Here is a 115637-nt window from a genome sequence, read left to right on the forward strand (position 1 = left end):
AGGGAAGGGAAGAGAAGAGAAGAGAAGAGAAGAGAAGAGAAGAGAAGAGAAGAGAAGAGAAGAGAAGAGAAGAGAAGAGAAGAGAAGAGAAGAGAAGAGAAGAGAAGGAGACGAGAAGGCCAGCCATGAGCACTTGGAGAGACAGGGAAGAGAAGGGGAAGGAGTAAAGGGACAGAAGGATCAAGAGAGCAAGAGATCAAAAGAGAGAGGAGGAGGCAAGTAGCCTCTTTTATAGTGGACCAGGCCTACCTGGCTGTTGCCAGGTAACTGTGGGGAAGAGCATACCTAGCTGTAGCCAGGTAACTGTTGGGGTGGAGTTTAGACAGAATGCTAACAGTATGCATCTAACAACTATCAATAAAGACCATGACTTTGAAAAAGAGCAAGGAAGGTTACATGGGAGAGTTCAGTGAAAAAAAGGAAAGGGAAAATAATTTAATTATATTATAAATCCCTTTTTTTTCGGTTTTTTTTTTTTGAGACAGGGCTTTTCTGTGTAGCCATGGCTGTCCTGGAACTCACTCTGTAGACCAGGCTGGCCTCAAACTCAGAGATCCTCCTGCCTCTGCCTCCCAAGTGCTAGGATTAAAGGTGTGCGCCACCACTGCCTGGCTAAATCACAAAAATTTTAAAAAGTCAAAAAATGAGAAATTTAAACAGGAAAACCATAGGAATAGAAAATGGTTACAGACAACCCCTAAATAAAACTTCACTAAACCTCCTAGAAGGTTGAAACAGAAGGATCATGAATTTGAGGCTAGCCTGGGTTATATAATAATATCCTGTCTTAAAAGAAAAAGAGAACTAATTGAACTTGCGACAGAGGCCCTTTGTTTTGTCCTAGTGTAGATGCCATCACATCCACTGCACTGAGAAAATGCCTACTTTCTGCATCCTGAACCAATGACGGCTGACTAGGAGCTTCCCATCCTTATAGTCGTGTCGAAACTTATCACTCTGATTTCTGGACTGTGGATGAGTACAACAGAACCTATGCAACTGTAAGAATGAGATGTAGAAACTATTGTGAACCACAAAGTTCCAAAGTCCATGAAGGTAAAATGCTGATCAGGCTTCTGGGATAGAAGGGCAGGGCAGGGGCAGACAACAGCAGAATGGAGACTGCAAATTCTGCAAAACATCTTTGTGAATTAACTCAGCACTAACAGCAGGCCTATGGACCAATCTTCTCGCCCCTGATCCAAGGTAGGGAACTAGGCCTAGAGGATTTACATGGCACCTCAAAGCCAGCACATAGTAAGGGTAGCATCGCAATGGGATGTGCATCAGGGAATATACTCTGGAGTCTGTGGGTTGTGGATTGTCGGGTTAACTAAAAGGAACTACCTTGCAGCAATCCACTGCTAATGCCTGGCAGGACACCGGTAAGAGAAAAGCTGAGGGAGGGATTTCTAGGTACAGATGAAATTCAGAGGGCTTCACAATAGTCATCAATATAAAAAGGGATGTTCTAGTCCCCATCTGCTTTAACCTGGTTTCTCCATAACACAACAAATTCTGGCAATCCTATCCAGATGTTTCTGCAACCTCTGAGAAATGTGTGAGCATCTGCACATATTAGATTCAGCCTTCAGCTGATCATTAGGAAGGGACACAGCCTCAAATGGCGAAAGGCAACTCAAAATAGTCTTCATTGTACCCTTTTCTTATTGGTTATTATTGGCATTAAACAGGCTGTATATATGATATATTTAAAATCATTTATTATTATTAAGGGTACCTTTAGGTAGAACATTTCGTATGACTTTCAATCTTAACCCTGCCTCTCAAAAACTCATCTATGGAAGCCAGATAAACTGCTTTGTTCCCAAGTTACTTTTGATCATGGTGCTTCATCATAGCAAGAGTAACCCTAACTAAGACACAACTGCACACATTTGTTTATATTCAAGTGTCTTTTAAACATATAGAGTAAGAATTCTAAAAGTATCTTCTATCTTAAGATGATAAAATAGAGAATATGCAAAATCGCCAATGCCCACAACACAGGGATAATCCCCAGTGTATTGATAATAATGCCGCATGTATGTCTGTGGGTCCCGATAATCCACAATCCCAGGAACAGAAGCTGGGAAAAGGAAGCTGGTTCTCTCCATTAAAACCACTCTCACACACATCAGACCCCAGTAACCAGCCCACACCAGTCGCTTAAAGTGCCTCAGTTCACAGTATCATCACCACCAGCACACGATCATTTTGTACATAATTTATTAAAAATAACTCGGAGAAATATTTTTGACTGAACAATAATGACCCCACTGCATACACAGCTAGTGTTCAAATTTTTTCTCAATATTTGTTCTAGAAACAATTGTAATAAGCCAACTTGGTGAATTCAAGACAGACACACAGTGAAGAATCACACACATAGAACTGCACCTAGAATATCTATCCTAGAATATCCATCCACCTAGTGCTGAGCTCACTGACTGAATGGAGTGTGACCTGTGATCTAGAACTTGGCTGGCTATGAAGTTTACTTGTGTGCAAATTCTTAAACAAATTTAAATTGTTTGGCCCATTTCTGTATTTCATAAGATAATTATAATTACAAACTGTTTCAAAAATAATTTTACAACAATATAATTTTGACTACTTATATCATCTAAAAGTTAGTGAAGTCATTATCCTAGATATTATTTGAGTATATTATGCTGAGAAGCTTAGTTTAAACTCTATCACTACTTCCCACTTCCAGTGTTCTTGAATTAAGGATGGAAATTGTAACTATGCTATTCCACATTAGAGTGCCACAACCTACTTCTAACCACACTATTATTCTGTTATACAGAACGTTGCTTCTAAAAGATCATGAAAGAGTCCTATAGTTTAATTGGAAAATTATAAGTTCTTCACTAAGGACAGAAATGAGGCAATTACCAAAAAATCCAAAACAATAATGTTGGTATTCGATGAGCTTAAGAAAACCAACAACGCATATGCACATACACCAACTATTTTATGAGAAGAGACAACTTTTAGAAATATCTTGGATTCTTCAACCCAAGTAGACCTTTCAAAGTCAAAGAGGAGAGAAAACAAAACAAAACAAAATTAAAAATGAAGAGAGGATGGGATTTGGTATTCACAGCCAAAAACTTTTAGGAGGAAAAATAGAATGCATTATAAAGAAACTTTGAAATCTAAATTTAACGGACAAAATCAGTACAAAAGAGACTGAGATTCAGTGCAGATTACATAGAATAGAAGCTAAAAGCCACTGGATTAGAACTTCAAACACACTCAATGGCTGTGTGGCAATCTACCTTTGTACTATGAAGCCAGGCCATGTTACAAGAACATAACAAAAGTAAGGCACAGTATATACAGTTTAAAATGTTTAGGAAAACAACTGTTTCCAAGCACCATATGAACAATCAGTTAATCCATTAACTGGAGATAATGGTGTCTACAGTCTCCTATTGGGTTATAGTCAATGTCCATAAATAGACTCAAATCCATTCAACTTTATTGTACTATAAGTTGGCTGCTGTCATTATCCCCAATGTAAACAGTAATGCAAATTTCCTTAAGTTTCCATCTGAGATGACATCTGGATAAAGAGAAGTAATTGAAACCTGTGCACAGTGGTTTTCAAGTACTAATATACAAAGTTTCTCTGTAAATGTGCATTTGCATGGAGATTCTGCAGACCGAGATGGGGGAGGGAACTCCAAATATAACATCTTCTGTTTTTGAAAAGTCCTGGTTTACAGTTAAAGCAGGCAGGGTAAGGCGGTGAATCCATTAGTTTTCATTACCCTATTAGAAGTGGTTCACCTCTTTGCACACACTTCTGCTAATGTCCTAAATTTGGGCTCGAGGTGATCCAAAAACTCAAGCCCATCTTCTTCCTGTAGGTCACTACAGCAACCCACAGAGCCAGCGGCTGAGCCTTTTCCCTCATAGTTGTATGTGAGGACGTAGTCTTGAGCAAGCTTCTGGTTGTCATCCTCATGGCAAAACTGCACCTTCTGGTGGGGAGAAGGCACAACATATTTTATTTTTATTATTTTAAGCACCAAAACGTACTAACAGAAAAAGAATTGCTTTGATTTACCTTTCATTGTTTAATTTTTAATCAGAGTGTGTCCTCTAATGGTTTCCTATGTGTAGAAAATGCACATGATTGGTCTGTATCATAAAATCACACTGTAAAGTCAGTATTAGCATGCTTCTAAAAGTCCTGTGTGTCAGTGAGTACCCAAGTGTTCGCTTTATGAGGCCATTGCTTCTGTCTTTCAAATAATAGTAAAAGGAAAACACACCCAGATAAACCGAACCCAAATTAATGTGAGCTCCATTCTTTCCAAACAGGCAAAGTGATCAAACTTGTTGATACTGCCTTGTGCTAGAAATTGGGTTGCTAAAACCAATATTTTTCAGATGCAAAATCATAGCACAAAATTATTTTCTTAAAAAGTAATAAAAGCCCAATTAAAAAAATGCAAGACCACATAAATCAGAACATAATTAAACCCAAATTAATTGAAAATAGTAAGTTTTCAATAAATAGATTCATCATTAACTAAAAGAGGAGTCTGTATAAACTCTAAGTTGCAACCGTTTGTAAAATTTAAATTACATCAACATAGTTTGGGCAACCACTCAGACACTTACCTCACCAAGTCGGGGCTGAGTGAAATTGTGCCACTCAGAGTAAGTGTATCTGTAGTTGTCCACCTCCACATGTCCTCCCCTGCAAGGATCCATAGTATGGTGATGATAGCCAGCCCCCCTGCGGGAGTCCAACGTCTGCTGTCCTCCTTTTACCATCTCAATGGTCTCTTGCCCTCCACTTTTGACTCCAGTGCCCACAGTTTGAGTTGTGAACCCATTTGTGGAATACTGAAAAGATAATGACATGCATCAATCAAATATGCAGCAGAAGAAAAGACAGTGAGAAAGAGCAGCCTGTGCACACACTGCTTGGATTTGATGTAAGTATCACAAGGTAATTTTTCCCAAGACATAGACTGGATCTGCTCTTTCCATCTGTCTTTGCAATGCTGAGTGCCTAGCATGTGCCTCATACTAGATGTAGTGTCTAACACAAGAACCAAATTGCCAGTGCCAATCAAACAGCTTCGTGTAGATTCCACCTTTAAACACGCCTTAGCACACTGCACATGCTCTGTCCAGCTTTTGAGCAAACTGAAAGCAGCATTGCGGTGCCACAGGTGTTTACTTTCTCAGTTAAACTCATTCTCTTTTATCAGGCAAGAAAAGAAACAGAAATGATAGCAAGAAGCTTTCTCAGTCAACATTGAACACCATCCCTTCCAACTCAAATACACAGAAAAAAATTACTATAAATCTATATTCCTTATAGTCTGCATAAATCAAACAGTAAGCCAGGAAGGAAAATACCAGAAACACCAGCACATTGCCCACCCCTCTTCTTGGCTGTGTGTTTAGACCCTGACTTATAATTAAGGAACTTTCCCCCTTGGTCTTTTTCTCTGGCATGGTTAGGTCATTTGGTTTGGTTTTGTCATTTGCTTGTGTTTCTCGATCTTTCCTGCTATAGCCATCAGCCATGCTTTTTAGAAGATGTCTATTTGTTCTTCCTTCACAGACTGGGTTAAAAAAAATCTCAGAGCCACTGAGCACCTGCCTCTCACTGGTGTAGCACTTTAGACTGTCTGCCTTAGGCTCAGTTCTAACCCACATTATAGTCAGGAAGAGTCCAATAAACTTTTTCCCACCATGATCAAAGTCTGTAGAGATTTATTGCTGGAGCCAGGTTTAAAAAAAAAAAAAAACAATTACGCTGGTGATCTGTGAGTAATTAAGTGAAACACCTGAAAACATAAACAGCTGCTTAGACAGATGCTTTTAAAAATAGAGCCCTAACACTGAAGCCGAGAGATGGTTGAAACAGAAAAAGAAAATATGCACTTGAGGATTATTTTAATATCAAGTAGCACAGCATGTTCAAACTGAGATACCCACACCCATGGGAACTAGATGCATTTTCTCTATTCCCTGGGATGAACGACATTTGCTGCTAAGTTATCAGACACCAGAAGAAGTTTGTTGAGGAAACAAACTGGCTAGAAGAAATACTATAGACTGAATTGCCATTTGTATTTGGCTTAAAAACACAGGTGACTTACGACTTTGTCATCTCCAGGAGCCTCGGTGTTTGATACAATTAGGTTCTGCTGCGCTAAGTCATCGGGAAGAATTTTCTGTTGTGTTGATGTCTGGGAAGCACTACAGACTAATGTAAACAGGATACCTGGAGACAGAAAGAAAGGGGCTCTGTGAATGTCTCATCAAATAATGTAAAACTGAGTTGACAGTGTCTGATTTGGATAAATTGTGCACTAAAGATACATTCTAAACATATGTTTGCACATATCAAAGTGTATATAGCAGAAGAGTGTGCCCTGGGCAGGTATGCTACAAACACATACCACATGGTATATTTCTACAGTGAAATGTATATCCTGCTGACAAGACAGGAGAGTTACACATAAGTACGCATTAAATACATGAGCTGGTGAGATGGCTCAGTAGGTAAAGGTGCTTGCCACCAAATGGATGACCTATGTCCCCCCCACACCACAGTCCTACATAATGGAAGAAGAGACTCCTAAAAATTGTTCTCTGATCTTCACACAGGGGACACCACCATCAAAATAAAATAGATATACATAGAAAGTTTTAAGTGTGTATGTTAAATATGTTGTGTTACATAGAAATGTATCTGTGTTCAAACCACCACCTGTAAGTATTAACATTCATTCTAAGAATATGTCTTTAAATTGTTTTAAAGGCTTTGAGTTAGACTCAAGAAAGAACTTACAAAATAGCAAGGCTATGCCCAACAGTATAGCAAGGATAGCCCATGGTCCAAGTCTCACTTCAGCATAACCAGTCCTCTCTCCAGAGCGGTGTGTGCAGTCACTTTCAGTAATGCAGTCACATACAATGACATTCAGCGACGTGACTGAGGACAAACCGAGCCTGTCTGTAACTCGGATGGGAACTACATAGGATCCAAATGGAGGGTCAGTCTGATAGGAAAGACGAGCTGCTGTATCTGAATAAATAAATAAAAGCAGGTGTTAGAAGAGCTCCTTGTGCGAACCTGGCTGTTATCAGACAGATACACACTTCCCTACAAATGGACACTCATGGAGTCTCATAAATGCTAGGATCCTCCCTGAAGCTGCAGCTGAACTGAAAGCCTCGGAGCCGCACCCAGCCCGGTTTTAAAGTCACCCAGGGGACACTCTTCTAGACATGTGTCTCAGGGCATTCCCAGAGAGACTTAAATGGGGAGGGAAGACTCACACTGAAAACAGTGTCCCGAGGACAGGAGCTGAACATCAGCGTTAATGGCTCCTAATTCCTGACTGGGGAGGGAATGTGACCAGCTCCCTCGAGCTCCAGCAGCAATGACTTCCCGACCATGACGGACTGCACCCTCAAGCCATGAGCCAGAATAAGCCCGTCCTTCCTCAAGCTTCCTTTGCCTGTTAATTTGTCACCACAGTGAGGGAGCTAACTAATGTCCTGCCTCTTTAATAAAGACCTTTGGTTCTTACAATAAAGTATTTTATCTGTCCATAAACAAATCCTTCCTACAATGACTGATAGACGTGGTAAGAGGTTAGTCTTTGTCCTATCTTTAATCGGTTCACTTAAACCCATCACACTAGATTTCCCTTCATGTGTGACTCATCACAGGGAGTCAACCATGTGAAATTCGGTTATCTCTCATTTGTTTTCATAAAATGTGCCAAATGGACACAAATACCTGTGGTTTATCAACAAGAACTGGTTCTGACAGCTTGGAACACATTTACTTAACAGGCAGGACATAAGCACACCAAAGGAACTTGATCTTATGGTCCTTTAGGACACTTGGACCACTAAATTTTCTTGTTGCTGTTTTGATGTAATTTTTTTTTAGATGAAAAATAGGAAATATACAGATCAAATGCTGGTAGGATCTAGGACTGAGAGGAAAAGATGTAATATCATGCTCATTTTAGATTGCCACAAAGCCAGAGAATAACCACTTTGTTACTTATTCCCCCAATGTGAAACTGTGCCCAAAGTGCTCATTTTCTGTGTAGTATTTGAAGTTCCCAATGTGAAACTGGCTTCCTAGGACAAGAAATCACAGAACTGACATTTCAATAGAAACCACAGTTACTAATTCAGTCAATTGTCTAAGACATAATCATGAGTCCAAAAGCAAAACTAAGAGTGAGTCATATTCTATGTCTTTCATTATCTTGTTGATTTCTAGAAATAATCCAGTTTTACAGATGTGTAAACTGATGTACCAAGGGAATAAAAACCATTGTCAGATTTATGTAATAACTGGTATATCCAGCTCTCGACATGAAACTCATGTCACTTCGACACTTCTGTTAGTTCATTCTTTTTACCCTGGCATTTCCCAAGCCTCCACATGTTCACGGACTGGTATTTTTAAAATAACAAAACTCAGAGCTGGGTTACATCTCAGTGAAAGAACACACAGCAGTTAAAGAACACAAGACTTTGGGTTCAATTCTTATACCACAGAGACAAAATGACTTACAAGCCTTCTGACCAGAACATTATGGCCAAATGTTATTTGGCTAAAGAGAATTGTTTTAAAATCTCCCATTTTCTATTAATTGCATTTAAATTGAAATACTATTACCTTAAACAAGTAGGGAGGACAAAAACACAAAAATAAAGTTATCTTTTCTTAAGAAAAAAACAAATAAAATTTTCTTTCCTCTTCCCCAAGACATACAGGAGAATGTTGTTTTAAAATCTGTATATCTTGTTAGCATAGATAGATCATCCTGGTTCAAGAAAGGGTGCCTCAGCTTGCACTTTTAAAAACTTGTCCTTTAATTTGTCATGGCAGAAAACTGAGGCACTGAAAGCATGGGGTTGAAAACATTTGGTAATGTTTCAAGTCATCCAAAGGTGACTTTAGGAAAGCTACGAGGCCATGACCTCCCAGTCCATGACAGTGTGTATAGGAGACTAGAATTAAGTGCTGGTGTCAGTGTGGCAATGGAGAAAAGCTACTTTAAGTTTACCCATTCTTGTCACAATAGGTCCCTTCTGGGCTACAGTCAACTGGGAACCAAAGAGAGTAAGATTCCCAAAGGGAACACAGTAGACACAAAACAGAAAGACACCAGCATGGTGTCAGAGAGAAGCTGTGGGACGTTGGGATCTCTGAAAGACACAGACGCCCCTACAAGGGGGTGCTTACTGTCCCAGCTGCTTGTCAGACTAGCAGTTACAAAACATCCATGCAGGTGAGTGCTTGGATATGAATGCAAATCTAAGGAATACCTAAGGGGACCCTGATATCATCAAGAGCAAACACTGGAGTGGCTCACTGTCCATTACGCCAAATTTTGTATCTTCTGGAATGGTTCTCTTACAATGAAATTTTCTCTTATTTTCTAAGATATACATATATACATGCAGAGAGAGAAAGACAGGTGGGGGGAGGAAGAGAATGAGAGAGAGAGAATACTGATGTTGAAAAAGAAAGGCAGTTTTTTGAAAGCACACACCATTGATTCTTGTCAGCCTCCACATCCTCCGTACTTCCGAATCAGAACTCTCCAAACTAAAATCAAATGGTGGGCCATTCACTGGGTCATCGGGATCAACCGCAACAATTTCAGCAGAGGACATGGTAGCCTTGCATATCACCACTGTGTGCTTGGGTATGAATGGGCCATTGTCATTCACATCTTCAAGTATGATTCCCAGAGTTCCAGTGCAGCTTCTCCCGTCTAGACATAGAGCAGTAAGAACACAATTTTTTTTATCTTTTATTTTTTGCTAGGAAATCCTACATTGAAAATTAATATCTATATTTAATAATCACTTACAATGCATAGGTTACTGCAACAAATACAGCCATGAGCAACAGCACTGGGAACACTAAAAGAAAAGTCTTATTGCTTCCAAGTGAATTATACATACAATACCTGCTACTTAGATGTTTTTATTTATTCACTAGATCATGTTCACTAGGCCTAAGAAAGGTTGACAGAGAAGTTTTAGTTGATTTTTGAAGAGATAATAACAAAGTATAGAAAGAGTACACATACTTAGCATAAAAGTGTGGGCAGCATGTCACACATACCAGTGATGTGGAGAAAATGGAGAGGGCAGAAGGTGAGGGCTGACACAGGCAAGAGCTAAGAACCCTTCAATGCTAGACTAGAGAACTTGGAGTTTAACATACATAAAGAGAATGCTTAGGTTTTGAAACAAAGAGGTTGAATAATATATGTATTTAGAAATTTTAACCAAAAATGGTTCAAGGAGATGCTCAATGGGTATAGAGACAAAATGTAGAAATTATTGCTATGGGTGTAGCCTCATAAATAGCCTGTCATCTATATATTAAGTAAACGGAACTTAGGACTGTGGGTGTAACTTCTGTAATTAACCTGTCATTCATATATATACATCTTTCTGATAACTCTATACAAGGTACTGCATCAGGAAGTCTGGGATATACAAAGATGGAGCAATCACAGAGGAAGGAGGTTACGAAGTTTAAAGCCGAGCATGAAACTAGGAGTCCTGTCTCTAAACCATTTGTTCTTTCTACATAGTAAGGAGGATTTGGACACTACAGATGGAGGAAAAGGAAAAACAAAAACTGTACCACCCAGAGCTTGAGGCCATGTCTTATATGCAGCTGCCAACCTAAGCAAATGAAAACTAAGCTTGACTGACAACCAAAACTTTAGCCAAGGTCCCTCTGGCACAGGGGCTAGATCGTGCTAATTCTAGAAGTATCACAAGTTAGGCACACCAGACAACCAGGTTAAGAACTGGCCTGAACCACAGACCAGAAATGTATGTGCAAGTCACTACAAAACTACCTTCCAGCTGAGACAGAGTAAGGTAGGAGGGCAGAATCTAAAGGCAGAGCAGATCAAATGGCCCCTGTTAATGCTACGATAGATTCCAATGGGTAGTGTTAACAGAAACAACAAAATCACCAGTTGGAAGATGGATTCATTTTACATGAGAGCTTTGAAACAAACACATATAAGATCTTCAAGGACATGAAGAAAGTGATTTGTTAAACAGAAATGAAATCACAGTTCAACTACCTGTAAAAATCAAACAGCAAAAATTCATCTAGTACATATTCTAGAAAGAGGAAGGCTCCGCAAAGAAACAACATTTAAGAGGACTCACACCTGAGAATATTTGAGTTAACTCAGAGTTCTAATATCTAAATCATCTTCCGAAATCACTTATATAGTTTAATTTTTCAGGTTAGACCATAATGAGTTATGTTTCTTATAACTTCATATTTATTTTACAAATGCACTAAATTCAATTATAGCTTTGTTTTTTCAAGTTCTTTTTGAAAGTGTCTCAGGTAACCCAGGTTAGCCTCAAACTTACTGTGTAATTGAGGCTGGCCTTGAATTGATCCTATTGCTTCCAATCTCCAAGTACTGTAATTGCCAGTATGCACCACACCCAAACAAATATACCTTACAATAGAATTACACTTCACACAGGAGTCTTATACACACAATCTCTGTTCTTATATTTTTCAGAATTTTCAAGATGTACAAAACATAATTTTACCTTTTAGGTTCTTATATGGTATGGGGTCAGTTTAATTGTCAGTTTGTCTTAGTGTGGAATCACACTGACCTGTGGGCGTGTCTGTGCAGAGGGGATTGTCCTGATTACCTTAACTGAGGTGAGTACACCCAGCCACAGAGTAATTCAGCAGCCCTGGATGTTGAGCCGTGGCTGCAGAGGAGTAGAGAGAGCTTGCTGAGCACTGGCTGTGCACGCCTTCATGCTCTCTGCTCTCCACTGTGGATGTGACTGCCTGCTTCAGGTTTCCGCCTTTGACTTGCCTGGGGTGAGGGACTACAACCTGGACTCGTGAGTTAAAAAGTCCCTTTCTCTTCCATGTTGCTTTCCATAAGGTCATTTCATCATAGCAACAGAAATGAAAGTGGCCTATGTGAACTCACAGATGGACTCTCTCATTTTACAACACACTATTAACTGTGACTGATTCCTTTTATACAATGTGCTTAATTAATTCTAGACCCCACGTCTACTCTTAGTTTCCTGTAAAATGTTATGTCTTCTAGAAGTGTACTATGTGACTAAATACCTCCCCCTTCTTCTGGACTCTCCTGAATGTTGCCAGATAAATACATCTTTTCTACCTTTTAAGGACTATCATTAATATAACTTCGTTTCTTACACCAAATTGTCTTTTTGTTTAATTTTTACAAAATCTGTTTAATTATTATGAGCGATAATGCAGGTCAAAAGACAACTGGCAGTAGTTCATTCTCTCCCTACATCTGAGAATCAAGCTCAGGTCTGCAGGTTTGGTAGCAAGGATTTAATAGCTGGGCCATATCATTGGCCCCATTTTAGATGACATTATCTTATAGTTGCATCTAATACTAAAGAGTCTGTTAGCTGATGGATTAGTAGATGACAGCAAACTTCTAATTATATGTTATGCTGAAGGAAAATAAATCCAGAGTATACAAAGCCGGTTTTAAAACTATATGTTTGGTAGGCTGGGAATGATGGCAAAGGCCTTTATTCTCAGCACTTGAAGACAGATAGACCTCTATGAGTTTAAAGCCAATATGGTTTACATAGAGAGATCCCAAGCGGCCAAGGCTGTACAGTGAACTCTTGTCTCAAAAGATGGAACAGGTGTTTTGTTGGCCTGGGGGCAGTGTTAGCAGGGTGTTTTGTATGGCATCTGAAAGGCCTGGGTTTGATCCCATATGAAAACAAAGACTATGTAATTTACTTTAAAACTGAGGAAGCATACAATCGAAAATAAAGGTATTAGAAAGAGATTTCTTACCTGCATCTAATGCAAGGACTGTAATATTATAGATGCCATTTCTGACTGTCTCAGCCTCTCGGTCCAGAGTTCGGAAAATGGTGATTGAGCCTGAATCTTCATTAACAGTGACCCACCCTTGTGGGTCACTTAACTTCCTGTACCTATTAATCACAGTGATGGAACACAAGAAGTACCATGAGTCAAATCATAATGCCAATAACAAGAATTATGGACTTTTCTAGCACTGTAAATGCTAAAGGAACAAGAACAGTACAAATACCTTATGCCATTGCTGTTTCTGGTCTCTGGGTCATACGCCTTGTATCCATCATATCTAGTACTAACTGGTACATTTTCTCGAATCCTCACAGTTTGCATTGGAGGGATACACTCGGGGCCCTCATCCTGATTTGTCACCGTGACAGTCACTGTTGCTGTGCTCATGGGTGACTTTGAGCTAGCCTCTCTAGTGTATGGAGTTTCATTAACTACGCCAATTTGCAGGGTCACCTGTTGCCGTTCTTCATGGTCCAGAGGCTACAGGAAATATACAGATGATCAGGTCAAAGCATGGAAGAGCTGGTGAAGTTCACTACATGAAGGACTTCTTGATTTGAAAATACTAAGGACCAGATTGGGAACAGTCATGAGAACATTAAACAAAGGCCTGAATTGTGGGGGAGATTTCAACAAATCAGGTATTAGGTGGAGCTCGCAACAAACAAACAACTTTTCCTCAAAGAAAATTGAAAATGAAAGGTATCACAGATAGGCTCTAGATAAGATTTAACCACTTAGTTGCTTAATATATGTTCCAATTTTGGGTATGGACTGTAACAGTTATTTTATAGTAGTTACTTTAAAACAGCTTATCTTAGAGTCTAAGAAAGATTTAGAAGTCAAAAACTAGGTCAAATTTTTAAGGTTCTCTCTCTCTCTCTCTCTCGTTCAAGATTGGCCAAGGATGACATTAACATCTTAACCTCTTGCCTCCACCTTCCAAAGGCTGGATTTTACAGCTGTGTACCACCATGCCCACTTTAGGTTGGTTTAGAATTTGAATCAAGGACCTTATGTGTGCTAGACCAGCGTGCTACTGTAGCTACAGCCCTACAAAACATTTAGGAGTGGTATGGTGATGTGACAGCCAGCCCTACTGGGGAGCATGAAGAAAGAAATCATTGCCTTCGAAGAAAGAAATTGCTCTATCCCAATCATTAAACACTTCTACGGGAGTGCTCAGACCTGCCTAATAATTTACACATACCGCCCCTGTTCAGGCTAAAGAACCAGCACCCCTTAAGGGCCATTGACCTTTGCCCTGGAATGCCTGTGAGATCCTGGTGCCCTGCAAGTGAGATAAGAATAGGATAGGGTGTTCCTGCTGTGGGGCACTTAACTGCTTGATTTTTGCTTCTGTAAACTTCCTTGGTCTTTGCATCTTGCTTTTTGCCCCCCTGCTTTTCTCTTCCATAAACTCTTCATGCTGTGGGACTGGAACGAAGTGGTCCTTTTATTATTTTATAATGGGCAAGAGAAACAACTGAGAGGAAGAAGAACGTTCTCTTGCCCAGCTGTGGAGTCTATAGATATCTGTAATGTCTACCTTTGGTGGCCACCTTTATAAGCCCTACCTTTAGCTCCCTTTGGCAGGATATGATGCTGTTTAAGGATGCTCACCTAAAGAATAAATTCAGTTAGTCTAAACTTGAACTGAGTCTAAGTCTTTGAACTTTCCCAGGGATTTGAACAAAACAGTGAAGGAACAAGAATATAGAAAGCTTAGGGACACAATTTGTTCCTTTTTAAAATGTCTTCATCCAAAGTTGGTGGAAAGTATGCTTTATTACGCCTGGTTAGAGAAGTGCTGAGGGCAGTTGACAAAAAATGATCCAGGGATAAAGGCTGGCGTGAGGGTGGGACAGCTGTGGAGTCAAGTAAGAGAGAGGATTTAAAGGGCTTCTCTTTGTTGTTTGGAAACAAAAATTAGCCCAGAAACCGCAGCTAAAATGCATCACTGTGAGGAAAGTGAAGTTATCTTTGTTCCACTATCCTTGAGAATGTATAAAAGGAAAACTCTCTAGACCAACTGTCCTCGCCCTTCCTAATGCTGTTAACCTTGAATACAGTTCTTTGTGTTACGGTGACCCCCAACCATTGCTGCAGTAATTTTGTTACTGATATGAATTGTAATGTAAATATCTGGTATGCAGGATATCTGGTAATGCTGCCCTTGTGAAAGGGTCCTTCAATCTCTAAAGAGGTCAAAACCCACAGATTGAGAACCACTGCTCTAAACCCAGGATGAAATTATAGTCTATTTAATGATGTCACAGAAATGAACCTATGATGCCATATAAGCATCTAGGGTTGAAGCAGCTTGAGCTCCTTCCTGTACCAAGCCTGGCTCTTAAATTATGTGAATCAGAGGTCATGGGATTGAGGACATCTCTAACTGCTGAGTTGCATGCTGTGAATCTGGATGCTAACTGAGACTGGACTATATACGAGATACGGACAAACCTACTGACAGTCTCCCTGAGTCTGACCAGGTCTAACTCATTTGAGAAACTCAGTAAATCAATGAAAACTACTTGATCCAGAAACAGAAAGAATATTCCGTAAAGGATTGGATCTCTCCGTTGGGGTTAATGTCACACTAATTTCTAAACTGTTAAAATACATGTTATAAAATGTATACTCAGCCACATGAATAAAACACAAATGAAGACATTATAAAACCATGTCATCTGAGAAGAGAGATTCTCAAGGAATGCTTCTGTAAGACTAGACTGTGGGGAAGCCTGTGATCACTTTTTTCATTAATGATTAATGTGGGAGGGCCCAGCACATTGTGGGTGGTGCCACCCCTGAGAAGCTGTTAAGGTATCTAAGAAACAAGACTAAGCAAGCAAAGAGAGCAAATCAATAAAGAGTGTCCTTCCATGACCTCTGTTTCAGTTCCTGCCTTGAGTTCCTACCCTGACTTCCTTTGAACTATGAAATGGAAGTGCAAGCAAATATGAATAAAAAAGTTTTCTCTTCAAGTTGCTTTTGTTCGTGGTGCTTTATCACAGCTATAGAAAGCAAACTAATAGTTACTCAAAATGAATATGTTTATTCCATTTAATGTATATAAATGAAATAGTATTTATAATTACCTAAATTATCTATTTTATGCTTCCATTTACCAGAATGTCTTTCTTCCCATTGAATCTTTGCCTGCTATTATATGTTATAAATTACAAATATCCAATTTAACAATGAATTCTTACCTTAATCACACACAGAATGCCTTCATTGGTTTGGGGATCTGCTACAATTTTAAAATTTCCATTTTCGTTGCCCTTTAAAATGGTATAATTAGCTCTCCAATTAGGAGAGTTAACTAAATCTTTATCCTGAACAGTAAGACGTAGTATTTCCACATTAACTGTATTTTCTTCCACTGATGTCACATACTAAAAAAAAGTAAGAAGAATAAAGCTTCATTAATTGAGCCTCACAAAACAGATTACCATGTGAAGTAAGCCCTGTTCTTGCAATTTTCCAAGTACCATGTTCTCATATTTAAACCTTCATGTCATTGTGAGCATTTTGTGTTAATCCATGAGGCACAGAAAGGGATTCATACTTTAAAGCTGACACCGACTCAAGCATTTCTCTCTAGTAAACAGCACACACTTACCGTAGTACGAGTGAACGTTGGCAGGTTGTCATTCACATCTCCAATAGTAATGACACAGGTTGCTGTTGTCTGCAAACCGAAGTACTGGCCATCCATATCCTGGACTTTTATTATCAACTGGTACTTATCAATTAACTGAAAGCAATGAAAATGTAACTATTAGGTAAAAGAGCATCGTTATAAATGGAATCTTGATTTCTACTCTGTAACTTGACTTGCACTAATAATTTAGAAGAACATTGTTCTGTTTCACAGCATTTACACCTACAAAAACTGTCTCACTCTAGTAATATGTGATTGATATACGAAAACTGAGTCATTTCTCAAAGGGAAAGTGCTATCAACTAAATATACAATTACCTTTAGGAACTTTCAAAAGGAAGAGAAACACTGTAGTCATGGGTATGTTAGTATTCCACAGCAATGCAGATAATGTTTTATGTCCAGTCCAAAGTACATGTTTATATTCTAAACTATTATTACTAAAATGACTGCTTGTCTCCTTTTCAGCCGTCTTTGTACCATAATTTCGGTCCCTGCTAATCCTTCCTGCCTTCACCCATTAAATAACTAAAATAAAACTGAAGTGTCAATGTTTGTTACTCACAGGCACCTTTGGCAACCCATTTTCCCTCACAACCTCTTCCATATGCAGGCTTAAATGACAACTAACTTTTTTACCTGCCTGCCCTTATGACCCTCACGCTGCTGCCTCTCAGGAGGGGTGCACGTTTCCTTTGCAGCAAAGTGCACTGAGATTATTGAAAATAGTCAGTTGACTGAGAAAGCAAAGAAATTCTTTTTTACTGTCCTAAAATACAGATTTGTGTTATCTGTAGACAAAAGAGAAGCTCCAATATTTAAAAAGGGCGAAACTACATGTGCAAACTGGAATCCCGAGTTTAAAAACTTACTGCCAAGAACTATTTAGTAAACTCTTTCATGTGTCCACTGTTTGTTACCAACTTTGTCATCAATATTCATTTACTTGTTGAGATTCATTATCATTATTGATCATCATGTGTATATGTGGGTGTTTGTGTGAGGGCAGATGGTCAGAGAGTCCAAGAGTGTCAATCCCCTGTGGTAGGTGCTATGAACAGTTGATACAGATTAGGTTCCCAGCACAACATGTTTACATATCCACTCTTAACCAATGAGCCATCTCTCCAGCCCTGTAAGTGTTCATTAAAAGGTTTGGTTTGGATGCTTAACAAACCCTTCTGATCTTATTTCTTTTGTTTGTTTTTATTCCAAAGGTACTATTTATACATGAAAAGAACCTGTAGTTGTCCAGAGAACATTTATAAGACATTTTGTTAAATCACTTATTGAAGTGATTTATTAAGCAACTATTAAGCAACTTTTATTAAACAACTATTTGTTGCCAACAACAATTTGGGCTAACTTGTATCAACAAGGTATAAAGGTATTTAAAGTATATAAAGAAGTGAAAACATGATAGCTTGTTATTGTTTAATCATTTACCAGTATTTGAAATTCTGGATTCTCCTAAGTGCGTGCATGTGTAGCACAGTGTCACAGAGGTCATGTGGTTAGAAGAAAGTGTCACATGCCCTGGAGATATAATCAGTTGTGCACTACTCAGTATGGTTATGGGAACTAAACACAGGTTCCCTGAAAGTACAGCCTGGCCCAACTGATGAGTGTGTCTCCAGCCACTGTTGGAATTCTGAGATTCATAAAAGTACTCAATAATCATGTACTACTCCAAGACTAAAGATCACAGGTGACATTACATAAGAGCAGCAAAATTTTATTGGGATTTTAGTGCATAGCACTGGCTGGGGAATGTAAGGAAGTAAATAAATAGCTAATAGCGTAGTCACAGTAAAAGTATACAATATACATGTAAAGCATCCTCAGAGGGATATCGGCCTACTTTGGAAAGTTTTTGGATCTAGATGAGAAGAGGCATACACAGTCTTAACAGCACGACTGCAAATGGATATTAGAAAAGTCATCAACTGAGGAACTTACTAAAGTCATTTGGGAAAAAAAAAGAAAACAAGACGGGAAAGAGAGTTGCTGGCAAGTTAAATTTTATATACACTGCACCTATGGTGCGTTTCAGATGTCCAGGCAGATAAGGATTTGAGCAGTTAGCTAAAACTGGAACCACAGGCTATTCATGTAAAGACATTTTATCTACATAAGGAGAAGAACATAAACAAGGCTTAAAAGTATTCTTTCATTTTAAAAGTTAAAAGGTGGATAATATATTTCCACCCATCTTGAGAAGGTTCACTTTTATTAGATGCTTCCTTGTTTCAATATCTCTATGAAAATTTTGATTTCATAAAAGATAAAATTCAAGAAAGAATATTCTAGATGTTCTAAATTAACATGCCATGAGGTTACTTAATGACCTTCCTTTGCAGAGACAGCAGGCGTGAGCACCCGTCATCCAAAGTGCCTGGACACCAGAATGTTTCAGATGTTAACAGATTTTAGAACACTTGAATCTACATCACAGGGTACCTTGGTGTCAGGCCCATATTAAGACACAAATTGCTGTGTGTTCCACTAACACTGAATGCTCACAGCTCAAAGGCGGTTTTATACTGTATTTTTAGAATGACTGTGTTTTGGTTCCATGAGGTTAGGTGCAGAATTTTCGGTCTGTGACAAATTATTGTTCAAAAAAAGCTCATATCTTGGTGCATTTCTACCTTGAGATTTTTCAGATTAGAGATAATGTATCCATGCTCTTAAATAGCCAGCTTCATCCCCTACCACATGAGACCCCTCTATCCAGCTGAGACAGTGTGCTCTTAAAAATTAGGCTCTAATCCAGCGTTCCCTGCTGACATTAGTTACCTCTCGGTCCAGCTGAGCTGACGTGGTGGTGATCACACCAGTATTGGGATGCATAGTAAATAACGTGGGTGGAGAAGGAAACTGCTTCAGGATGGAGTACCTCAGCCGAGTGTGCATGGTGCCCGGCTCATCCTTGTCTGTTGCACAGACCTCCCCCACCGGAGAACCTGTGGGGGAAAAGCTCCTGTTCAGTTTCAAACCCAAATGTGTTCTATCTCTTAACTCCCTCTGTTTGGCTGCTTTGGAATTCATCTGGAGCACTTTCTGACAGAGCAGTATCACAGCTTTTATAAGTTATTAGATGCTTACAGAAAATAACACCTCTTTTTAAATACACTCATAGTGTAATATTTTGGGAATATGGTGACCACCACTATTTTCACTGTATTTTCCTGTGGGCCTCTATAAAATGATGATGCTATCCCTTTGTTAATTCTGCACTTCTAAACTGAGATTTTTTTTCTGATTATTCTTAAGCTCTTTTTTCATTTGCAAGCCTGTGCTTACATTAACCATTTGAGGCAGTTTTTTCTAAACATTAATTGGTTCAGTCAGGTCTTCCTACGGTAAGTCCCCAAAGGATTCTCATGACTCTTGATCATGCCCAGAATGTTCCTACCCATTTACTCATCACTGGAATGCAGGAGATGGTCTCACATGCTGAATGACTTTGTTTAAAGGTTCTTCACTTAAAACCATTTCATTCACCTCTCATAGATATGTAAAGTAACTTATTTGGAGGGTACCAGAATCATGCAGTCTTTTTGATATTCTTGTCTACAGATAATGCATTGACTGGATAAGAAACTAAGAATCCGAAGGTTGTCAAACGAAGAAACCAGTGAAACTCAGACGAAAATGTCCTGTTCTTGACACCACATGAGGATGCTTTCCTGGGGCCACAGAGAGGCTCAGTTTATGAACCAAAGCCCATTCAAGCCTCCCTATATCAATGGTGTAGCTACTTACCAATGGGACTATTTTCCAGAACTGTGAAGCTGTAAACTGTCTGTGTAAAGATCGGGTAGTTATCATTTTCATCCTCTATTATGATGTGGAGTGGCAGTGGGTACTCTGGTGTATACCCATCTGGAGTTGTTGCAAATGCAGTCAGCTGTGAATAGAGCAAAATCAAAATATATATATATATATATATATATATATATATATATATATATATATATGAGCATGTTTTGTTTTTGTGGTGCTAGGAATGGAATTCAGTTTCTCACATGGGTCAAGCATGCTCTTGTCACTGAGCTAAACCCTCTCTGACAAACAAATGCGTAGCCAACTGTTTCTCCTTTAGAAAATTAAAACAGAAAAAAAATCATAAAACCAGAAATAACCTAATGAATTTTATTTATTCTTTTTACTTTGTTGGGGCAAGGGAGTAAATGTTATAGTGGCTGCAGTTAGTAACTGCTGTGCTGCCTAATTTTTCTATCAACTTGACAGGGGCTAGGGTCTTCTGAAAGCAGAGAACCCCTGTTGAAAAACTTTTTGCGGGAGACTGGACTATAAGCAAGCTTGTAGGGCATTTTCTTAATAATGACTGATGGGGGAGGTCGTCCTAGCCCACTGTAAATGGAACAATCCTTGGACTGGTGATCCTGAGTTTTATGAAAACACAGGTAGAACAAGCTGTGATGAGCAAACCAGAAAGCAGCATCTATGGCTTTTGCACCACCTCGTCCCTACAAGTTCCTAGCCTGTTTCGAGTTCCTGAGCTAATTTCTTTCAATGATGAACAGTGATGTGGCGCATAACCCAAATAAACCCTTTCCTCCCCAGCTTTCTTCTAATACAACACATGATCTTTAGACCTTACCTCGAAGGACTGATACTGCTCACGATCTACACGACCAGTGCAATACAGGTTTCCAGTATCTCTTTCCACGTAAAATAAGTTTAGAGGTTCTTTATCAACTCCTGGACCTCTGATGGAATAGTATATGGTGTAGTTTTGAGCTGTGTCAGACTGGATCTAGAGAGCAGATAGTATAAGCATGGAACAGATTTTTACTTCAGCAGAACTTGTATATGTATTTTTATTCAATCACACTGCCAGTTACTAAAATAAACAATTATCCCCTGTTGTGTTCAGTTTTCAGAAAAAAACTCAGCAATATAATAAGGAATTACAATGAGAAATCTTCAAAAACAACATACTTGCAAAATACCACAGCAGCAAATCCAAAAATATTTTATAGACTAAACATTATATTTATAAACCAAACATTTGGGACTTCTCTTTATTAAAAACTATAGCAAGATGATATTGAATTATTATCTATTGCCACTCAATTTAGTCCTGAGATTTTATTGTATTTGGCCAAGTATTTTTAAAGGCTAGTTTTCATTAGATATGGTGGCATCTGCCTGTAGTCCCAGCACCGAGAAAGAGAGATGGAGAATTAGGAGGCAAGGCCAGCCTGAGGCTAAGGGGCAAGACCCTGTCTACATGGATAAGCCAAGCTCTGGAAAAAAAACACCATATTTTCTCCCATTTATGGATCTAAACTGTATATATATGTGTAGGTAATGTATTATACATATAGTATCTATAATGTATAAAACCATTTTCTATATGACATGAAAGCAGAAGAGGGAGTGGAGGAAAGAAGGAGGGTAGTGGGAGGAGGGAGAGAAAAATCAGTAGGTGAGAGTGAATTTGGTCAAAATACACAATACACTTGAAAGCAGCTATCTTCGTAACAATATATAAAATGAGCAACACCAATATGGCTTTAGAACACTACATGAGTTTTACAGTTGTCATAGATTACGTTTGCACAACTAAAGCTGCAAAACATGTGCATAACTATTAAGAAATATTTGCACACATGTTGAAGCACCTAAGCCTTCCATTCACATATTTTTGTGTAACTATTTTACATAGTTTCATGTTTTTAATCAGTAAGGATTCATTCAACGTCTTAAGCACAATAGGCAGGCATTCTATCACTGAGACACATTTCCAACCCTCACACAATTACTTTTAAATAGCTATTGATTCTTTTTGAAAATGGAAATGACAGACTTCTGCAGCCTTAGTAAACTCTACCTGTTGAAGGAAAAGTGGGAAAGGACCCAGTGAATTCTCTAGCATGGAACAAGGGATAGGAGCCCATCTTCTCTTGGCACGGCTGAGAACTTTCTCTGTGTGCTGTCTTTTATTTAGTACCTTGATTTAGGAGACAAAAAAGATAGGCCTTAATTGTTAAAGTCGATGGCTACTTCATCCCCAGACATTCAAACTGATACATTTGTCTCCTCTCATAAGGACTGGCTAGGGACATGTAAACCCACAGTAGAACTTCAAAACCAAACTAAACTTCAATACTGCAGAAATAATAACACTACTGACAAAAAATAAGACTGTAGTTATTGTGATGCCAGCCATTCTCTTGAGAAAATAACTTGATGAAATATGGAGAGAGAGAGACCAGAAGAGTAGATGCCACACTGAGAAGCAAATGCTTGCTGCCACGTTGCCATGCAAGAGCACAGGAGAAGGAGATGCAGTTAGAATGACTTGGATGGCTTGGCTTCCAGATTTATCAAAAGCACATTCCACTCACCAGCCACTAGCCAGAGCCTGGGGACCAAGAAAGATCTGTCAGAACGAAGAGAGAAATATGGTGATAGAGCTCAGACCACTTCAGTAAAGGACAGCCAGGGACTAGGAGAGGGTTTTTTTGACCTTCAGTGTCAAAATGAACAGGCACACATATGGTCGAAACCTTGACAATGTTATCTGTCTTCTAAGACTACGAGCCATGCTAATGACATGGGGTAGGCAAGGAGTTAAATGTGAGGTAAAGAAGGAAGTTGCAGCTGTGTCCAGGTAGCAGTTTCCAGACACTCAGATCCCCTCTAGGGTAAGTGTGTTAAAGCCACAGTTAGACTGTTCCCAACACATTGGAAACTAAGGCACCAGGGCATTCTCCCTCGTATGTCCCCTAACAAAGGATCTGCATCCCCCAAGGCCTGATGTCATCATTTTATCACTTGCACTGTGGCTTTCTGTCCCCCCACGCTACCCCCACCAAACTCCTACTCTGTTTGTGAGCTTTTCTAGAGGACCATGGGGAAAAAAAACCCTATAAAAGTGAAATGTGGTCCATCATAAATTGACGGCATAAAAGGATCACCTTTTCCCCAGAATATGCTATCCACTTCATGAATAGTTATAAAACTTTTTTTATAAGATCCACAACACAGAATTCACTGGCTGATCCCTGCCATGGAACAGCACAATTGAATCTCTCTTTATACTATTTGTTGGCTTGGCTAAATAAATGCCTGCTTAAACTATCTACATCTTTGGCCCGAAATCCTTTTGTGGGCTTTTCAAGAGGTAGAGTTTCCAAACTTGTTTTTAGAAATACATCCCCCAAATCAAAGTGTTTCTTTGTGTCCTGTCTCCTGTTCTCATGTGAAGCTTATCCTAAATGAAAGGGATGACAACTTGTAATGACATGTTTCACAACCAAGCCTCCACCACTACAACACAGTTGACCCTGGCTCTCATTCCCTTTCTAACCAAAGTGTCCCCCCAAGTCTTCTCTGGTTCCATATCTTCCTTGTCGGTGTCAGTTACCCCGAAAGAAACACCAATTACACTTCACTTATATCATCTCTCTTACCTCTACTGGGCCCTCTAAATGGACAGATAGCTCCCTTTCTTCTTGGCTATCTGTGTTGAAAAGCCATATGGTAAAGCTTCTTTGCCCCGAGGACAAAACAACAGAATTGGTTGTGTACACAGAACCATCTTCTAAGACTTGGAAATCAGGATCACTCAGATGAATTATATTTGCCGATTTAAGGCAGTCCATCAGGTTCACTGCAGAAAATACACACAGCACTCAATTTAGCAACACTGAGTTCAAAAGTATTAGTACCTTGATTTAGGAGACAAAAAATATTGGCCTTAATTGTTAAAGTTGATGGCTACTTCATCCCCAGACATTCAAACTTTTGTCTCAGGGATCAAAACACTTAAATCACATAGTGGAATATATAGCATTTTTCAATCATATGTGAAACTATATGGTTGAGGTCCTCTCAAAATACACATATTGCTTCTAACACTTTGTTTTACATGTGTTTAAAGAGATACTTGTCCTGAAAAAATGGCATGTGAATTCCGTGAATTCCAGTATTTGAACATTTGACACAATGAATTTTCTTTCTTATCTAAAATTAGCTATTAGAGACTACACAGTACTTGAATTAAAGTCAACAGTTACTAAATCGAAATACTACTGAAGTCTACACTAAATGTAAAATAATTAACACATTTTCACATTTAGTTGATTTTTTTTTCCTTCTACAACTAAATTACATAAAGAATCGACTGGGCCAGTGAGATGTCAGGGAATAAAATTCTTACCCTGCATGGGGGGAGGGCAGGGGAAGCACACGTGTATATATACACACACTTATTTTAATAGTTAAACTAAATAAAGAATTGATTTATTAAAAGAAGTATACAAGGCTAAAGACATATCTCAGGATAAACTGATTGCTCAACAAATACAGTGCGCTGAGTTTGATGCCCAGAACCTAGAAGGAGGAGGAGAAGGAGGAGGGGGAGGAGGAGGAGGAGAAGAAATAAAATTCAGTAAGACATCAAAATGTTTAATGATGAAAATCCAAGAACACTGCCAAACTCAAGAAATAACTTCAATATTATTTCTCAAATGCTTAGAAGCATATTTAGCATATACAATATCATACATGGAACATAAATATCAAAAATTATGTTATTATTTGAACTTTATCTTTTTATCTTCTTTGGATAATCATATGTTCCAATCAATAATAATTATTTCATTGGTATGATATAAAGTATCAAAATGACTACACTGTTCACTGTTAGCTATTAATCACAAGACCTTCATGGTCCTACACATCACAGGGACGTTTAAGAGAGCATACCACATCAGGGTTTATGACACACTGTAGCCACCCTTTACCTCTGCCAACAAATTTCTCAGCAGGTAGTTCGGAGGGGACCCGGAGGATGACTTCTTTACAGGCATCACAAGCGAGTGCAAGGATCTAAAACAAACAAGTAAGTGTCATACACTCACTCACAAGATCTTTATAATGAATGTAGAGTCTCAATTATATAGTAATATTCATTTAATTGCATAAAAGAAACATTAATAATGTAAGTATACACACACAATGTATTTAATTTAATTTAACAAAATAAAATAAGAAATGTGTACTAGAGTAAGAAACCTGAAATCTAGGAAGGAGATGAGTAAAAGGCTAAGCACTCCCTTCTTCCCAATGCATTTCATGCTCAGGGGTCCACATTTTTCCTTAAGACTGGTTTTTATGCTGTTCTGTAAAGTGAATTTACTAGTAACTTCACTGACTGGGAGGGTCAAGGGAAGATCCAGCAGCAACATGTGTGTGAGACAGTACCAAACACACACAGCAAAGAGAAATAAATAAATTCACCAAATCATCAAACCGTTTCCATCAGTGTTCAACATCCCAGAAGCTACAGAACCAAAGCAATAGCCTGCTAAACCAAACCACGGTGCCTTTGCTGAGGGGCACTGTGGCTGCCATGGGAAGGGCGGGCAGAATCGAGATCTGAGTCCACACGACATCGGACCTTATTCTGAGCACTTTACTTCAGATGTTTTTAATATTTAGCGATCCACAATGAGCCAATTCCAACTGACTTTGCATTTGGAGGCTCAAATTTAATTCTGTTGTGAACTTTTTCTATGGATGTTTCTGAAAGATATACACTCCATTTTCTTCAGATTACCAGTCCTTGACCAAAGGCAAGGAATCCAACCAGCAGCTATGCTGCTAAGCAAGAAGTCCATTACCATAAACTAAAACTGGCTAGATTTGAATGAAAATCTTATTTCCAATCTATCTTAAAGCCCCTGTAATTATACAATTTAACCTATATAGAAAGGATCCAAAAAGGTAGAGGTTATATTTTATTTGCAAAATTGGAAATAGATCACAACCCTCCCACCCAAAGACTTTAAAATTGAAAGATAAAAAAAAAGGAACTTTCTCAGGCTTCATAGCAAAGATTGCAGGAGCACAACCAGGTGTTTTGAGGACTGTGGCTCAGGGTGACTGACAAAGTACATCTATTCATTCACTCAACCAACACTTACTCCCTCAACTAACACTCAGGGATAAGGAGGTGCTAAGCTCAGTCATCAGCTCCAGCAGTGTGCAAAGCAAGGACCTTGCCCTGAGGGGATCACATTGCATGACACCAATGAAGACAGACAAGTGCTCAAATGTCACGTCCCACCAAGGATTGGCCAAGACAGATAACAGTTACTGGAGAAAAAGACCAGAGAAAGATGGTAGAGAAGGCTGGAGCCTCTGTGAACTGAGGGAGCAAATCAGCTCCACTAGGAGCCGTCTGGAACATTGTTTTGTCCAGAGTGCAAAGGAAAGCAGAAATGAGAGGCAGAAAGCTGCAGAATGGTTTTATCTGGCATTCATCAGCAGTCAGTCAGCCGGTTGCATGGCAACAAGATTACAGACACATACAAATGGAAGTGAGGATAACAACTCAATGGCATAGCACTATTCCAAGGTAGGGACATGGTACTTACACAGAAGTCTTACTGGTGGAGGTGAATAGCCCGGTTAAGACAATTGCTTTGGGAAACAGTGTTCCTGACACCCATTTATTCATATATTAAATGAATTTAATTAAATGTCTACTCTTTAGTAGACACCCAGTAGCAAACATGATCTGCATGAAAATTCAACCCCAGGATAAGACAGTAAACACAGTAGGGTATGGAAATGCCATGGCAGGGAAGTTGAGGCTGGTATAGGAGAGCAGGGAGAGCCAGCCTCACCTAGGAACCAGATGAGGTCAACTGAGGAGTGGCCATGAGTCAGTCATGATAGGAGAAGGCAGGGTTGAAACTGCAAATGTACAGAATGACAGACAACAGAGAACTAAATAGAAAGCTATAGTGTAGTGGGTCTCAACCTGTGGGTCATGACTCATTTGGGGAGCACACAACCCATTCACAGGGATAGCCTAAGGCCACCAATGGTTGGGGCTCACCACAACATAGCAACTGTATGAAAGGGTCTCAACACAACACTAGGAAGATTGGCGACCACTGCTCTAGTGGCTGATGTGTACAATCTCAGGAGAAAAAAAGATTTAAGTGATCCTGAAAAGTGTGGAGCAACTTCTGAATAGTGTCAACAACCCATGTGGAGTCTTCCTCTTACACATTATAAGGAGCTGCTATGGCTTACAAATAAGGTGGGACCCCAAAGGTATGCCTTCTGGGTGCTACACCCAATCACTGAGAGGTAACTGTGTTATGTGAGCTTAACCTAATGAATGGCAATTAATGAATGCTTCCTTTGCAGGCATTGTTAGAGGCGGTGGAAAGTTTGTGTTGGCTCCTGAATCACCCAAGGAGGTCACTGGAGATGAGTCTGTGAACGATGGGCCCTGTCCTGCCTCTTCTCTGTTACTCCCTTTTGCTTCAGGTCTGCCATGAGATAAATAGCTTTCCTCTACCATGACCTTCATTCATAATGTTTCTGCTTCTCTTGCATGAACCTAAAAGCAATGGAGTCAGTTAACCACGAACTAAAACTTTTAAAATTGTGAGCAAGCCAGAACATATCTTCTCTCCTTTAACATTTTTTTCTTGGGTCTATCTAAGAACAATGAAGAAAACGGACCAATGCAGAAAGCAAATTGTCTCAAGTAAATAAGTTACCTAAGCAGGCTTATACTGAAGAGTGGTGAGCCTGAACATTTTACAGAAATAGAACGAGGGATGAAAACTTTCATTTTAATGAAGACATGTAAGAAAACTTGAAGAATGTTGTGAGAAAAGTAAATAGCTATGAAGAATAACATGATTTCCAAGCATCCTACAGCATTGAAGAACTAACAAAACGAGCAGAGAATTGAAGGGCAAGGTCTGCAGATAAAACTGAAACATAGAAAGTAGGGAAGAGAAACCCAGAAATACCTCTGACCTGCCAAGATTGGCTCTGGTTTCTTGGCCTCAACAGAGATGGAGTGAAGTGAAAACATGGGACACACCTGCGGTGTACAGGAAGCTGCTGTCCATTACACCTTCAATTTGAGGGAGAGCCACAGCAGATCTGGCCTTTCCATGGGTTTAGAATCCATATTCAAATCCATGGTTTGGGTCAGAAGTCTCTTGTTTATTATAAGGACAATGCCACAGGGAAAGCATCAGAAACAACCCCATAGTCATGTTTACTCTTCCATAGATTAATGGAAACACACCTCTATGTGTCTACGAGGATATTTCTGAAAGGTTTAAATGAAGAGAGAAGACCCACCCTGAATGTGGGTGACATCATCCCACAGGCAGGGATGCAGGACTGAGTGAGAAGGAGAAACTGGGTGCCAGCATCCATGTTCTCTGCCTCCTGCCTGTGGAAACAATGGGACCAGACACCTCACTGACTGTGAGGTACCACCAAGAGTGACCTCAGCATCAAACTGTAGCCAAAATAAACCCTCACTTCTCGGCTCAAGAAAAGTAGATGATCTCCTCACTAAACCTGGAAGTATAATAGGTTTTCCAAGGTCACCATAGCTGCTTCATGTCACATTGAGGAAATCTTGGACAGGAGTGAGGGCTTGCAAAGAGGGAAAAATTTCTCTATTTGCATTTGCTTTGTCTTTACCTACAAAACTCAAGCTTACCATGCGGGAAGGAACTGCTAAATACAGTTATCACTACTCTGTGTCCATAAATAAAACCAGTACCACACTATAAAAGAAGTAATTTTCTAAAGCATAGACATGTGTGGAAATGCCAGGAAGTAAATGTAGTAGACTAGAAGGCCACATGCCAGCACCAAGTCATCTGCTTCCTGACTGTCGGCACCAAACACCTTGCTGTCTTCCCACGAGGTCCCCACTGAAGACTTGCCTACTTCAGAAAAACCTAAATGCAAAACATAGGTGGATGTACACAGAGAGAAAGGCAGATCCAGTCTGCAGTAGGAAAAATGGGCGACATACATATATTAATCCTAAATTAAATTACACCTTTATGATCCCTATAAAAATCTCAACAGAGTATTTTCTGGAGTTAAACGAGCCGACTCAAGGGTTATAGAAAACTTATGAAGAAGAAGAACAACAAAGGGATATCTAGACGTTAAAAGAGCATATGAAGTTCTACTAAATAAAAACAAAGCATAAGTCAGTATGTGGGTAGAAAGTATTAGCTACATGATTTACAAAGACAAACACCATGTCTGCCTCCACCTCATCTATTTACAGCCCACAGAAGATTTACACAAGTTTTGTCATTAGCAATTTGTAAGAGTTTTTTGTCACAGTCTTAACTACACAGCATTTTGTTAAAAACCGTTAAATGTGAAATATTGCTTTTAATCACTTCTGACGCGTTCGAGTAGCCTCAACGTCAATCTCAGTAATTCTTATACTGATACAATCCTTAAAGACATGAAATAGTAGTTCTCAACCTCCCTAATGCTGCGACCCTTTAATCCAGTTACTCACGCCGTGGTGATCCCAAACCACAAAATTATTTTAGTCGCTACTTCATAACTGTAATTTTGCTGCTGCTTTATCATAATATAAAATAATCATAATAAAAATAGCTGTATTTTCTGATGGTCTTAGGCAGCACTTGCGAAAAGGGTCACTTAACCCCCGAAAGGGTCGCGACCCACAGATTGAGAACCACTGCTGTAACATGACATCAAACATAAAACAGCTCCCTGTCTAGCCATATGCAATCTATTTGGAGAGAACAACAGCTCCGAAATCACAGCCATCAGCTTTGTATTCATCATCTCCAATTCAGGTTCTGCCATCCATAAATATGCCTGCTCATATGCATGTGAATGGTATACAGCCAAGTTTATCCACTATGACATTAGTGAGAGCAAAAGCCTGTAACAAAAGAGATAGATACCAGTAAACAAACCCTTGCAAAATGTCTGAAGATGAACTTATTGAAACAATAAAGGATTAAGGGGAGTAATAGGGAGAAAAAAGCTTCTAGACTTTTCTGTGAAGATCAAGGTATATAGAAGTTCTATATATTGAAATCTCTGATACCAACAGGAAAACAATATTTGGAAACATAGTAAATGGTATGCCATAGTATACTACGTAGAGATACAGGCCTGTTGTTTAAAGGTGGTGTCCGAAAGAGCAATATTAATTTAGGATGATGTGATATTTTAAAGCATAAGGTAGAGGAAATGACGGGAACAGGGGGTTGGGGGGGATATACATTCTGAGAAACAAGACTTACAGCAAGACTCCACAGAAAATTAGCATTTACAAGTAAGGAAAACAGTGGCCAAGCAGACAGAGTGCTAACAGAAGGGTGGCCAGGGCGTGGGGCATGGGACGAGGAGGGTCCGCTGCCTAACAAGAATAGTTTCCATTGTGTAAGATAGCTGTTTCAAGGTACCTGCTTATAGTTAATTTGCTATTACTGTACACTTAAAGCTCCGTCCAATGGGAAGATTTCATGTTACATCTTTAAGTCATACTCAGAAAATGGGTGGGGGGGAGTAGGGAATGAAGAAACCAGGTAAGAAGTCAGATTCTGGGGGCCAAAAGTTTTTTCTAAGGTGTTCATTTCCAGAATAAAGAATGAATAACAGGGTAGAATTATGTGTAGAGTAGAATGCATCTCTTGAACTTGTCAAAGGAGCTCTTAGGAGGCTGTAGAGAACAAAGACCTTTTGGCTTTCAGGAAGAAAGCTCAGGTGCTTAAGACACTGTGGGGTGGGGCAGTACAGGAAGTGGAGAGAAGCTGACTGGTGGAATGGCAAGGGATTACCTGAGTGTATGAGAAAGAGGAGACACAGGGAGCCGCACCCCTGGAAAAACTTCTTCTGTAGACACTGTGCTTACTTACTCTATGCTTTTCTCACACCCATCTGAGACTGGAGTTCACATGGTCCCTGGAGTTTAAAACAAACTGAGGAGACACACACTACACTTTCCTGCTTGAAAGCAAAATAAAGGAAGTAGCCAGAAGACCCCCTATCCATCCCCATTCCTAGACTCAAGAAAGGAGGGCTCTACTTATTCACCTACAGAATATGTTTCTCCTAAAGGATCTCAGAGTATGGGCTTGCAGAAGGCAGCACTCTATCAGGAAGACTAAGCATGCCTTTTCTTCCAAAGAATAAGGCCCTGTGATATAAAAGGAAGTGGCAATGTCCCTCACTAGGTATCACCCTAAATTCACTCTTTGTCATCAGCAGAATATTTTGTGACGATTATTTGCCCTAGGCTAAGTTCCTTCGTCATAAAATCCTGACTGCAAGGCTCTGGTCCCAATCTGTGTTTATGAATAGCCTCTGGGAATTCTGATCGAAAGTTTAGACCATTCATTCCTTGGGACTTCCAGTAACCAATCACATTTTCAGCAATTAAAAATGCAGGAATTTCTTGTGAAAGGAGACTTGAGGAGAAATGGAAGATGTCAAGACCCTTGGAACCCTTCACTTCCACACACTTTGGTTCCCTGGGTTTCTCCAGTCTTCAAAGCCGTCTTGAGTGACTGCCTGCCTCAGGCCAAGGGCATTAGGGCAGTATCAAATTGGTAGCTATTTTGCACCTAGCATAGTGAACTTTTTCCTTGTACAAGGGACCCTGATAAAACTATAATCTGGAGCATTCTTTTCCCACAATCCCCAACGGCCTAGTCACTCTTGAGTCTTCTCGTTCCCTAGAGAGATCCAGTCCTGTCCTCAATAAAACCATAAATTTTGACTCACACTTCTGAGAGGGCTGAAGGTCCTGGCTGTTGTACTTCTTAAAGCAAGAAAGAGTCTGAGCAGGAGTTGAGAAGAAAAATCCAAACTCCTTCTAGGACAAGATCTCAGGGCTAGCTAGGATGTTCATTTCCCAGAGATTGAGGGGATCAGTGATCACCTTGTATCCACCCATCTAACTTTGGAAGAAAGTCCAGACTCCCTCCTTCATTCCAACGCACTTCTAAAATTCCATCCCCAAGCAAGGAACCCTCAAAAGCAACAAGTTTGTTTTTTTGGTTTTGGGGGGGTTTTTTTGTTTGTTTGTTTGTTTGTTTGTTTTGGTTGGTTGGGTTTTCTTTTTTCCCCAAGGACACCACACCGGCCTTTGGTGACCTCTGCTAGGCAGCTGACTTCACTCGGGGCGGCCTGCACCCAGAGCTCCGGTGACGGTGCTCCAGGCCCGGGCACAGCCTTGGCGCACCCCGCTCTGCCCAGAGAACCCCGAGGCCAGGGTTTTGGCTGGGCGTCTGCGGTCCGCCCCCGTCTCTATCCGCTCGCGCCTATTACAGCTCGCAGCCACACTCCCTCCCCTGCGGGACCTTGATGTCCGGGTCGCTCGGCTTCCTGCCGCCCTCCCTCACCGCCAACAACTGCTGCAGTTTAAGGTGTCCTGAGGTCCGGTGATCCCACCTGGGCCAGCCGCCCCGACCACATGTCCCTCTCCCAGTCCTTGAGATGGTCCCCGGAGCTCACCGCGAGGGTCAACAGGTGTCCCAGGCCGAGGGCAGTGCTCCCGGAGCGCGTAGATCCCGCAGCCGCCATGGCCAGCTCAAGGGACAGGTCACCGCCCCGCACACGCTGCGCAGAGGTGGAGCGCGCACAAGCGCTTTTCTCGTGCTGGTCTGATGCTCCCGCCTCGGTCCCCGGGGGCTTTTCCTCTTGGCGGAGGGTGGAGCTCAGGGCAAGTCCAAAAGACTCCAATCGGCCACTCCTTGTTATTTTTCTTAAGTCTTCATGACTTTAAGAACTCAGCCGGTGGGAACTCCCTCTCACCTTTCACCTGTCCTAGGTATTTCTCACCAGCAGACGCCACATATATGTCCCTTGTCACCCTCCACCCCCTACCCCCACCACGCCCCGATGGCGGTCTAGCAGGATTAACAGCTGGCCCTGCCCAGCAGAAGCCCTGACTGTACTAAGATTCACAGGGGAGCTCTGGCCTTGGCCCCGCCCAGAGCACTGCCCACTGCCGGTGGAGTTACCTGGGGGTGGGTGAGGGGTGGGGGGTGGAGGTAGGGGGGTAACTCCCAAACCCACAACTGTCCTGAATCAACTGGCTGAGTTACAGCTGCCTTAAGCTAGCCTGATAAAATGTGGACTCAAGGGACAGTCTATTGGGTAAATCAAAGTCCCACAGACATGTAAATAAGGTTCTAACAGGAGTTCCATCCTAAAAGGTCTAAAGGTTCAGAAAATAGATTGACAGTAACACTGGTTCTATAATTTAGGGAGAAAAGGAAAGAAAGGAAGGTGGAGAGGAAGACAGGGAGGAAGGGAGGGAGGAAGGAAGGAAGGAAGGAAGGAGCGAGCCAAAGTTATTACAGAAAACTCATCAACTGTAGCCTTGGATTGGTTGAATGTGGGATCTCTGATTTCCTCTGTGTTATCTTTTGTGATTTCTCTCTCAGATGGAGTCCTGGACATCCTGGTAGCAATTATTTTTCTCTGTGATGCTATCAGGATTAGAATTCATGGTGAAAAGTAAAAAAGAACAGGAGAATCAGATTCTGACTTGACAGCATTAAAGCCCATGACAGCATTAAAGCACACTTAACCAGGAAGACTACGCCTGAGAGCTTCTCCATCTTCAGAAAGCACACACTGAACTTTCTGACTCACCTCCTGACCTCTTTTCAAAGACACCACAGAAGTTTCACCAGAAAGACAAATGTGTCCCTTCCCTGGTGCCTGGTTTAAAGATAGTTGCAGAAAACAAATTTGAAGAGCTGACTGCAGCACTCAGTACCATTTCAATTATCAAAAATGTTTTCCTTTCTGTGAACAGACTCAAAATGGTGGTAATAGCAACCACATGTTAAATTCAAAATTAGTGGTAAGTGCCTGCCCTGATGGTTTCTATTAATGTAGGTGTTCTATTGTCTCCACAGCCATAAAATTAGCATCCTTTGCTAGTAAAATAAGCCTGGGTCATGAGTCTGACTGTCATGTTTTTGTTTTCTTACTTCTTAATCCTCATTCATGTTTGCCCAGTGATGATTTCGTAAATGTCTATCAACTCATTAGCAATGATATCACACTGTCCAGCTCCTATCACGCTTTCCAAAAACACAGAAGCCAGCTGGTTTCAGCATCACACCTCTTGACAACAGGACATTGCCAAACTCCTGCCTACCTTCAACCTCCAATACCTCTGGAATGGCTCATGCTCTTCTTCACTAAGGAAAGGGACGAAACTCATCTCAGAGAAATGAAGCTTTCAAATGGCAACGTTAATTAGAGAAAATTTACTCAAGGGATTAGGTAAAAGTTACATATTCTCAGTAAGTGTTCTGCCTCAAAGGATTAGACTAGCTGGCGACTGTAAATTTCTCCTTGAACCAGTTTAGAAACATCTCATGAAAGGATGAGAAGTGTAGATTGATCAATGTGCCTCCTTTGGAGACTGTCATTTGGCTGGGAACAGAGCCCTGAGACAGAAGCCAGCTCTCCCTTACTCTAACAGCATCAAAAGTAAAAATCAGCTTCCCGTTTGTCCAGCCCTGCTTTGAGAACTCCTCAGGCACCTGTACTCACAATTGATACGTAATCCAGAACACTGGCTGCTGCCTGTGGTACCTCCTTCATCTAAGTCTTAACTGCTAAACTGATCCAGAGAGAGTTACTAAGAAACAGCTGAGACAAACGTCCGTTACATAGATCTCATACAGAGTCAAAACCAAAAGCTCCTTAAAGACAGGAACAATGTAGACCTTGAACTCTAGGGCCCAAATCTACCCAATAGCTTCACAGCCTTTTAGTTTCAGAAGCCAGAAACTAACTACGCTGAGATAAACAAGCAAATGAACAAAAACTCCACTTACTTAGATAAGGACAGAGTCACCTGTAGACCTCCACCTCTAACCCCAGCGATTGCCAGAGTCCAGGAAAAAAACTGGTGGATGAATGTGGCTTTCAGCAGGACTCGACCTATCAAGGTGTGTCCCTGATCCAGAATGACAGTGGAGCTAGTGTGACACAAATCTAAGGAGGAAGAAGGAACAAGACTGTAGTGTGCTGCTTAGGTCTCAGAGTCAGACGTAGGCAGCAAACCTGATGATAATTACAGCACAACTATCCAGAGTTCTCACAGGGATCACATGGTACAGTGTGTGATGCCCTCGGAGTAAATGCTCTATATGCTCCTTGCTTCCTTCTGTGTCTGTTATGATGGGTATCCCTCTTCTCCACACCATCCTGCCCCATCTCTGGCCACCTACATCAAGGTCCATCCCACTCTTGTGGCTCTTCCTGCCTTTCTAGTATGCATCTGAAGGATGCGCTTTACCTGGTCTAGGACTAGTCATAACACTAACTCACCTGCCACTTCAAATCTTTCAGCTCCATCTCCACAGCAAGGGAAAACATCCTCTGGCATCAATAAAACTAAAGTTAAGCTATAATAAGGTTTGTGTAGTTTTAGAAAATGTTCCCTAGTCTTTTTAAAAAATGAATTCTTTTGTAATGCAAGAAATACAGTTTTGCATTTCTGTTAAAGTATTTACTTTCTACTGTTTCATATACTTTTTTAAAGCTTCCTTTTCAAAATTAGTGTCAATGAAGTGGAATATATACAAGGGAGCCGGTGATAGAGGATGTGTTTGAGTTCAAATCCCAGGCCAGACAAGCAAAGACTGTCCATCCTGGTTTCCTTCTTTCATGTTGGCTGTGCCTATATATTGTCTTCTGATTGTGTATAGACTGTTCCTTGTATCTTACCTGACTTACAAATATTGCTGCACTCTTAAGGGTTGGTGCACATGTGTGCATGCAAACACACATGCACATATAAAACCTGTGTTTTTCAGACCTTTGTACTCAGAGGCTTGTTTTGCTGAAGCCCTATGATGTATTCTTTCTTCTGCTTGAAGATTTCTCCTATGCTCCTTTCTACAAATGTCAACATTCATTTACAGGGTAAAACCCTCTTCATTGAACTAGGTGAAAATACTTGTCACGATTACTATGATAAATTTGTTAGGGTGAGTTTTTAATTAATATTTCTTTCTCACAAAAGATCATATTTAATAACTATGTTTTTTAGTTCACCCTTATGTCTCCCATATTAGCACAATCCCAAAATAATGAACACTTAAGTGTTTGTGAAATGAATGAGCAAATGAATGACTGACAAATATATAACACATTTGGGTATACTTTGACAAATAATTCTTTTCTTTTTCTATTTTCCATGTATATTGATATATTAGACTAATTTCTTGGGTCACATTTACGAGGGCATGAATTCCTAATATATACCAAACATACTGAGCATATTTAATTGATAAAGATGAGCCCACAAGGAATGACCACTGTTTGTGTAAAGAGTAGACAAATACTCTGGTTGATTTTAACATAATTTAAGACAGATGAGTGATCAATAAGACCTTTAATATCTTTTAAAAACAAATAAATAAAAGTGGTTAATCCTGAAGTCACTTGAAAGAAATTCCATAATTCCATAAAGGAGAAGATCCACCCCCAGGTGACAAGCACCTTGAGTGGGAGGGGGTTATAGGGGGAGTGCAGGTGCCTTTGCTTCTCCCAGGTGAGGGCATCTGTCCCTTGTTACTGCAGCTGCACTCCTCCTCTAATGTCAGATTAGGCAAACTGAAGCATCTAGCCTCATAGACTGGCCAGTGATAGCGTCCGTGGCCTCCCTGGGCAGGCAGACAACCACTGTCCACCCTTTATCATGTAACCCAATCTAGTTATGTTTTCTTCTTTTGTAACATGGATGCATTCTGTTAATTCAGCCCCTCTGGAGGATCTTGCCTGATACAGGCATGATGAAGCAAAGAAGAAATCCTTGAGAGATGGGATTGAGAGAACAGATTCATGGTTAGATAAAAATATAACCAGACTCTTACTCAACTGCACATGCAAAGTAGCTTCTAGAGTGTCCAATCTGTGCTGTGGCCACAGATCCATAACGGAAGATGGTGCAAAATGAACAACTTTATCCCAGTAAGTAGAATAGAATTTTTAAAATAAATCCAAACCGTTTCTTCCACCCCATTGAAGCAACAGCTTTTCATGGCTAATGTCAGCTCTGTCTTGTGCCCTCCTGATTCTGTCTCCACCTGCTCAAGGGCATTGTTAAAAAAAAAAAATCCTGCCCCTCCTCCCCTACTTTATTCAATGAACCCATCTCAGTCCTCCTAATAACATGTAATGGGACTCAAAGGAAACCTCAACCCCTCTCTACTCCCTTTCTCCTGCTGGTTACCGCATTCCATTTATTTGCCCTCCTATATAGAAAAAAAGAAATCTTGAAGAGTTTTGGTTTGATTTAAGTTCAAAATTTCTACTTAACAAAGGACACTATAATAGTTGTTAGATGAGAGAATTTTTTAGTGATACAAAAAACAAAACACACTTAGCATACACTAGGAACTGCCACACATGTGCAAGAGTGTAACAGAGCCTCAAGAGACAAGTGAACAAGAGGCTACAAATGTATATTTCAATAAATCAGAGAATGGTATGCTAAAATATTAAATTATCCTTTTGCCAAATAACAGCAATAGCTGATGAGTTCTGGATAATTTGAGAACCCTGATAAAATTACAAATTTGAAAGAATGTTAAGCTAAGTAATCTAACAATGCCCTTGTGTTCCATTGCTTAAGAAATCATTTCCTTATGGTGCAATTCCAAGAGAGTCTCATTGTTTGTTAAAAGGAAGTTAGGAACAATCTGCATTACCATCTTCAGGGAGCAAGTAGATAAACTGTGGTCTCCCATCGATCCCTGTTCCATCTTGGAGACACCAAGCTGCATATAGCAGCCTTTCTCATTCTTAAGAATAGAATCTAGTCAACTAGCTGAAATAGAATATTTCTTAATTAAATGTAAGTGAACAAAAATTTTACAGCGGTGGCATATTTTTATACAAAAAATACATTCTAAAGCTTCTCATGGAGATAAACATGAGTTGAAAAATATAGGTGTGTAGTGTAGGAGCGGGAGAGGAGGAGCTAAGCAAAAGAAAACAATGACAATATTGCTCATCGTAAGAAGAGCAATAGGAAAATTAAACACTATATTGTCCTTTATTATATGTTTCCTCATTAGTAGTACAGACTTGCTTCTATCCTCTAACAAGGAATAATAATGAAGAGAACCATTGATAATCCAAGTGAGTAGAGAAGAAATCAATATTGATCTAAAGGGAGGAACTAGAAAAATTGGTTGTACACATATACTGGACATCATATCTGGTAGTACATTTCTATGTATGATAGTTTGTCATACATAATCATAAAATACAGCATTTTCAACAGTATATTCCAAAATAATAAAGAAACAAAATATCTGCAAGGTAGGCCAGATTCAATTTTTCATAATTGTTTTGGTTTGCCTTGTGTGTTTTATACTCAGAAGCTGAGTACTGTGCCTCACAGCAGACTGTAACTTGATATTGGGTCTCTGTATTAACTAATGTACCATGAAGAATGCTCCCCATTAATTCCTGATTTGTCAATAAGTGGCTGGGGCTTATGACTGGGCAGAAAGGATAGGAGGTGGGACTGGGGGTCTCTAAAAAGAGAGAGGAGGAAGTCACCATCAAGCAGAATAGATCAAGAACACATAGCCAAGAGAAATGCACCCTAAGTACAGGTTGATGGAGCAGAAGCAGCCTGGGAGACACCAGATTGGCAAATGACTGACATTTGTGTGAGTTTTAACAGGTGGAAGAATTAGAATAGCTCAAAACCTGCCCAGCATAGTGCCTATAGCTTATTAATAAGTTGTAATGTTTCTGTGTCCTTCCCTTGGGATATATACAACCAATAGTCATATAGAAACCCCTAATAGTTATTTAGAAATAAAAAAGGGTATAGCAACTCCCAAGAAAAATAATTTCTTGCTTTAAAAATATCTATTAACAGAAGGTAAAAGTACTAGGTGGCCTGACTGTATTTACAGCAGAAACAAATGAGGATATAAGCTTCGAATTAGGTCAGGCAAATCAGAAGACTGTTGGTGTTGGTGTGCAAAGGACAACATTTCAAATCACAAGTAGTAAATATTCATATGAAAAATGTTGGGCTTGAACATTTTACTTACTGGGCAACTGTACTTTAGTAAGAGAAAAAACCTTGATGACACATGCCTGAAATGTTAACCAACCACAGAGAAAGCCACTAAATTATGTGCCCAACAGGAAATTGTTCAGTAGATAAATTCTATAACCACTTCCTATCTGAGACTCTATTATTCTTTAGGGCTTCTTAGAAATATTACAACACCATAATGACTCAAAAAAACTTACTAAAATTCTAAGCAGATGAATGGATTAGTAATCATAAAACAATAAAAGCCGTACAGAATGAAGAAATTTATTAATAGAATTGAGAGTCTAGAAGAAGCCAGGAATGTATTCTGAAATTATTTTATTTATATAACTCTAATATTTAAAATATTACCACATTTAAAGAACCATCAACTCACCTCTAGCTTCTTTTTAAAATAACTTTAACTGATAATCTTTATGACCAGCTTTCACAAGTTAATGTTGAAGTCTTGTTAGTAAACTGTAAAGATTTGATATTGAAATATGTGTGGCTAACAAGGCCCTCGACGATTTTCAGAGTGTTTGATGGGGCAGCTGACAGAAGAAAGAGTCAAGACAGCAGCTGCCACTGTGCCTAGAGGACATTCAGTGTCATAATGACTAAAGATGGGAGAGACAACAGTACAGTTGATAGGCACTGTCACCAGGCCTTCTTCTGTCTGTGTGGACTCAGCATTACACAGTATGAAGCCGGGAAAAGAATCTCCCTAGGGCTTTTCTTTTGAAATATTTGCATGCTGCTCTTCCGTTCTAACTTCAGAACATCTGCCTACTCCATTACTGACCTGCTTTCTGTTTCACAGAGCACTTGGACATTATAGAGAACTTCTAGAAGTTTCTGTCCTCCTAATCACCTGGGCCCCTGTGCCAGGTATATGATCTTTTCTTCCATTCCTCATGGCCATTCTTCTGCCGGAAGCACCACCCGATTCAGGACTAAAGGTGGGCTCTCCTCTACATTTACCTACACTCAAGGTCCCTGCAGTGAAAACACTCCCACACCATCCACTAAACCACCTCTATCTTCCCTGTTACACATGAAGGAAAACAAGGAAAGCCCTAACCTTACTCTGCCCCCATTTCTTCTGCTAGTTACTACACCCCAAGAATAAAGGGATGTTCTTACCGTTGAATGGAAAAGACATTTTCTTTTTCAGCTTTGCCTTAATATTTGAATTGCAAGAATCATTGAAATGTATCCTTCTTTTGACTTCTGCTTTTCCTTTCCCATGCCATAATCAATCAGTGCCTTCTCCCTGTGTAACATGGCAGTATTACAGTGTCACAGGACGTAGTGCTGGTCTTACACTGTGGTTCCGTGTTCTCACTCTCATATTGATCCCATCCAGCCTCCAACTTCTAATCTTGGCAAGGTGCTGAGACCAGCATGTCCAAATCTCTGTTACAGATTTCTCTCTGAATTCTAAATTCCAACTGCCTAATACAATTCTTAAACTTGGTACCCCCAGGGTCTTACAAAATCAGTCTTTCTATCTTCAGTCAAGACCAACACCACATTGCCAGCAGTTAAGGCAAAGTTTGGCTATTCTCTTTTTTCTTATGGGTCAATCAGTAAATCCTACCAAAGGTACCTGCGGAACATCCATGGGTGTTTGTTCCCACCATCTCTATCAATACAGTTCTGCTTCAAGCCATCATCATCTGCCCTTGGGGTTATGCTAAAACCTCTTACTCGGCTTTGCCATTGCCAGTGCTCATAACATCAATCTGCTTTCAACAAGCAACTTTGTTGTCTTTGAACAATTTAGAGCTGGATCTAACAGCCCACACCTGCCATCCAGCGCTCAAGAGACTGAGACAGAAAAATCAGGAGCTCAAGAATAGCCTTGGCTGCAGAGAGAGTCTTTCTCGATATATCACTAAGACGTTAATAGATGCCAATAGTTTGGATTATTGTGTTATTGTCCTAAGATCCTCTGACATTCTCTCAAATTTTTAAAAAACAAAACAAAACTCCCACAGAGATTTCTCATCCCAATGAAATAAAATGCTAAATAAACATCTCCATGAGTCTCCAGGATTTAAAAGATCAAATATTGCATGGCTATTTCAGTGTTCAGAAGCCTTTGGAGTCCTCCCTTGAGGCTCACCTCAAGAGGCTTTCCACAGCCTGCTGCTGCTTCCTGGAAGCTGAGATGTTCTTCTCCCACCAGTCTGTACTCAACCACGTCTGCTTCATAGAAAATAAGCCACCTGTTAGTCATGGGGCTGTTTTGGGTTTTCTCACTTTGTTTTTCTTTCTGTAATAGTTTGAGATAGAACTTAAGTTGTTCTCTCTCTCTTGTTAATTATATTTCATGAGAAAGTAAGCCTCAGGACTTGGGCTGTAGATCAATTGGTAGGTTGCTTGCTTGGCATGCACAAAGCCCTAAGTTTAATATACAATACTTCAAATGGAGCATAGAGGTGCGTGCCTGTAACTCCAGCACTCGGAGAGGTGGAGGCAGAAAGATCAGAAGTTTAAAGGTATCATCAGCTATATGTAAAGTCCAAGACTTGTCTGGGATACAAAACACTCTGTTGATGATGATGATGATGATGATGATTAACATATTAGTGTGAGTTTTCCAATAGAGTCCTAGCACCTGAGTCAGGATAGTAGAGCTTATGTGAGTGGGTAGACATGAGACAAAACGCTGGGCATGCATAAGTTGAACATGCAATTGAGTATCCACACAATTAATAACCACACAGAATCATTCAGAGCACAAGTCATTTTTATAGCTTTATAATAATTGACCTCTGCCCTGAATGCACTTCCAAAACTTAGGAATAGATTGCACAGGTACTAAATAGTAGCAAAAGTCAAATTTAGTATGTCCTTCATGACTAAATTAGAGACAGGAAGACTTGCCTGAAGCTCTCATAAATAGCTCGTGTTCAAACTATTTAATTTAAATAGCAGTCATTGATCCAAAATAGAATGAGCTCTGCTGTTGTCTTCAGTGAAGTTCCTGACTGCGTCAGCCTCCCCTTCCACTTGATCAAGAAACTAGAGTCATGGGATTCAGTCCTGCTTCTTCCCTGGACCTCTTGCCGAGCTCCGGGATCCAAAGTATGCTGGACTCTTCAAGCACCTCACTGGTCTCAGCTCACCACCCTCTCCCACCCATTCATATAACATCAGGTTCCTAGCTGCACTTTGGTTGTTTGCTTCTACTGCTGTTTTTGGTTGTTTTTACCTTTTCTTTGCTCTCGTGTTTACTTTTGTAACAACAAAATGCTATCTCCTGCCTCTCTTGAGACATGAAGCATTTTTCTGGAGAGGAAAAAGCCCTTGACTCTTTTGTGTGTATGTGATGATTTTTGTCCAGTTCTGTCACTACAACCAACTAAAGAACTACAATGATCAGATTTGTAAATCTGTTTCCTATCTTTAATCTTCCAGTCTTTTGTTTGTTTGTATGGTTGGTTGGTTGGTTGGTTGGTTGGTTGGTTGGTTGGCTGGCTGGTTGGTTGGTTAGTTGGATGGCTGTTTTTTCTCTGCGTAGCTCTGGTTGGTCTGAAACTTGCTCAGTAGATCAGACTGGCCTTGAACTCAGAGATTCGACTTTCTCTACCTCCCAAGTGCTGAAAGGTATCAAAGGGATCAAAGGTATGTGCCACCACTGTCAGGCATCTTCCAGTCTTTAGTTGGTCAGATGACTGTAGAGTTTTAGATTAGTTGTCTGTCTCAATAATCACTAAAGAGACAGATGTGGTAGTTAACATTGGATTGTTCATCTTGTATTTACAAAGTGACTTATATGAAAGAGAATAAGTAAGAAATTATTTCAGAACATTGATTAAGTTGTCTCCATATGACCCCAATATTTGCCTTGCTTTGCACTAGAGAAAAACACTTGATCTTTATTTAAGTCACTGCTGAGTACATATTATTACAGACTAATGCAGATTCCAGCCATTCCATTGCAATAAATAAGATGTTTTATATAGTCTGTAACAACAGAATTCCAATGCAGTTCATTAAAAGCTGTTATAAGCATTGGTCATATAGCAAAACCATAAAATTGACTTGTCACAGACTGAAACTTCTACCATCTCTGTCAAGCTCATCTTTACTGGTCTAAGGCTGAAATCTATTCAAAGAAGCACAGAAAATTATTTGAGACTGTAATGTATATAAGGAAACAGAATTTTAATGAACTAAAAAGTGAACTCATGCCTCAGGCTATAAAATTACAAGTCAGTACTGAGTCTGTTTGTCTGAGAGGAGGCAACTAGAGCAATATCATACCATTCAAGGGGAATTTTCATGGAGCAGAGAACAAAGCACACCAAATAAAATACACTGCATTTTAACCAGTGTACACAGACAAAAATTGTTTCCATTCAGCATTTTGACTTAATGCAACAATTAAAGACTCAATACCATCCCACCTTTTTGTTCAACAAAAAGTAAGAACAAAAGCAAAACTATTGAGCCTGGTTGTAAATGGCTAACGTACAGCAAGGACAAAGATCCCTTGAATGCAAGAACTGAAAATGTGGTTAATAAAATCATCACAAAATTTATCTTAAAATTTGAAAGGTCTAATTAGTGAGGTTCAGTGACCTGAAAGGGACCACACAGCATCGCATCGGAAAACCTCAGGTCCCCTAAGTCCTCTAAAGTTAGGTTTCTGGGTTTAATGGGGCAGCAAGAGAGTACCTTCTAGCTGTCTATTATTATCCTGGTTTTATTACAGTAAGTGATTAATTCTCCCCCACATTTTGCTTTCAGGTTGGTCAGAAAAACCCTACAATATTATCGAGCCTCATTGGTTTGAACTCTGAATAAAAATAAAAGAAGTTATTGGCACATATGGCACTCACTCCTCTGCTCTTACTAACAGGGAGATTAAGGAAGGAGAACCCAAGGTCAAGGTCTTCTGGGATTACACATAAAATTCCAGGATAGCCTGGGCTATATGAGAGCCAGACACAAAGACAGGAAGGAGAGGGGGAAGCGGGAAAAGAAAAGAGGAAGAGGGGTATAAAGGAGGATGGGGCTAGAAAATTTAGTTTGTTGATTTCTAATTTATGCAGAAAATATTTATAACCATCTTTGTTATTTGTAGCAGCTTAGAATCACCTACATAATAACAGAAAACTAAAATTTTATGTCTGTGATATGCAGAAGTTCATTAACTTACTTAATAGTTACTTTTGAGGTTCCATAAATCTACCAGTGGGAGCTTTTATCTTTATCTATCTATCTATCTATCTATCATCTCTATATCTACCTGTATATCTTACTACCTGTTGTGTTTTATAAAAAGATACAGGGAGAGAAGGGAATATGTTTGGTGGAGGTGTGGTAAGGTATGGAGCAAGGGGATGCCTTTGCGGGCCCAGGCTGAGGCATCCCTTCCCCCTAAGAAGCCAGTCATATGACCAGTATAGTATAGAATAGAGTTTATTCAGGGCATGGGCAGGGGAGTTGAGAGAGTAGTAGAGACAAAGAAATGCAGAGAGAGAGAGACTAGAGGAATAGAGGCCAGCCATGAGTACATGGAAAGAGAGGGGGAGGAGAATGGGGAGAGAGAGAGGGAGCAGGGACAAAGGAACAGAGCAAGAGCAAGAAGGCAAGAGAGAGAAAAGAAGGGGCCAGCAGCCCCTTTTATAGTGAGTCAGGCACACCTGGCTGTTGCAGGTAACTGTGGAGCAGAGCCTAGACAAAATGCCAACACTACCAACCTACCTATTATCTATATATTAATCCATCTGTCCAACTGTTTCTATTTATTTATTCATTCATTCATTTAGAAAAAGATTTCCTTTTGCAGCCCAGGCTCATCTCTAACCAAAGACCTCCCTGCTTCCTGACTGCTGGAATTCAAAGCATGTACATTAATCTTTGCTTTAGTCTTTCTCAGTCCTTAGTTCTGCCATTGTTGGTGCATAGCCTCTCATCTGATATTCACAAAAAGGCTTTTTGGGTATCAGTCATTATTTCACATATTAAATATAGTAAAGGAGGTAGAAAATGCTTTTTTTGATTTGTATCAGTTCTCTTTAGACTCTTATCCAGAAGTCTTAAGCATAGTATTTCCATTTTCCATTGGTCAGAATTTAAGACAATATCACATTTAGTTTAGGTGGTTGGTAATAATTGTGTCTTAGCTAGGCACATATCAGCTCCATAAAACTAGACTCAGAAATAGCTATTAGGAGACAACTGGTCAGTACCCTGGAGTCTCTGTCAAAAACACCATGAAATAGCAGCAGATATATGCTGATTTTTGGCATGTATCTTCTCAATGTTCAACTCTATACTTACATCAAACCACAAAACTTAAATTTAACATTTAATATTAATAATTGCATTGTATTTTAATGATTCTTTTATATAGTATGTTTGTTAGACACACAACATTTTAAGCAGTATTACTTTTATTAACATTACATAGAACTAATAATTTTTCATATGTTTTGTGCATGTACATGTGTGTAAGCACATCATGGAGCATTGTGGAGGTCAGAGGATAATTTGAAGGAGTGATTCTTTTCTTCAGCCATGTGGCCCCAGGGACTGAATCTCAGTTATCAGGCTTAACGACAAACTTCTTTATAGAGCAGGTTCTCAATGTTTCCAAAATTTTTAAATTAGCATGTGAAAACTTGTCTGTATGGGTGTGTGTGAATGCAAGTGTGTGTCTGTGACTGTGTGCTGTGTGAGTATGCATGTGTGCAGGTATGTGGGTGAATGTGTGTGGTATGTTGAATGTATAAGAATATCTAACAAAGGGGAGAGAGAATTTGTATAGTCCATAGCCAGAGGTTGGGCATGGCTTCCGATTGAGGGATGGGACCACCTACCCATCTCAAAAATATTAACCCAGAATTGTTCCTTTCTAAAGGAAATGCAGAGACAGAGTGGAGCAGAGACTGAAGGAAAGGCCATCCAGAGACTGACCCACCTGGGGATACATTCCATCTGCCCAAACCCAGACACTATTGCTGATGCCAAGAAGTGTTTGCTGACAGGATCCTGGTATGGCTGTCCCCTGAGAGGCTTTGCCAGAGTCAATACAGATGTGGATGCTCACAGGCAACCATCGGATTGACCATGGGGACCTCAGTGGAAGTGTTAGGGGAAGGACTGAAGAAGCTGAAGGAGTTTGCAACCCCATAAGAAGAACAATATCAACCAATCAGACTCACCCCCCACCCAGAGCTCCCAGGGACTAAACTACCAACCAAAGAGTATGCATGGCTCCCGATGCTTATGTAGCAGAGTATGGTCTTATCTGGCCTCCAGGGGAGAGGAGGCCCTTGGTCCTGCAAAGCCTCAATGCCCCCAGTGTATGGGGATCCTAGGGTGGCGAGGTGGGAGTAGATGAGTGGGTGGGGAACACCCTCATAGAAGCAGGGGATAGGTGAGAGAGGATAGGGATTTTCAGAGGGGAAACCAGGAAGGGGGATAATATTTAAAATGTAAACAGATAAAATAACCAATTAGGAAAATAAAAATGTGTGTGTGTGTGTATGTATGAGGTTTTGTGTGTGTATGTATGTGTGTGTGAGTGTGTGTGTGAAAGTTATGAGTGTATTATGTAAGTGTGTGTGAGTGTCTGGTGTGTGACTGTAAGAGTATGTATGAGAGTGTGTGAGTATTGTGTGAGTGTGTGAGTGTATGAGTATTGTGTTAGTGTGTGAGTGTGTGAGTATTGAGTGAGTGTGTGAGTGCGTGTATATATGTGGTGTGAGTGTGTAAGAGTGTGAGTGACTGTGTGTGAAAGTGTGTGTGTGTGAGTGTGTGTGTGAATATATGTTTGTGAGTGTATATATGAGTGCATGTACGTGTGGTGTGTGAGTGTATAGGAATGTATTAATGAAGGTATTGTGTTTGAGAATATGTGTATATGTGTGTGAGCATGATTGTGTGTAAGTACACGTGTGAGTTTGCATGAGTGCATGTCTTGAGTGTGTGAGTACATGTGTTTGACTGTGTATGAATAAGTACATATGACCAACCGTGAGTGTGTGTGTGTGTGCGTGTGTGTGAATATGTATATACACACTAGTACGTACATATGAAGGTCAGAGGACAACCTCATGTTTTGTCCCTCCCTTGCTACCTTGTATGAGACAGGTCTCGTGGGTTTTGTGGAAATTCTCCCTTTCCATCTTTCATCTATGCTACAGGAGTATAGGCTTCCAGTTTTAGATGGGGACTGGGGATTTGAACTCAGGATTCCAAGTTTGCGCAGCAAGTGCTTTACCAACTAAGTCAACCTCGTAGGCTTTGTCTCATTGTTTTTCTGCATGGTTTCCCTGCCTGGAAAAAAAGAGTGACCTTGACAGAATGTGATTAACTTGACACAAAAGACAGGCTTTGTCAATATCTTAGACACACCTATGAATTCTGTATCAGCCATGCCCCCAAAAAGTAAAACTTCAAAAGCAAGCACAATGACAAGCTAGCTGTGCAAAAGAGAGAGCCAGCCCAGGAAGATGGCCCAGCAAGCCACACCTGTTCATCAACACCATTACAGCAACACCTTCAAGCATTGGTTAGCAGAGGAAATCATGTATAAATTGTTTTCATACGCCTGATCAAAATGTACATCAAATCATATACACTCAGACATATACATTCATATATACTCACACACTCATATTCACACATACACACATTCTTACACAAACATTCACACTCTCCCAGACATTCTCACACTACACATCAAAATGTAATTTTGCTAAATGTGATTTTTCTTCACTTTGAGTGGGAAAATCAAATGTATTAAGTGTTAATGAAATATCCCTTCTTAAATTTTGTGTATATTTTCTGTCCCTATCTCCCTTACAGAATACGGTCTTATGAAGTTACAAAGTGTTCATAAAGTCAGTTGTCCACAACAGACAGGAGAGGCTGATACTTTGCAAGTGATGGGAGATGGTTTTGAACGTGGGTCGCCAACTCCATGAGGATAACTTGCCTTGGGCCTCCTGCTCTATGCAACCGGCCCTGTTCACTCTACTCAGCTAATGGCTTTGTTTACTTGCAGCAGGTTCTGTCTTTCCTCTCACTCAATCATTTACATGGACTTTATCAAAGTCTTGTGTGCATGTACATCTGGCACTCTTCCTAAATGCAGATTCTAGCTCAATAGGGCAGACATGGGGTCTGAGACATCTCTATCCTGATAGGCTGTCAGGTGATGTCCTCATTTCTGAGACCACAGGACACTGAGGATGAAAGCACAAGCAGAGAGTTGAAATGAAGGGTAGCCAAAGGACCGACGCACCAGAGTCCTGAGGTTGACTATGTGAGAAACCTGAGGGCCACATCCCAGCTCGGAGCCTCCTGTGTAGTAGTAAATTATTTAAAATGCTGACCTAGGGCTTCTACCCCACTTTGATCACTGAGTTCATGGATGAAACACACACATACCCTTTATATTTACAATAAGCCTTAAGCAGCACAATAGCTAGGCAGCTGCCTACTGTCCACGCTGTTAGAATTTACTTTTCTACCAATAACTCCAGTTATTACTTACTATTTTCTGTGTTCTGTTTGGGTTGCTGTTAACTCCTATTGGGCAGCCCTCAGGGCCACGATTTTATGGATTTTTTAATCCATGGTGTTTCTCCTTTCTTCTCTCTTGCACCACCACCACCTTCTTCTTCTTCTTCTTCTTCTTCTTCTTCTTCTTCTTCTTCTTCTTTTTCTTCTTCTTCTTCTTCTTCTTCTTCTTCTCCTTCTCTTCTTCTTCTTCCTCCTCCTCCTCCTCTTCCTCTTCCTCTTCCTCCTCCTCCTTTTCCTGTCCTTCTTTTTCATGGTTCCAAGTCCTGGAAACCTAAACCCCACCTGTCCAGCAATTGGCTGCCAGCATCTTTATTCACTAATCAGAATTAACTTGGTGGCAGAGTCACAGGGGCTATGTGCAGACTTCAGGTCTTGAGGGCCTGCATTTAGTGTTACAATAGACAATAAAAGACAAAACCTCAACACTCCTGTGTAATACATTCAGTTCTCAAAAAATTTGCACTTTAAATAATTTCCTAGGTTATGCTGTTGATCCTGCTCTCCTGGACAAGCAATGAGAGAAATGATCACATACAAGCCATTTCCATCCCTGGTATAGAAGAGCTACCATGTATGGAATGTCTTCAAAGACTTACCTTTTAGTGGAAACTCAGAGCTATGTAGCCATTTTCTGGTCTCCAAGCATTCTCTGGGAGGCAATGTCAAAGAAAGAAAACCTTCTGTTTCTACTCTGGGTTGTCTTTTGCATTGGAGTCCTGGGGATGAAACCTATCTGTTGACACATGTGAGATGATTTGTCCCTGAGTTGCACCTCTTCATTCTTTCCTATTTTGGGTTGCAGCTTCTCTAACGTTGCCTAAAATTAAACAGGCAGAAAGTAATTCTACCTGAATTTCAGGTAAAATCCTTCATACCTCAACTGTAGCCTTGAAATTTATTTTTGGAATTAATAGTGTCATGGTATGTGGATTAAAGTTTCTAAATATCAGAAATAAAATTCCCTCATTCTAGATAGTCATGGTTGGATATTGACAACTAAACATAAATTTCAAATTCTATGTGTACATATTCTCATGCCCAATGTTGATCAAAAGTACATGCATGTTTTTGCTTCCTCTATTGCTAAGTCAGTAGATAGATGACTCGTAACTCTGTAGATTGTTTATCAAAAGGTACCTTATTCCTAGTCATTAGTAACAAGGAATGCAGATTTTCAACAATTTATCTTCATATAACATACATTATGAATACATCAGAAATCTGAGAGCCAGTTTAGGGGGTTTTCATACTGATGCATGCACACACACACACACACACACACACACACACACATCTTCAAATAGCTATTGCTGTTCATTAAAAGGAACTGAGGTAATACAGCATGGTTTTTATCTTTATGCAGATAGCATCTATTCCAGAAAGTCTTTATTGCATTTTCACTTATTTTATTGGGATCTTCACACTATTTATTTGACTCTATCTGTTCTTAGAAAGCTTTCTCTTTCTGTATTTTTTCCATTCCTCTCACAAAGACAGTGTCTGGTCATGTACCGTGTTACTGTAGATTTATAAGAGAAGCAGATAATAAGATGGGTCAATGCCATAATACAGCCTATTCCATGGCTATCATTCCGTTTCAGATTTCAAACAGCACAGCACTTTTACGACAAACGTACTACAAAAAGGGAATTAGAATTCCTCAACTCTAAAACACCTGTTTTGATTTTTTTCCCAAATGACATCTCTACAAAGTAAATGTACAAACAGGTTTCAAGTTTTTGCAATATTTTTAAACATTGAGAATTAACATTTGGTATGATAGAGAGTATTTGAGGAACTATGCTCTTAGGGATCCATCATTTCATCTCTCCTGATCTTCCCATGGGGAGTTTTTTCTCCCTCTTATGAAATATTTGAAGCCAATATCAAAAAGATAAAAGCTAGTTGTATGGTCCCCCATATATGTTAAGATATATAAAACATTTCATAACTATTTATTTATTAAATCAACAATTAATTAAGTCAAAGTTTGTATGAAATATAGTATTTTATTAGCAAACTAAATTGTGCAGTCTGGTAGGGTTTCATACATTTAGTTTATCATACAGTTAATATTTATTTTTTGATGCAAAATGAGAATTACTAGGAGTTGCCTAAATAAATCCAACAATAAATATAATTAATTCCTCTGAGAAAAGTTTTAATAATGTTTTGAAAATATTGTAAATAGCTAAAACTGCTTAATACAAATCCATTTCCCGTACTTTCTAATAACTCTAATACTTTAGAGAGCCTTCTCTTGATGCATAAGAAATCCATCTGTGGATATAAATTGTACTGTTTAATTTAGATACAAATTTTCTCATCTATATTTCAGTAAATATAAGAGCAAGATGACACAAACAACATATAAGTGATTGTTAGGCTAATAATTTGCAACTGCTCATAGAATATTCTATAACTACATTGAATAATATAACTTATTATGAGATTTAATGCATTTTCAAATTGGTACTATTAGATCCTAAAATGTCAAAATTCACATTGTCAGAGTGACATTTACCTCAAAAAGTAAAAATTACATCACCCCCAAATCATCTTACAGTGACTGTAAAAATCACACATTATGGGGAATTTACAAGATCATATCTGCCTTACTAATGCTATATTTCATTTTATTCCAATATCTGATTTCACAATGAAAAGCACCTTTCCTAATGGAGAACAATAAGAGTAGTTACAAAACCTAAGTGAAACAGAAATCTATTTCTGCCAATAGATAGAAAGTAATGGAGTAAAAGGGTAAGTTTAGTTTAGATGTAAGGTTTTCATGAGATGTAACTTGACACATATCTGTAGTTTCCCACAAAGGACTAATAAAATATCATTTAAATAAGTAGTTTTTCTTTATAGATCAATAAAACAATATATTACTAAAATGTTATACCTCATTTATTCATTCATGCTAAATATCTATTAATTCAATAAGACTTGGTAGGTGTTGCTATAATGGACTAATAATCTTAATGCTTCCTACTTAAAATTATTTCTAGCCTTCCAGGTTTTTTTCTTTTGAGTAATTACCAAGATAAACTAAGTATTATGTCCCAATATCAACATTAACTCAGTATTGACACATGAGTATCAGAGTTACAGCTTGATGCTTGTATGGATAGTTGCAAAAAGGCTTGAAGACAGAGACCAGTTGAAAGCCACTAAAATAGTAGATCAGTATCAAGTTAAAGAGCTAACAGACCTCTCAAAGTATTTATATGAATTTTAATATTTTTAGTACATATAAATGTGGTAATACCACATTAAATTTGACCAGCAACATATATATATTTGTTTGTGTGTATGTATGTATGTATGTATGTATGTATGTATGTATGTATGTATATAACATCTTTAAGACTAAGCTAGGCTATAGAGATCAAAATTGTAGTATTTTTATGGAATTCTTGACAAATCTCTGCAGCTCTAGGTTCTGTGAGCTTGATGTTCTGACCCACATCATTCAGACAGAAGCTCCAAGATCTCAATGATAACACAGCCACATGGGCAGAGATCCAAGTACTAAGCTTTGAAGGTTTCTGAATGAAGATTGTGCTCTCCTAATGAGGGAAATGTACACTGAGAATAGAACTTGTTTAGGCACACAAAAGGCTATACTTAAAAATACTCAAAAATTCATCTGAAGCTACTCTGGAAAAGGGAAAACAATATCTTGGCACTAAAGGAAATATTTTAGAAGCAGAATTCTTCTCATGACCTTGAAAAATATTTAATTTGTATATACACAATGCAAACTCATATTTTAAGCTTCCACAATACCCAACTCCATCAACGAGCCTTGCATAGCGTGCAAAAGAGCTTAAGTTCCAAACATCACCAGAGTATCAGTGGCACATGCAGTTCAGTTCTGAAGGGGCAATGTAGACACGCACAGAAAGAAAAGCAACAGTGACAACATCCTGTCTAGACAACAGAAGGTTCTGGAGACAAGAAGAATTTAAGGATCTATGGTTGGTAAAGCATCCTTATCTACAAATGACTTTACCTTCTTCTAATACCCAAAGTTGCTTCTACAAGCTGCTATCCTCCTATATCCAGTGACACCTCTGTAATCATTTGCAAATGTCGCTCTATTAACCAGCACCTTTATTTCTTCACACATGTCTTTGCTAATGTCCTAAATTTCGGTTCCAAGTGATCTAAAAACTCTAGCCCTTCTTCCTCCTGCCGATCACTGCAGCAGCCCACAGAGCCAGCCATGGAGCCTTTGCCTTCATAGTTATATGAGCGAACGTAGTCTTCACCATGCTTGTGTTCCTCAGCTTGCCCACACAAATACACCTTCTGTATGGAGAAAGAGCACAGTTTATTATGACTTTTAAAAGACACCTAAACAGACTAGCATAAAAATGATATCTTGGATTTACCTTTTATTGTTTAATTTTTAATCAGAGTGTGTCCTCTAATGGATTCCTACATATAAAAAATGCACATGATTGGTCTATATTATATTCATTCTTAAAATATAGCAAATAAATAAATGCTCATAGTGAACATATTTATCAGAACTAAGGCTATGCATGTATCACATAAATAACTTACAACGTCTCACTTGGATATAAATAAGGTGTATTTAGTTGCAATTTATCTCAATGGCTTCTTTGTATATGTGGGGGAGAACCACTGTAGGCTGTGATTCTTGCATTTATACGGTAAATAGTCATGAGGGTCTAATACATTGTTGTATATAACATGCATAATATATTCGTGTTATATAGCTGTAATTATCTAACATTTTACTCACATCATCCTGAGCAACTTGAAACAAACAAGGAAAACATACAGAGTGGAACCTAAGATTAAAGCTTACCTGTCTATCTTGGTTGATTGAGGTAGGCAAGATTTCATAACTACATGTAGAACTATAGCACACTGACAACATAGTGGCAATTTATGATCTGTTCATTATACTATAGCTAATTCTTCACTGAAGATGTTTTTTTCTGATGATATTTAGTGAAAAAGACATCAGTCTTTTAATATCCCAAAGACATACACATAAACTAGTCCTAAAGTCTTGCAAATCATATTTTTTAATTAAACTTTGAATGTGTTCCTTATATCAGTGTCTATCCTTGTACAGGAGATGAAAAGGTGTGATCCAGATGTATGAGGGATACTTTGGGAAAATCTGGTTTATAAACCATGTTAGCATTGCACATAGTGGGCATTTGAAGACTTAGGCACTTACTTCGCCAAGCCGAGGTTGAGTGAAAGTGTGCCAGTCTGTGTAAGCATATCGGCCAGTGTCTGCTGCTCCTAGCACACCTCCCTTGCTGGACTCCAAGGTATGGTGGCCACCTCCTTTGTTGGACTCCATGGTGTAGCCTCCTTTGACCATCTCAAAACTTTGCTGTGTTTTGATTCCTTGGCCACCAAGGGTCCCAACAGATGTGCTTGTATCACAGATATTCGTTGTCTGTGTGGGGAGTCTAATATTTGCCTCCTAAAGATAGAATTAAAAAATGAATCAATGGCATAGAAACCAACTCTTTCTTACCACAGACAAGTCACTTGTTGTTCCTCTCTTCTTCACATATAAAATTAGAATAATGTTAAGAATCGTATCATAGATATTCTGGGCCTAACTCTGCATCCTAGGAATTCATACGTTGAGGTCCTAACCATGGGATCAGATGCAATCATGTATGTCTCAAAGAAGTTAGTCTCTCATCTAATATTACCAAGTTCTTACAAAAAGGAAAATTTAGATTGTTAGACATACAGAGAAACAATACCATGAAAATCTCTTTATGTGGCCAAAATCCAAGGGACAAAAACTGAAAAGAGCTATCCCTCCTCAGGGCCTTCAAGGGAAATATGGTATCTGATCTTATCTAGCCTATAAAATGGTGAGAACATGTGTTTTTATTGTTTGAGTTGCTCCTTAAAGCCAATTCAAATGGACAATAAATTAAAATGTTCAGGGAACTTCAATTTCTGCTTGGTACAGTATAGGTCAATAATTATTAGGTTTTACTATTACTATGGAGTAATCAATTATGTTCATTGGGCCACTATGTAATTCAGTGGGACTTTAATTCTGAATTACCGTCACTTCTTCTCCTGGTCCTTCAGTATTTGATACAATTAAATTTTGCTGGGCTACATCATCAGGGAAGCATTTCTTGACTGTTCTCTTCGTAGTAGTCACACAGAAGCATGTAAACAAAATGCCTACAGGAAAAATTAGAAAGCAAAGTAAAATAATTTTTCACATTCTGAACATATTAAAATAATTTGACAATAAACAAAAGTTTTAAGAACCAAAAAACTGAAAATAATATTTTTTAAAATGTCTGTACATCTTTTCAGAAATCTTCACTGTCTCAAGATTAACTTCTGAGGAATTAAACATGACCTCTAAAACTTACCTAAAAAGTTTTAATCTGCTGTTAGTGCTATTTCTTCTATAACTCAGATTCCCACTTACAGAAGAGGTACAAGATATTTTTAAAGCCTCATATACCAACAGTTACACATGTCCTTAAAACAAAGAACTGTAGTATATTTTTCTAGACTATCATAGCTGAGATAAATTGTCCCAGGTGGTCCATGTGTTAAAGTTTTGATCCCTACCTCAGAGCGCTGTTGAGAGGTGGTGGGGTCATCAAAGGGTGGGCCTTAATAGAAAAAAGTTGCATCACTGGGGACAACACTAACCTCTTCCTTCTTTCTTTCATTTTGGTTTCTAACTGCCATAAGATAAGTAGGTTGCTTAGTTACACACTACTGGTCATTGGACACAATACAACTGAGCTTTGTAGTTATGGGCTGAGACCTCTGAAACTGAAGTAAAACAAATTTCTCTGTAAAAGTTGTTTACTCCAGAAAATTAACACATAAATATCCCACAACACTTTAGATAATGATACTTACACAGCAGCAATGCAGATCCCAGGACCATGGCGAGAATGGCCCATTTCCCAAGGATTACATTTGGTTTAACATCTCTCTCCTCAACACCCATTCTACATTCTGATGGAACTGTACAGTCACACACTCTCACTGATAATACATGTTTTGCAGAAAAACCATGCCTGTCTTGTATTTGGATTGGCACAGAATAATAGTTATAATTAAGATTGTGTCGTTGACGAAGAATGGCACGTTGACCTAAAAGAAAGAGAGTAGATAGAGTATGTATTAATACAACATTTCAACAACAACATTGTCCTTCCTTGGTGTACATTCAAGGAATTAATCTCCAATAAAAACTCTAATGGTTCATTTTCTTTCTTAAAAATGATTTAATGTTTTAGAAAAGTAGGGAAAGGGTTGACATTATTTTAAATTAAAGGTAGACTGATCTCCAAGCTGAGCATGGCACTGCATGCCTTTAAACCCTGAATTCTGAAGGAATAGACAGATAGGTCTCTTGTGAATCTGAGGCCCACTCTGTTTAGATAGTTAGTTCCAGGAAAGCTAAGGCTATGTAGAGAGAGACCACGTCTCAAAAAAAAAAAATCAAAAAAACAAGAAACAAACAAAGAAAGACTTATCTATAGTCAAAATGTTATTCCTGTGATTTAAAATTGGTTTCTGTGTTTTCTTAAAGGATGTTCAGAGCAAAAATCTAAGTCTAATATATAAATGTGTGTGTTTGTGTGTGTGTGTGTGTGTGTGTGTGTGTGCATTTTCTTAAAGGATGCTCAGAGCAAAAGCTCTAAGTGTAATATATATATATATATATATATATATATATATATATATATATATATGATAAATTATTGGTATACAGATAGACAACATGCATGCATAGGTAGATAATTTTATCTACCTGTGTTGACAATTAGTCACATCCTTGTCAATTGATAATTGATAGATACTAAATAATTGCAAAACAAATAAATGATATATATAATATTTATAAATTATATATATATATAAAAATTATAGACATATGATAGATAGATGATAGATGACAAACAGAAAATAGATATTAAAGCATTATTATTTTTCCAAGATGAATAACTTTCTACAGTGCATATGTATTTCTTATGACTAACCAAGATAAAAGCACAGGACTTCAGCAATATTGAGCTGGGATTATTTACACTCTTTAGCATAAATACTTACCATCCTGTGATTCTAGAGTCCAGTGTTTGTTGGAAGAGTTATCCAGAAAGAACTGAAAAGGTGGACCGTTATCTGGCCCATCTAGATCTATAGGTTCCAAAATAGCATAATCTTTCTCCTGCTGACAAATGGTCACGTCCTTGTCAATCTGTGGTGGATGATCATTAAAATCTTCCAGAAGAACTACCAATGTTCCTGTGCAAGATCGGCCAACTAGGATAAATAAAAATAGGTCACTCTGATAGCAAAGGAAATTGAGATTCAGTTAAACCTACATTTAACCAATATTTATCATTTAATGTTTTTCCTATAAGATTCTCTGTTTGAAACATGCTGATAAATAGAGCAGGAGATGCTTGACATTACTTGGAAGTTTATTAGTCAAAACGGAGTTGAAAATAAACTCTTAGAAAATTTTCCAAGACACCAAAGGGTGATTTTTCCATTTACAGGAAATGGTGGAACATCATGAAGAGGCAGCTCCATTCATTTGTCGAGTTCAACAGCTTACTTTAAATTACCTGTTTGGTTGATTCATAAGTGTCAGTGAGTGGTGAATACCAGCCACAGAACTAAGAAGTACATGCTCAAACTAAAATCTAAATCCATAGCATTTCTAGAAAGAGCTTCTGAAGTCAGTAGTTGTCATTATTCTGTTTTCCATATCCCCAAACTCACTATATTATAAGTCAGACCTAAATGAATAGAGCTTTTTATTATTAGAAATATTTCTAACATTGTTTAATCTCAAGTTGTGGTATGCCCATTAGCCCCCAAGATTATATGTGTGACTTTTGGAATCAAATAAGAAAATGCTTACCACTTTGATATGATAGCTACTCAGTAATAATTCTAAGACTTTGCAGAAGCTAAAACTAAGAATGTAGTTTATAAAGTTTGAACTCAGCTGCTGCAAGTACCAAGTACACCTCAAAGCTGTAAAATCCTCAGTAGCTCATTTCACAGCCTGAACCTGGAGGTATATGTGCTTCTCAAACTCAGAGGAACAACAAGTCTAACCATGACACATCAGATGGGACTTACTCGGGAAAAGTACTTGCTGCTACTCTTGCCCAGGAGCACAGTTTAGATACTAACATTCATGTCAGGTGACATGGACAAATGGGTCATTCTTTAGTGAAAGGGTCCTTAAGGAGAAGACCAGGAGAGAAGTTAGAGGAGATAGGAAAGCTGAGGTCAGTAGTTATCGCATAAGCAAAGTGTTATGACAAGCAAGTTTATTAAGAAGTAAGATTCTGAGCTGGAGAGATGGCTCAGTGGTTAAAAGCACTGACTAGTCTTCCAGAGGTCCTGAGTTCAATTCCCAGCAACCACATGATGGCTCACAACCATCTGTAATGGGACCCGATGCTCTCTTCTAGTGTATCTGAAGACAGTGGCACTGACATAAAATAAATAAGTCTTAAAAAAAGAAAGACGTAAGGGTCTTATAGACAGGGGCTCTACTAAAGCCTTAGATCAGCCCGGCTCTGTCTGTAACTTGAAACTCCAGGGGATCCAATGCCTTCTTCTACCTTTCTAAAGATCATTCACACAGGCACACACACACATACACACACACATACACACACACATACACACACACACACACACACACACACACACATCATTTTTTAAAATCTGCCTTAAACAGATATGTACCAAATTCTCATCTTCATGCTTGATAAAGGGACAGTTTACCAGAGAGGTGGTAGGATGGGGGTAGAGGAAATTTGAGCTCTTAACCAATTTAGAAGAAAAAAATATAAAGGAGAAAAAGTGAAGGCACACTTTCAGAGTAACAATACAGCAAATGGGATAATCATCATATTGTTTTCAGTATATAATAATGCTTAAATTGCAGTATTATGAATCAAACAAAGGCTAACAGAGAACAATACAGAAGCTGTCAGTACTATTAGTTTGAATAATTTAAGGGATATGAGCTTCAGAGCAGGGCTGGGAAGCACTGCTATTCTCATGTTCTAGGAGTAAGGTGTATAAAACAGTATCCTTGAGACACACAGACAAAGAGATTAGCCTCACAGACAAGAATGACACACACACAAAAATATAAGGATATAAGCTGGATTCTAAGCAGTCATTAGGACCTCCTAAATTATCATTTAGGAATACCTTTGAGGATCAAAACAAGTATATTTATATATACTTGTGTGTATATATATATATATATATATATATATATATATAATATATATTATATATGTGTGTGTGTGTGTGTGTATGTATGAATACATGTCATTACCATACAACTTTGTCACTAATGTTTGTCGAATCCTTGTCTTTTCTCTGGCACATCTAGGTTATATAAACTCTGGGATGTTGTTTTGAGTAAGCTTTGCTCTTTTTCACTGACCCTACCATGCTTAACTCCAGTATCTTTCAGTACTAAGCAACAAAGTTAATTTCTTATATTTTGCTCTCAGTTATTTTCCTCCTCTCTAAATAAGAATTTATTTTCTTTTTATCTAGTGCCAGGATTTCTGAACTCTTCCCCTGCTTTACCCTGAAAGCCTCTGAACTCTCTCAATGTATAGAGACATCTAAACATTCTCTACTGGTAAAAATTTTATACCATATCCTCTCTTCTTAGAATATAAAGCAGTAAAGCTTTCATTATTAGAAGGAACACATCCTTATCTCATGTCTCCTAGTTTCTATGGTCCTGTACTTGGAATTTAAACATCTGAAAGGAAGTAGATAGAGAGCCATGTTTCACATCATAATTATATGTGTAAGCCATTTAGACTTCATTTTTACTTATAGGAATAGCAAACTTAAAAAAAAAACCCACATCACCTAGAATTGTAAAGTATATTAAGTCAATATGTTTCTCAGCTAATATCCCCGACCTCTTATTCTGCAGAGTTTTGGAACTTATAGTAAAGTAATCCTATAAAAGAAATGTATGTTTGAGGTGTGGATCAATGAGAAAGGTAATATGTAGGTAGTTTACATAATGACATTCAAATTAAGAGGGAGCTCCAATTTTGAAAGCTAGTTTATTTTATCTGAGATGAGGGTTCTTTAATGCTTAGAATATAAAGCAGTAAAGCTTTCATTAGTAGAAGGACCAAACCGCACCTCATGACTCCCAGTTTCCATGGTCCTGAAGAGGAAATGTAACCTGCTATTTCCATCCCAAAGGCAGCAGGACTGAGAGATGGGAAAAGCCTTAATGGGCAGAGTGGGCTGAGTCAGCTTGCCTTGTCTACATTAACAGGAAGCAGCTAGTATCTTCATTAGTTAACCTTTTGTCTCTCTTTCAGTAGCTACAGCTCTTACTTTAAAACCAGCAAAAGGACCAGAGAGATGCCTCAGTGGTGAAGAGCATGTACTTCTCTTCCAGAGGATCTGAGTTCAAGTCCCAGCATATAGATCAAGTGGCTCATACCACCCGCAACTCCATTTCCTTGGAGAGCCAAAATCTATCGCCTCTTTTGTCACCTGCACTCATATACACACACCTATACATGCACACATGTGAACACATACTTTTATAGATTTTTTAAAATAAACATTGTATCTAAAATAGGCTATATAGCCAATAATATCTGGGGAATCATTGTATATTATTAATTTGAACAAATTAATAGAAATAGCCTATGTTACTGTCTGGCAATACATTTTACATGCTCAGCTTGTGTATCTAAAAAACTCAGAAACCTTCTTGAGCTAATCAAACAGGCAAAAGATTTAGTTCTGTCTGAAAATCCAAGATGATTTTCTTTTTTATCTTTATGAGGAGTTGTCTTACATGGGTAAGTACATAATCAAAGTATAATTTCTGGCTATATTTTATTATTCATTTTAACTTTTCTTTCATTTATTTATATGCCCTAGATTTATATAATATGTTGCATAGTAGTATATTTGCACACATGAAAATCTTATAAAAACAGGAAACCAAAACCCATACATAAGAAAAGACCTGTAAGGTAAGTGTCCTGGCTAGTTTTATATCAACTTGGCACAAGCTAGAGTCATCTGAGAAGAGGGAACTCCAGTTCAGAAAATGTCTCTATAAGTCTGGGCTGTAAACAAGCCTGTAGAACAGTTTCTTAATTAGTGATTTTTGTGGGAGGACCTGGCCCATGGGAAGGAAGTGGAGCCATCCCTGGGCTGGTGGTCCTGGGTTTATAAGAAAGCAGGCTCCTATCAGCATGCACTTCCTGGCATCCGCATCAGTGTCTACCTTTGGTGACTACACATAGGATGGATACCCAGGCGGAATGGTCTGCAGATGGCCCCTCCTTCAGTTTCTGTCCCACACTTTGTCTCCATATTTGCTCCTTGGAGTATTTTGTTACTTCTTCTAAGAAGGACTTCGTCTTCTTTCTTCATGAGCTTCATGTGATCTATGAGTTGTGTCTTGGGTATTTCAAGGTTCTGGGCTAATATCCAATAATCAGTGAGTGAATACCATGTGTGTTCTTTTGTGATTGGGTTACCTCACTGAGGATATTTTATAGTTCCATCCATTTACCTAAAAATTTCTCAAATTCATTGTTTTTAATAGCTGAGTAATACTCCATTGTGTAAATGTACCACATTTTTTTATCCATTCCTCTGTTGAAGGACATCTGGGTTCTTTCCAGCTTCTGCTGTGTGCTTAGAAGTCTGCCAGAGTTTAACATATTCAGAGGCAGATGCTCACAGCTAACCATTGAACTGATCAAGGGGTTTCCAATGGAGGAGTTAGAGTGAAGGCTGAAGGAGCTGAAAGGGTTTGCAGCCCCATGAGAAGAGCAACAATACCAACCAACCAGAGCTCCCAGGGTCTAAACTGCCAGCCTGAGAGCACTTAGGGAGGGATCCATGGCTCCAGCTGTATATGTAGGGAAGGATGGCCCTGTCGGGCATAGGTGGGAGAGGAGATCCTTGGTCCCATGAAGGCTGGACGCCATGTGTGGGGGAATTCGAGGGTGGGGAGGTGGGAGTAGGGGGGTAGGTAGGGGCACATCCACAGAGAAAAAGGAGAAGGAGCGATGGGATAGGGGATTCCTGGGGGGGGAGGGGGAATGGGGTAAGGGGATAACATCTGAACTGTAAATAAAATATCCAATAAAAAAAGAAAGAAAGAAAGGAAGGAAGGAAGGAAGGAAGGAGAGAGAGAGAGAGAGAGAGAGAGAGAGAGAGAGAGAGAAAGAAAGAAAGAAAGAAAGAAAGAAAGAAAGAAAGAAAGAAAGAAAGAGAGAAAGAAAGAAAGCAGGGCTGAGCAAGCCATGACAAACAAGCACTCCTCCATGGCAACACTCCTTCATGGCCTCTGCATCTGTTCTCACCACTGGGTTCCTGCCCTGTATGAGTTCCTTCCTCACTGCTTTTGATAATGAACTATTAAACAGAACTGTTAGTGAAATAAGTCCTTTCCTCCCCAACTTGTTTTTTGTCATGGTGTTTCATCATGGTGATAGTGACTCTCACTAGGACAACTACACAACAACAAAAAAAGGACCTAGACAAGGCATTATGAAATTAAATGATATACTTCAGCAGAAATAAGTAAACCAGTACTCAAAATTAGACTTCGGTCATTTAATTTCCTGCAGCTCTGCCCGAGGGGTGGACACAGGACTGATTGGGTGATTTGAGTGAAATAAGCCATCGTACTGAACACACTGGTTTGCGTTGTAGATTATTAGTACCTTAGAGGAAACAGTATCTGAAATAAAATTTGACATAGACACAGACACCTTCCATATTCACGTTTTAATTTTAGAAAATGGCACTCACCTGTATCCATCGCCACTACTGAAATATTGTACTGGTTGTTTTTCACAAACTTTGACTCTCTGTCTAGTACTTTCATGGTTGTCAAATCTCCGGTGCTTTCGTTAATCTCAAACCAGTTATCTTCATCTCCTACCTTCTTATACCTAGGTTTTCAGAAAGCAGACATCAAATTACCAAAGTGAAGACACACAGACCATTCCTAAATTTGAAATAAGTTGATGCTCCGGGGAAGACGAGGGAATTTTCAGGGAAGTGCGTTACCTTAAGCCTTCCCCACTGCTTGTCTCTGGGTCCATCGCTTTGTAGCCCAGGAGCTCTTGGCCAGCTGGTAGTCCATCTTTGCTCTGAATGACTTTGACTGGGGGCTGGCACTCAGGGCCCTCATCGCTGTCTTTAATTTTCACAGTAACAGTTGTGGTGCACATTGTTGAGGGTTGTGCGTTGGCAGCATGAGTGAACTGAGCTTCGTTAAGGACGCCGATTTGCAAAGTGACTTGGCGGCTGACTTCATAGTTCAGTGCCTGTTTAATAAACATACACTGATCAGTCCCCATATTTCTATACAGGACACTAATGATTCCAAGACTGAATAGACAAGGAATGCAATTCTTAGTTTCAAAATGTTCCCCAAAGCTGTTGCTAACCAAAAAAATAATCAATTATCTTCTTAAAATGGTTAAAATCATCAATTTTTAAGAGATGAACATTTTCCTTCCTACTTTTTTTACTTTGAAGATCTCACCTTTATCTTGTTATTATAACTTTAAATACTGATTAGAATGCAGTATGATTGTATCTAATCCCAGTAAGACTCCTGAAACAAGTTAAATTTAAAGGAAAAGATGAAGGAAAGAAATACAGAAGACCAGCAAAAGGGGAAAAGAAAGAATAAGCAGTGCAAAAATAAAAAACATTTTACAAGAATCTTATCAGAAAAATAACTTATTCCGAAAGCTTTTAACCACTCCTGAGGAATTAAAGGAAAAAGACATCAAGACAAGGGCTCAGTAATTCAGAGAGGAGCCAGGGAGTCCACATTCAGTGCTGCCCGCCAAGGCCACTGTCAGATTCAACATTCCTCTGCCTTTGTTATCCTCACATACAGAGGACTGAAGTGTGTGTCTAATACAAGTTTCTGCTTAGGAAGAGTGAAATACTAGAAAAGGGTTTGTGTAAACCACTGTCAATCATTACATCACAATTCTACACTGATATATATATATATATATATACATATGCATATGTATATATGTATATATATATATATATGTGTGTGTGTGTGTGTGTGTGTGTGTATATATATCCATATATATATAACATATGTTTATATATATAGTCTTCATATATATGAAGTATTAATTTTAATGTATTCATTATACATCAAATATACAAAACTTTCATTATATTCTTTTATCCCATCACCACTCCAAAAAAATTCCTTTCTTTCTCAAGTCTTCTTCCTAGGCTTATTTATTGACAGAGTGGCTACACCACTGACAAATGACTCCCCTCCCCACGTGTCCTTTAACTACCTGTAACTCCTTGGAGAAGGATTTATAGACAGCAATCATTTTTGTACCAATGTCAAAGCATGTGATTGAATGCTGTAAAGAATAGCTTTGCAATTTTACATACCTTGACAACACACAAGACCCCTTCATTTGTGTTCGGATCTGTTGTGATTTTGAAGTTCCCGTTTTCATTCCCTTGTAGGATTTTGTATATGGCCTTCGAGTGGGGGGTGTTGGGCAAGTCTTGGTCTTGCACCTTCATTCTCAGAATCTCAACATCAATTCTGTTTTCTTCTACTTCTGTAGTATACTGAGGAGGAAAATACCTTTTTAAGTATAATGACATCTTTATAGCTAAAATTCTATTTAAAGAATGTAATATGGAGTAATAGATGCTCATAATTTGGAAAATAATTTATAAAGTTTAATGCCCAGCTAACTTCTTTCTTTCTTATCCTGTTTTCAAATACCTTCCATTCATCAAAGATGACTCATCTCTTAACTGCTAAAGTTCTGTGAGGTGATTTTCCTGCTCTCTTTCAACCTCAGATTTGTCTCTTTTCTGACCCTGTATCGTATTTACACCCTACCCTCCCCTTTAGAGATAGCAAACACTAGTTAAATTATACTAATGTAGCAATCATATAATACTTATAGTGAGAACATATATTGCTTGTTCGTTGTTGGTTTTTTTTTCTCACACTATTGTGGATTGAACCTGGGGCCTCAAGATGTAAGACAAGTGCTTGACAACTGAGCTATGGCAGCAGCTCAGAATTATTGACTTTCACAGTAATCCCGTTTCATTTACTTTGATTCACAAGCAAACATTTTAAGAGAAAAGTTTTCTCTTTTCTTGAGAAATTAAATCTTAGACATTACTCTTTAAAATAAAAAACAGAAGCATAAGATGTTAAAAGACTAAAAGAATAAATTATGATCTGCAAGAGATGTGTAGTGGTTTGAATAAAAATGGCTCCTATAGACCTATAGGGAGGGTCACTATTAGAAAGTGTGGCCTTTTGGAGAAAGTGTGTCACTGGGGGTGGGCTTTGAGGTTTCAGAAGTTCAATCCAGGTCTAGTGACTAACTGCTATTTCTGGTGCTGTGGATCATGATGTAGAACCCTCAGCTACTTTTCTCTTGCCATGTTTGCCTGTGTGCCTTCATGCTTCCCACCATGACAGTAGCGGACTAAACCTCTGAAATACAAGCCAGCCCCAATTAAACGTTTTCCTTCATAAGAGTTGCTGTGGTCATGATGTCTCTTCACAACAATTAAAACTTTACTAAGACAAGATGTATGAAAAGGATTGGATCTAAGAATATGAATGGCTCTTTGACAAGTCTCCCTCACTATATGAGATTTCCTATTCTCTGACTAAAACTCCAGTATAGAGTCATGAAAAAGTACAAAGTTACTCATGAAAAGTCAGAAAAACAATCACTCCTAGGCAATCTCATCATATATATGTCTCACAAAATTTGCTAGCTAAGGCCTGACCCAGGAAGAGCTGTGGGCAGGACTTCACTCTGACCCCAGCAGAATGTATAAAGCTGATGTCTTTTCTGCTTCATAACTTGAAATACACAGAACACTGGAGAGCAAGCCTCTTCAACATCTAAAAATTTCCCCAAACATACAATAATAACCAAGAAAACATCGAACACATCATAACAGAAGTGTTCTTCAGTGGCCAAGAGCAAAGGCACTTCATCACATCAGAGACTTGAGCACTTCAGCTATTCTTCTTACAAACCACAAGTTTCTTACTTGTTTTTAAGTGATTAGTATTTCAAACAAAATGTCAGGAAGCTGCCAATTTCTAGATTTTTTTTAATATGAAGGAATTCAGTTCAATAAGCACACAAGTCTACTCACAGAAGTTTGGGTGAAATATGGTAAGTTGTCATTCACGTCCTCCAGTGATATTGTGATTGTTCCGGTGGTGAAGAGACCGAAGGGCTGGCCTCCCATGTCTCGTACCTCCATCACTAGCTTGTACGTATCACATTTCTGTAAGAGAAGAAAGGAAGGGAAGGAGGGAGAAAGGGAGGGAGGGAGGAACGAAGGAAAGAAGGGAGATGGAAGGAAGGAAGGAAGGAAGGAAGGAAGGAAGGAAGGAAGGAAGGAAGGTTTATTGGTAAATACATCTATTTCCTCTCACTGACAATTATGATATATACTCTATGTGTTGTAGTTATATTACAAATAAACACTAAAAAATATATATGTGTGTGTTAATACAACTGCATGCCCAGCTCTGAATAGTTTTTAATAAAAACACTGTAAATACCAATACAAAACAAGAAATTGAACAAATAATGCAACTAATTTCAATTGTCAGTTCGCCTAGGTTTAGAATCTAGAATCCTGGGCATGCCTGACAGGGTATGTCAAGAGGTTCCACTAAGGAGAAAAGGCTCAGCCTGAGTGTGGATAGTGCCATCCTATGTATTAAGGGACAGCACTATCCTGTATGCTAAGATCCCAGATTACATAAAAGGGAAAATGGAGACCAACAGCAGAGATGCAACACTCAGCTCTCTGTGGTTCCTGACTGTGAAGTGTGAGCCCTTCCCTGCTATGGTAAACTGTACTGTCAAAGCCAGGCACAAAAAAACCTTCCTTTCTACTTACAGAAACAACTACCCATAAGCTGAGTTTTTTACATTTAAATTTTCAACTTACCCATTCATAACTGACAAAATTTAAGCAAAACCCAAAGTTTCATTATCTGTGAAATGAGTAAATACACTCGTATAGCCAGACAATGAAAGAGTTTTGTACTGTAAACTAATGAGCTATTGAGCCACAAAAAGATGTGGGGGAAGTTCAGACTACTAGGAGAAAGCCAGTACAAAAAGGTTCCGAATTGTGTGGCTCAGATTGTGACATTCAGGAAAAGGTGAAACTGTAAAGAATCTCTCTCTCTCTCTCTCTCTCTCTCTCTCTCTCTCTCTCTCTCTCTCTTTCTCCCTCTCTGTCTGTGTGTGTGTGTGCCTCTCCCCCTATCATGTGTGTGTGTCTATAAATATCTATATCTAGATATCTGAGCAATTTTTATTTGTTCTTCCATAGACCTAAGGAATCTTGATTTCACATATCCTCTCTGAATTCCCAGCTAGACCCCTTCTTCTAGAATCCTCCAAGCTGAATGAAAATCCAGCCATTATTCCTGCACTACAGTATTCCCATGATAGATAGATGTGTGTGTGTGTGTGTGTGTGTGTGTGTGTGTGTGTGTGTGAATGGTTCTCTGAGGTAAGGAGAGGGAACTATGAATAGACAATGAACCTGCCACAGTAGACCTGTGCAGACACGGAGAAGGAAACAAATGGGAATCTTCTGGTTTTCTGATTGACTTACCAAATGGCATACATCGTAATGATATTACTTTTTCAAAAGCAGAAATGAAGCAAATTAAAGCAGTGTTGTCAGGAGCTCACATCAGCACAATGAGAGCAGGTCAGACCTGTCTTATCCTTGTACTATCTCAGCATCTCTGCAGATGCAAAGAAGTCTCCAGAGAGTCCCTGGGCTTAGCTTGGGAAGAAAGCTTAGGGAGTAAGCACATTGGCTGTACTGTAATCATCCTGGCAGTAATTACCAGCTTAAACAGTGACTGATGAATTAATGCACTGATGCATTACCTCTCTGTCCAGTAAAGGTGTGGTGGTAGTGATCACACCTGTGTCTGGGTGGATGGCGAAGTGCTTTGGGTGATCTGGGATTTGTTGTAAGATTTTGTACTTCAGACGAGTGTGTAGAGTTCCTGGCTCATCCTTGTCTATGGCAGTCACTTGTCCCACTGAAGTTCCTGTTTAGATAAAGCCAATGTAGTCAAAATTTAAATCGTAATATAATGAGTTATAAACAAAAAATACAGGTGTTATTGCAGCAGATTGTCAAAACACACACAGAGACACACACAGGCACACACGCAACAGACACGCAGACAGACAGACTGACAGACAGACACACACACACAACACAAACACACCAGTGTTTTTTACAGATAATCTGAGGATTATATAAATGTTCTTACAAACTTTTCCCAAGCCCTTCTTCCTTGGAACTTCAGCTGGGTATATACTGTGAAAAGCATTTGTTGTATTTTACATACAAGGAATTAAGACCTTTGGTAAGAGCGACTCTGAAAATTCTTTCTCCCTGTCAACAATTGGCATTTAACAACAGTTCATGAATTATTTTTAAAATGAAAACTCTCTCTTGTAGAATAACTCAATATGATGTCTTTTTATAGCAAAGACATTGAATTTTTCACTTTAATAATAAATGTGCTGAAGCATTCTTAGATGCAAGCAGTTGTTAATATAGAATTAAATGTGATTAAAGGAATTAAATGAGATACAGTAATCAGAGGATATTCCTAAACAGGACATGAGGTTCTAAAGATACTTCTAAGAGGGCTACATCATATCTGCATATGGACCCAGCAACAGAATGCAGAAGTCCACAGTAACTAACACTTCTTACAAGTGTTTTAAACACTGGACAGTTTTCTGTTCTTCCACAGACCTAGGGGATCTTGGCTTCATATATTCTCTCTGAATTCACAGCTAAATCTCTTCTTCTAGAATTGTCCCAACTGAATGAAAACCCAGCTATTATTTCTGCACTATAATATTGCTAAGATATCAAACTACCAAACTCTGAATTCTAACCCTAGAGAGAACTGATTCAAATAAAGATTACCAGAATCCTGGTCATGATATGAAAAGAATATGAACTTATATCAAGTACAAAATTAAATTTAAAAAAATTAGCTCAAAACAATTTGAGCCTTAATAGAAAAAAAAATCTAGTAGGAAAACAAAAGGTATATGTAATCCAAAGCACTAAGAAGAAAACATAAAGTGAAATTATAAAATTAAACTTTTACTGAGAAGGTGTTTCTCTATGTAGCCAGAGCTGCCATTATGAAGTCCAGGTTGGCCCTGAATATCCAGACATCACTGATCCCTACCTTCTGAGTGCTGAGATTTAAGGTTTGTGCCACCATGCCTGACAATCATTTTACCATGCAGTACTTTTGAAGTATAAATGATCTTGTTAATATACTACTGTAAAATGTCAGGCCAGCAAGATGAAACAGGCCAGCAAGATGAGCCTGATGACTGAGCTCAAGACCCCACATCCATAGTGCAAGGAGAGAACCTAGAGAGGTTCATACACACACAGACATGTGCACACATGTATGCACGTGTGCACACACACACACACATGCATGCACACACTCACGCTCGAATGTGTTAATGAATGTTGTTTTCTTAATGTGAACTCACCAGATCGGCAATTTTCAGGCACGCTAAAAACAGTCAATTTGGTTTCAAAATATGGGGCATTGTCATTGTCATCTTCAACTTTAAACAGCAGGGGAAGAGGGTAGTCTGGGGCATAACCATCAGCAGTGGTTGCATATCCATACACCTGGAAGGGAGGAACCATCACCAACTGCTTGTTACATGACAAACCATGCACAAAAGGAAGCCCAGGAGTAAGGCAGAGGTATTGTTTAAAAACATGCACAAGTATGTGCAGCTATGAAATGATGCAATGCACAGAATGCATAGCCAGTATGTGTACCCTGTACCTTTCACCCCCTTGAAAAGTTATTTCTCATTATTCTCCTACCAAAGTCCCATGTGCTCTCAGTTCCATGAGCTCCAAGAGCTCTCAGAAGTAGCTGTGGTTTGTAACTTGTTAGAACACAGGTAAACCCACAGGTAGCTATGTTCTTAACAACTACTAGCAAAACTTATAATCGTGTTTCAATTTTAATATACATGTATATCACAATTAATTCTGGGTGATATCTCTGCCTGTATTTTCTTATTTTTATATATTCCAAACATACATTTATTATAAAATGCTAATAAAAGTATATTCGTATCCTTAACAACAGGCTGCATCTTAATCCCAGCCAACAGGATTTAAGGTTTGGATTTGTTTTCCATATAAATTCTACCCAGTTATTTTTGTATTTTGGTGCATAATGGGTGTTCAGAAAGTAGTTGTTGAATTACATCCTAACTAACCCCCTAACCTAATCCCACCATCCTAACTAACATCCCCACCATCCCCATCATCACCACTGTGGAGGTTTAAATGAGAATGGCCCCTATAGACTCATACATATAAATGTTTGGTCCTGATTTGTGGACAGTTAGGAAGGATTAGTATGTGTGGTTCCATTGAGAAAGTGTGTCTTTGTGTGTGGGCTTTGAGGTTACAAAAGCCCATCCCAAGCCCAGTCTCCCTCTTACTCTGCCTGCAACTTCCAGAACAGATGTGAGCTCTCAGCTGTTGCTTCAGTGCCTTGCTTGCCTGCCTATGACCATACCTTCCACCATGATTATTATGGACTAATCTTCTGAAACTGTCAGCAAGCCCCCAGTTAAATGCTTCTTTGATAAGTTGCCTTGGTCATGCTGAATCTTCATGCCAATAACTCTAACTAAGACTACCATCATCACCACCATAACTCTCAGGATGTATCACCATCACTACCACCACTGTCACCATCACCATCATCACCACCATCACCATCATCACCACCATTACCACCCCTATCATCACACTACATCCTCACCACCATATCTAGAATATTCAAATATTACACTATTTCGTCTTCCATCAGCTCCTCTCTTCTCCCCCTAGGCTGTATGCATTTTTCTCAAAACTCTGGTTTTGAAACTTAAGACTAGATGAAAGCAGAAAATTGTCTAATAGATTACAACTCTCATCAGACATGAAGCTGCAGAGTCACAGGTATTTTCCTGCAACACCTAACACAGTAGCACAGCACCTTATAGTGGATAAGATGTTAACTAAAGTTTTATTTCTATTAAATCATCATTTTCCCTCTTAGGAAGGCAAACGACCCCATTTCTTTGAGTCCCCGTATTGATTGGTCTATGTTGTCACAAAGGATTACACCTGGTCCTTACCTCCGTCCATTTTGCCATTGCTTACAGTGGCTCCTGCCTATTCACTCTTTCATTGGAAACCATCTTTCCTACCATGTAGGAAGCACTTGTAGCTTCAAGTAATCATCTCATCTCTTGAGAGTTAAGTACATACTGGGATGCTTTTACAACCATTAATTTGGACTCAGTGCTAGTGTGTCGCATACTATAATGATTTCAGTTTTCACTAGTAATGAGTCTAGAATCCCAGCAAAGAAATTCTAACTGAAATTGTTTCAAACAGGAAAATTGAAACTAGAGTCTAACACTGAAGGTTGTCCTTGACCCTTCAGAATTTGCTCATGCTCATATGATAGAGGAACTAAATATAGATGTTTTCTTAATTGGTCCTTATAGCAGCACTTAAAAACCTAAAGTAATTTTTTAATGCACTGACTAGATGTCATTGTCCTATATAATAAAAGCAATATAATGCATTGAAATCCTAGTATGATGACAATAATATTAGTCATGTATAAAGAATGCTTTTTCAAGGCCATGGGCCTGTTATTGTCATAGCCTTTCCCTTTTCAATTTTTCTAGAGGAATAGTTGGTTAAATGAAATTATTTTAAACAGCAATTTATTATTAGAATCTCACATTTATATAAATTAAACAAAGGTAAATGATCAAGCAATTGCATCAAAACCCCTACTACAAAATTCTGGAATATGTATATTGTATGTCTCTAAGGAGTTCTCCTGTTCGCATGTGATATTGTCAATTCAACATTAGAATACCTATATGATAGGTAGGATAGATATTAGCAGCTGATAAACCAAGAAAACAGTTTCTTAGAGGCTGTACCTCACCAAGTTACAAGGAACAGTGACAGATACTTAAGATGTACTGGAGGAACAAGCCATAGACTATATCTTGAAGAAATGAATTGTTTGAAAAGATCACATGAACCAGAGGTGCTGGATGACTCCAAGGAAATGGTATCTTCCAGACACAACAGGACTGATGCTCATCCGAACTCATAGAGACTCTGAAAACAAGCACAGGGCCTACATAGGTTCAAACCAGATAAAATCCTAGCTCTGAGAAGGAAACATGAACACAAAATACTATCCCTAATAGAGAAACTATTTGCAATTGATACCTGCAAGAAAAGGAGAAAGTCTTATTCCAATGGAGCATCACTGGGTGTATAAACCAAACTTCAGAGAAGACCCCATGCTCAAGAGCAGTTGGCCAACACAAACAAAGTCCATGCCTTCTTATGTGAGTTTTTGTTCTGTTTTGATAACTTCTGTCTTACTGGGTTTTGTCTGTCTGTCTGTTTTGATCTTTTATTTTTTATTTTATTGTGGGTTTTTGAGATAGGCAGATGTAACTGTATAGGTAGGAAAATGAGTGGAGTTTTTAGAGGCGTTATGAAGGTAAAGAATATATTGTATAATTTTTAAATAAACAAGAGAGAAAAGAACAAATAGATTTATACAGTCTTTTATCATAAGTTAAAAATAATTAAATGGATTGTTTAAAATGTTGATATATACTTTTAAACATATTAATTAAAACTTTTCCTTTGACAAAGAAATCTATTCTATCCTGCTTCTAGTGATTTTATAGCTTACATTGTGTTTACATCTTCTTGCAATACTTCACTTATAAAATTCTATTTTAAAACCTATATTTTACAAGTGGCATTTCTGAATGCCAATTTAGACCTAAACATTAGAGAAACAGGAAAATATTTAAGGTAAAATTGCCCAAATTCTAATTGAATATAGATTCCAAATTATTTATCCATCATAAAAATTATAAAACTACCAAAGTGTACAACAAGAAAGTAATTCCATGGCCATACACAGAAAGGTGACTCAGAGGAAAGGCGGGTGTGGCTGAGAAGATGGCTCCAGGAGGAATAGAGCTTGGGATGAAAAAAAAAAGATATTGCCTAAAATTCATTGTGTGAATGTATGAAAGTGTCAAATGATAATAAAACTTAATGTCAAAGACATTTGTTTTAATGATTCTCTCCCCTCCCTCTGACAGTATTAATAGTAAGAAACAAAGAAAAACAAAAGGTTGAAAACCAGCTCTTATCAGAACTCTGATAGATATTCAATGAAGTAGATCCAGCACCATGCACAGCAGATAGCTTCTTATGTCTAGGCAGAGTACATTCTCAGTAACTGCCCTGCTTCTGGCGAGGGCATTATCTAATCAGTAAATGTCCTATATTTCTCACTCACAACTTTCACTTGTTTGTAGATAGAACAGTAAATGTGGTTGCAGTAGGACTGGGTATAGGATACACGTTTAGCTTATATAGGTAAGACCCTGTGTTTAATCACCAGGACTGGGTATAGTTTACACGTTTAGCTTATGTAGGTAGACCCTGTGTTTAATCGCCAGGACCGAAAAAAGTAGAGATGAAAATGACAACCATACTGGGTTAAAGATAGCTTTGCAACAGAGTGCTTGCTCGCCAACTATGGCCAATGCCCATTGGAATCTGCTTCCAGCACTTCAAAAACTAAAAATAAAATGGTTACAATGAAGTCTGGTTTCTCTCTCATACAGCTTCAATAAACATTCTTAAAAATACTTTTTTTTATATTGGTAAAAGCAAAATATGTTTAATCTAAAGAACTTTGAAAGAATCATAAAATACAGAAAGTGTCACAACAAATCCACCTTTGTCCTCAGTTATAAAGTATCTACAGCAGAAATATTGTATGTTGTTTTAAAACTTGTGCTACCTTAATGAGTTCTTCTACAGATATTCTACAACAAAGACTTGTCTCCTCCTTATTCATTTTTTACCAAGGACCCTCTGCTCTTGTTTTTCTTCCCTTGTATTTCATATTCTAAGTGTTGAGTAACATTCAGGTCAGAATTTGTTGTAGTTGATTTATCTTCCCATCCTTCTTCCCTCCCCCTCCTCTCTCCTCTCCCTTTACCTCCCATCTCCCCCCTTTTTTTTTCTTTTTGTTTTTCTCTTGCCATTTTGATAGACTCTTACTCAATACCCCATGCTGGCCTTAGATTCACAATCTTCCTGTCTTGGCCTCCCCTCTGCATTGGTATGATGACAAGCCTGTCCAATATGCTTGACTCCAAACAGGTTTTTCTACTCTAAATGTGTCATCTTCTTGGGAGCCCTCCACTCCTCACAGAAGTTACCTTCTTTTACAGGTACCTTGTTGGGGTCAAAACTCAGAAGATAAGCTGCTAAGATTCCCCTCTGGACTTCTTTCACAGACATTTCCCTTGGTTAAACTCCAACAGCAAAGAACACTGTTACTAACTACACTTACAGAGAGTTGGTAATTGTAAGGCCTTAAGTAGTGTCTTTCAATGTCATCCTCCTAAGCCATGGGGCTCTCCTGTATACCAGTTAAAGATTAGAACACTAAACAGATGTGTAGACTTGTCTTTAGGTAGAAGAATAAGATGGACTGGTGAATAAGTTCTAGATGCATAGACAAAATTCAATTCAAGGGTTAAATTTCTTTAAAAAGGGATGTGTGTATGGCAGAGGGTGGAGTAACACCACACTAAGCAAGGCCTGAAATGGTGGACCCAACCAACCAACATATTATGCATATGCATATTCAGAATCCCAAGCGTGATACAGCCCAGCTCAGTACAAGTAGGTCAGACTTTCTGGGCATGGACTCAAGTGGCAGTTTTACTTATCTTGATTTTTAGATCTTACATGTTTTACAACATAAAAACTTGGCTGCCAATAATGGAAGTATTTTATTGTAAAGAACTTCAAACCAAATGAAAATCTCAGTTACTTCTCTAGAGTTTTGTAGATAAGCATCTGTGCTTGAAAATTTATCGTTATATTTTCTATATGTCCTCTACCCATTTGCTTCCCTTGTTAAACATGCTGTCTCTTTGCAGCCAGGCACCATTTTATATTGAACATTAGTAATATTATATGTGTAAATAAATTATTTGACACAGTATTTATTCTTTAAAAATCAATGTTTAAATATTAAAAATGAAAAATAAAGACCTAATGTTAAATAAATATTTCAGTAATCTTACCATAAATTGGTCATACTGTTCACGGTCAATGCTCCGGGTACAATAAATGTCCCCGGTATCTTTCTCTATGTAGAACAAATTGAAAGGCTCTTTGTCCACTCCAGGTCCACTGATGGAATAAAAGATGGTATAATTCTGGGCAGCATCAGATTGGATCTGTAACAAGAAGAAACAATTTGGAGAAAGAACAAATACATGATCAATATCTTAATCTAGTCTTTTTGAGAGTTTATTTTAAATCACTTTCTCTCTTTCCTCTGTTCTTTTGCCCATATGAAATCTTATCTTCATTCTTCCATGTGTGAAGTCACAGACTCTTGTCCCTAATGTTTTACTACCCATGTAGCTCTGAAGCCTGTGAGCAGTGTGGCTTTACCACCTTCTGTTTCTGTACATGCTACAGAAACCCTTTCTGTAATTTCAAATTATTTGGGATTAAAGACTGTATGACCACTATTGAAGTAGTACAACTTCTTGCACAATTGACTCTTCAGATCTCAGACTGTTCCAAAGCTATGCATTTTAGCTGTGTAGCAGTGAGACATCTCGCCTTACTAAGCAACAACAACAACAATGGTTTCTAGCAGCCTGCTGACTCACACACATGTTTGTATGGTACATGTGTGCCCCCTACCCCAAATAAATAAATGAAATATTTGAATAGCTAATGTTTTGATGAAAAAAAACTCCGAAGAGTCATTATATGTTACTCATTGTGATGGATAGATGATGCCGATACAATTGATAATTTAAACCTATCATTCAGTATATTGTATACTACTTATTGATGTATTTTATTGGATGTTGAGGATAGAGCTTTGGACCTTGTGCATGCTGGACATACATACTACCACTAGTCCACAACCCCAGCCCATTAAAATTGTTTCTTTTAAACAGGAAAGTTTAAGGGCAAAAGTATTTAACACATATGATAAAAGAACATATAATGCACCTGCTGAATGTGTTGTGGAAATGGACCCAATGAGTTCTCCATCAGTGAACATGGAATAGGAGCCCATCTTCTCTTACTGCGTTTGTGCACTGGTTCTTTGGTATGCCTCTTCCTAAAGGCCTACATTTGATGGAAAATGAAGAAATACAGCATCACTGAGCATTATTAAAACTGGTTTTCCCCATTCACCACAAAATGGGGAAAATAAGAGTAATATATGACAATATCATAATAATCTCCAAAACATTTACATTATGTTTTTCAGTAAATACATACATACACACACACTGACCTCACATTATATTATATTCCCAAGCTCTACCTGTTTTCTGATATAACCAGTTAGCAGTCAGAATTTGGTTAGTAACTGATATCTTCGAGAAGCGTAGACTCTCCTTTTATCCCCAGTAGATGATCAACTAGTAAATATTTAAGAATTAGCTTCATTTTGTATAGAATGGTACAGGTGAAATCCATTGAAATCCTGTCTATAAGCATTTATATACCTCCACAAAAACATGAGCATACATATTCAAACAACTTTCACACACTTTGGATAAAAAGAATAATTTTTCTAATCATGGAGCATACTTTAAACTCAAGGAAGCATGGTCTGGGGAATCTTTATAAATGTAATCAGTAGTATTAGGCAACTAAGTCACTATGCTGAGTTTACTTAAAGTGAGATGTGAAGTTTAGCAGTCTTTTTATGCCCAGGACTCATCACTCTTAAACACATGAAAGTGAGTTGACGAACAAACACCTCTACAGAACATCATTGGCCAGGCCACACATCCACTCTAAAGGCAGGGGTCCTACATAGGTTTCTAAGTCAAGTCAGGTCTCTTGGATGAGTGCCACCAACCCAGTCAGTTGGAAGGAAGACACAGGGTGGAGTGGCACTGCTTGGACTCCTTCACTGGTCCCTGAGACCCACCCCTGTCTTGTTCTTGTTCTTCAGGTTGGCTCCTCTTCCAACCACACCTTGAGATCTATCTGAAACTTTTGATATTCGTACTTTGCTCCCTGGCCCTAGTCTTCTAACCACATAGACAGTGTAAACACCACTCTCTTTAACAGTCTGGTTCTCAGTTAGGAGAATGTTGAGTACTAAAGAAAAGAGAATCATTCAAGAATGAAGTCAGTCTTGCAGGTGCAACAGGGGCCTTGAAGGGACATCCTGTCCTAACATGTTTTACCTTTTTATCTCTTGTTGACAGTACAATTTCTAGCTCTTTTTGCTCCTGCCCTTGACTGTCTGAGAGCAAGATGGAGAACCCCTTCTTTTCAGAAGACAAAATCAGGTCATGTGTTGTATAAATTGTGCCATCTTCTAGAATTCTGAAGGCTGGGTCACTGGACAGGATCAGGCTGGGTGATTTGAGACAGTCCTCCAGATTCACTACAGTGAAGACATTTCACAGCAATTATCAGGTTAAACAGGGAGGGAACGAGTCTTACAGGAATGACAGCTATGTGCATAGGAGGAGCAGAAAGAGGGCAGGACACCCAACACCTGCTATTCTAACCGTAGGAATTGTGAAAATTAAACTAATGAAATTATGGTTCCCCTTTCTTTTCCTTTCTCCCTTCCTTTCTCTCTCCATCCCTTCCTCTTTTCCTCCCTTTTTTCTTCCCTCCTTGCCTTCCTTTCTCCTTCCTTCTTCCTTCCTTTCTTCCTTTCTTCCTCCTTTCCTCCCTCCTTCTCTTCCTTCCTTTCTTCCTCCTCCCTTCCTCCCTCTCTTCCTTTCTCTCTTCCTTCCTCCCTTTTCTCTCTCTCCCTCTCTTCCTCCTTCCCTCCATCCATCTTCTTCCTTTTCTCCTTCCTATATTCCTTCCTCCCTCCTCCTTTCTTTCTTTCTCTTTCTTTCTTTCTTTTCTTTTTTCTTTTCTCCCTTCCTTTTTTCCTCCCTTCCTCCCTCTATCCCTTCCTCCTTTCCTCTCTCTCTTTCTTCCTTCCTTCCTTCTTTCCTTCTTTCCTTCCTCCCTTCCTTTCTTCCTTTAGCAGTGCTGAGACTAGAAACAAGGACCTGATCCAAGAAAGAGAAGCCTCAACTACATCCACACTGTTCATATTACTTTCATCATGAGTTAATTTAAGACATGAACTATTTTGAATCTTATTGTATTTGGATTCCTTCCACTTTCCCTAGTATCCATGGGTTTGTCTTCACAGGTCCTTAGTTTAGAATGGTTCAACTTCAAGACAGTATGACAGGAACATGCATGTGGTAGGAACTGACTTGGAGCCTGAGGCTTTCATACTAATATTTTTCTCAAACTAAGGACATGTGGTAAGAGCCTCCTTCCTGATGCTGGTCAGAGTTATAAGCTACTCCTAGTGATTCTGGGATTGGAACAGAGAATGGGACCATGTTCAAAACTATACAGTAAACTCTGTTCCAAGATAATGCTTGGTAAACCAGGCATACTGAATGCATTTTTCCCTTACATTTATAACTTATAATGAGTTTAAGAGAATGTGGTGACTCCAACAGAAATTGAGAGCTATCTGAAGGTAGATATCCAACAGAAATTGAGAACTATCTGAAGGAAGGAGTGTGAGTGAGTGAGTGAGTGTGCGTGTGTGTGTGTGTGTATTTCTGTTTCATAATGTACTGTTGACTTACATAGTTTTATAATACATTTATCATAAGACGGTGCCAGTAGATTTTGAGATTAAGTTAAATTTTATTTGGCAGTAAGATAAAAGCTATGTTGCAACAGATGAGAAACCTAGTCTATTCTTATGCAATATTTCTTATTAATAATGCAAATAATATTCATATAAAATCTTTTTGAGATTTGATAAACTCAGTGTTTAATGTACCTTGAAGGCTCTGGTCGTAAATTTTACTGGAATTGTATTTGACTCTCACAAGCTATTCTGTGACATACACCATATAAATTCTCAGTAAATATTTATCCATTGCTACCAACCACAGATAAAGCATTTCAACTTTGAGGTTTCTTTAATGTTTCATCAGCAAAGTACCTGACATTGGGAATCTGGCAGCAGAAGAAATGACATAACTTAAAATATGCTTCTGGTTTTGATGCCTTGGCTTTGTTTGAACTAAGATAATTTTTAAAATTCTCTGATGTTTGCTAGTTTTTCTAGCAAGAAAGATGCACAATAAAATCTGATACTTCGACTACTTTCAACCACCATGAGTAAACGGAAGCTACTTTTCAGTGTATGGCTAGCTTTAATCCAGAGTAGCAATTACATAGCTTTCATCCCAAGTTTTCAAGAACAGCCAAAAGCTAATCTCAGCAAGTTACATCTGTTCTCCAACACAATGCTCACCTTTGCCTACAGGTGCTTCAGCCTTAAGATGAGAGGGAACTTGAAGGGAAACTTTCTGACAGGCATCACAAAATAATACCAGAACCTCAAAAAAGAAAAAAATATCATATTTGATTAAATTTTTTCATGTTATAATTTTTGTCTGATTAATAAAATTACTATCAGTTTTAGAATTAACTTTTTAAATCATCTACTTTTCCATATTCATTTAGAAAGTGATATGCACAGGGAAACTGGCTTTGGGAAGCCATTTAGTATCAATGAAATAATTAAATGAACAGTTCTTAGGACTACGTCATTATTACATAATTGCAACAGAATGTATTATGATCCATTGAATTGATAGAGTATTGCCTCGAAGACTCCACAAACCTCACAAATCTTTAGCCTGAAATAGTACTGGATTCTAGAATTCTATAAGCACTGAAACACCAACTCTCTGATCTTTTTTTATTACTGCTATTAAAGGTTGCTGTTGAGGAAGTGAGAACTATTAGAAGAATTTTTGAAGCTCATAAAAATGACACTTAGAACCACTCCACTATCAGAAAATCATTTCTTAGAAAAGGAAAAAATACTTCAAAATCTAAGTGTTTTCAAACCAGCGTGCTAAGTGATATAAATTTACAGAAATCTCCGAATTTTTATTATATTTAAGGCACAGATACTGGTTTAAAACTTATCTAAGAACTCCAGAGCAAACAAACTATCTTTTAAAAGTGAGTTATAAGGTCAGAGAATTCTATAAATTCAAAACAATGTTATTTCTTTGCAGCAGTTTATACTCACTTGCTTTTTTTCTTTATTAAAATAACTCCATGTCAATTAAAAATAAGAGCACAGCTAGATTTCACAGAATCATACAGATCAATTTGTGATCACTTTTTCTCGAAGACCACACTCTAAAGTTATGGGACATGTTATTTGTATAGGGATAAACCAAATGATTAATGGTCATATTAAAGATGCTACATCCTTCTACCTCAAGTCTACTAGCTACATCATAGCAACTTAAAATAGGTTGTACATTTGTTTCACAAATCTGCTAGGCCTATAACATGGTCATCTGCCATTTTATAGGTCATATTTGCATACAGTTGTAATTTAAATAACCACTTACGAAAACAACAGACATTCTTATTCACTTGGCTACTTAGAAATACCATCATTGTAATGCCAAGAATTGCACTAGACCATGCCTCAGGCCTTGCAGAGGATAAAGTCTGGGTTAGTAATTTTCTACATGCATAGTGTGGAAAAAGAAACAGATGCATAACTGTATGTACACACATATGTGCATGAACCTCTGTGTATAATGTGTCTACATATGTGCATGAACCTCTGTGTATAATGTGTCTACATATATTTTATAAGGCATATCTACATTTCCAACCCTGTCATCATTTTAGTTCCTTCCTGTCTTAGGACCCCAGTGCAGGAATGCACATTCTGTAAACAGAAACAATGGAAGTTTCCAGAGCATCAGTAATCCCTCTGTCTCTAAGTTAAATTGGGGTCTAAAATGACTTGGAAGGAGTTGTTACCTTCACAGTTAGTATGAGGTTCTAGGATGAAAGAGTACAGGATGAATTAAATGATAATAAGCTGGAGAGGGACCAGGACCAAAGGTAAGAAAAATCTGGTTATCTACATTTTACTTAACCAACACTAATTCCAGGTGGCCTCTATGTGCTCTAGTCTCTGGTAGTGAGAAGATGAAAAGTTGACCATCAACTGTGCACTATGAATTATTCATGTGGAGAAAAAATGTTTGTGCTCATTCATGAAAATCCCCAGATTCTGAAAATATAATTTATTACTAAAGTATTTTTGGTAAAACACAAAATTAAATTTAAAAACCAGGAAAGTCACAATGAAGAAATTTGGAATTGAGATTTGAGAAACTCCACCCCTCCCCAAAGGCAAACATGGCATCCTGTTCACAGTTCCAACCCAGGCAGGAGATAACTTCATGCCAAGTCTGGTGACTGTCACACTCCTCTTGTGGAGTCGAACTGCATCCTCACATTGAAAGTCCTCCCATTCTTTCTGAGTGAACCAAGAACATCTTGAGTAACTTATATCTTCACCCAGACGCCTTTCCTCTTTCTGCTGCTCAATGGAATAGCACATTAAATGCATAAGCTTTATGAATGCCTAGTAGCCAAAGCAAATCTTAGAACCTTCTGGGCCAAATGCCAAAATGTTATTTCATTACTCCTCAGGAAAAAAAAAATTTCACAGCCAAACTGAATGAGGGATTCCCTTGAAAGACATTACCACGCATACATGGGAGCTTGCAGAGTAAGTTTATCCCTCCCCATCCTGGATCACAAGGCCCTCAGCTCTAAATTGTTCTCAAATCAGGTTTTATTTTCCTCCAACTATCCTCCCACCACCGCCTTCCATTCGTACCAAAAGTCTTTTTAAAGACAAACAGGCAGGAAGAAGCAGGTGAGACTAGTTCCCTAGTCCTTTGGTTGTTACTCACCAGGAGAAAGAAAAGGAGCTGCTTTGAGAAGGTGCTCCCTGGGGCAGCACAGGCCACAGCCATCTGAAGCGGTCCCAATGGCCAGGGATGGTGAGCAGCTAGTAGACGGGCCTGGAGTGCACAGGGAGGCTAAGCAGATGCTGGCAATTGTCAAGATACTCTGCAGCCAAGTTGGCACAGCTGGGATGGCTTTGGAAGAGAATCAGGATGCAAGTGATAAGCAACAGAAGGAGGAGCAACAGAATGGCTTTCTTCCCTGGCCAGCCGTTCTCCTTCCTGTCCAATTACCTGTGCATGGAGAGAGACTTTCCTACAAGTGGGGAGAGCGAGGCCCAGAACACTCCATGCCCAGCCACTGGCTCCTCCTCAAAGCAGCTTTCAAAAGTTCTCCTGCCACTTAACACATAGTCAGAAGTAAAAGACAACACCCTCCATGCTCAGCCCTCCTCCCTTTACCCCCAGGTAGAGGCTGTGAAGTCCTCCCAGTTATTATGTCCTCCCACAGCCTTCCCTCCTTCTTGGCCTTAATAACCTGCCTTGCCCCCCGGGTGCAAACAGGAATTGTGCATAAACCCCATGCCAAGAAAAGAAAAAGGAATTTCTGGTCAGGCACATTGGCAAATCAGGGGACAGAAGCTTGTGCAATCACTTCCATCTGGAGTTATCTCCTCATCAAAGCACTCAGGTATAGCCTAAGCCGTAACGCACTACAACTTTGGAGAGAGACGACATTCCAGCCGATGGCACAGGTACATTGTGACGGGTGCATTGTGTCTGCCTCTATTATTTTCTGTCTCCTAGGAGTCAGTCCTCTAGACATCTCAAGGGATATCCAAAGTATATCAACCTCATTAAAAAATAAAGTAACAAGGACATAGTTCACTTATAGTTTTGTTTTTGTTACATCGGAAACTTTCTTCATGTATTGTTATCCCCTCCCTGTGCCAGACAACAAAAAATCGACTAGACTACTCACATTGAAATCATTCCATTCATCCTAAGTAGTTGTGCATTACAAGTAATATGGAAGCTGCCCTAGAGTACTGGTGTAAAGATATCATAGCGTTCAGGTTTTGTAAACACCACTGAATTTTGCAGTGGAAACCTTAGCATCTTTTGTTCTGTTTTAATTCAGTATGTTCATATCTGTTGCATTTAATGGCAGTGATAGAAGTTGGGGGAGGATGTTAAATACTGTCAAGTATTAAGTGTTAGGTATATGGGTGGAATGTTAGGTAAATTCATATTTGCTAGGCCATTGCTATGAATAGAGGCATAGCAGACATTTAAGCCATTGCTCCCAATAGACCAACAAGGACTCATTTTAGTAAATGATGGAACCTTGAGAAAGTAAAAATTATCCCTGTGTTCATGAACAAAATGTGCAGAAGTGGGCTAGAGATACAGCTTAGATCATAGGTTCCGTCCCCAGCACCACATAAACTAGGCATGGTGGTGCAGGTGAATAATCTCAGCTCTGGAAAGGTGGAGGTTCACCTCCACCTCTGAAAGAGTCACATACTAGGTTTTATGTCCTGCCAAGATGGAATAGCATTCAAGGAGAAAAAAGAACTACAACTAAGTACACTTTCTAGACTCCATAAAAGCTTAAAGGGTAAGAAAAGAACACTGTGGCAGATATTAAAGATCTTAGGGCTTAAGAACAAAGTGACTAACAGATCTTAAGTTCATAGTTCACGGACAAAGGAGAAGAATGTGTATGTAAATACTTCGTAATCTCTCATTTACCACAAACTTACAGTCATGTGAGAAAGCCTCACATGTGGCCAATTTATAGGAAGAGCTACTTAAGATGAAAATTCAAAATCCTGAAACTGTTATTTTTCAACAACACTAAGGACTCTATCAGGTGACCCCATTTATTCTAAGAGACTAGGCTTGTAGGGAATACTGCATAAAGCTATAAGAAACTACTTAGTGTCAAATACATTTGGGGGGAGGGAGCCAAGCCCTGGAATGGAGAATTCTTATGTTAGAAACAACCTCCCTAGTCTGTGTCATTTGACAAACAACAACAAAAATACACTCATTATCTGCTGTTTCCTCTGATCAGTGTTTTCTCTTCTGACCTTCAGAGTTGAACTTTTAAGACCTATTTTTAATTATAACTTTACTGCCTATACTAAGCAGCACATCATTCAGTGATGACCTTTGAACATGAGAAAATATTCTCGTAGCCTAGACAGAAAAAGCCTTCAATTATATTGAACTTGGAAATTATCTGAGTAAAAGGTTATTAAAATTTAAAGATAAATTATTTATGAAAAATTACTAGGAATGATCTCTTAAGGGTTCTTACAGAGATTGCTACTTAATTATATATAAATTGACCATTCATGTTTATTACCAAAACTGTTGTCAACCCTAAGAAAAGAAATGTCAGCACTATCTAAAGGTAATTTAGGCCCCTCGATTTAGCACACACTTAATTCAAATTGGATCAAGAAAAACAAAACTTTGTTCACATGAATGCATCACAATTGATTTAACTGAGCATTTATGTCATTTCTTTGTGGGTTTTTTTAATAAACATAATTTTTACTTTTGATTGCTTTACTCATACAAGGGTTCGTTTCTATACCAATTGAGAAGGGTTGACTCTATGAGTTCAACCCTACATTTCCTTCATTTCTAATGTATACACATTATAAAAGCCATCCTTATACATACATCTTTTGGGTGGAGTTACAATTATTTCTTAAGCTAGAAGGAATGTTATATTTGCAATGTTTTAAATTAACTCCTGTAAGATAAACATATTCAGAAATGGATGCTGGAGTACTTGATGAGCTAAGATTTCTAAATTCTGTACTCTCTTGGTGAATTTCAATTAAAACTGACAAACACTTAAGATTTTTAATATTCATAGTAGTATCATAGTATAGCAAAACATTCACTAGAAAGAAATATTTTATGCAGTTCTATTTCTATTCTCATTAATAAGGTAAATGAAGTCATTTCACTGACAGATACAGTAATAATACACATTAAAGGTATGACCAAAATAATGTATAGAATAGTTGTAGGATGGAAAAAGAAAAAGCATGTAGTAACCTGAGAATTATTTTAGAAGAGCTAACATTAAGAACACAGTTCTCTCTTTACAGTTGTGTTAACTATAGTTTCTTTTGTGTAAATGGATTAAGAGTGATTAACATTAAACAAAAGAAACTACACTCATTAAAGCATACACCCTCTATGAAATAGCCTCAATTAGCCACTGGCCTCCAATTATCATTATGCTACGATGCTTCTGCAATCAATCACTAGCAGACAATCCTCCCGCATTGGCACAGGTCAGGGAACTTGAGTATAAAAAAATGCTGAGTTTGGGAACACCCAGATTCCATTCTCAGAGTCTGAATTCAGGTTGGAATAGGCTCAATATGTTGCCAGTCATCAGCAAGTACTTGTCCACACTAATGACTTGCACTGATGAATAATTGTCTGCAATGTCTAAAATGCTGCTAGAAAAGATAAGGAAAGGAAAATGGACAGACAGAGAAACTGTACATGAAGATGAGTACTGTGCTGGCAAACAGAAAAGGAGTCTATTTATGAAAGAAAAAATATAGAAGGAATATGTAGTCACATGCATATATTGGCACAGAATTGCAGTGTTTGGGGAGTTCAAGGTCGACTGGAATACTTTGGAGACCACCCTATCATCCTTTGTTAATAAGGTAAATACCAGGTGATCTATGCAACATGAAAGTGTAAGCCAAGGCCCTTGAGCCTTGATAAACCCAATGGACATAAGAACAAGGACAGAGAGTGGCCTAAAGTGTTTGACACACAAGAATCAGACATAAGTTCCTCAGCATCCATATTTTTTTAAAAAAGGCTAGGCATGGTGGCACGTGTCTGTAATTTTAACAATGCACAAGGAAGCAGACCAGTCCTAGGGCTTTCTGGTTAGCCAGTCTCACCAAATAGGTGGGCTCCAAGTTCAGCAAAGGACCCTAATGCCCCAAATAAGGTAGATGTCAGTTGAGAATACCTAACATTGATCTCTGGCCTTCAGGAGTAAATACATATAAGGCATGCATACACCTGTATGCACACATGTATACACACACATGTATGCACATACACACAAATACACTAATAAGAGATACTAAGCAAATGTCTTTTACACTGTAAATGTTGCTGAAATTAAAAAAGATGAGAATATATTCTTTAATGGAGACTGACACCTACCTCGTAATTATATTGCACAAGGAATGGAAAATTCTAGAAAAAGCAGAACCTGGGAAGACATATGAACGAGAAGACGGACTGGAGAGAGAACTGGCCCATGTAGGACCAACTTTTCTCAACTGATACTTAGCATCTCCTCTCTAAGCCTCTGGGGCTGCTCTAGTCTTTTCAGCTTATAGATGTAGACATGGCTTTTTTTAGTCAGAGTATAATGAGAAAAACAGCTGAGGAGGAGACTGCAACACAGTATGGAGTAGAGAACTATTCTACCCAAAACCTTATGTGCTTATAGAGAATGGAGAGAGTAACCCAGCAAGGTAGGGAAGGGAAGATGCTCTTAGATTCACTGTCTCACAGGAAGAAATTCATGAGATCTCTTCAGAGATAAAGAGCCATTAGAGGAGATAAAGGAGCCAGGAGAAAAGTAGTCTTTGGTGCAGCCTTGCAGCAAAAAGTGTCTTGAGACATTAGTTAAGACCTAGAAGCAGAAAGGCACTCAAGAAGAATTAACCACACAAATCAAAACATTCAGAATAAGGAATTTTTCTCTAATTGTTTTAATTTTCCTAAAATGTTGATTGTTAAAGATTAACCAGAATGACATTGATAATTCAGATTTAGTTCATGTTCTTTGTATTAATCTTTTTCCCCCATGGTGACCTTACACACACACACACACACACACACACACACTTTCATTTTCTAAAGAACTAACAGAATAAACACTCATGCTGAATGGAAGTAAAAAACTCAGTGGATCAGTGGAAGGTATAAATAGATAAATGAAAAGTACCTGTGAGTGCACAGAAAGACTACAGTGAGGAAGAAAAGCAAGGAATGAGACCCCACGTTCTATCATTTCAAAACATGTGACTTGGCGCTTTTTCTTGACTTGACGTTCAGAACTTCATTTTTGTCTGTTGGCCCAAGTGTGAAATGCCATCTGTATCTGGACCAGTCACTATGTATTCACCTTCTTAAGAGTGAAATATTTGTTTCTAGACTTACATGCTGATTCTAGCATGCAAATCTTTATAAGTAGATCTTATGAATTAGGATACCATAAATATTACAGAATAGCTTGAAAGGGGGAGTCAGGGAACAAGAAGCAGCTCTTAGCACTGACAGATTTGTTTAAGATAATCTAAGAAGGACTGATATCATGGAAGTAGTCAGAGCACCTCTATTTCAGATTAGGGACCTTGTGCTCGCTTTGGCAGCACATATACTAAAATTAGAATGGAGGCCTTTTTTTGGATTCAGAGGAAATAAAAGAGAGGCACTGCGTGGGTAGGCAGGTGGCTGGGGTCTTCTTGTGAAGATAAGATGGGTTTAGTGCTTTCATTTGTTCCTCAAGAATTCAGGATGTGGTGCAGAGCAGTGGGCTTCCTCAAGCATGCAGGATGGTTTACACAACGCTGTGCACTTGGAAACAGGTGTTCTGGTTGAAGATGGCCACCTAGTTCTACCATCTGTGATACTTAAACTATGACAATGTAGAAGGAGTTCCACTTCCCTGCCCTATCCATCTGTACTTGGCAGTTGCAGGTTGATCGGTAGTTCACAGAAAACTGTCTAAAAAGAAGCAGCCTTGAGTGGAGTTCTATTGGGTGGATCCCTTAGAAAGGATAGTCAGCAGGATGAACCTCCCCACCCTTTCCAATTACCTTCCAAATAGGAACAAGGATGAGGTTATCCAGAGGCAATACACAAAGAATGTGAAGCAAGCATGCTTGATTGCCTGCCGTTCTGCATACAGTGCTGTCAGACTCTAAGAATGGCACATTCATTTGAATGGAAGATGCTGATTCAGAATTAATGAGAGGTGTTCAAAGATAATAAAGAAAGCAATGATCCCCCCACAAAATATTGTTTATGGTGGAGAGTGAGTACACACAAATTTTGCAACAACCTAAACCATTGTATGTCCTGTGTAGACATGATTCTATGTGGATAAGACATACAGAGCCGGGCAGTGGTGGTGCACACCTTTAATCCCAGCACTTGGGAGGCAGAGGCAGGCGGATTTCTGAGTTCGAGGCCAGCCTGGTCTACAGAGTGAGTTCCAGGACAGCCAGAGCTACACACAGAGAAACCCTGTCTCAAAAATCCAAAAACAAAACCAAAAAACAAAAAACAAAAAACAAAAAAAATAAATGCACATCATAAATTTATTTTGAATGTTCTTAAGAGGATCAATGGACATACTATTTATGACTAGACAAGAACACACAGGATAAAGTAGAAAAATTAAAGTGAGTTTGAAAAAGCCTTGTCACTCAGCACAAGGCAGACCAGTCCATTTTGTTTTCATTTGAACGGAATAGCATCAGCCATTGCTTCCCAGAGATGGAAGCAGAAAGATTTGGGTTGTGAAAAGCATTGATTTCATGGGTCCACCACAGACTCTTAAAGCAATAGGTAAAAAATGTGGATGATTTGTTTGTAGGGTGTGTATATGTATTCTTGTGTGTGCATATGTATGTGCAAGTGTGCGTGCATGTGTGTGTTCCTGCATGTAGAAGCCCAATGTCTTTGTTAATCACTTTTCCACCTTATGATTTTAGAAAGGGTCTCTCATTGAACCTGAAGCTGCTTTCACCAGCCTAGTTAGCCAGCAAGCCTCAAGGATCCTCGTATCTCCTCCTTCCTAGCATTGGGATTACAACTATGCTTTGCACATTTTAGTGCCCAGAGTCTGATGCTGTGGATCTAAACTCAGGTCAATGTGCTTGTATAGCATGAAGGCAACGTCCACGAGTAATCTAAATTAGATCTCAGCACTTCAACCAGTTATAGACCTTCTAAAATTAATAATTTAAAGACATACTTCTGTTACTATTTCTTCCTAATTGAAACATATGTAGAGGGAGAACTCATAAGACCCAGGAAGTTGAAGAAACTTAGTAGGTTCAGGAACCTCAAAGTTATAAGATTCGCAAAGCCATGTCCCTGGGGTTATATAAGCAATAAATAATTGCAAAGAAAGAAGAGACTCTCTTTAGTGGAAATGCCCACAAGTTGTGTTGCGAGCTGCAGGGATATAGCTGTATTGAGTCATCACCTATACTAGGGTGGACCTTTTGGTGAGAAGCTGCCTGAGAGTTACCCATAATATCCCCCACTCAACTCATTGGCTCTCCAAGCTAGATCTCAGAGGGACTGTTTCTTTGATCTGTTCTCTGTTCACCCAGGGTGAACAGACTTTGCTCACATCCCCCAGGAAACACACTGCAGACCAACAAAAAAAGAATCTCTAGAACTGGGATTCCAGCATTTAAAAACAAAAGAATTGACTCAACCCCAGAAAACTGAGAGAAACAGGGACTCCCAGGAGCTTGAACTCACGCAGCATCCCAGGCAAAAATGAATCACCGGTGATGCCTGCTATTAGAAGTTCTAATCCAGATGGGCCAGAAGCCAGGATCCTCGCCCTTACCCTCACCCCCTACCTTTTCCCAGCTGCACAAGGTTCCCTGAAGCTTGGCAACTGCAAGATCCTGCTTGGCAACTGCAGATAGACTCAAAGCAGTGTACCATATCATCTGAAGAATAGCAAGGAGACCATAACTCAAGCAGTGTACCATATCTTCTGAAGAATAGCAGGTTGCAGTCCTCCTCGCCCCCACGAATAACTAGGGCCTGCCAGTCGGGTCAAGTGGCACCCAGACGTGGGGCTCGAGGCACGGACCCCTCTGGACGGACCCTCATTGAGAGGATGTGCGCAGGACATCAAGATTGAGCGAGACAGAGATCATCGCCCGCGACCTGTCATCCACAGAACCAGGTTGATGCTGCCATCAAGAAGACGGTTGAAGTTCATTACCATCAGCCGAAAATTGAAGAGGATCCAGAAGTGACTCTGCAGGAGACTGACACAGCTGCCAGCTCCCCTGCCTCCCCCCTATGGTCGACCGCTAGACTTCCACGCCCTCCAGAAGGGTTCCTGGTATGCCTGGCTTTGCCCCCGTTTCTCTCGATAGAGAGCTTGGCCTCTTGATCACCACAACAAAAATTGGCTTTTTCCTAAACAAAGGCCGCCCTTGATATGGCCGCTAACATTGGGGAGCCTTCCTTTATGACAATATTACACCCCAAACTGACAAATGGTTGGTAAATTGAACATTTACAAGGGACTAGGATGGCTGTGAGTTAGCCCAATGACGGGATTATTGTAGGTCCACTTCCCAGGGGCCCACCCAATGCAGCCGAAAAGGAGTGCGTGGTGCTGGGAGTGGGTGCAGCCTACATGGCCTAAGACAGGGCTCTCACCCTCCTTTCACCCACATCGGAGTCCCTTGACGTTGCCCATCGTCAACAGCCTAAAACCTTCGACCATCGATGTGACTCGTCTCACATCAGTGTTTTGGGGTTGTGAACTTGTCTAAGACCCCCCATAATTAGACATCCAAATTCAAAATTCACATAGTTGGGATTGATCATAAGATGCCTTCTCTAACTAAACAGAGAAGGGGGAGATGCCAGAAGCCAGAACCCTCGCCCTTACCCTCACCCCCTACCTTTCCCCACCTGCACAATGTCCTCTGAAGCTTGGCAACTGCAAGATCCTGCTTAGCAACTGCAGATAGACTCAAAGCAGTGTACCATATCATCTTAAGAATAGCAGGGAGACCATAACTCAAGCAGTGTACCATATCTTCTGAAGAACAGCAGGTAGATCATAATTCAAGGCAGTGTACCGTATAGACCATGACATGTTTCAAGGCACAGGCCCCTCTTACCCCCTCCCCTTGTAAAACATGCTATAAAAAAGCATTTCATGTTCAAAAATAAATAAATTATTTATAAAAAAAAAGAATTTTTGCAGGTGATTTGAAGACCGAAATCTACTGATCTAGATAAACTACATGCCACAAGATAAAACTTTAAGCAAGAACCCAGATGTCACAGTGAGTGCACAGCGTCTGTCCCAAATCTGGAAACATCTGTTGATTTCTGGAAGAAAAAGTGATGATGCTTAGAAATTTAGGGGTATAATCATAACTACAAATGAATGACTATATTCCCAATGTTTGTCATTTCATGAGTTTATTTTTGGATAGAGAATCAGAAGGGAGAAAAAGCTCTCTTTAATTTGAATAAATTCAGATAGAAAAATAAATTAAAAGTGTAGACTAACACTGTGAGCCAAGCTTAGCTTTATATTTTTTTATTTAGACTATTACATATTTAGAAAAGTACATATATAATCTTGAATTTACAAATCTATAATTTATAAAGTTAACAACGTTGCATAAAGGTCTCAATTCCCTTCTTTGAATAGAAAAATAATTTGGGAAATGATAGCTTTTCCTCTTCCTTTTTTGAGACTTTATTCTGGGTAGAATTTTTAAAATAAATCTCTGGGTACAAGCATTTTTCCCAGAAAAAAATATTTTCATCAATCTTAATCTGTTACAAATTTTATGTGTTCCTTTTTCCCTTTTACATTTTTAATCATATCAAGATAGTAACAAATACATTAATTTTTCAAAATTTAGCAGGTATTGCTTCATATCTTCAAAATCCTAGGTTTTTTTCTTCTTAAAGGTAGCTATCCTCCACTTTTACTGTAAGTGGACCCTGATTTACAACTGCTATTCTCTAATTCTCCACTTTTCAATGGTCTGAAAGCAATGCAAAATCTATGCTTCCAATTCTGCGTGCTGGTCTATTTGTTACTTGTGTCATACTCTGAGGTGTTCTTTGGAAGTGCTGGGCAGCAGCAGTGAGCTCCTGTCAGCCACAAAGTAATTAGGATAAACAGTATATACACACATGCTGACATAATGAGTTGTTAAGCTAAGAATGCATGGTTAGCTAGGTGTGTTACATATGTCTTCCATGTATAGTTAACTGTGCTGCACTGTAAATCAGAAGCATTTTCACCTATTCTGCTACTTACTGCCACATTATTAAATAATGTGTGTATGTGTAAATGGTTGTTTTCCAATTTAGAAAATTGTCCTTTATAAAATCTGTGTGTATGTAGTATGTATGTATGTGTGTGTACATATGTATGTATATATGTATGTATGAATGTATGCTTTTAGTTAGGAAGGCCACAGAGGCCTCCAAAGTAATATAGGCTATTCCTATTGCTTTTGACTGCCCATCAAGAATCTGATAAATTTTTGACACAAAATTGTTTCTATCTAAACAAATGCAGGGACAAAAATAGAGCAAAGACTCAAGGAAAAATCATCCAGTGATAGGTTCAACATAGAATCCATCCCATGGGCGAGCATCAAACCCTGACACTGTTACTGACGCTATGTTGTGCTTTCAGACAGGAGCCTAGCATGGCTGTCCTCTGAGAGGCTCCATGAGCAGCTGACTGAGACAGATGCAGATGCTTACAGCCAACCATTGAACTGAGATTAGGGTCCCCCATGAACAAGTTAGGAGAAGGATGTAAGAAGCTGAAGGGGATGGTAACCCCATAGGATGAACAACAGTATCAACTAACCCAGACCCCTGGGAGTTCCCAGAGACTAAGCCACCAACCAAAGAGCATACATGGGCTGGTCCATGGCCTCTGTCACATATGTTGCAGTGGACTGCCTTGTCTGGATTTAGTGGGAAAGGATGCACCTAATCCTGTAGAGACATAATACCCCAGGGAAGGGGAATGTTGGGAGCATGACGGGGTGAGGGGAGAGGTGACAGAGAGCACCCTCTCAGAGTCAAAGGAGAGGGGGGATGGGGTGAAGAACTCTTGGAAGGAGGATCAGGAATGGGGACAACATTTGGAGTGTAAAAAATAATAATAATAAAACAATTAAACACACACACAAAGACAGACCTGATAGTAAAATCCTATTGCTGAAGACAGAACACACAGTGGTTACTGCACATAGGAAAGTCAGGGTGCAGTTGATCTGGAAACTACTGGCTCGCTTTTGAAATGCTGGAAGATGTAGGCTGCAGCAAGAGGAAAGTCATTATTGGGTGTGAATCCTGAAAAGTACAATAATGACCTGCCAGGCAAGATGTACTCTCAAACGCTACAGTGATAGGTAATGGAGTATCCAATCACTTCTGATTGATTTGAGATCGGCTCCACAGGAGAGAATTCATGCCATGTACTGTTAACCTGGCCGAATGCCCATAGCTGAGGAGCTCTTAGGTGCTGGGGGAAATCTGCTACTGTTGTTTTCGCTACCATACATATTACAAATCTGCCTTTTAAACATTTGAATCCATACCCTTAGATTAATGGTGCACCCAGCCTTCACTGGAGAAGTTTCCTACTGAAGGAGGCAATGATTAATGCAGAAGCCCGTAACTGGCTAAAGCACTGAGAATAGGCAATAGTAAAGTTCACAGCCCTAAGTGAACAACTATATCAACCCTTCCAAGACTCAAAGAGTATCACCGAAGAGGGGACAGAAAGAAGAAAGAGGAGGAAAAGACATCTTATAGACATGGCATAGAAAGACACTCATGAAGTCACTGCAGCTATGGTTGTCTCAACAAGACCTGCACAAGATTGAGGCTCAACATTTTGTCAAGGATGGGGGAAGGGCCTATGAAGCCCCAACTCTCCCTGAGGGGTTCTTGACATTTAAGAGTGTTAGGGGACAGGCTGTCACTGTCATTAGTGGTGTAGCCACTGATGAGTTGCTCCTGCTCCAATAAATACACTCTCACCTTGCACAGGCAAGTAACCCTAAGTAAATGTAGTTACGTGCAAAATGAGAATAGCGAAAGTCAGAGACAGATTTGGAAAGAAGGGCTTCTGCAGAAGAAGCTGAGAAAAAGGAGTGGACTGGAAAGATCAAAAGTTCTACCTCAGGATAGAAGTATCAATAGATAAAAATAATGTAAAAAGGATTCTTAAATTGTTTATCTCTCTTACAACCTTCCTTCCCTCACAAATCTCCCTCTTACTGAACTCTGGTAATCTTTTTTCCTTAAACCAGTGCTCACTGGCTACATTGTTATGACTACCAACGGAAGCCTACACAGAATTTAATATGTTTAAGATCTTGTTTGTTTTAAGTAAACAATCCAACAAAATAGACTTAAGGCCGGTTAAAAAGCACCCTTGTTAAAATTTGGATCTCTATTAAAGTTGATTTAAACAATACAAAGGATAGAAAGTCTTACATTCTTTTCCAGTATATGACATAGAGTGGCACTCATTCAGATCCTATTAAAGCTGATGTGGGTTTGTTTAAAATGCTGTGATATTAAGACTGTATTTTCTGAACAGTAATTTATGAAGAACTTGTTTTTTTTCTAATTCAGTAAAGTGACAGGTGTCCCAGGGAATTGGTGAAGGCTCTGCCTTTGAGCAGGAAGTGAGGTGTACTCCAGATGCCTGTTTGCAGTCAGTGGGAACATACAGATCATGAGGATAGCCTAGAAAAGACAAGGCCCAGTGACTCACTATTCAAAAGGATTGGCTGGTGATGTAATATTCCTTCCCAGACAGCATGGAGCTCTCAAAGGGAGGCATAATTTCTTTTTTTTTTCTTCTTCTTCTTTTTTTTTTTTTTTTTTTTTTTTTGGTTTTTTGAGACAGGGTTTCTCTGTGTGGCCCTGACTATCCTGGAACTCACTCTGTAGACCAGGCTGGCCTCGAACTCAGAAATCCGCCTGCCTCTGCCTCCCAAGTGCTGGGATTAAAGGCATGCGCCACCACCACCCGGCGGGAGGCATAATTTCTAAGTTCTTTACTTTTATAGCATCTCATACTTATAAGGAAGGTCATCAAGAAGGTCCTAGAGTTAATTGATTTCAACTGAAATCATTTGGCTAGAAGTACATTGGGAAATGTGTGTGTGTGTGTGTGTGTGTGTGTGTGTGTGTGTGTGTGTCTGTGTGTGTTCGGAAACTACTAATGAGACAAGTATCACATTCTGGACATTGAAAAGCAGCACAAATTTAGAAGCACCAAGTCCTCAGTCATCAAAAACAATTGTTACAAAACCCTCACAACAGGAGGAGAGAATGGAAAAGCAAGTCAAGATGGCACTTTCATGATTTGGATTTATGTTTTTGTTTTCCAAGAAAGGCCAAAGATAAGAGCCAGCTCAAGCATGGGAATTTGTTTATCCAGGTGATAACAGGTAAGATGTCAAACACTGACCCTGGCACTTAGGACTGGAGGCTTAAAAGGAAAGGCAGATATTGGATCTGTGTCGAGTCAGAATAGCTGAAGATGTTGTCATGGACGAGCTCCATCAGAGGGAGAGTTTACATTGTGGGGGAACTACATCTAAGAACAAGATGAAGAAATAAGATGAAATTAAATGGTCTGAGTGATTACCCCAGCACTTGGGCGATGGACGCTTGAGGCCAACCTGGGCTACACAAGAAGAACTCTTCAGAGAAATACCGAACAAGACAGAAAGATCATGTTGGGGGAAGAGAAAAAGAAAGGTTTGGCAGAAACATGGCAGAAATGTGAAGCTGATGAGCATCTAGATGAGAATTTTTTTAAAAAAATGTGTTCTAATGGAAAATGTGTTTCAAGAAGTAATAGCAAAGGGAATATAAATAAAAGTTAAAAATATCTCTCTGGGTTCCCTGAGGGACAAGCCTGACTGCATAGGGGTTGATGTCAAAAGTATCCCCACTCCAGGAAAAACACATTGGGATGGATATGGCCCTCATACCTCACTGGGCAACGACAGGGGGACCAGAGCCATTACAAGGACCCCTTCAATTACTGGAGGTCAGGCCTCTATCCCCGCCTTCGCAAATTTAGACTTGCCACAGCCCTTCTATACTTAGAGAAGAGAGGAGATGTCAGGGGCAGCCCTGCTTACACACTAAAGGCCTAAAATCAGCCATAAGCCTAAAATCAGCAATAGGCCTGTCATACATATATACTAACACCAAGTCTTGGGTTTCTGTGGATAAACACTGAAACAGATGGCTATAAGCTATTGTAAACAGGCATTTTTTTGACAATTTACCAGCCCGAGTAGTCATAGACCTAGTAAATAGGTAGCCTTGGCAGATAATACCAACTTAGATAAGGACAAGTGAATCATAGACAGAGTCATAGTGACCTGTCCCCTGAACCCTCACACAGTCAATACCCTGTTCTGAAAGATATCTGTATTCCCCTTGAACACCCACACCCCAATGTCATCCCCTTCCCCAAGTCCTGCCTTTTTGTGTTTATAACCCCTGTGTGAATGAGTATAAATTACGATTTGAAAAAAATAAATTAATTTTAAAAAGAAAAAGAAGTAATAGCAGAAGCTGGGGATATAGTTGAGACTGCTAAGTGCTAGCCTCGTATGCAGGAAGTCTTTCCAACACCGGAAAATCGTGCTATATTCCTCTAATCCCAGAACTCTAGAAGTTGGCACAGGAGGATCAGAAGGTCAAGATCTTCCTCAAGTTCAAGGCTAACCTGGGTTATATAAGATGTTATCGCTAGAAAAACAAACTATATGAGCCACTATACTTGCCCAGATATCTGGATCTAACAAAGAAGTTAGACACCAGCTAACAAGCTAGAAAAGTAATTCATTGACATAATTGTAGGCAAATCACAAAAATCCATAGAAAAGTTAATGAACCAGACTCACAAAACTGGAGATGGCCAGGAAAATTTCACTCCTAAAAAAGTAGAATGGATGATCTGCCACAGAGAACATATGTCTAGAATGCTACCACTAGCAATGTCACACAGTATATTTGACATTGCCATCCCAAATCCAGGCCCAGACCTTTGATTTTCTGATGACACTTGTGCTCTTTCTAAAATTTCAATTTGTTCAGAACTATTGACCTTCCCCAGATTCAGGATGCCAGAAGGTGGGGAGAGAAACTCCCTCCCTCTTTCTCTGCCTCCCATAAAATCTTTCAAGGAAAATATCTTCTACATGAAGAAGATAGCAGTGACTGTTCCTTATGCAACCATTAAATTCAAAGCCATATTCTAAGAACTTCACTGCCATTGGTTTAATCATCACACCCATCCCACAGTAAGGATTGCTTCTAACTGAATACAGGTTAACTGAAAAACTAAAGAGAATAATAAGCCATTACAGTTAACTGTGATGAAAGGAATACGGCAGAGGTTCAAACTGAAGCAGCCAGGTTGCGGCCTTCTTGTAGGTAATGACATGATCTATGTTTTTGCAAAAACAGGCTAGGAGACCAGAGGAGGCAGGGAACAGAACAAATGCTAGATTCCTATCTTGGATAATAGTACGGGGAAGATGGATGGAGATGACACCTTACCTGTGCAGAAACAAACCAACGAGGATGATTTGGGGTCCTCAAGTCTTGATTTCAGATTTTCTCAAAGTAATATCATCACTTCTTAATAAGATGCTATAGAAGGCAGTGAATGGGGTGAATCTTTGTACAACTACTGTGTGAAAGACAAAAAATTTCTCCAGATAGAGATCATAAAAATCAGACACTCTAGTCCTTTCTGTTTGAGTAATTATATCGAGCACAGTTGAAATGAAGAGGTGGTAAATTGATATTTGAGTTTTCTTGGTCACAATAAATAGAAACAAAGGGTCAACAGCAAGAGGGTGGGTGGACTAGAGAAAAATAATCTCCATTACAACAAGCACCACACTAATTATAATGGCTATTACTTGTTGTTTGACTTCTATGCATCAGGCATACTGTTAAATACTTTATATTTATCATCTCAATTCGTGCTCATAACAAGTCCATGAAATGGGTCCTGTTATTACCACATTTTTATAGACAAGTAAATTGAGACCCATAGGATTTAAGTAACTTCCTTCCAGTCAGAGCACTAGTGAGTGGTGACATGGAATTTTCACCTACTGATTCCAGCTAGGGCACTGTAATTGGAATAAAAGGCTGGGGTCGGAGCTAGGGGGGTAGCTCAGTGGGTAAGAGCACTGGTCATGCAAGCATGAGAACTTGAGTGTGAATCCCCAGAACCTATGTTAAAAACAAACAAAACAATAACAACAACAACAAAACCATGACTACATTTGTCTGTAACCACAGCATTTGAGAGGAAAGACAGGGATATCACATGCCTGGTCCCATTCCTGAAGGGGACCAAATACTCTGGCAACTGATTTATATAGTTCTCCCTGGGCTAAGATGTAGAACACAGTAATTAGTTCAAACTTTCTAACTTCGTCAATGCTTTGTGAACAGTTGACGTCTTCCAGTTATTGAGTCTTCCAACTCAAGCATAAGCTTGGATGCCAACCAAGCATTGTATAAAATTTAGTAAATGTTTATAATCCTCTGTATATGGAAATGCTGCATATTTTTTGTTTAGGTCATTTTATGTACATTCTATTTTATACTGAATATTTACAGACTAAATATATTTGAGTTTTTTCAGCACTCTAAGGGAAGCTTGTGATGGCTAAATGGAAGATGACTGTTACATTGTATTTTGTTCTGACAGGAAGCTATGTCTCCTAGAAGGAAGCTGGTTTTTGTTTTTTTGTCTCATACAAAATCATCCAGACACCATTATGCATATATATGTATATGTATGTGGATATATGTATGCATATGTACATACTACATGTATGTATGTATGATGCTCCACAGCTCACACTAGGAGAATTGTAACGATGTCTCTTAGACCAGACATCTTCCCTGGAGATGTAGAACAGTTGGTAGAGCACTTGCCTAGCATTTTGGTCCTCATCACTATATATACAGGATAAGAGAGGTGTTAAACTGGAAATATTTTTATTATTTACTATACTGATTTTTAACATTTCTTTTCTGTTTATTTCTTTTGAAGTCATTTTGAATTGCTTTTTCTAAATAAAAATCTATTACGTTTGCTTGGGACAAAAGTCTACCATAAAGCAGAAAAATATGACACAGGGTTAATGATGGCCCATCAAGATCATATACTTATGACTAACAATTCCTTGAGGATATACTCAAAATTTTTATAAAGGAGACAAAAGGAAACACTAAGACTGACTAAGCCTGTGTCCAGTAATCAGAATTGTAGTCATTTCAGTAGAAATATTTAAACAAAATAAGATTATAAAGCTATGTTTATTTACCAAAGGTTCCTCTGGAGTACCAGTAAAGAGGCTTCTACTGTTGACTGATTCCATGTTTAGCAATGTGATGTTTTAAATGTCAGGGGCAGACAGTAAGGTTTCTTTTTCTGTGTTTCTTTTCAACGTCTTCCAGCTTTCTGTCTTCTTTTGTGTTTTAGGTCATTTGTTCCTCACACAATACTGGTATTTGACAGTGAAACGAAGACTTGCTCACTTTAATCTGAATGCCCATGCTTTACCTTTACTATTTCCTACCTGTTCCTGCTCTAAATGGAGTTGTTTTTCAATGGCATCATTACCCAGTCACAGGCAAAATCCAGGTAAGGAGCAAACCACAGGCATCGTGAGGATGATGGCCTTGGCCACTAGTCATACTCCCTGTATAGGCTCTCTGCATACACAAATATCTTTATGGATCTGATTCTTACTTGCAGCCCATCCCACTCAAGGCTTGACTTTCCTGCTCTCAGACACAAATAAGTCATTCTTCTTCCCCCATCCCCAAGGTCAGAAGGCGGATGGTGTCAAGGGTGTCATACAATGTCTGACATCTGGAAGCTCTTCTTCTCACATTGATTCTACTACCCTGGTTCTCCTCAGCTAGGAGACTTCGAACTAGAAAATTAATGTAACTTTGCCTTTGTTTTCTTATTCATCTAATGGCATAATGAATCTCCACCTGGGGTTTCCTGTGGAGCACAAGATAACATGTGCAAACAATATGGTTAGTCTGTGTGACCTGAAGTGAATGGCTACTACATGTGGTGGACTAAGCAGAGAATGAGAAGGGAGGGAGGTGGCACCTGGAGTCAGGGCCACCTGAACTCAAGACCACCTGGAGTCAAGACCACCTGGAGTCACATGTGCGCCGGCAGGAAGGGGTGGTCAAAGAGAGAGAGAGAGGGCACATGTATAATGATTCTTTGGTTTGAATGAGAAATCTACATTAATTCATGTGTTTAGACACTTGTTCCCAGTTGGTGTCACTGTTTGGGGAGGTTATAGAACTTTTAGGGCATGCAGGTTTGTTGGAGAATTGATCACTGCGGTTGGGATTTGGTTACTGATAGCCTGTTCTCACTTCCAGGTTTCCATTTCCTGTTTGCAGCAGAGATGCAAGTCCTGTTCCTGCAACTCTCTGCCATTCTGCCCTACTGTAGACTCTTATTTCTCTGAAACTGTAAGTCAAAATAAACACTTTTGTCTACAAGTTACTTTCGGTCCCTGCATTTTATCACAACAAAAAAAGGAACTATTTTCTTTCACAGATGTATTTAATGTGTTTCTGTCATCTCACCCATCACCTGTCAACTTTGAGCTGACAACCAACAAAGCCCTACTGTAGATTCTTATTTCTCTGAAACTGTAAGTCAAAATAAACACTTTTGTCTACAAGTTACTTTCAGTCCCTGCATTTTATCACAACAGAAAAGGAACTATTTTCTTTCACAGATGTATTTAATGTGTTTCTGTCATCTCACCCATCACCTGTCAACTTTGAGCTGACAACCAACAAAGCTGTGAGTTCATAAGTTCAACAACCATATCACATTGAAAGACAGCATTTTACAACACTCCTCCTCAAGCTCCAGTTCTTAAAATCCTTCTGCTCCCTCTGAGCCTTGGAGGGGTGAGATAGATGTCCTGTTTATAGCTAAGCACTCAACAGTCACTTATACTCAGTACTTTGACCATTTATGAGTGTCTGCATTATCCATCCCCCACTACAAACAGAAACTTCTCTGACCAAGGCTGACATCAGCACTAATTTATGGTTATAAACATAAATATTTATAGGCAGTTTGCCCATTTAGCAAATCAATAGTAGGTTCCCCAGGGCCTATGCTCTCCAGAGCCAAGGGATTCTGATGGGGTCCACAGTACTAGATATGAATTTTCTACTGTGAAGCAGGCCTCAAATCCAGTCAGAAGGTGGTTGGTTCATCTTGTGCCAGCCATACCACTATTGCACCAGTGAACACCTCTGGCCTGGCAGGGAAGTTCTGTACACACAGGGTCTAGCATTGGGTAAGCCCATTGATGACTTTTCTCCTATGTAGTACTATGAAAAGCTATCCAGCAGAGATGAGGCTTCCTGTTCAGTTCCATTTTTATTTCTTATTTCCCAAAACAACAGTGTGTTTCATCTTCAGCAATAGGGTCTTACCATCTACTTGTGGGGAGGGAGGGCAATATGTGGATATTGATACTATAATGTGGTTAGAGGCTTCCCCATACCTTTGTTTCCTTCTCTCTTCCTAGTCTTGTTTCTTCAAATCTTTTTATGTCACTTATAAGCTTATCAAAACAGTCTTCTAAACAACACTCTTCACTCTTAAAGCAATGTTTAAGTTGAAAAATGTAACTATAATTTCAATACAAATGACAATGTACTATTACCACAGAGGCTCTGAGGAGACAATCAGGTATGAAGTTACCTGTGAAATCAATAAAATGTTGTTAATGAGAAGAGCACTGTACTTCTTTTTTAGATGCTTAAACAAACCTGGGTGTGGGTGTGGTGGTTCAAGCCTTTGATCCCATCAATCAGAACACAAGTGCAAGAGAATCGTCTCCAGTTCAAAGCTAGTTTGATCTTCATTGTGACTTTGAGACCAGCCAGAGATATATACCAAAATCTTGTCTGAATGGATGAATGAATGACAATGCTATTAGGAGTAGCTGCCAAGTTGTATGAAATGAGAATCTTCTGAAATCATTTTTCTATGTGGATAAGAAAGGTTCAGCTTCGCTTATGAATAACATGTTTGTGTAGTCATTTCTCTCACAATTTCTTTAACCTCATTATTATCTTCTTTAATTTTTGAGACTGTATTTTAATTATATTGCTCCCTTCCCTTTCCTCCCTTCACTCCCTTTCAGCTGTTCAAACAAGGAACAAAATTTCATCCTTAATTGGTCTGTGCACCCTGCACAATCCATTTGAATAGCTTAATGGTACTAAAATTTTGTTTGTGAGATTCATATATTACAGAATGTTATATCTTTGACAAGATTCATCCTCAGAAATGCTGAACTGTCCAGAGACTTGCTTCCAGAACAGCTTCAGGAATTGCTACCAATTCCAGATGGTATTATCTCACCCAACCTTTCAGACGGATCCAGTCAGAACTTCAGTCAAGTCCTGAGTCTTCTAAACATACAGAGACTGGATAACAGATGCTAAAGCTAGCTTTCTGCAGTCTAAACAATTTTTATAATTTTCCTACCCCCTCACCACCCCTTTAAAAAATTTCTTGTAGCTCCTATTCAGCAGGAAGAAGCCATGGAGAGTCGTCAGCCCTATTCCTTAAGTTTGGGTGTCTGGTTATTATTTTACAAATTATAAATAGGTTGCCATTTTTAGAAATAATTTGTAAATGGTCATACTTTTGAATAGGGAGAAAAATAGATTGAATGAATTACTAAATTTATTCTTGAACAGAGAATTGTGTAGCCATAATCTTACATTGATAGAAATCTTTGTAATTGGTATAAAATTGAAGTTATAATTTCTTACATTGGTACAGAATATATATATATATTTAAGGTTTTCATTAGTATAAATTTGTATATTGATACAAAATTTGAAGTTAATATTTTTACTCATAGATAGGCAGCTTATGCAACTCGCTTAAGAACACAAGGCTTTGATCCCGTCCTTTTATAGCTGCTCTGACATTTTGAGGAATAGGTGACTGTCCAGGAGTCAGCTGTCTCTATAATTTAAGTCTTGAAAGCTATGTTTTTGTGCTTCATAAATATTCAGGCAATATTTAATTCATTCTCGGATTTCTGATGGGGTTGAAGACTAGTTATAGCTTCATAAGCAAACTTAAGTTGTTTTAGCGTTGAGAGATATGATAAGAATTGAAATCATGGTTTTCAGATGGTGACCTAAAATCAAAACATAATTAAGGTATTGAATTTTAAGCTCTTCAGTTAGCGTATGATGGTACAATAATTTATCTAATTGACAAATATGATGGACTGGATGTTAACTGTATATCATACTCTACAATTTACATAATTCTTATGGTTATGCCTGAGAGAAGAACTCTTTTTATTTGGACAGAAAAGATGAAGTGTTGGGAATTGATTCTAATGCTTTGATTAGAATCTGTGAGGAATCTGTAAGGCCAAATGCTGAAGTTCCTTGTCCCTAATTGATTTTTGATCAATAAAAAAGATGCCAGTGGCTAATGGTTAGGTAAAGGGAAACAGGACAGGACTTTTAGATTTGCATGGGCAGGACCTGGAAAAGGGGAGACATGATCTCCATGAGTCAGGGGAGAAGGATGGGATGTAGGAGCTGCAGAAGAGAAAGCCAACCAGCCATGTGAAACTTCAGGTGGGCAACCACTGGCCACTTCCCTGATTTGGCCTGGGGTAGCAGGGGAAGGTTTAAGAGTGTCCTGCCTTTGAGGTAACCAAGGCATTTTAAAATTAACTGGCGTGTTTGTGTGTGTGTGTGTGTGTGTGTGTGTGTGTGTGTGTGTGTGTGTTTATGTGCATGTGTGTTTTATTTGCGAATCCAAAGAGTTCCTGGGCTGGTTGCTGGAAGCACACGACCTTCTGGGAGCACTAAGCTGTGTAGCTAAACTCACTGCTACAATATACCCCTCTTTGCTCTCTTTCAAATTCAGTTTTTGACTAACCATTATTGATTGCACATATATAGTTTTATATACATACATATCCTCAAATATAACCTGCTGAGTCCATACAACACCAGTTGCATGCATATTTTCAATGATGACCAATTTGCACTGGATATTCAATGGTGTGCTTTCCCTGGTAAGGACAATCCCTCCCAGACCCAGTTTTACTCAGTTCCTTCTTATTCTTTGGGTAGGGTTGAGACCTTTTGGGCTTTTCCTTAACCAGTTTGGCAGTTTTGATGGTGACTTCCTTCTTCAGCTCACATTTTGGTAGTCATGTTGGTGAGACATTTTTGCAAGTATAGCCTCTGATGTCATTAGGAAACATGATCTTACAGGAAAGTCCCTGATTCTCTGTCTCTTATAATCTTTCCCCAAGACTTAGTGTGGGGTGTTTTGTAGATACACCTTTTGAAGCTAGACTCTATAACTCTGCACATTGATTGTTTGCTGCTCTCTATAGTACAATTATTTCTTAATCTCCCTATAAAGAAGTCAGTGGTTTATAAAGATTGAGAAACAAAATATTCATTTCCCTAAATTGAATAGTAAAACCCTTTGCATCAATTTATAAAGGCCAGATAAATGACTTAGTAGTCTAAACACAATGAATGATAAGTAATCCTTACATGGTTTTAACATATTCTTTCCACTCCCCCAGGTGTCTTGCACCTATTAATTTATTCATACTTCACAAGTTTGGGAACCATGAAGAGTGAACATATCACCAGACATAGAATAGATGCTATTATTATCCCATGTTAAAGACAACAGCACCCAGGGCATAAAGTGACTCTTATAGGACACACAGCAAGTTGATGATACAGGAGGCATTTGAATCCAGGTAGTTTCTCTTTAGCCACTGGACTAAACTTTCTTCTTTCAAATATGAAGGAATATATTCCACGAATATCCTAAAATAGTTGAAGTTTTACTCTGGGAAGTAGAAATTTGTAAAAGATAGCCTTCTAAAGAGATGTAAACAGGGTCTAACCTGAAAGGGTGAAGCTAGGGTATATGTGGCAAAGCTGAAGAGATGAGGTGTGATAGCAAGCGAATAAAATTTTATAGCCATTATTTAACACATATTTTCCGACATCCCAGACAGAATGGGAAGAAAGAGCACACACTGATACCTTTATGGCATCACACTTGGCTCCTGAGTCCAGGCTCTAGTGTCTGATGACTGAGAGCATCTCTCTGAGTAGCATCTAGATTAAACATGTTGGGAAACAACCAGTTGCTCTCAGTAAACCAGAAATTCCTGATCTCAAGCCAGACAAGTAGAGCCATCCTGAGATGAGAAAGGGCTAGATCAAGGAAATGTCGTGTTTAGCAAACACCCAAGCAGGACTGATGCAAACTGAAGCTTTTGCAACTGTTCTGCTGGTGACTCTTTCATGGTGGCTTGCAAGAGTGAAAGGTTCTCTTCATTTGGCTCTTCCCTAGCTCTATCTACCAGCTTTACATTATCATAAACAGTGAGCTTCTGTTCTATTTCCCCGTTAATGTGAAAAATAGACTGGAAAAGACAGTCTCATTTTTTACTAATAAGAACCAAAGTTGCCCATAAAAAAGAAGATTAGTGTAACTAACTGAACCCACAGGCAGAAAGTTTAACAGCATAAAAAGTCCATTAGTTTGCTACTAAATTGCCTTCTGTTAGTATTTCAAGCTGGTCTAAAGTGTCTTTCTCAACATAGGAAATATTCATTCAAACATCTTACTACACAACCTTCTGACCAAGTAATTAACTTAAAATATACTTTGCAGTCTAAAATACTTTTCCTACACTAAACCATAAAATTATTAATGTCATAAATATTTGTGGCTAAGTTAAGTGGTTATGATTCTGTTACTTATTGTGTCAACAAAACCCTTCCGAGAATCCAGAACACAGTAGAATCCAAGAAATTATACTCAAATCCATACAATAATCAATTAATGTGTCACAGTGTAGTTTATAACTAAAAACATAAAGTTACTTGTACAATAAAGCCAACCGTGTTCTTCAGTTTAACACATAAGAACAATAGAATTTCTTTCAGGTTTATGAGTTTTAAAGGATTCTGGCACATTGATTTTATAAACTCTGGAGTCCTTTATGAAATGCTGACAAGTTTAGAATCTTCTTCTGTTTGACGGTTGCCTCTTCCAATGTGTGTCATTGAACAAGTTCCTGCCTGTGTCACCAGTGTTTATCCCAAGTCATAACTTGATTCATCCCATCTTTGCGTATAGAACAAGCTTCAGTTTCTTGTTAAGTCATCGTCACAAAAAAAAAAAAAAAAAAAGAATCCTCACCCTGGATTGAGAAAACATTTAATGATTGAATACAATGAACATCATTAGGGGAAACAGGTCCCAATGGAGATTTGAAGTCCTCGTCTGGACGTTAATGTTGACTCTAGTAGCACCTGTGGCCAGGATCTCAGGGTCTGTTTGTTACAATGGTACATTATCAAGACATCTCTCACAGGGACCTCAAAGGGACACTACAGTCATTTAGCCTTTTCCTGAGATACAAAGACATGGAAATATGAAGGGACTCAATAAAGTTTAAATCACACTTGCATCCTCTCCAGCCTTGAGACACTAAGGGAAAGTGTCCACTCTATCAGCAGAAGACAAAACACTAGGCCTGAGCTACATCTTTACTTCTGTTCTGGGTACTACAGAAATCATCTTTCTAGGAATTTTGTGGAGAACCCTGTTAAGTTTGTCAGGAAATATCCCTTAGAAAAATTGAAAAATGTCTTGAGCAGAAGCTAGAAAATGACATTTTCTCTCATTACACATAGACAGAGGTTGTAAGAGGGATGACTGGGATACAATGACTCTCTGGCCTCAAAGACAGTCTGTTCTTAGCAAGAACTCCATGATGCCTTTAAATGATGCCAACTAGAGGTCCAGGTTTACATAGAGAGTGTCAGTGTATACCTATTGTTGAAACATAATTATGGAATTTTCAAAATAATTCTAGATCGGGTACAAATTCATCAGATTTATATAAGTGTGTATTTCCACATCTAAAGACATATCTTTAAAAGGCAAGAACTAGCAACAGTGTATGACGGGTAATTGCTAGCTATGCTCACTCTGTCCAAGCTTCAAGTAGGAAATTCAGAGACTGGTGCTCACTGCAGTTTTCTTAGGGGAGGTCAGTGCAGTGATACATGTGGATACATCCACCTCCGTACCCCATAAGAAGCCAGGAGCCTGGGAAATGCTCCAGAACTTAAACTCTCCAGCAATTCATTTCTCTCCCAGACCGCTTTGATCATACTGAAAGAAAATTCTAGAATGAATTGTTTCAAATAAATGTGGAACTATCACAGCATCATGCTCACTTTCCCAAATTCTCTGACATAAGGGCTTTTCCACAGTTCAGAGTGCTTCAATGACCCAAATATTCTATTTCTTAAAGAAATAGAATGAAAAGACAGAAACTTGGCTCCTTCTGACTAATTGTTTGGTTGAATGCAAGTCCTTACATCTTCAGACAGCAAGCACTTAACAACCAGAGAAAGCCAAAACTTTCTGTTCAGATTAATCTTAATCAAACACAATGAACATTGCTACTAAACAGCCTATAAAAGGATGAGGAGCCTCAGAACATATAGGTTTCCCTCTCACTATGCGGGTTAAATACTACCTAATTAACCATTTAGCCAGCAAATATATTTGTTTTATTTTTATTTTAATTTTCATTGCAATATTTTTATCAATTCTTGGAGAATTTTATACATACATACAATGTATTTGCATAATTTGAAAACCTCCCTCTAGCTCTCTGTGTATCCGTTTCACACCCTGTAGAACCCCCTCAACTTCATGTCCTCTTCTTTTAATTATTATTCTTCTTTTTTTCTTAGTAGCCCAGTATGTTCTGTTGCACACATTCAAATGGGCATGGGGCCATCCAATGAAGCATGGTCAATCTAGCAGGGCCACACCTTTAAAGAAAACTGAGTCTCCTTTCCCTGGCAGCCATCAACTGTCAAAACTTCATCAGCTAGAGTCAGGACTCATGAGCCCCTTGCTTATCTGTGATTTGCATGTTCTTAGATAGGAAGTTCTCACTTCAAAATTTGACCCAAGTCCAGGAACCTCCATTTTTTTTGTCATGCCTAATGTGCTATTCTTTTTTATATCTCAAAATTTCTATACTTGCCAAGAAAATAAAATATGCTGTACCTCTTTTCTTAACTTCTAACCAAAAGTCAGGGAAAAGTATAATTTAAGCCTTCTGTTTTCTGACAAGGCTGTGCGTGTTAACTCAGAGGTACCATTCGTCACATTCATTTTAGTCATCCTACAATCCCTCTTTCAAATGACAAACATAGCATGCTGTGTGTGCTCGGTAAATATTTAGTGACTACAAATGAAAGCACATACCTGTAAGTTTTCCCATGCCAGTCACAAACAGAAATTGACACTGGAGTCAGCAAGTACCTGTCACCGTATGGTGTTATTATTCATGCCTTCATATGATGCAAGAAAGAGAACCTCAGCAAACTCAAAAAGTGTATTGGATTAGCTCTATGAAATGACTCAAACTTTTGGATTACAGACACAGGAACTGGAAAAGACTGTCAACCAGACTGATACAATTAAAAGCACATTGCGTCTCATCACAACGCTCATTACAAGTTTTACTTGACCAACACCAAAAACTCTAAATGTGCTATAATAAAGCAACTGCTGTCAAAACCTGAGGCATATATGGACATTTTTACTGTCTGGAGCTAGAAAACATTTGTTCTCTGGGCTAGGGATCCAGCTCCATTGGTAGAGTGTTCGTCTGACGTGCACAAAGCCCTGCCTTCTATCCCTAGCAACAAGTAAGCCAATATGCCACACACTTTTAATCCCAGTCCTCAAAATGCAAAGACAAAAGGACTGGGAGTCCAAGGTCACTCTTGACGTGGTTAGTATGAGGTCAGCCTGGACTACATGAGATCGTGTCTCAGAAAGAAAACACTTAACATAATTATATCAAATATAAATATATCTCAAATTACTGACATTCTCAGCTTACATTACAGTATTAATTTGTTCTATTAAAACTGTAGCTCTAGTTGTACAAAATGATAACTACAAACTACAGTACAGTGGTTTGTAAAGTACACGGTGGTGGGGAGACCAAGTCCCTTGTTTCCTCTCTTGGAGGAAAATACTGTCAAAGATCCTTTTGATGCTATTGTGACCATCTGTTAGCCTTCTCGCTTTTTCAGAGAATATTCAGCACTTAAAACTTCTGTGAAAACTGCCAATAACAAAATTGCCAGAGCTATCTCTCTCTTCCCAGCATTATGTGAGAAAAGTAAAGACTGGGATTTCTCTAAGTCAGATAATAGATATAGGGTATTTTGAATATTTATAAATGAGTTATAGAAACAGAGTACATATATCACAGAATGTAAAATTAGGACAGAGAAGAGCCCGTAGGATAAGGTCTACACCATTGTGTACAAGCTACTGTGCCCCTTTGTCTTTCACTCCCAGTCACTCCTACAACAGATTGACTTGTGCCTTCACCAGTAGACAAATGAACATTCTTAAATTGTTATTTAAATCAATCCTAAGAAGTTTGCAGCTTTGTTTGAACCACTCAGGCCTTGATGAGAAAATTATTAAAATATCATGCTGAAACATGAACATAAGAGGAAGGAGACCAGGTCAGAAAATGAAGGGAAGTGTTGCTCAGGGGACATTGAGGGAAAATGCAAACCACCACTAATGCACATACCTATAGCTTAAGACCTTCTCCTCTGCTCTAACTGGCATGTCACAAACGGGCTGTTGAGGTGCCTCACAGAGGGAAAGAGTACATGATCTTAAGAATATCTTAAGAGTACATGATCTTAATCTTAAGAATCTAAGTTTGGCTCCCAATACCCATGTAAAAAGCCTGGTGTGATTACATGTTCCTATAACTCCAATAATGTGGGGAGCAGAAAAAGGAGAATCTCTAAGGGCATGAAGGACACCATCCTAGCACCAGGGTCTGTGGGAAACCTTGCCTCAAAGGAATAAGGCAGAGAGTCATACAGCGGGACACCTGGTACCCTCCTCTAGCCTGATTGTGCATATCTATGCACCACATATGAATATACCTTACACATATACCACACTCATACAGCAAAGTGACACAGTCAGAAATATCTTTCTTGCTGATTGTAGTGTGGCTCTCTCTAAACTAATGGGCAAGGACATAATAAGAAGGGAAAATAAATATTTACAAAGTCCTATGTGAAATGTTCTCCCCATACTTCTATCTTGGCCTGGGATTCTGCCTGGCACAAGACTATTGATAGCATTTCATCAACCCCAAGTGCTGTGGTCTCTGTCCTTTTACATTACTCTGGAATACAAAACAATATGAGATCCTTATAAATCTAAAACTAAAAGAATAGCCTTCAATACGTTCTGTAGTGTATTATTCAGAACTTAATAAAAACATTAGGTTAGTATTTTTAATATTCTAGCAGCCATTTTGTACAGGGTGTCCATTGTAAATTCCTACACATACACATAGAAATAGCCAAGCTAGGTGTGGTGGCACAGCCTATGATCACAGCACTAGGGGGGCTAAAACATGAAGAAGATCACAAGATGGAAGTCAAGACCCAGTCCCTTCCCCCAAACATTCATGAAGCATGCCTTTTAATATCAGTTTATGGATTTTCTTACATATTCAATAATGAAATTGTGGCAATGGAAATGCTGAGAAAAAAGCATCTTGAAATTAAAATTGAGTTTCTCCAGGAATAACATTATGATTGTATTCTCTGTGTAACTGGACATGTTAGCTATTTTAGCTGGATATTTTAGTTTATTTTCTGTCCAACCATCTTGAAATGTAAATAGGTGCATGTTTCAACACCTAGTTTTCTCAAACAATAGTCTAGACACATACATCATAAGTATTTATGGAATGTTTTAATATTTTAGTGGTTGGCTCAAACAGAAGCTCTTTGTTGGTAGTTTAACTGTTTTCATTTATTTGTTAATTTATTTTTTAAATTTCCATGTGATTTTCATGGATATTTATGATGGGAAAACATGAATTTAACACAAATTCCTAATTTCTCAACAAATTTAACTGACAATACTTTGTCAAGCATCTCATATGATCTTAAAATAATTCTATTATTAAAAACCAGAAAATTAGTATAATTTCCCGACTGTTGCATGTGAACTAAAGCTCCATCATAGATGGTAGGAATGGCCTTTATATTCTTATCTATAAATAAAATCTCTGATAAGTTCCAAAGTTCCTTTGAAGCTTGGTGGCACACACCTGTAATTTCAGCACTTGGGAAGTAGACGCACAAGGATCAGGAATTCAAAGTCATCCTCTGCCACATAGCAAGTTGAAGGTTAGCCTGGACTACATTGAAACCATGCCCTCTCTACTTATTTTTTTTTTAAGTTCTGTAACTGCATCCTATATAATCCTACAAATGAAATGTAAAAAGGAAATCTAAACAATTATTTTTTATAATTTTCATTAAAGCAGCTGGCCATATAAATAAGATACACACACATATTGCTGAAAAAACGGCTAATGAATTAAAATCCACAAATAAAAATGCTTAGGTTTTAAATTAAACACACATACACCACACGCACACACACACACAAAGGTGTTGAGTCTGTATGCAGAGTCAGCCTTTACTCAAGTCATGCTCTAACTCCTGTTCTAGCTAGAGCTTTTACAATTTCCTTGTCAATTCACAAGGATCATGGTGACATGTCTAGAAAGTAGTTGACAGAGTGCTGAGGTCTGGCAAAGCATGGTGAGCAGGGTAGGTGGGGTGAGCCCTTTTTCATAGTGAGACATCCTGCCTGTCTGATGAGGACGCTGTGACTCACTGTGGTTGGCACATGTTCAACTGAAACACATCTTGATTTCCTCCCATTGGTCCGTCTGTCACACATCATCCTGGGAAAAGATAAAATTCACCAGCTGTAGATGAAGATCTCCCTTCACAGGAGCCTCCTTCTGTAAGCACACCTTTGTTGTGAGACCCTCATACTGGTCAGATTGTCGTTGTGAGAAAAACGACTTAAACTGTTCACATTGTTCTCTTGTTTTACTATGTTGCACACAGTGCCTTTTAATCCACTGGAAATGACTGTAAATAAATTAGATATCATTTATCAAACTTTTGAAATCTGAATGACCCATAAAAATTCTATACCACCATTCCTATACTATTAATACCATCATATAGATATTGAAGCCACAATGAAAAAGAAGAGAAATGGCTGAGAGCCTCATTTAGGATAAGTAGCTTCACTTCATATAAGTAGCTTCTATAAGTAGTCTTTACATTATGATACTTGAGGAAGAACCCGTCACCTGCATGTGGCCCATTGGGAAGAATTAAATTACTGCACATCCAACTTTCTTATTCACTTTACATCCTGCTTACTCCTCCCAGTCACCTACTCCCCCCTCCCATTAGCCTCTGAAAGGCTAGAGGCCTCCACTGGGAATGCCCCTACCCTGGCACATCAAGCCTCTACACATCCTCTCCCATTGAGACCAGACAAGGCAGCATAGCGAGAAGCACATATCCCACAGACAAGCAACAGTTTTGGGATAGCCCATGCTCCAGTTGTTCCGGCCCCACATGAAGACCAAACTACACATCAGCCACATATGTGCAGGAAGGCCTAGGTCCAGTCTGTGTACTTTTAACTTTAGCAATAAGTTGACAATCACAGGTGCAATACAATCATCCTGACAATGTTCCTTCTCACCATGGATCCTGCTGTACAGATTGGATATTTCTTCTCATGACTTCAGAACAACTCCAGGACCACCAAACCTTCCTTCCCTTGAGTTTTACTCTTCAAACATAACTAGCTTCCTGTCCTGAATCACTCAGAAATCTGACATCAACATTCAACTTGTATCATGCAGATAAAACTTGACTTTCTTTCAAGATTCCTGCTGACTTCTAATGCTCCTTTAACCACAGATGACCTCATTACAAAGCTTGCAAAAAGCTGACAATTCCAGAGCTTCTGTGTCACAGAAACAGGACACTTTTACCTAGTACAAAATAATCTCTGCAGATATTCATACCTACCTTTCTGCATGCAACCAATAATAATTTTGACCCCAAAACATGCATATTTATATTGCAAAAAATCAAATTGCAAAAGAAACCTATAAAAATCTTTCAAAATCAAAACTTTTGCACCATAGGAAAGCAAAAATATGTTCCATTTGCTTAAACTGCAAGATTTGGGTGTGGTGTGAATAGTTGTGTTTCTAACCCTGAAGTTAATGCTCATTTTTCTAGAGAGGAAAACTGTAGTCAAACTGTTGTAGACACATGGAAGTGTCTTCCAGGTGCCCTGCTGGCAATGGTTTCTGGGCACCCATCCATGTGATATTCTCAACCGTGCCACCCAGGCCCACAGTTCTTCCTTGTCAAGACTTGTCCCATTAGTACTCTAAGTTCAGACCAAACCCAGGCGAAAGTCTTGATTGCAGACAAGGATAATCAGGAATAACTTGATTGGCATTTGCAACTTAGCTGAGGGGTGGTGGTTTCATCATAGTTAAGTGTGGGATTTCACCTGCCTGCCTGCCTTCCTAGAGATTGCTATCCATACCCAAACCCTCCATGTTCATATTATACACTAAAGTATTCATTTTTAAAATATGAATGTGGTCTGTGAGCTTCAGGAAGTTGAGTTGACAGCTCCACTGACAGTATCTTTGACCTATGATTTAGCAGAGAACCATCTCTTTGCTGAATCTAGTGAAGACACCTCCCAGGATCAGGTTGGCCATAGTTAAAATGCAAAATAGAAAGCAAGGAAAGCTAGTGTCGACACCATTACATTTGTGACTCTCACTCTTGAAGAACTGCCTGGGCATTACCCAATAGGAGTGCGGAATGTTAGACGTGAGCAATAAGCAGTTATCAAGGGGATACATCAAAGAGGGACAAGGGGACAGACAGACAGACACAACCAGACATCCATACACACAGATTTTAAATGAAAATTGGAAAAGGACATGTGGATTTGATATCATCTGCATTGCAGAGCTATCTTGTTGCTGGTCTTGTTTTAAGCTTGCAGAGTTCTCCAGTTGGTGAATGCTTTGGTTATTAGTTACCTTCCTGCACTGTATCTGCTCAGGTCAGTCATATGAAGCATTTTTAAACCTCAACAGGGGAGGGACTGCAGCCTTTGGACAGCAATACCCAGCTTCTCCCACTAAATGGCAAGGCTGAGGGACCCAGGGATCAATCTTGAGCCTATTTTAAGGGGTAGCATTGCAATTAGGGAAATACCCATGTGTGTTTACTTACTTTTAACTGAAAAATAAAAGCTGCATACAGTTATTACATCCTACATGATGGTTCACATAACTATATGTTATAGAATGGCCAAGTCATGCTATTTAAACTGAATGACTTCACATTCTTATTATTTGGGATTAAGCAAAAATAAGGTCTTCAAAAATCAATTCTATTAAAAATTTGAAAATATCTAATATGCTTTTTTTCTCAATAGTGAATTACTGAAAACAAATCATTAGAAATTTTTTATCCCAATTGAAATTGTATATGCTTTAACCAGCATTCCCTGAGCCCGGCAAGCCCAATCCCTGGTGACCAGCAGGGACTGTTTTTGTGAACTTCTCCTACACAATGAAAGAGTAAGACTGGGCAGCACATGCCCTCCTGTTCCTGGCCTATTGAGCACATTTCCTTTTGTTTCATTTCATCTGCAAAGAGGAATCAAAGGTGAAATTTATGGGAAGAGAGAATACAGTCTTGGAATAACTGACCAACGTTAATTTCCCTCAAATGAAAATGTGCTTCTAGAAGACTGAAGTGGTGGCTCAGCATTACGAATACTCACTCCTGCAGAGGATCGGGTTCAACTCCCAACAACCAGATGGCAATTATCTCTAACTCTTAGTTCCAAGGGAGTTCACATCTTCTTCTGACCAGTGAAGGTATCAAGCACACACATGTATACACACACATGTAAACAATCATATACATGAAAACAAGATAAGACATCTAAAAAGCATTTTTTAGGAAAATACACTTCCAAATTTATCCCTTTAGCCTTCAATTAATGTTCATTTCTAGAGGGAAAAGCAGAAACCAACTAACACTTGTGAATCAAGGGCCCAGATACTTCAAAGCCATACCTTAAATAATTTACTAACGTGATTTCAGGTGTGAATCAAAGTTTATTTATTTATTTACTTATTTAATAACATGTATGTTAAATGTAATATTATTCAATTATTAGTAAATTGAGGAAATATGTGAGCTGGGCGGTGGTGGCGCACACCTTTAATCCCAGCACTTGGGAGGCAGAGGCAGGCAGATCTCTGAGTCTGAGGACAGCCTGGTCTACAGAGTGAGTTCCAGGGCAACCAAGGCTGAAACCTTGTCTCAAAATTATACATACAAAGATAGAGATAGAGATAGAGATAGAGATAGAGATAGAGATAGAGATAGAGATAGAGA

The 115637-nt window shown here is 38.9% G+C and overlaps 2 protein-coding genes across 4 annotated transcripts; both read right to left on the reverse strand.

Moving 5' to 3' along the window:
- Window positions 1-2212: 2212 nt before the first annotated feature.
- Window positions 2213-33290, reverse strand: LOC114627138 (desmocollin-2). Of its 2 annotated transcripts, XM_028774801.1 has the most exons (17): window positions 32946-33290; window positions 25394-25478; window positions 24059-24258; window positions 22474-22593; window positions 21238-21393; window positions 20376-20520; window positions 19407-19573; window positions 16566-16700; window positions 16153-16338; window positions 13158-13414; window positions 12896-13038; window positions 9573-9797; window positions 6836-7072; window positions 6141-6265; window positions 4642-4869; window positions 4082-4127; window positions 3924-3995 (listed from the first exon to the last, which is right to left on the reverse strand). In XM_028774801.1, exons 1-16 carry the CDS (start codon window positions 33012-33014, stop codon window positions 4092-4094), a joined length of 2514 nt encoding a protein of 837 aa, XP_028630634.1. In that variant the 5' UTR covers window positions 33015-33290; the 3' UTR covers window positions 3924-3995; window positions 4082-4091. The 2 variants fall into 2 exon arrangements, with proteins under 2 accessions (XP_028630633.1, XP_028630634.1); XM_028774800.1 differs by lacking the exon at window positions 4082-4127 and having other exon boundaries at window positions 2213-3995.
- Window positions 33291-51072: 17782 nt separating this feature from the next.
- Window positions 51073-82336, reverse strand: Dsc1 (desmocollin 1). Of its 2 annotated transcripts, XM_028774815.1 has the most exons (17): window positions 82227-82336; window positions 79736-79820; window positions 77625-77827; window positions 76426-76545; window positions 75474-75629; window positions 69777-69921; window positions 68121-68287; window positions 66349-66483; window positions 64591-64776; window positions 63217-63476; window positions 62956-63098; window positions 57199-57411; window positions 55999-56235; window positions 55172-55296; window positions 54311-54565; window positions 53487-53532; window positions 53309-53403 (listed from the first exon to the last, which is right to left on the reverse strand). In XM_028774815.1, exons 1-16 carry the CDS (start codon window positions 82287-82289, stop codon window positions 53497-53499), a joined length of 2529 nt encoding a protein of 842 aa, XP_028630648.1. In that variant the 5' UTR covers window positions 82290-82336; the 3' UTR covers window positions 53309-53403; window positions 53487-53496. The 2 variants fall into 2 exon arrangements, with proteins under 2 accessions (XP_028630646.1, XP_028630648.1); XM_028774813.1 differs by lacking the exon at window positions 53487-53532 and having other exon boundaries at window positions 51073-53403.
- Window positions 82337-115637: the final 33301 nt, after the last annotated feature.

Source organism: Grammomys surdaster, unplaced genomic scaffold (genome assembly GCF_004785775.1).
Source record: "Grammomys surdaster isolate TR1022 unplaced genomic scaffold, NIH_TR_1.0 243, whole genome shotgun sequence".
Classification (NCBI taxonomy): domain Eukaryota; kingdom Metazoa; phylum Chordata; class Mammalia; order Rodentia; family Muridae; genus Grammomys; species Grammomys surdaster.

Bases quoted from the DNA above. Each gene is read 5' to 3' on its own strand.
- Dsc1 (XM_028774813.1), bottom strand. From the start codon at position 82,289: ATGGCTGTGGCCTGTGCTGCCCCAGGGAGCACCTTCTCAAAGCAGCTC. The intron at 79,821-82,226 runs GTGAGTAACAAC...TTCTTTTTTGAG, and splicing joins AGCTCCTTTTCTTTCTCCTG to GTTCTGGTATTATTTTGTGA. The intron at 77,828-79,735 runs GTGAGCATTGTG...TCTTCACTGTAG, and splicing joins TGAAGCACCTGTAGGCAAAG to TGAATCTGGAGGACTGTCTC.
- LOC114627138 (XM_028774800.1), bottom strand. From the start codon at position 33,014: ATGGCGGCTGCGGGATCTACGCGCTCCGGGAGCACTGCCCTCGGCCTG. The intron at 24,259-25,393 runs GTAAAGGGTGGC...TATTTTCTGCAG, and splicing joins TGAGAAATTTGTTGGCAGAG to TGAACCTGATGGACTGCCTT. The intron at 19,574-20,375 runs GTAAGTAGCTAC...TTTCCCCCACAG, and splicing joins TCTGGAAAATAGTCCCATTG to GTTCTCCGGTGGGGGAGGTC.